The following is a 144179-nucleotide window of genomic DNA, read 5'->3' on the forward strand; positions in this document are numbered from 1 at the left end:
AAATTTTACAGTTTTTCCCTCTGGAGAAAAATGTAATTTGCAAGTAAAATTGTGACTTCTTGTGGTTTTCTCGTAGGACTGATTGGCACAGGCTGGCAACACCAGGGGGTTAGCATGATTAGATTCTACGTCTTGTTCAAGACCCTTCATTTATGTTTTTGTTGATGTGTTCATTTTGCAGCACACGGGATTGTACGCCATTGTATCCAAGGGAATGAGGCTGATCGCTCAAGGTAAAGATCCCCTTGAGGGCCAGAGACATACGTGTGGCATGGGAAACTTGTTCTACTATCACTCCACTGGCTACCCAGAGCTGGATGAGCTGATGAGAACTCCTCAACCACTGATATTTATCATGGAGCTATTGCAGGTAAAAAAAAAACTGTATGTCATACTGTATTAAGAAAGAAGACACTCTCTTCTAGTTTTTCTCTATGTTTCTGTAAATATAGGCTGACAGTGAAAAAGACACATCTACTGATTCAGAACACCCTCTTCTTCTCTCCTTTTTAGAAATGCCAACGCAGTATTTTTTTAAAGTCTAGTGACAGCAAGGAAAACAATCAAGCCCCCCCTGTCTAAAACATTCAGCTTTGAAGTGATATATCATAAAGATTGGAACGAGTTTGAGACTCACCAGGGGGTCCAGCAGCACTAAATTAACATCCTCCTTTCTATACAGTAATTTCAGAATGCTTAATGTGCATTTTATGTGCATGAGCAGACATCTTTTTGTACCTATTTAGCATTCCCTTGCATCAGTTCTTTTTCTTTTCACCGGATTGTTCTGCTGTGCTCACTTCCTGTCCCTGCTGCTTCTAGGTGGGAGACCCCTTGTCCTACGAAAGAGAGTCATGGATGATGGAAAAGGATGAGAAGCTGCAGACTGTGCCAATTCTCCACATGCAGGGCAATGCACTGGTCAAGCAGGGACAATTCAGAGATGCTGCCAGCAAGTACAAGGAGGCCGTGCTGCTCCTGAAAACAGTCCAGTCCAAAGTGAGTGAAGGATGAGGGAAGAAAAGATGTGAAGGGAAATGGGAGGAAATGAGTGATGTGCAGGCTTGTAAATTGTGGGGGGTTTTTTCTCAGAATTTTAGGTTTTTGGGACACGTAGCTACTGCTCATTTCCAGAGGGAGATTTCCTGTTTTCTTGTTGTGCTCTGCTTCACAGTAGGGTTCACAGCTTCAGCAGTAGGGTGGGGTTGGGGAGGGGGGCATTCTGGCAAGGAGAGAGGAGGGAAAGTAGTGCAGGATTGACTAGGATGAGAGGGAAATGTAAGGATGAAGGAATACTAGAGGGAGAACAAGTTGTGTATGAGATGTTTTCATAAGAGAGCATGCAGGATCTTTTTGTGTGTGGCAGTTTTAGATATATATTCACAAGTTTGACGTTGGCTTAAAGATAATAGGCCTGTGTGCAAACTACTAAATCTTTGCTGGGCAGGGATGATGCTTTTGGTATCATCCAGTTCAGTGTCCCAAAGAAATGTCAACTAGCTCTCATGTTTGAATCTGTGTGGAAAAATGTAAACTTAAATTATTAAAATATGTGTAGGAGATGCCAAGCATCATAACAGCCCTGATCATGCTCTTGTTTTTCCATCTGTGCATGTGTGTAGGAGATGCCGGGTGATATAGACTACATTAACCTGGGTCGGCTGATTGTCCCCCTAGAGTTGAACTACTGCCAGTGTATGTTGGAGCTGGAGGAGTATTATGAAGTTATAGAGCACACCACTGAATTGCTGGACAAACACAAAGGTAACTGCCTAATTCATATTCGTTTTTTGGCACTGAAACAAGTCTTCACTGATATTTTTCCAGGGAGAATTGATTACATTTTCCTCTCCAGTGTCACCTACCTTCACATTCATACAGTTGCGACACTTTATCGAACCTCTGAGCTGAGCAGCTTCATGGAGTTAGGAAGGTTAATCTTGTGTACAGAGGCAGTTCAATAATGGATGATGTTATTCGCTTACTTTCCTCTGTAGGATTTGTACCAGCAAACATACTCTATGTCCACAGTTCTGTAACCTTTGTAACCTCAAGATTACTGCTGTGCCCAAAGAAAAGAAGAGAATTTCACCATCTTAATATCAGCATGCTGGTATAATTTATGCATAAGTGTCATTACTATTTAAAATGTATGCAGGTCTTTGAAACCATATGTTTCACGTTCATTTGGGCTGTAGAAGTTTAAGAAATCTCCATACTGAAATAAATATTTTCATACCTTTAGGGCTTGCACTTGCAAATCTAAACCTGTGAGATTGGAAGAGGTGCACTCATACACTCATGACAGGGTTTGAAAGAATATCACTGCAGGTGACAATCCTTTTCATCTTAAGTGAGCTTTGGAGAATGATATCTGAAACTCAAAGATACAGAGCAAATTTAATGGAGGGTGCTCCAGAATGTGCTGTAATAGGAACAAAATTGCATGTTTGGCTGTTATTTTGCCTTTTTACAGTGGTAGTTGAGTGCAACTCATCAAATATCTACTTAAAGGAATGGTTTGACATTTTGAGAAATATGCTTACTTTCCATTCTCATATCTGTCTGTTCAGTAGTGATTTTTGTACAGATTACAATATATAACTCTAATTTAGTGATGCTAGTATAGCTGTTCCCCCATTGCCAGGCTTTATGCTAAGCAAAGCTAGTCATCTGCTGGCTGTAGCTTTGCAACTAATGATTATTTTCTCAGTTAATCAATTAGTTAGACGGTCTATAATATTATCAGAAAATGGTGAAAAATGTTTCCTAAAGCCCATGATGCACCCTAAAATATCGTCTTTTGTCCTGACAAATACTTCACAACCTAAAGATATCCAGTGTCATATCATAGAAGACTGAAGAAGAAAAAAAGTATTTACATTTAAGAAACTGAATCTGACTGACTAAAAGTAAAATAGGTGGCAATCAATCAATCCATTGATAGAATAATCAAAAAGCATTCATCTTATCTCTCAGGAAGAAAGTCAGGCAAATTTCTTAAAATGTCAAACATTTTCTTGTAATCAAGTACATGAAAAAGCTTCTCAGACAGTGATGCATAAAATTATGGCTTGTACAAGAGCTGACAATCATTTCAAAATGCTTTAAAAAGCCCACAGCGTCTTGCTTTATTGCAGCGGCTGTTGCATGTTTGCAGCTGTGTATTCAGAGAGAGTGTGTAGGAGGGCTGAGGTTGACATTACTGAGGATTTTATATTTGGAGCTGGACTGGGAATTGTGCTGTCATACCCATGGCTACTCATATAATCCTAGAGGAGCTCAAATGCTGGCACGGTCTCCACTTCAGAGCCTTATGAATTATGCCCTACACCCAGAGACAAGATCCACCAAGGCAGTCTTTATTTTACTCTCTGTCCCTCAGCCTGGATTCCCAGTTTAATATTTGTCTTTGTGAGTGTGTTCGTGACGCGAGGAAGGAGTGTTTACAGTAGGTGGGCAGACATTTCTGAGCTCCACTGGCCCAATTCAAGCCATCGTCACAAATCTGCTGCCCTCTTAAAGGACTTATGAGAAAAGATCCATCCCACACTTTCTCTTTTAATTTCCCTTTCCTAACGGCACCTTTAATCCTCTCCTTTCACACCTTTGTCTCGTTTTCTCCTCCATTTTACTTGCTTTCTTCTGCCCTTTTGTTGTTCCTCCTGTCATCAATATCCTGTTGTCTATTTTTTAGGATTCATTTTAAAATTATTTTATTTGCTTTTAAAGCCTTGAATGGCCTTGCCCCACCTTACCTCTCTGAGCTGCTGCACCCCTACACTCCCAGTCGATCTCTCAGGTCAGCTGACCAGCTGCTCCTGACAGTGCCTGAAGCTGGGCTTAAGCTCAGAGGGGATCGAGCGTTTGCCGTTGCAGCTCCAAAACTTTGGAATGGATTGCCGCTGCACATTAGACAGGCCTCCTCACTGTCTCATTTTAAAACTCTTCTTAAAATCCACCTCTTTTCCTTGGCTTTTGACACCATGTAGAGTGTTGATTCTATGTGTATACATGGATATTTTTATCTTGTGCGGGCAGTGTATTTATTTTATTTCTTTTATCTTTCTATTGTGTACTCCATCTTTTTATTATGCTTCTATTGTGTTTATTCTGTTTTATCTTTTTGTGCAGCACTTTGGAAACCTTGTGTTTGTTAAAATCGTGCTATATAAATAAAGTGGATTGGATTGGATTGGATATTCAAGTGAGCAACCCTAGCTCTCTCCTTCCTCTCTTCAACTCAGTTGTCCTTTAGTGGCGGCTCACTGCAGTGTCTCTGCTTTTGCCAGAGGCCACAAAGAAATCTGTTTAAATGTTGGCTGAATGAAGATTTAGCATAGAGGAAAATTAAATGCAGAGGAACAAAAATATGGAGTCATCAGCGGGTATCTAACCAAGCAAATGGGCCTACTTGGCTGAGACAGAAACATTACAGCACATGCGTCTTTGTGCATGTACAAGAATATGGTGTGTGTTTTTTAGTTTCATTATTTTGTTTTACAAACTCTATTCAGATGAGAAATAAACATATTGTCAGTGACACCATACACACTGTTCTTAAAGCAGCAAATCACCATCATGTCTTCATGTTGTGGAGGTTTATTATTGAATATCTTCAGGTTAGACATAACTGTTTTATTATACTATTACCCACATTATTCTGTTATTTTTCTGTTTCTAAGACTGTGTGAAGGGGTACTACAAGAGAGCCAAGGCAAATGCTGCTGTGTGGAATGAAAAGGAAGCCCGGAGAGACTACAACATGGTGGCCCACTTGGATATCACTCTGGCATCTCTTGTCAATCGTGAGTTGAAGGCCATGTCTGAACGTATGAGGGAGAAGTACTGGGAGGAGAAGGAGCAGTACTGGAACATGCTGGAGACAAAAGAGAGTAAAGATGAAGAGGATGAAGAGGAAGAACTGGATGATGATGAGGAGGAGGAGAAAAACTTGGAGGACAAAGTAAAAAAAGATGACACTGAGAAAGAGAAAGTCGGGAAAGAAAAAGATGGCACTCTTAAGGTTACGCCAACTGATGATGCAGATAACAACAAGCTTGAGAGTTCTTGTGAGATCAATACACACTCTTCTGAAAAAACTGAGGAGAAGGACTGGCAGCAGATGCTACGACTAGTTATGCTGCTGCAGAAAGAAGGAAACTTCCACATCAAAGAAAAACACTTTGAAGAGGCTTCTGTAAAGTTAAAGGAAGCTATAGAATATGTGGATATCCTACTGAATAAGGTTAGTGTAAAAGTGTAGTCTTTTTTTGTGGGGCTGGGTTAAATGAAATGTAAAATAGGAATAATTGGGATTGTTGTGATGATGACTGTCCAGATGAACGTCAGGATTTACGCTCTCTGCATTAACAGTTCAATCCACTCAGTGTGATGAATGGTTGAGCGTGTGAAAGCTGAAAGAACCTATTCAAAAGAATTGGTGTCACTCTGGCCCATAAACTATAATCATCTGTCATTGTTGCTTTTTCACTGAGGAGCAGCTGTGGCATTGTAGGTACACCGGTATAGTGAGGAGTAGAGAAAGAATGCTAAAAATAACAGATATCCACTGAGACTCTGACAGCACTCGCCTGTGCTCCTTTTCTCTTTCTTAAGTTTCCTCTCTTCTGCCACACCTCACTGTCTACTCACTCTTATTGTCAGCCCACCCTCTTCCATCTTCATTTCTCCTCTTTTTATTCTTACATTCCTCTATGCTTTACCTCCCCTCTCCATCATGTTCAACCCCTACATCTTCATCTCTCCTTTGTCCTCGTTTCATCTTTTCAACATTCATTCTGCCATCTATCACCACCACTGCCCCCCCTCCTCCCAACCCCACCCTTTCCCCTCCACCACCATCATCTTGTCCTGTCTGTGCACTTGACAGGTAGAACAACAGGCAGAGGACCGGGAGTCGCTGGAGAAAGTACGCCTACCACTGATTCTTAACCTCGGCCAGTGCATGCTGGAACTGCAAGAATACCAGCAAGTAGTGGAGCTCAACAACAAGCTGCTGAAGAAGCATAAAGGTAATATACAATGTGTTAGTGTGAAAGATGGGAGTTTGTGGAAGGGAAGGACTCCAAAGGGTGTATTTTGATATAGAAATGGAACACGAGTATATAAACATTTGCATTTTTTCCCCTCACGCAGCCTCATTTTTGAGCTTTTAAAAAAATCAAATCTGTTGCCAGCGCAGATGCCTGACCCTCAGCAAATTCCTGCCTTCACACTGCAACAATCCTTGATCTCTCTGTTTACCACGGAAAGAAGAAACCAAACATTCACAACTACCAAGTCGCTCTCTCGTTCCCCTGGCACCCACACATGGACATCACAGTCAAAAATGAATTCATTGTTTTCTTTTTGTTTCTGCTATGACTGAATTATTTATGGTTGAGGCTGATGTGAAAGGGTTGTTCTTATGCTTTCACTTTTCCCTTAGTTTATTTTTCTCCAACTTTCGCCTTCTACTTTGTCTGTCTCACCAATGGTGCTCAGTGCAGTTATTTGATCCTCCCTCTTGTAGTCTATATTACCGTTAACTTTTAGTTTTACTCCCTCAGTTATATTCTTACTAACCTCCTGACTCTTTTGACACACTGCTTCTTCTCCTGTTACCTCCTGTGGTCTTTAAATACTTATATTTTAGCCATTTATACTTTTTCCCCTCTCTTTTCTCGTGCTCCATAGGTAACTTTAAAGCGGTGTACCAGCGGGCTCGAGCACACACTGCTCTGTGCAATGAGGATGAAGCTCGGAGGGACTTAGCCAGAGTGGAGAAAATGGACCCAACGTTCAAGCCCTTTGTCAACCAGGAATTGAGAAAGCTAGGTGAGAAAGTCCGCATCAAGCATGCCCAACAGAACAAGACTTATAGGGACATGACACAGGAGAAGTGGGGACCTGGTGGAAGCAAGACTGCAGCAGTAAAAGGAGGAAAGAAGAACGTCAAATTTGCACAGAGAGCCACTGAAGCAAAGACTGAAGCAGATGAGAAGACTGAAAGAAGTAAGACAGAGGAGAAGGAAAGCTCAGAGAAGCCTGCCCCTGCTGAGACCGAGGGGGCGGATGACACAGGCACAGAGAAAAATCCAGATGTGAAAGCAGAGCAAAGTAATAAAGACCCAGAGTATGGGGGAGCAAGTGAAGAGGGGTTAGATAATGAAAATGAAGAGAGGTCTGTGGTTCAGGAGGACAGGCAGGGTGCAACAGATAATGGAGGCACAGATAAAGATAGCGATCCCGCGCCCACCAGCACAGGCACAGATAATGTAGTGAGCCATAGATCAGGCTGTGATAATGGAAGAAAGGAGGTCAAATGCCAATCAAGTGCTACACCGGACCTAAGCAGTACAGGCCAAGAGATCAAAGCCACCAGTGATGAGACAGAAAATGGTGGCACTCAGTCAGAATTGACCAACAGGTCGAAATTGTCTTGTGCAGAGCCAAAGGCTGCAGGGGAAGCCAAGGGCGGAGAGACAGATAGACCTGAAACAGAGTAGGATGAAAGAAAAGCAATATGGAGGCAGAAAGTGAAACAGGAGTCTCAACAGGACATATTGATTCTGCCACATCCAAATCCAAATATAAACACCAGGAGAAAATTAATATAAACAGCCTGTACTGGGCACCATTCAGAGTTATTTTATTATTATATTATCAATTGGACAACTGTCGGCATTAAAAAAAACGCACAGACCAGGAGTTTGGCAAATACAAAGTTTTATTTCTGTACACAAAGAGTAGAAAGCAGCCAGTAACCCACTTGTTATTACAATAAAAAGCCTTTCTTCAGAAAACTTTTTTATACAGATTAAAAACTTCAGAGAAAAGACAGCAAGAAGTGTTTGAGTGCTGTACATAGACAAAAACATAAAATCAAACCAATTAAACAAAAAACAACATTTGAATGATTAATGAGGTATATTAATGGTGATTTAAAAAACAAAAAAAACTCAGTTTACCAGTATGGTTTGAGTGTGTTAATGTATGTGTTAAGGTAGGACAGTGTTCTCAACACCTTGGTTGATGTTAGGTGATTCATTGCTCTGTCATGTGCAAGGTGACAAGTGTATGTGATGAGCGTTTGTGTCCTTGTTACAAGCATAGATACATGATAGCAAACACAGAGGGTGTGATGCAAAGGCAGGAGAGTAATGATAGTTGTTACCCTGTTGGCCAACTACATGCAGTAACAGCCCTGTAGCAGTGTCCTCTGGGGTTCCTCTTGTCTCTATGGAGAGCTTTTTTCTTAAGTCACACAGCTTGAGTCACGCCAAAGGGAGCGTGGTATGTGTTTGTAAGGTTTGTACATGGATCAGACCTCAGCTGATCACAGTCACACAGTCACACAGAGATGAGACTTGCTGCGTGACTCTCCTGCAGCTCAATAACCATCAAAGGCAATTTAGAAACTAGTGTTGAACAGCAGCAGAGTGAAATGTGGGTACAAACTGTATACTAATATAATGCTCTTTTATATGACCACCTAATGTATTTAGTATTTTATTCTGCCTCCTCTCATTTACTCTCTGTATTGTCTAAAAATAAACATAACAAATGTTGACATGCAGTCCTGTGGGGAATGCCTCCTCTTCTTTTTTCACACGCTGTCACTGTTACATCATTCTGTGTACCCACAAAGGACCAACATACAAAAGTAGTGTGAAGGCGCTGAGTGATCATCAATGTGTAATGAGATGCGTAAATACCAATAAATAAGTGTCTATGAATAAACATTGCTTTGCTTCTCATGGTTTTTTTTTTTTTGTTGGTTTTGTTTTGCTCCTACGAGCTGAGCTGCTGTTCTTTGTTCTGACTTGTGAGAGCGTTAACAAAACAAATTCTTAGGGATGCTGTAGCAGAGATGGATTCAACAGATGATAATGACTCTTCAGCAGCTCAACAGTGGCAGACTTCAAATGGAGGTGGATTGAGGAAGAGGAGAGTTGGGGTTTAGGTAACAAGGCGCTCTTCTCTTGCTTCTTTTAAGGCTATTAGCATTTGTATTAGGAACGGCACATCACCTTTCCAACTCACAAACCTGTGGAACTGCGTCCTTGGGGACAGTTCCCTAGCAACAGTATCAAAACTAACTGGCAGCGAGTGCTGAGGAGGATGTATCAAATATGAGCACTGTGTGCCTGGAGGGGGAGCTCATAATGAATGCAGCACATAGGTTTCAAACTCATGTATGTGAGGTCAGAGTGTCGCTTTAAGGTTTTAGATGAATTCCTTTCTGTGTATATCTGTATTTTCAGTGAGAATGAGGCGGTATGATTGCTGAGAAACACACAGATCTACAGCTTACTTGTTTCAGGCAACCTCTCATCCGCTTCTGGAGATTTTGCTATGGCAGACACATCAAAGTGGATCTCTCCCGCCAGCCCTCGAGCAACAAATGAAATAGTTTTTTTTCCCACCTTTTTCTCTCTTGTCTCTCAGATCTTTAGTCCCTCCGAGCATCCCCAACATCGTGGGTTGCTCATAAAAGCCTTATTTAACTGCTTTCAATATATGGATGCTCACGTACTGTGATCCACACTTTTCCATTCTTCCTGTTACTCTGTCCTCCAAATTAACCACCGGCCTGTCCAGGGACTGACAGATGCTGGCACACAAACACACTCGCCTGATGCAACCTCCTTCCCTGAATGTCAAAACACAGTTTAAAAAAAAGTCTGTTCTGTGTATTCAGAAACTACTAGCTACGGATTCAGTTTGTAAGGCATTAATTGACTGTGCTATGTTTAGAACAGAATGTGCACCCTATGACCCTCAAAAGATGAGGGCAAAGCCATCTCAACCACTCGTCTTTTTGTGAAAATTAAAGCAATTAAGTACACATTAGCAAAGGGAAATGAGGCAACAGTGTTGTCCAGCAGACTAGCTTCTGTTCTTCTCAAATCTGCATGGAAAGGAGGGATTATTTAGGATGAAATCAGTGTATGATTATGTTATGGTGGTGTGCCTCGTCTCCCCCTGTAGTGTCTGGAATTGGCCTAGCAGAAAGAGAGAAAAAGCTTCATCCTGGCAGCAGCATCGCCTGGAGCTTCTTCCTTCTCTTCCTGTGCACACAGTAGGAGAACACTAAGATCCCAGAGCGGACGCCTGCACGCTGATATTTATCGGCAGACATTTCCTCAGCAAAACCCAATTTCAGTCACAATACAAATTGGCTAAAAGCTGAGAGCTAGTCTGAATCCCACGAGCCAAGGAGATGAAATGGATCTCCATTTCTATGGGTGTGTATGTAGTCTGTATCTTTAGTGATGCAGCGCAGTACATTTTATTGATCATGCAGGGAAGCATTTATGTATTTGTGCATAATGATGGGTGGGTGCATTGTGAATAGTGAGTGTGGATGTGTAAAAATGTAGCAGCAAGTGTATGTCTGTGTGTGTGCGTGCATGTGCATGTGCATGTACAGTGCAAATGGCTGTGTATGAGCGTAAAGGGCTAACTTAGAAGAAGTGAGCAATGAGAACGACAAGCAGTTTGAGAGGATTAGAGGAACACAGTGTTTGCATACAGAGGCGCTGTGCTAGCGGGCACTTTGGCTGTCTTAAATAAATCATGGATTTAACTGATGATGTGTCACTCTCACAAAGTAAATAAGCTTGTTGTGGGTGCTGTCAACTCCCTGACAATCTGCACCACGCAGCCACATGAAATGAAGTCAGCCCAGCCCTGATCTAGTTTGCACAAGAGAGCTTTAACGCACTACCTCTCTTCAAAAAACAAAAATAACAACCGTGATAACACATTCAAGGAGAAAAACAAAAAAACACTTAAGATGCAGGCATTCTGACAAAACCAGGGGATATCCTTCCTTTTTCTTTTTGCATTTTTTAGTTCCTTTCACAGAAGGTCCAATTTGTGCTGTGGACTGTTATAAAGCTTCACACCTCCGAACAACTACACAGATACTGATAAGCACAGTGTCTTGGCTAGGCGTTTTCCTTTACTTCAGTCTCTCCCTGACCTGCTGCTAACGTTAGTTTCCTTTGGCTCGTTAACATGGTGTCAGGCAGCGCCACTGAAGTTATCAAGCACAGCCTTGCCAAACGGACATCAGCGTGAGCCTTTAGCAGTTTGCATGAAAAAGGCTTTTAGTGCACAGAGTTCCAGTGGAGGGTTAACTCTGGGTATCATAGCTGCTGCAGTGGTCGCGGGGCCTGGTGTGCTATGGCCTGACCTCAGCCGTATGGAGCTCCTCCCTCTGCCATCAGGCATCCTTTCAGGCTTTCACACTGCCCCTCCGGGCCCACTTGGGGTTAGATGTGTGAGGTGGTGCCTGAAATTAGGAAAGAGAAGAGAAGAAGCAATTGTGGAGTGAAGCTTTTACATTTTGAGGAAGACACGCAGAAGACTGAGAAAATGTTCTTTCTCAGTTATAGCTAAGAAGGCTATAATTATGATAATCCCTTTCTTTGTTCAAGTTAAAAGCTTTGGACTGCCCAGCAAATTGCATTTTAACTGCAACGGGACAGTCTGCAAAGTGTGAGACACTGACATTCTCTTTCCTATACTGCTACTGTCTCTGTCTCTCTTTATCTTACTCCTCCTCCTCACTGTCATTTAATCTCCCTGTCCCTTCCCCCTGACTATCGACCCACGGCAGTACATATTTGCACTCCTCTCCATCTCTTACTCTCCCGCGGGTGACGGAGGAGCAAAGAGTCTGTCTCTGAAGCATGGGTACCACGGCTGCTAAGACCTATACAGCCGAGACCAACTCACCCGGTTCTGAAGGGAAGACATTTCTCAGCTGTTCGATGACCTCCTGGAGCTGCAGCACGGTGTCCTGCTCATGCTCCATATCATCTCCTAACGCACACACACACAAAACACACAAAATGTTACAGTTACAGGAGTGGAAAATGCATGGTTTCAAATTGAACTTGTGTGCATGTGTCAGCCCCCAATCTGAGCAACGCTGCATGTCGCTGACCTGCTGCTTCAGTGTCAGTGGTCTCTCTGCTGGCCGGCTCCCCGTGGTGACCCCCTCCAGACACAGGAGAAGAAAGGGTAGATGGTTCAGATCCGTTGGCTTCCGAATCATCTTTGGGCTGTTAAAAGAGACTGATTATGATTCAATCCAAATAATTGCTCATATGCATCATGTCACAGACCACAGAGTCATGTTATTTAGCCTTTCAGATAGTAATGAATGTGATGGCTGATGGCACTCAGCCAGCAGTCCTCAACTGCCATCTCTGGCAAGATTTATTTATTTATTTTTAAAAAGGCAGTTTTACCCAACAGCTGTTACACAAAACCTTCAGGTTATTGTTATTTGTGCTTTGATAAACATATGAAAGGGAGTGAACTGCACCGCACGAAGCAGCACAGCAAAATACACACTGTTAGCTGTGGAGTAGGGGTTTTAAATCACAATCAGAGAAGCAGTATGTGACCAGAATGTTCCCAAATACCACATACATGTAATCTACCATCTTTGGAATTGTTTTTAGCAACAGTGAAGCAATTCTTAAGTGAGTGAGTTCAGTAGTTGCACCAATACTAGGGTGAGAATGGGTGGGATTCAGACATTCAGACTACAAAGGCAGATTATAGAGATTTTTTTTTTTTTTTTGAGGAAATGAAACTGCGATATTGGTGCAAGGAGAAAAGGATTGTATGAATCTGAGAAGCGCTTTTCACCCATGCACGTGTCTCTCCTTTCTCTGAAACTATCTCTCTTCTGCCACAATGTCTTTTCTTCATTTTCAATTTCCTTTAAGTCTTTAACCTGAAGAAGAAGCATCCTGTCCCTGTTTCTCAATCTTTTTCTCTTCTTGTGACTCATTCCTAATTTAGTGACCTGCATGCACAATTTGCATCAGTCCCCCTGCTGCTAACAATTTACACTTTCAAATTATAGTAGCCCAGTAAAAGTGTGTGTCAGCTCCAGCCTCCTATCCATCTCTTTCTCACACCTTTCCTTCATACTGCAGTAAATCATTTTATATTACACTCTGGAGTGTCTTAAGGCTTATCCTCTTTCTTACCTCTTTCTACACTGAGCTTTTCTGTACTCCTTCTACTTCTACTCCTATAATATAATATCATATCTTCAAAATTCAGATCTGACATTTTCAGGGCAGTTGTTTTTTGCATTTTCTTTATACATGAATGTTCTACTTCTACTACCTTCCATGCTTCTTTGCACTTTAAGACTATATATGAAGCACTGTGCTATCTGATGTATGCACTGTGACGCATACAAATGTTGAAAACCATTGAACTCAAATGTGTTTGCCCGTGTCCTCTATTCAAAGTGCAGCTGCAGTTACACGTTAGAAACATAGCTGATGCTGTTACCCAGAGCCCCTTAACAGAGAGGATGCTTTTGATGGACATGTTTGCGACTGCAGGGATTCGTGTGACCTTCAGTGTTTCTAATCACTCAACTCTAGAGGTGGAAGAAGTACTTAGATGTGACATGAGAATAAAATCAGAAGTACATGGGTGTCAAAACACTGCATTGTCTTACAAGTAAATGTCCTGTATACCAAAAAAATACAGAGTGGCTTTTTGTATGGAAGATTTAAAATACCCAAATAAAAACTAATCAAACAATAGTATGAAGGAATTTTAAACTACTTTTTGTGGCGTTATGCATATTAATCTATAACGAATTATCAAAATGTACAGTATGATTGTATATTTAACATGTAAAATTGAAATGTAGTAAACATAATTTCAATCTGAACTGTAGTCAAGTAAATGTATAAAGCAGCAAAAAGTACAAATACTCAAGTAAAGCGCCTCAAAACTGCACTCAATTTCAGTTCTTACACCACTGCTCAACTCTCTCTGTGAGACCCCATCCCCACTGCCAATGGCTTTCTTTTATGGATACAAAGTAGTAGCAGTCTCTAGAGTAGTGTACCTGTAGCAGTAGCTCCCTGAGCCTGCGCAGCTGGGACTCCAGCTGTTTATTGTGGTCCTCCAGGATCTGCATACGGGTCTCCAGGCGCGTCTTATGTTGCCTGAGGACCCGTGCCTCTGCCAGTAGCTCCTCATCCTGCTGACCTTCTGCTGTGGGTGAACCTGGCCCTCCTTCTCCATGCTCAGTCAGCATTGGAACTGACGCCGCCTCCTCGTGCTTCCACTTGAGCCGCCTGTACTCTCCCTGCAGCACCCTGCAGGACCCGCAGTAGAGGACAGATGGAGGGGAGACAATCAGTCCTGCATGTTGGTGCAGCATACAAAACACATGACTGGAGATATTTATCCAGCTGTTGTCTGACACAAAATGTGCCTACTAAACACACAATGATCTGAAATGCTGGGTTACACTCTATATGCATAAATACCAACACGTATAAATGATCTAGCGAGGGGCTAACGTATTGTTGACATCTTACTAGATGCAGAGCAATCATCTGTATTTTCATTATTAGTTGCAATAAATCAGTGTCTCCTATCGCATCCATGTGTGACGCTAAGGCCATTATTTGACTGTGAGCTGAGTAGTGTTATTAAAGGTGTTTTAATTTATGTTGGTTGGCTTGCTGGTGGTTCAGAATATGCTGGTAAATTTAAGTGCCAAAGTAGTAGCATCCACCTGTTTAAAAACAAAGAAAAACAGAATATCTCACAGTGTCATCATGGCCAAATATCCAGTGTAATAATTAATTAAAGTCATTAGATTTTGATATTGATTTATTGTTCAGGTACAAGCCACAGGAGAGGATATAAATCAAGCTACAGCAGCCACTTGTCATAAATAAGGACAATAGTGCACATTGCAGTGTCATAACAGGAGGCATATTTTGTTGAAAAACTGAACTGGGTCAAGGTTTCAGACACCCAAAGGGCACAAGTGTATGCGTATGTCACTGTGTCCAGAAAGGTCACAACCCAAGAGAGGAAAATAGAAAATTATTTATATGAATCATTCACTTAAAGGTTGCCCCTGGTAACCCATTAAGTGGATAGAAGAGATGAATTTGTTTCAGTTATGGAAAATGTCCTCTTAGCTACTAGAACGCACTAAATCCAAACCAAGCCTTAACAGCTATATGTTTCAGAGATGATTTACACACCGACAAACTATCACACTGAAGGGTGATTTACAAATGTTTCTTGTTTTTTTATGCCTCTACAATAGGATTTAGAGAATGAGTGTGTTTACTCTCTGCAGGAGGTCTGCAAATGGCAACACACATACCAAAAAGAGTGTTAGTCCTCTAGATAAACACACTTACATTTGTATTATTATTATGCTTCTGGGGAGGTTTGCCTTATCAAAAACCCTTATCTGAACATCATTCAAATTTATGACCAAATCCACTTCACCCCCAGTTCTCAGTGCTTGCTAAAATAGCACATGGAAGAGAGGTGAAGAAGAGAGTGCAGGAGGGGTGGAGCAAGTGCAGACAAGAGTCAGGAGTGATTTACAACAGAAGGGTACCAGCAAGAATGAAAGAGAAGGTTTACAAGTTGTGTTGTTTGGAGTAAGTGGCACTGACAAAAAAAACAGGATAAGGAGCTGGAAGTGGCAGAGTTGATTAAAGTTTTCATTGGGCTGGAGTGACGAGGATGGACAGGATTAGGAATATTGGAGAGAAAACTCAGGTTGGATGGTTTGGAGACAAATCGAGAGAGGTGAGATTGAGATGGTTTGGACATGAGCAGAGGAGAGATGCTGGTTATATTGAAGAAGAAGAAGAAGAAGAAGAAGAAGAAGAAGAAGAAGAAGAAGAAGAAGAAGAAGAAGAAGAAGAAGAAGAAGAAGAAGAAGAAGAAGAAGAAGAAGCAGAAGAAGAAGAAGAAGAAGAAGCAGAAGAAGAAGAAGAAGAAGAAGAAGAAGAAGAAGAAGAAGAAGAAGAAAAAGAAGAAGAAGAAGAAGAAGAAGAAGAAGAAATATACAGTGACTCCCCCAATTCGAACAAATAAAGAAGGAAATGAAACTCCAGAGTCAATGAGCCCTTGTCTGAAAACAGCTTAGAACACACATTTTGGAGGCTTTTTTGTGTTTTTCTTTTTCCCCCTCGTTACAGACCTGTTCTCATTCTCCAGCCGGGCCAGGGTGCATTGGAGCTGCTCCTTGTCCTGGTGCTCCAGGTGGGCCAGTAGCATGTGCTGTCCACAGGGTGAGTCATGGTCCAGGGCTGGGCTGGAGTGACGTAGGAGGTACTGATCTTCATCCCTGAGTCCCCCACACAGGAGACAACGCACTGAGCCACCAGCACACAGCCACCAGCAGCACAAAGCAGAGCCAAGAATTGCACGGGACAAGCAGACAAGCCATTGCAAGGCCAGGCAAAACTGAGCAGGATGAGGAAGGGTATTGTAATGAGACATGACAGAAAGAGACGGGACACTGTGCCAGGTTCACAGTCCAAATCAAAGTATTCTGGGATATAAGTTTCTGACCAAACGATTAAAGAGCCACTCACTGTTATTATACATGGAAGGTTGATCCTTTGCTACAACACAGTATTGCTCAAAAATTAACACTTTATTGACAATGGGGCAGAACATTTAATATGTAAGTACTTAATGTATGAGTGTAGACCTACGGCTGTAAAGCAATAACTGGATCTGTGAATGTTTGGCAGGTGTTTGTCAATTTATATGTAGCAAGAATGCTGCAGGCTACAGACTAAAACTGCTTCACTGAGCCAAAGCTAACAGTGAGTTATAGGCTTTGCACTGTAATGCTACATTATACATTACAGGCGTATTTAAAGGATTAGTTCAAACAGACCTGTGCGACTTTAAGATGTGTCACTTTTTTGTGTCCCAATTTTATACTTTTCCTCAATTAACCAGTAATGACCAGCTAAAGTGAACTTGGAACAATGCATAGAGGTGGAGGATAAAGGCTGCACAGGCAGGCAGTATGGTAGAGGCCAGATAACAGTATGATGCCAGCCAAACACCAGCTGGAGGCACAGATAGCACAGCAGCATGTAAAGAGCCATGCAGCAGGAAAAACAGAGAGGCACTGACAGACTGAAGGACAGGTTGCAGAATAAGAACAACAAGATAACAACACCACTACAAGTAAAAGGGAGAAGTACAGACGGAGACGCTCATGCACACATATGCATTTTCAGGTAAGAAATCACACACAAGCACATACACAAATACTATATGTACTGATATACACTCATTTTTGTGACTAAGCTCTATCCAAGCAACACACTAGATGTATTCACATGGTAACAGAGACATAGGGAGCAAGCTTGAGAAGCACAGACATCACTAGTAAAAAGTATTGCACTGTTGAAAAATAGTCTACTTTTGTCTGAGCCTAAAATGAGCTTTTAATGTGGTGTCAATCACAACTTTCTCTCAGAATACACAAACACACACACACAAACACACACACACACACACACACACACACACACACACACTAACACACACACAAATAAAAGATGTACAAAAAGAAATAATGAGCACACGTCACAAAACATACACACAAACGCACACCTGGCGCCCTGGAAGACCAGACAGCACTTTGCACGGAGCTGCTGGGCATGCAGCCTTGACATTAAAGCATAATAAAACAAGAAATACCATCTCAGAGAAGGACAAAATGGTTGACAGCCCACACAGATGTCAAAATAATAAGACATGGAAGCACATAAATACATGATCTCAAACCTGGCACTTTCTCAGCTTTCCTCTCACCACGCAGGCTGCCTCATTTACATTAAATGTCCCTATTCCTCTCGCCACTCTGGGCTCGCCACCGCCCCGCTACTCAGACAGCTTCTCCAAACACACAGACATCCCCCTCTCTCTTCTCAGTGGGGCTTTGTGTGTCTCCCTACTGCCACAAACTTTAATCATAGCGGACGTGTGCATGATGAAGGGTGGCACTGTGTGCACGCTCCTCGCTGTGGGTCATTTTCATTAAGCAGCTGATTATTTATGTGATTACCTTCTCTTTCCCTAACAGTCAAAACACATATGCAAGGCGTGTGTGCACATATAGACACAGAAACAATCAATGTATCAAGATGCAACAACGTGCACACAAAACACACACATAATCCCTGTGAAAGGTTGTGGTTGTGATGAGGGGGGTTTGTAGTGTGGGGGTGGCAGCATACTCACAGACTTTCATCAGGAGACAGGCTATCCGTGAAGAATGAACAATTCTGGCTCTCCATTTCTGCCAATCTATACATACACACGCACCAAGGAGAAGACGCACATGCACACACATTTACCCGCATTTGTACACAAACAGACACAAAAGAGAAACATATGAGAGTAGATGAGTCACAGCAAATCTAAGAAGAGGCAAAAGCAACATGCACTGTGGAACTATGTTTTCTTAAACACACAATGAAAGAACATCAGTATGGTTTAACCTTTCAAGTACTGTGGATGACTTTTATTACTACGGCCTGTAACTGAGCAGCAAGCCGTCCTGAAACATCTGACTGACAAGACTGCAAATTGGCAGTAATGCAAAAAAAAAAGTATATTGCCTATCTGCCGAGCACAAGCTATAAAAATGTCCACAAGGAGGGAGAATAAATCCCTGTACAGCGTCTACTAGCATGCAGGCAATAAAAAAGCCTTTCAGAAATCTGGTGCTGTCCAGCACCATGGACAGCAACTGTGTGTGTGTGGAGGGGGGGTGAGCAGCAAGTGAGTTGCTGTTTGGCTTTTCAGGACCAAGAACAGCACTTCTAGTTATGTGTTACATCCTGCTGACTGTCGGTGGACAGCTGCACTGTACACGCTGCTCTGAAAGCTGTTTCACTGTAACACAAAATAAAAAATGCTGGGGGGGTGGAGGGGGGGTTAAAAGGTTAGGCATATTAAAATCTTAAAATTCATTGTCCATTTATTGCAGGGTATACAGTTCAATCTCCAGCTCCTCCAGTCCATATATTGAAGTGTCCTTCAGGAAGACACTGAACCTATTGGATGAAAATTGGATGGATCCAAGATATAAAAATGTTGCATATTTTGGTTAATGCTTATTGTTGTGTATGTTATTAGTTAATAGACTCGCTCAAATCAACAAAATCAGTCACACTTGAACTACTTCTGTGTTGTTAAATTATTTAGCATACCCTCTTCCACTCTTTGAATGTGCAAACATTCTTTTCTCTTCTTTTCTTGATGTGAGCTGACATCTTGCTCAGTTATCTGCACCTCGCTCATTTGAGTGTGCATCTGCAATTTCAGGTGTTTTGTGGCTAATATACTGATAGTCTTTTAATATACTAGGATCCAATCTGCTCTTCCTAATACACAAAATGCTGTTTGTTAATGCAATGATTAGTTGTGTTTTCTTTGTGTGTGCATTCCTGTTGATAACCATTCATAAAATGTAGTATTATCTTCCTCTAACAGGAGCCTTTTTCTTGAATAAAAACATACACCTACATATACCTACATATGTAGCTCACACCTGAATGCAACAAGGCCACCTACTGTATTCTCTGGCACCCATTGAAAAGAAAATGTGGGAACCTATGATCTAAACTAGGTGTAGGATGAAACAAGTGAATGAATGAAAGTGGGTATAACACAAAGCTGACTCATCACAAACTGGTGCAGTCCACTGAATATCACTTGTTAATAATATTTACCAGTGTTAGATGATCCGAGGGTGGGTTTCTCCTTCGAGTAAGGTAATTAACCAGCACAGATAACTAACCCACTGATGCAAATGTACTGGGAGCCTTGAGGCTGGCCACATACATAGATATCTACATACACACACACACACACACACACACACACACACACACACACACACACACACACACACACACACACACACACACACACACACACACTCATGACATGACAGCTCGTAAATCTACATTGCAGCATTGCAGCGACACACACAGACACACACCAACACCCTCCATGCAGCATCATCTTTCTCAGAATGTCATCAGCTGAAGGAGTGAGGTATGGTGGGAGGAGGGGTGTGTGATGTAGAGCCTGTCAGGGACATCCACATTACACCCTATTTCTTTGCAGTGTCCAATGAAACTTTAACACTGGGAAATTTAGGATTTATCCATGTCCTGTTACAGGGGCCTGGCCTCTGAACCCAACTACTCATAATTCAATCCACAACATCATTCATTAGAAAGCAGAGTCTCAGTCAGGGACAAAAGAAATGAGAAAGCAATGGACAGAAAGTAACAGGAAATAGTTGTGTATGTGAGTGTGTGTGTGTGTGTGTGTGTGTGTGTGTCTCTTGTGCATACATGTGTGTTTAGCTTTGTGAAAAATGTAAACGGATGTGAAAGGAAATGAGAAACGGGAGAGAGAGAGAGGAGAGGGGAGAAATCCTAACAGAGTTCTAAGAGGTTTTTTATTATCTTCTTCTCATCCATTCTCTATAAGATGTCGAACCAGTTCTGATGATGAAAGGAATGAACTCTACTTCTGCATTGACATGAGGGGGAGGGGCAGGAGAGCGAGAAAGAGAAAGAGAGAGAGAGAGAGAGAGAGAGAGAGAGAGAGAGAGAGAGAGAGAGAGAGAGAGAGAGAGAGAGAGAAAGGGAAAAGACAGAGGCTGTGTTTGTGTTTAAAATGCCTACAAATCTGGCTTTCCTAACCCCAAACATCAAATAACTTATCTCCCCTGAGGTGACTAGAGACTACATTATTGCCACAGAGTAACACATACACCCCTCATTGACTGAAGGGCACCTTTACACAAATGCACACACACACAGACATCTACGCACACCTGTCTAATATGTCACCCCAAGTGAAGAATTTCAGACACTGACCTGCCAGTGATGACATCCAGTATTTTGATATCAGCTTGACTTTCCATTAGTGTCCAAAGTGAGCAGTGAGTTACGATTAACGCGGGGGAGGAATTCAAATAAGAAATGCGATTTCTCCCTTTATACCGTTTATTAACTGACAGGTGGAGGGACAGGAGAGAGAGGGAAAGAAAGAAAGAAAAGACGACTGAAGTCAATTCTGCATGCTGCCAGAGTGTAGATAGAACTCTCACCCTTGCTTTAATAAGGACTGTCTACTCCTGTTATGATGGTGCTTAGATCACACTGGAAAATAAGCACACTGCACTGTATGTGTGTGTGTGTGTGTGTGTGTGTGTGTGTGTGTGTGTGTGTGTGTGTGTGTGTGTGTGTGTGTGTGTGTGTGTGTGTGTGTGTTATGTCTAAATATGCAATTGCAGATAATAATTTTTATTCAGTATATTTCATTCAAAGCATGCTGGACCAATCAACTACTGATCAATGAACTATCAGGGGAAAGATAGATTGAAAGATTGAAATAAGAAAACAACGTACAATATCGTAGTACAATTCAACAATTACCACTAATACCACTAAGTTAAACTTACTATTGAGTTGAATCAAAACCTCTCTGATTTTTTGGTGCCATAGACCTCCATTTTTGTCCTAAAATGCTTAAAAACACATAAATGAGCCACACTGTTGCGCTGGCTGATATGTTCCTTCATTATGATGAACATCGACAGTGTAGTATATTCTGAATCGATGCCACATAAACTGTCCTGCTCCCGTAAATACTAGAGCTAGAGCACCAAATGTGCAGCTGAAAAACAATTCCCAACAAATGCACTTTTTTACCCCTGTTTAAGTCAAATTTGTCAAAACTACAATGCCAACTGTTTTAGGAAAATACTGAGCCTTTTTAAAAAATAATGTATATATTTGTGAGTATTGTTGGTTATGTCCTTTTAATAGAATTTGTTATATATATCATTTTTTATTGGCAGCCTTATACAGAAACAGAGCCTTCATATAATGGGTTACATCATGCTGTACTATAGACCATTTATTAATTGATTATACAGTACACTACTTATTGATGAACTAATGTGTTACTTATACAAAACACTACTTGAAAGCATAGTCAGATGAATCATACAGTAAGTTATTTTCTGAAATAAAGACCCTTAATGACTCATTCTTATGTATAAACCAAGATGTATGAGCAACAAAGAGGCGTCTTGACATATGAAGATGAGAGGATGAGCAAAGTTGCTATGATACAGAGATACAGAGGCCACTTAAACATTATTCAGCTGTGGGAGTTTTTCTGGTATCAGCATGTTGAGAACAAACTTTGTCTTCACTAAATGAGATTTTTTTCACCTTTACTGCTTTTTTTGTTTGGGTGAAGACTGTAAGCAGCTACAGTCTCATGCTGGCTATAATTTTTCTAAGTGACCAAAGCAAATCAAGAGCTGTTTGATGTAAATTGTACAGTACTTGGCAACAAATGAGTAAATGCATTAGAGAACAAAACAAAAGAGATATTAAAGAATTGAAAAGAGGGAGCAAGCAATAAAGAAATAGAGAGAAATAAATATGTGGGTGGGAGACAATAGAAGAGAGGGATCAAAGATAAAAAATAAAAACAGAAAACAGAAGAAAGGCATAGATAAGAGGGGTAAAGAGGACAATTGTGTCTGCTCTCTTGTTGGTGTGTGTTCCCTCTGTTTTGGCAGGGTGTAAAGCAGTTGTGTGTAAGAGCCTCGGGGAAGTAATACACAATGGCACACTTACCACACACAACCATGCACACACATACACACCCACAGCAGGCACTGCTGTACTGTGGGCAGAACTGCCAGAAGTGTGGGAGTCCAGTGCTGTGCCCTGTTTATAACCTGTCAGATAGACACTAATCCACACCGACAGTTCCCAGGTGACCAATGGGCTCAATGCCCTAGCAAGTGACAAGCCGCTAGGCACACTGACCTCCACACACAGCAGTCACAAACTCTGCTTATGGGTGCCAGCGTGTGTTTGTGTGGATAATAGGAGTGAAAGAAACTGCTGGGTAGTACAGTCTCTACCCTTGCTGGACTACAGTGTACAATGCAGCCAAATCAATACTTCAATCAGTGTGTGGCGAAGACTAAGGGTGAGGGAGCAGAGGAGGCAGAGGAGGTAAAAGCAAGGGTAGAGTCAATATCAAGAGGAAGGGGGGTTGATTGGAAGAGCGGAAAGTGAAAGTATAGCACAGCATAGTGAGCCACTTACCGGCTGGCATAATGTTCAATTCGGCTGTGTGTGTCCGCATGGGGCAGCTTCGGTGAGGAGCATGGCCTAGGAACATCAGAAACCAACATTGACACCTCACCAAGGCATTTTTATAATCTGCAAGTGTGTTTATGTGGTTGCAAAGAAATGTAATTCATACACATTTTACTGTAATAATCCAGAAGAAAAGATTATTATTAAAACCTTCTTGTTAAATTTTTAAACAAGATTCAATTAACAATGGTACAATAGTAGATCATCTCTACTCGAATCAATCAAAACAACTCAACTACAGTTTGATTAACATTACCAGCAATGCACTATTAAGATTTCACACACAGAACATATGAAGCTCTTAAAATATGAGTTTGTGTTGTGATTAAACCACAGCTTGTTCCAAATAATACATACTTGTGAATATTTATCACGTTGCTTATGCCTAAGAGCTATGAGCAGTTTAACAAATATATTTGACATTTTCTTCTCAGATTAATACTATTAATAGTTTCTTTCAGTTGTGAAGAAGTGAAATTTACACTGGATTTGCTTCTTTCCTGTTTCATTAATTACTCACTGTATTTAACTACAGTACCCAACAGTATATAACCATGTTAAAAATAAATCAGCATTACATTGACCAGCTACAACATATAAAAGCTGCTTATACAATAATGCATCAGTGGTAATAAAAATACACAATAACACTTTGAAAAGGTCATTTTGCATAATGTATAACTTTTTAAATTTTTTATAATACATTTATACCTACCAATACATTAAAAGCTAGTAAATGTAAATGCATGATTTTTACCTGTAATGGAATATATTTACATGGCTGCATTTCTAAGCTCTGTGTCAGTGTATGGGAGGCTTAACTCATTAACTTGTGTAATGTTTGTTTGAGGTTATAAAAGGTGACCCTAACAGTGACACTGTCAGCCAAAACATTGGCCCATAATCATGATAAATCTTCCTGGGTACTGTCGTAGCCCTAAGGTATGCTTGTTGATGATCTCATGGATTTTAGTCTCATTGCTCTTGTTTTTCCCTTTGGGTGAGACTTGCTCATGTGAACAGTGTGTCTGACCCACACTGAGATCACAGGAATAACATTATGTTAATTCTGAACGCAGAGCTGTCCCTTTTTAACCCATCTCAGCGAGTCAGAGTGCCCAAAATTGTCAGAGCATGATAATTAGCCTGCAACAGCCAGCATCTGCATGTTAACAGAAAGTGATCGAAATGTGAAAAAAAGGGTTAGGGTTAGACAGGGAGAGAGGTATCTGTGTACGTGTTTACATGTGGCACTCACGTCTCAGAGCTCTCAGCTTCCAGCACTGATTGCACCGGAAGGTAACCTCTTTGAGGGTGCTTGGTGAAGTACTGCTTTGACCTGAACTTATTCTTCAGAGTCTTGGCAAAGTCCCTCATCTTCTCTCCCGAGGTTGTCTGGAGAGTGATCAGGAGTTGAGGAGTTGAGGGGGTGGAGGAGGTGTGAGTGGTGGTGATGGTGGTGGTGGTGGTGGCAGCAGCAGGGATGGATGGGTGGGAGACAAATTAGACCACTTAAGAATTCTTGGAAATGTTGCTTTCTACAAAATGACCTCATCTGAAATTTGTCCACACTGTCTCTGAACTGGTTTTGTCTTATTTTAGACTTTACTAACTCATTCATCTGTCTATTCTCTCATTCGGGTTCAGCTTCCTTCCTGTCTCTCTGGCTCACTGTCATCTAGTAGAAATCTATGAGCACCTGCCTGCTCAGCTATTGTGAATAACTGCAGCCAACTAATATAAAATACTGTCCAGCAGAAAAGAAAAAAAATAATTGGACGGATAGCCTTTTGCCATATTTTACAGCTGAGAATTTATTAGAGATTAAATCTGGCACCATCTCAGTACACTCCAGCACTTCAGCTGCAGTGCCACATCTACTCCTCTGGAATTAACTCCACTTCGGAGACTGCGCATGCAATCGCCTAAGACTCGGGTTTTATCAGGGTTTAGTGCACAATGCGTACTATAAACACCAATTTATGTGTGCAAAAAGCCAGAAAGGATGAGTGGTACTCAATCACTGTTGGATGAGACAATGTAAGCATATGTAACAGTATACACTCAGAGATGATAGAGATCTTACAGCGGAGAGGTGCCTAATCTATATCTGGCTGAAGGAATCAGAAGATAGTGGTATTTTCCTTGAGTACAGCTCAGTTTTATACGTCCCTGGAGCCCTGAATTTGTATTCAGTTAAATCGCTAAATGATGTTTGCCTTACTGGGGTGTAATACTCCATGATGGGGTAGTGCAGCTTCTTTCCTTTGGTAGTGCGGCCGGTTAGAAAACATGTCTGGCAGATGTCCACATTGAACTGCTTCAGACTGCGATACCTGTCAAGAGCAATAAAACAGAGAGGCTTTGCAAGAGAACCGGATGGAATAGAGAGAGGAGTGTGTGAGTGTGTGTTTGATGCATGTTTTTTTTGTCCACACGCATGTTTTTTTCACACATCACTCTCCTGCATACTAATAAAAAATGTATAGTAGTTCATTTGAGCTGTGTGCTTTTTGATCAAGGTATAGAGATAAGATAAGGTGAATTCAATGAATTAATAAATACATTTTACATATCCCATGTTTGTGTGTGTACTACACAAATTCTGTTCTGTGCCAGATTTGACAAAAGATTGATATTGTGATATTGTCTAATAAGAAGAAGAAGGACATCTGCACATTATTCATTTTTTGAGGAAAGCTTTCAGTCAGGGACCCTCAAGCATTCATACTTGAGGCTTGCTTCACTAAATGAGTCCTGCAGAGACTGTCTTCTTATTAGACATCATATTTTAATTCCAGCACCTTCAACAAGCCTTTTTCTGCTCAGCAGTGACTTTTATACAGTATATAATGCTGCGTTCTCTCATAAAAGTTTAAATATTCCAATAAGTAATATTCTTATTCTTCTAGTTAATAACAAGCTGCACAGTGTAAAATCACAATCCTGGTTCCACTTAAACATATCTCTATTTTACATAACGCTGTAATCTATTCTTGGTTACATTTTCATTCTTGACATGCTCTAATGTTTTTTGTGCGTATTTTCTATAACTGCATTCTTATTCATATTATTAAGTTTAATTTTATGTTACCCATTTATGTACATATCACCTGCATGCACGTCTATTTGCTTACACAGGAATGCCTACCTGAAGCCCTTGATGGGAAACTGTTTGCAGACATAGCATTTGGCCTGGTGCTTGGTTGACTCTGCAGCAGCCACACGGTGGAGCACAGGCAGCCACACCATTGACTGGGGCTCCAGGCTCATCCACTCCAGGAAGTGAGGCACCTCAATGGCAGGTTTCCCTGGAGCCTGGACAAAGAGGGTGGGAGGAAGAAAAGTGCAGGAGACAGTAAACAACCTAAATATAGACCAAGAGAAGGCCAGGTACATAAAGTAATGAGAAGGTAAGGTGTGCTTCCCTTCCAAAGGTGGTCCTGCGGTGAAAAAAGGAATCAAAGAGAATACAAACAATACAAGGGGGTGAAAGACGATGTGCTACACTGTGGGGGATATCTTTTCCTTTTATGGAACTACTTAAAGAATTATAAAACTAAAATATAGCAGACACTACAGTAAATTATGTGCCTGTGTTTATACTGTACTGTATGCCTGTGTTTGTGTGCTTGCATACAGTCCATCTCTCCCTGAGACACCTGGTTGAGAATTACAAAAAGTGGGATAAAAAGGAAGTCAACCTAATAAAAGAATGACTTGCCATGCCCTGAAAATCCGTGATGTGCTAAATTCTCATTAAGTCTGCATCAGAGATGCATTAAGAGGTTGATTTCCCTGAGGCTTCTTCTACTGGCCAAGCAGAGTCGCATAATAAATGTGTGTGTGTGTGTGTGTGTGTGTGTGTGTGTGTGTGTGTGTGTGTGTGTGTGTGTGTGTGTGTGTGTGTGTGTGTGTGTGTGTGTGTGTGTGTGTGTGTTTGTGTTTGTGTGTGTGTGTGTGTGTGTGTACTGATCACAAAGTCTGTGAGGTGTACGGAGGTGTAGAGTCTCCGGGGATGAAGGAGCTACTCTTCGGAAGTAAAGTTGCCAGTGTCGCTCCATGTGGGAGGTCAAATATCATCCTCTTCCATACCTGACACTAGCTGACTATTCAGAGCACGCTGCCATTACACAAAGCAGCATGCTGATGAGAACAGATGGGATGCTTTAAAACATGATAGGAAAAGTAGAGTATTAAACATTCAGTTGTCCATAAAAAATCTGATTTCTGCACTACAGCTATATAATGCTCTTCACAAAGTATGAAAATGACTAAATGTAAACACTATTAGATTATTCTCACAACTCCCTGTTGATGCTGACCTAATAACCTCACACATACAATAACACCTTCAGCAAATTCATATTGCTCTGTATAATTGCCATATTCTGCTCTTTCTGTCTTAAGTCATATTCATCTGCTCCTCTATCAGCAGAGTCAAAGTCCACGTGAAGTGGCAGCAATTGCCGTATCCACATCTCCACAATATGTTGTCATTCATTTGCAAACCAAGTGATAAATGGGCAAATGGGTCACCTCTCAATTTGCATTACATGGATATTTCACCTGCAACTAAATGGCCTAGCATAGAGCAAATAGAGAAAGGAACTGATTTTAATCTGCGGTAGCTGATACAGCAAGCATGGACCAGAATAGAGTGGGTATAATTAGGACCTGCGTTGAAAATTAGGGAATTAAAAGGCTTTGCATAGGACCAAAAAGCCTTCCAAAAACCACTTCTGTACTGTTCCTAACCACTCCATAATTATGTGGTGTCCCAAAGTGAATGTCACAAGGTAAAGTTCCTGTAACCTGTAACGCATTCAGAACCAGAGAAATTAAAATAATCATGCTATGAACATGTCTCCTCATTAGCTACTGAACTCTGTGACCTTGCTTCATTATGTCAATATCCTCATAGATCATATTCTATAAGCAACTATTCCATTTCAACTTCTAAGGTTTGACCCACAGTCTATGCATGAGTAGTACCATCATGCATTATCTACCAGTAACTGTATTTTATATGCATTAAAGAAACACAATGCAAAATTAATGCACTGTAATGTCTGCATCTTTGTAAGACATCATTTTGAATACTCAGGGCTTCTTGAAGAATGCATTTAACTTCCTCTTCCTCTTAATGACAGTTACACTGTTATAAATAACAACGGTCTTCACATGTCTGGCAGCTTCCTGGTGTGACATCATAATTTTTTCATTCTTGGCTTTTGATGGAAAGCATCCAAAGGCTTGATTTTGCCATTCATCTTTTAAGTTTCTGACTTAAAAATTCTGTTTCTGTATTTGAAATACTGTCTTGGCAGCTATATGTTCTGCTCTGATTTTGCGGAGGTTACTCATTATTTTTCTGCACGCTAATTAATGGATTAGCAGGTCTGGGAGACATCAGTGTACTGAAATAGCATAAATAAAGGAGTTTTCAAGGTCACCGTCAACTTTCTCATCATTTAAGCACTGAAACTAGCATTGACAAGTCTTACAACATAACTAGTCAGTAACTCACTTGCATCTGGAGTAGATTAGCTAGTCTAACAGGGACTTTATGCCACTGATAAATTGTGCACGGTGGATTTATACAACCTACTGCAGACTTAAGATTTTATCTGTGCTTTTTCTCCATGGTGTTTGTGTTCATATGTGCGACAAACTGTACACGCACCATTGCCTTTCTGTGACTGTGTTTAGATGTAACATGCATGTGCCTCCCTCTGTCCTCACCATGCGGAAGCAGCTACGAACACTAGGCTCTACGTTACTGCCCCCAAAAGCAGCAACTTCACCTAGCTGGCGGGGGATCTGGATGGCCTCATGGAGCAGCATGCTGAGGTGACGTTGGTCTGTCAAACCTCCAGGACCAGACACCTGACGGAATAAATCTGCAACCACCAGAACATAAGAACATATATGCAGGAATGCATCAATACTGCAGTAACTGATCTGATTATAAACCAGTGAGAGTTACAGTGTTTGTTGCATTTGCATGGGTATTATCATCACCATCATGTCTACATGTCTACATCTGTTAATTAATGATTTGTATTTATTGCTACATATTCAGAAAATTATCAAAATATAAATTAAGAATTGAATTCCACAGACAGACATTCACAATTTATAAAATATTAAACTTTGTCTACAAAACAATTGTATAACATTATATGCTGTCACTATATGCTGTCATTTTTACATAGCCAATAACATGCCAACACAAATCTGTTTTCATCTTTTTTTCATAATGAATATTAAATTCAAGGCAACAAGTTCACCAAACCTTATTTTGTGGAATAAAACTCACTCAGTGAAATATAGACAGAGACAGAATCAGCATTAGTGGCCAGGCTGGTCTGCTTGGAGATGAAAGAGCTACATAAGTGGAGTCTTGTCAGGTTTTAAATGAGGCCTATTCTCATGAATCCCCTTCTCTGTACACTTATTCAGCCCTACAGGGTCAACACTTGGCTTTAACACCTGCATGTTAAGCAGAATCCTGTATATAGTCCTCATAATTAGAGCTGAGGCACATTTGACATTTTAAATGTTCACATTGAGCTGTTTGATAGAGATGAGTTTTGGACATGTTTTATGGAGACACTGCCACAGTATATAGGTCTATTAACACACAGTCTGCAAAGCTGCAGACACTGCAGTGAGATTATTGTATTCCTGGATTTGAATGTGCCAGCCACAAACTGCACAATCTGTACATTTATAATTAAACTTCACTTTGTGAAGTTATAAATACCTTTGCAGTGATTACTATTTTATATGAAACCAACTCTTTACTAAGTTGGGATGCATCACTCGCACAGTTTTGGTAATAAAGCCAAGTAAAATAAAGTAAAATGTACATCAGTTGCTAAGTAAAAAACAATGAAAATATGGCTTCACTGGAGCATTGCGGGGTCAGTTAATGAAATGATTACCTTAACTAACACAGACAAATACAGCCATATGCTACCCGCTCTCTGTGGCTGCACTTCCTCAGCTGTGCTGTGAGCTAATGTGAGCATGCTAACATGCTGACAATTATAATGTTAAGATGGGGGTGTTTAGTAAGTACAATGTTTGCATTACTGTCTCTCCCCTGACTGACTGTCGTTGCCATCTCCAGAGCCACACTACTAACATAGTTAAAGAATGCAAAAGTAAGGTTACTGACTTTGTTGAAAAAGTAAGACAAAATTAGGTGTGCAAATCCAGAGGACTACATCATTACTTCTGGAAAATAACCATTAAGAATCAACAAAGCCGTACTGCAATACTTCATGAATAACAATTAAATTCCAAAAATATAAAACAAAGTAGTACTCTAGAGTTGTATGGACTGATTCCTCCCTCAAATGTATTCAGAAAAATTATTTTAGTGAATAATTTAGGTCTGAAAACATCTTCAAACAGCTGCTATGGGTTTTTTTTTCAATGTGAAAATTAGAAGCAGAGACCAGTGCCAGCAGAATAAGTGTTGCATTTGTCCAATTAGGTGTGAAAGCATTCCACGTTCTTGTGCAGAGAAAGATGTTAAACAAAAGCAAGTAGCGTGACGTTGTATCACAAACTACTGTCACTATAGTGCCAAGTAATTACTTTTGAAATATTAAAGAAAAGATATTGAAAACCATATTCATTTTTTTGAATCACAAGCCAAACACAGACTATGATGAAATAAACACCAAAAGCTGGTTGATGCAAATGTTTCACATTTATTTGCCAATATTATTCCAGTGACGTCTGGAGATTTCAAAACGGGATCAGTCAGTGTTAGGCCACCACATGGCTATCTAAACCAAGAAAAAGACAGCGGACTCACCTCAGGGACGATTCAATTGAAGGCAAATCTGCTATATATCTGTCTTTAAGAGCAGGTGCAGATGGTGTGCCATACATGAATAATCTTGGCAAGAGTTCGGCAGTGTTGTCTCAGATCCTGAATCAACTACAAGCTGTTCTGGGTCCAACTATCATCAGTTCAAATGCATTTTACCTCCATGACTTGTGAACTGTGATTACAATAGAACAATAACAATATATACCTCTGACTGGAGAAGCACACTAATAAAATATTACAGCTTAAATTATAATCAAAAAAAGAGGAAGGGGGGACCCAGCTCTTTGCTAGTTGACTTGAGAATGATAAATGACAGAGAGCCATATAAAGAGATTGTGCATGAATGGTGTCTTTGGCAAGCAATCCTTTTAAAGCCTCCAGTGTACTTTGTAGAAGTAAAGAAAGCTTTCCTCAGTATGGCAGCAAAGTCATTTCCTCCATTAGACTAAGTGGATGTCTTTATGTAATACTGGCAATCAGGGCTGTTATGTTTTGGCTCATTGTTTGCAGTTGAGGAGGCGCATTAGGCACATGAGTGAGCATCAGACTCACATTTGTACTTCTCCTGGACGTCTACATTGCACAAGCTCACCAATCCCATCTTGAAGCTGAGAACACGCATTTTTCCGTTCCGAGCACTGAAGGAACAAAAAAGAAAGAAAAGAGAAGAGAAAGAAATTGCAAGGTTACAGTTTTTGAACTGTGGGTTATCTGAAATTGTAATATACTATGTCTTTGTAATACATTCATACGTTGGCTAAACCCTGCTGGGAGGGACAAAATGTGGAGGAATTATGTGGGTCAAAGCAGTATAGTATAGGTCAGTGCAATGGTGTGAAATTGTATTAGAGCACATCGAGAGTAACTAAAGGCACTACATGGACTTGATGAAGTGTTGTGTCCATGGGTTTATGCCCAGAGGAGCAATAAAAAACTCAAATACACCACATAATGTCACTTACAGACACATGCATGCATACTGTATAAACACATAAATTACACATATTCAGTGTTTGTGAGGATGACAAGTGCTGTCCCTGGCTGAAAAAATATTCTGATCATTGGCCAATAGCAAGGTCAGTGAGATGGATGCTGTTGTGCGTGACCTAAGCCTAAAAGGACCACTTTTTTCTGCTTGAAAGAAAAAAGAGAGCTATGGAGCGGATACTGTAGAAAGGCTCGATTTGAGAAGCAAACACATTATTGAAAATTTCACAGCTTTTGTGCCAATGTAGCCTGGAAGAATTAACTGCCGAGCTGAGCAGCATTGGCAGAAATCACAGGCTTATCAAATTAACATTTGAATCTTTAAGTGAGAAATCACGAACATCACATTCATCAGAGAACGTCAGATCAATGAACTATAAAATTGGATCAAACTGAGTTAGTTAAATTTCCAGTGCTGGGTGTTGCCTCAAATGTGTTGAAGAACTAAGTAGGGACACATACCACATTTTTAAATAGCTTAAGGTTGGGTCATACATAACTATTAGAGTTAGGTTGAAAAAGTTAAAGTCCCATAAAGAAATAAGAGAGGTCATGAGGAGAGCATTACTGTCTTTCCCCTGATTATATCCAGAGCTTGGTTGAAGAGCTGGAGAGCATGACTGGCTGTCAGCACCTTTCACACACACTCTCTACTGTGTGCCGCATGCCATCTTCAATATTCACCCCAGTGCTGTTCCCCAGGGGACATGTCACTCCTGCACACCCTGCTAGTGTGACACGCCTCTGGAGGATGCACATAACACACACAATTATACATACAAAAACCCACACAGTGATATAATACCATGCACCGGCACAAACAAAAACAAACCCACATAAAAGTGAAAACACAAGCATACACACAGCTCATTCACATTCACTGCTGATATTTATTGGGAAACAAAAAGCAATTACTGAAATTTATGCAGAAGGTAAAGGCTCTGATTGTCTCTCATTAGCAGCGAGTAGTTAAGAGCTACCAACCAAATTTACAGCACTTGTGGGGTTATTCCTGTATTTCTGTAGTCTGTGCTCAGTGGTTTCTCTTTGGAGACGACAAGAAATAGTCAATCAGGAGCTGAGATGGGGTGAATGTTGGTGTGAAAGAGGATTTGTTTTTACTGTGTCTCAGAGGGGATGATTGGCCCTCTGCCTGGACATTGTTACAGGAGCTTTAGCCATGCTGTGGCTCTTTATAGACGTCTGTACAACAAGATATTGAACAAGTAACATCAATCTGCACACAGGCTGTTGTTTCTAGGACAGTGAGGATTTGTCTAAAATAGTGTTTATTGTAATTGTTTATGGTGGCGTGAGATTGCAAATGGTGAGTTCTTGCGCATCACTGCACTGTGTGTTTCTATGGATGTGTATTTACCTAAAGCTTCATTACAACATACTTTTGACACCAACATTGACTCAGATAACAGCAGGTGATCAGGGTAGGTTTGCTGAAGACCTGCAGTTTGTTAAAACGTTAGCTGTTGTACCTTAGAAAAGCTTTGTTAATAATAACATGCTCTAATTCTCATTCACTCAAATGACCATATGAATACGCACAGTAATTAACAGTGCTGAACCCATTGAGAATTAATACTCAATACTGCAGCACTTGATTCAACACTGTCATATTATGCTTCAAATACCATGGCAACTCAGGTGACACACACATCTCTGTCATTTAAAGGTACCTGAGGAGTTTTCACCTTGAACAAACAGTTTATCAAATGTTCAACAGCTCTTACGGAAACACATTATGTGTGCCTTTTGGGTCAAATAAACATGTTAAACACATTTCCTTCCACAATCATGTTTGCTTTTTTAAATGTTTGAAACCTAGAAAAAGAAAAGAAATAGCTTATGATCTTCTGCTCTTGTATTCAGCGCATTTTCATTACTGCTGACAATTGTTACCACCGTCAGCAGAAGTATGTATCATGCACTTGCTTGAGGTGTGCATATGCTGTTGCAACATGAGATAAATACTATAAGGGAATCTTGTTCTACAGCACCACTTGTGATCAACTGCTGTGCAGGGTAACTTTAAAGCTAATCATTGTCATATCAGACAAGTGCTCAAAATTAGAACCCACAACTTCCTAGTGACAGTTCAAGAGATTTTACTTTGATATCAAGCACATTTAAAGGGGCCACACATTTACCTGGGTTAACAACACACACAAGACTTCACACTGCGTAGACTTTATCAAAAGGTAGGTATATCCTAATGGCACCAGCATAGGAGGTATATTTTTCAGCCCTTATACCTACTGTACATACATTCATGAATGTTTGACACTGATATGGAATCTACTGAGCTGTCCCTATGGATAACTTATACCACCCAGGGCTGTGATATGTCATGTAAGAGTCTTAGAAGACAGGCTTCCTATTTATCAAAGATCACTTGATGTTTTTAATGCATGTAGACTGTAATAAATAACTTAACAGTTATACTTTCAGTTCTATTTCTTACTGCTTTCAGGATAGAAACCTCTCACCCCAGCCCACCTGTCATAGACGTTGAGCAGCCAGTTTAGACACATGTCAACGCAAAGTGGAATGTTGACGAGGATGGACCGCTCCTCCTCCAGCCTCTCGTATAGAGCCGTCAGGCCATGGATCACCTCCACCACATCCATCACATGCTCCCCCTGCTGGAGCTCCTGCTCCCGAAACACCTCCCCGAGGCTGCTCAGCGCCACTAAATCCACTAAAGACACACACACATAAAAACTACTCATAACTTGGACATGATCATGCATATGCATTAGGAAGTGCAGATATGTGAGAAAAATCTCTATTCAGTGGTGCACTTTGAAATGTCATTATTTTTTGCATTTTGAGAGCAGGTGACACTTTTATCATAGCTATATGGTATTTTAATAGTAACCTGACATATAACATATACAAAGAGATGCATTTACACATGTAAACATCAACACCTACAATACATTTCTAAATACATGGCTGTGCATTCATTCTGTAACACAAACACACAGACAATGAGCAGGATCATCATCCTCACCTCAGTAAATGAGAGCATAGGTGACAGCTGCACTTATTCACCCTTTTTGCCCACTTAAGCCCTGCCAGATGTTTCAAGAGCAGTGACACAAATTTGATTTGGCTCTTCTAAACTAATTTGATGGGCCATCCCTTGGAATGGAGCTAAAAGCTAAAAGTGCCCGTTGATGCCAGGTATAATTGGACAGCAAGATAATGTGGTAGAAGAGAGACAAGATAACAGGAGTATTCTCGGGCTTGGGAGAGAATCCACTAAAAATGTATTTCTGATGGGCTCTTATACAGCACTGCTCAATCATTCATAAAGTGTGCAGAGAGAAATAGTGAGAATTCTGCAGTTATCAAGGCAGCATGGCAATTAAATTCTGCAACGATATCAACAAGTAGACCAGAGGAGAGTGTGATAAGAAAGCGGACAAGAAAAAAGAAAGAGGAAGAGTCATTGAAAGGGATTTTTTACAGCGGCCTGGGCATGCTGAGTTTTTATTACAGTAACTTGGGGCATGCAGGGGAGAGAAAGTGGAAGGAAGGCTGCAGAGGGAAAAGGAAAGTGGGTTAACATGAATGAGTCTATTTGTGAAATTGGTCACTTGTGGTGGCAAATATGGGCTAATGTAGAGTTGCTGAGAGCACTGCAGGTCATGTATGAGATGGATGAGATTATGGTGTAGAGCATGAGAAAAGGTGAGAAAGAGAGGGCAGGTTTGAGGTAGTGAGAAACTGGGAGAGCAGGCATAAATATTGCTTCTCATACAGTCAGAAAAAAGTGAGAGTGACATTATCTGACCGGTGAGCTCTGACCCTGAAGGGGCACACATTCAAGCCTTAACCATGCGGCAAAAAACTAATTGTCTTCTCTTTTGTAAGTCAAATGGACCAATTAATAGCTCTAATTACGTAGCATGCCAGCGATCCGGCCACTGATGAAAATAAGAGGGAATCCACTGGTTGAGTGGTTACAGTCATAGGTGCCTGAGCAATGGAGCAAGTGGAGCAGCTGCACTCCCACTATTAGACTTGGTAGAGCAAACATGGTCTTTTGCATTCCCACTTTTCTAATCATACAACTTTGCTATTTGTAAACATTTGAGGCAGTTTGATATGCAGTACAAGAATTAAAAATTACATTTTGCAGAATTCAATTCTTGCCTAGTCTCTTACAGTCAGAGAACTACACAAGACACGCTAACTACATCATTGCGTTCTGAATATCTGTGTGGTCAGGTAAGTCAAGACATACGTCAGACAGACACCCTGACTCTGTTGGTGCAGCCTAAAAGTGAGATAATTTTATTTTAAACTGCCCAACAAGAAGACGAGACATGATGATGCAAGCACAGGAACATGCAGATTGGCTAAACAGCTTTGATGAGCCAAGTGTAGATATAGGCAAGGATATGAATGGAGAAGCTAGTTAGCTACCCTAACAAACTATGTACATAGGCTGTCCTTCTCTCTCACACACACACTCTCTCTCTCTCTCTCTCTCTCGCTCTCTCTCTCGCTCTCTCTCTCGCTCTCTCTCTCTCTCTCTCTCACCCACGCTCTGCCTCACATTCTTTACATGAGTAGCCTAAGGTCATTTATTCAACCAGTTCAGTGTATTCATAAGTGTGTTGCTCTCTTTAATGAAGAATGATGTGACAGTGTGGTGCAGGGAGGACAGAAAGAGACCTAATATTTTAATATATAGTGCAATATAAAGTGAGCATTATAGTGAAAGAACAGCTTTATTGGTCATGATTGAAGACTCTATATTGCAGGAAATGGCAATTTCAGGTGTTAATTAAATGAAAATCTTCCTGCCGTACCTCCCCTGGCCTGTCACTAATCTTGCACCCCTATTTCTAATTATAATTAGGTACCCATGGTTCTAGTGGCTCTTGAGTTTATCAATAATTTTGATTGCTGCATTTTAAAGCCAACCATAAAAGATTGCAGAGAACATTTTCAACCATCTCTCTAAGTAGTGTGGAGAGGAGTGATGATTCCTTCGACAACTGGATAAAGAAATGTGCCAGAGCTAATCGTTAGATCTCATTCCAGAGGAGAGCTTGTCATAGTGGATTACTGATGGTGCAGGATAACAGTATATCACTTAACCAGCCACTCTAACACTGCAGATAGAAATACTATCCATGAAATACTGAACGTACATCTCAAAGTCTTCTGAACTCGCCGCAGCTTCATAGCTGTTCTGTATGCTGAGAACTTGATGTTGTTCAGATCCGCTAATGGAGAGAGAGATAGAGAGAGATAGAAAGAGATTAGAGTAAATGAAAAGATGAAAGAAAATAAACCCATCCCGCCATTGAGGAATTAGACATCACTATCTCTCCCCCTGTTTGTCACGCCATTGCAGTCAGTCATTAGCAGTATACTCTATTGCTATTATCATCTATGTACGTGTCTGTGCACATGCATATGTGTGTCTAGCAGAGCATGTGCATGCAACAGAGCGCCTATCTCCCCTGCAAGCACCCTGTGTCAGATCAGATTAACAGTAAAACACATGATGTCGTTTAATCACAATTAATTAAAGGCTAAGTAAAAAGCAATCACAGCACTGGCAAATTGGGCCTTGTAGGTTAATGACAGTAGCAATGTAGTCCCTAAGGTGTTTGAAATACAGGGCCCTTAATGAGCTGTGTGACAGGGCCTTCAAAGCAGACACCCAGTGGTGCGGGTGCTGCTGCAGCCCAGGGGGGTCCAGGGCGAATGAGTATGACTCAGACAGTGCTTTAATTGTCTCCTTACTCACCCAGTGCTTGGTACAGTTCTGTCATCTTTGGATGGTCCCAGCACGTTGTCTGGGCTTGATGGCTTGGAGAAAATGTGAGAAAATGTGAAACAAAGGCAAGGAAAATACATGAGGGACACAAATTTTCAGGTCAGAAAGATCAAGGTAAAATGGAGTACAAATGAGCCGAGTGAGCAGAGAGAGGCAGGTGTGGCAAAAGGTGAAAGGAGTGAGATCAGAGGGTAGTAAGTGTAAAAAATGAGAGGGCAGCAAGGGGTGACCATTGTTTGCAGAAGATCTAAGGCCTCTAAGGGGAAGACATACGTCAAACATGATAAGAAAAAAAAAATCACTTTCAGGCATCAAAGTTATGTACCACTAGTACTCTGCTGGATACATACTGCCTGTAATTTAAAATGCTTCACTCAGAGGCACCACATGAACAATACAAGAAATCTACACACACCAAAAACACACAGTTACACCAACTTTTTCTTTATGAGCATGTTAAACATTAACCCTTACATACTGTTCAGGTCAAATTCGATCCATTTTCACATGTGTGAGCAGTAAAAACAACCTAAACACGATTCTTTTCATTTCCTTAAGTGAGCCAGAATATACAAAAATGTAAATGTAAATGTAAATCTTTTAAAAATTATGCAGCTGGTAACCTTTTCTATACATGCTGAGTAATTAAACATAATTCAAAAATCATCTTTCTGTAATGCATTTTTCGCATTCAATAAAACTAATTGAAATTGTGATGGCTGTTATGTTTTCCGGTTTTAGGTAACATAGACCCATAAAATACTGTGATTGTGAATCCTAGCTGGTGCAGTAATACAGCCCACAAAGACTTTACTAGCAAACTAAAACAAGACCCACAAGGCTCTGTTGCGATTATTAAGAAAATACATTCTCATAAACTTTAGATGAGCAAGCTGTGCACATAATAATACCATCCTCTAGGCACAAACACACCTACACGCACCTGCACACACAAATTCATAGTTCATTGATAAAAGCAGCAGCACACTAAAGGTGAAATGGTAATGATGAAGTAAATAGATAAACAAATGAGTGCTCAGGTAAATGGGGTTCACAGGAGCTCAATATTCAAGTTCATCTCTTAATCATCTCATATTTATCGGCTCCTTAATGATAACTGTACAGAAGTTTGGGCAAAGGAAAGCTCTTGGCTTTCAATATAAAACCCTTTGACTATATGAGTTAAATTGCACTTAGAGGGAGGACAGAGACAGTTTCTTCTATCACAGGCTGCTATTGATGTTACTTGTACAAATAAATCAGTTTCCCTAAACATCCTTTGTCACCATGAGCTGCCACATTTCCCTAAAACAATTAACTTTGTTGGAATAGATGGTATTCATTGGACTTTAACTGCTTGAATTTCAATAAAAAACTGTAAAAATTGCGGTGTGTATATTATTTTGCTATTTGTTTTAATATGGCTATTATGATTTTTTTTAAATACAGTTCAATTGTCTTGTAGAAACAAAGCCAAAAGCAGCAGGAAAATGAGTTGTGAGCTGCATGTTTGTGTGTGAGAGACATGATCAATATGAATCTGTGTGACAGCAGCATTTATTTTTTGAGGTAGATCGTTAGGTAAGTGCTTGGATAATAGTTGGCTCCTATGTGTGCATGTGGCTGTATCCATATTTGATGTAATTAAATTGAATAATAACTTTAAACATAATAATAATAAAGGGAAGCAAGTTATTCCCTGGGTCTTGGTTTTGACATTTCTTTTTTTAGAACAAGGGTATCCACAGGTGGATGTCTATGTTACAAACAGCCTGTTTACATTAGATAAATAAAAGGGTAGTGTGACCAATTAAATTCTGCTCACATGTGCTCCATGGACATACAGAAATAATACCAATTTGTCGTAAAAATAACAAAATGTTCCCTCTTCAAACCAGCTTTCTACCCTGCAATGGAAAAAGTACATGTATTCCCACAATGCAGACACCTTGAAGTTGTACTTACTTGATGTAGTAGGGCACTTTGTTTGGGGAGATAGCACGCTCCCATGGTATCTGCACTGAACCTGTGAAAACACACAGACACGAAATCTATTCCAAAATAGGCATGTCATGCATGAAAAGCCATTGTGCACAATAGCAGCAGACAGTGTGTCCATTCAGACCTTCTTAACAGAGCTGCTATGGTGTACAACAGGTGCAGTAAAGCCAAACAGAAAGGTCTATTGTGTCTGATTCCCATAGAGTGTTGGTTTGTTTGGCATGGCGTAATAGTATATTGGCGGTAGAGAAGTCAGTGAGACAGGGTGACTGTGGTGTTTTAACCGGCCTCCAAACTGAACCACAGGGGGTTCAGGTGAGGATCAAAGAGGACGGACTGCACTGGAAGAAGCAGGGGGAAGACAATACGCACAGAAACACAGTGAAACGAAGGCAGACACACAAGGTTACACGCACACATACACAAACTGTGTCATTGTCCATTACTGTATTATGACATGGCACAGTGCAGTCTTGTGTGCTGGTAGCTCTGCATATGAGAAATACACACATACAAATACAGTGGTGGAAAAGAAGGCATATAGAAGAAGCACTCTGATCGATATTTTTAGTATGGGGCTCTATTGGAATAACTTTGCATGATACAGCGTGAATAACTCCTTTTTTATGTTATACTGGCCCTTTATGCAGCCCTCAGTCTGAAATAGACTGTTTCAGCTCCTGTCTCTTTGAACCCTCACTGTATGCAAATTGGCCGAATCAGGACACTACATGAACAAACACTAGTAGTGGGAAAATGTAAATTCAATTCTCAAATATAGCAGAACATTTTCAAGCCTGAATCTAATCTGAAATATGTGATTGGACAACATGTTCAACCCATTGAACAAGGCTATCAACAGATGGCCATTTGTGCAAAGGTGGATGTAGAAGTAACTTTGCAAATTAAGCATTCAGAGTAGGCTGAAACATTGGGCTTTTGACTTCCAATGAGCATTTTAACATAGACATCCAACATCATAAACGTAAAAAAACAACTGAAAATCACAAAAATAACTACTCCTTTAAGTAAAACTACAGAAGTATTATCATCTAAATGTACAATGTGATGGGGTCTGAATTACACCCTGCTTTTTTGTCTGGGGTCAAAAGCCAAAAATATGAATTTGAAGAGTAACTAGTAATTACAGCTATCAGACAAATGTTTAGTGGTGTAAAAAGCACAATATTTCCTACTGAAAAGATTGTGTGCTATTAAGTAGCATAAAATGGAAATATTCAAGTAAATTGCAAGTGCCTCTAAATTGCCCATATGTACAGTACTGGAGTGGATGAACTCAGTTGCATTTCATGACAGCATAAATCTATCTACCTTAAGCACCATATGCACTATACCATATGTACTATATGTTATATTGGATAACACGCTAAAATATTAGCACACTGGGGCATAAAAAAACACTGACGCAAAACCAGACGTTCCTGCAGGGTGCAGTGGGCTGAGCTGGCAGTGGCATAGTGCTATATAAGCCCCAGTGTGGCATTTCTGAGCCAGCGTGACAGCAGTAAAAGTGGATGGGGTTGGCGAGGACACCTGACACACAAACACATACCACTTCAGATACACTCCCACAGAAAGCTCTACAACGCACAGCTTTTCCACTTCTTCATCAGTTTAAACTAGGCAAAGTAAATCATATTTTTCGGCCCCGCTGCTAGCATTTGAAGATCAGCAGGTAAGAGAAGAGACAGAATACAGAAATATGTGGCTCTGCTCAAATGAGAGCAATGACTGTTGTGATGAACATCACTGGGGATGCTCATCGCCACAGTGTGCTGGAACTGATGAAGACAGATGAACAAAGCCTGCCAGCTCCACCTCTAACCCAAATACACACACACACACACACACACACACACACACACACACACACACACACACACACACACCATATCTTATAGCCTTATCACAAAAAATTGTAATACATCTAACCTTTTTTACATCCCCCCACAGTCTGAGACAGTGCCTTGGCACAGCATGGCACAGATTGGTGCAACATGAGGCACTAACTTCAAATAGTAGAGGAGGACTCTTACTAGAAAGGAAGTGCTGCGATCCGGGGCCAAAGTCTCTGTGTGCATCCTGGAGCTGCTTCAGCCGCTCCTCTATGGAACCCTGAGGACACACACACGCGCACGCACACACGCACACACATACACACACACACACACACACACACACACACACACACACACACACACACACACACACACACACACACACACACACACATATATATGCAGAGTTAAATCAAAGGGAATCATGCGGTTCATCCCTCTCCATCTCAAATCCCCACAATAGAAATGCATGCACACAGACCACCTGCTTCTCCCCCATTAGTTAACTGTGGAATATAAATGATGTCTTTTTCCCTCTGTTGGCCCTCTTGAAGGACTCTGAAAGCCTTTGAAGAGTAGCAGGTAGGAAACGAAGATGGAGATTACAAAATAATATATTTTGTGGAAACGAGGACAACGATTCCTGGTTGCAGTGTCAGCATGCAATAGAGCTGTTGGAGGAGAAGATGAAATGAATGAGGTGGGGAAGGAAGGTGTACCCAAGCCACACGTGTTGTGTCAATAATCATGGAGACTGACTTGACAAAATTAAGTTTGCCATTGCCTTTGTAAAAGCATTTTGCATCAGTTATGTTTCCCATAAAATGGGATTTAGTCTGCCTAATCCTGGTTTATTTGAAATGTATTGGATTGGGCACATGAATCATTGTCAGCTGGATGTTGAAATGCATCCCCAAACAATGGGAGGAAAAAAAGGTACTGATGAAACAGATAAAGGAAGAAACAGAAAAGAGTGAGGGGACTTTAAGCTTCAAAAAGAAGCAAAGGTAATGAGTTGTAATGGGTAAAGTTAGATATATTAAGTTAGCGTGCATGTCACCAGAAAATAAAACAATATGATTTGGATTTAAATTGGTTTGGACTAATATCGAGCATTGTCAATGCGCCGTGGAGATGTAACTGCCAACAGTGGGGTATTGTACAATCTATTTGCTGTACAGGCAATTTGGGCTGCCATAAGGAAGATAAATGACTAAATTATCCGTGATCAACAAATATTAGCAAATCAAATTTGGAAATACATTTTCGCTGGCATCAGAGCAGCCAAAATCATCAGGCCACAGGATGTTGGTGGGATTTATCATTTATCATTTTAATTAAGAGAGAAATCGGCCAGAGAGAGAGACAAAGTGAATGGCTTCTCCATCTTGCTTAATTTCACTGAAAGATACCAAGATGCCAGGTTGGAGCATCTTACTGCTTTGAAATTAATAAGGGTGGTTGAGCAGAGATAGCAAATCACCTGGGGTGCAAACCAGCTTGAAGAAGGCCGAAATACACAGAAAAAGGTGTTTAGGTTTGCTGTTTGCTATACCTCATATACTTCATATGCCACTCAGGCTTTGTTGATATCCCTAAAACTCAGAGAACAAATCAGGATTTGAGAAATTAATATGTGCTGGTGACTATGGATACTAAAAGCCTTTTTAAGAATGTTGATCCTTAGGGGGGATTAGAGGCTCTTACATACTTCCTGAATCAAAGACCAGAGGACACACTACCTCTCACACAGCACATCAAAGATTTGGCAGAAATTGTCAAAAAAAGAACTTTTTCATGAAGACTCTTTTTACCTCCAACGCAAAGGGACATCAATAGAGAGCTAGCTGAGTCCCAATTTTGCCTCTTTCCATGTATCTCTTTTTTGAAAAAGAATGTGTAATGAGTCCCAACAATCCATTCCTAGAAGACATGGCACTATGGTGACACTTTTAAGAGAATGTCTCCTTGAAATAAATTTGTCACTGGGATTTTATGCATGTTTTAAAAGCCATTTAAACTTAATTTAAATATAAAACTTTGAGACATTATTATTGAAACAGAAGGCAGGTAGGCTACCAATGTAATAAAATTGATGCTCCTATTCATGTGTATGCTTATTTGATTCCATGCAACGGAAAAACATCAGTATAGCTTCATAAACAGGAAAAGTGTCTTTAAAAAAACATTATCTACACTCTTCCATTGACTGCTCCCTACAATATTCCAACCTAAGCCAAGACCTGGAGAAAATCAAAGGTAACTATATTGGAACCCTAGCACAGGCGATTCAGGGTGAACATTCATCGGGCTCCACCTACTGTACCCATACAATCCAGTAGAGGGTAGACCACCAGACAATGCAGGCCCAGAAGGTGGTGGTGGGCGGGGGGTTGTGTACCATAGCTGACAATCACACCACCTTTTTCACAAATTCTGAGTCACCCTTGCAAGCACAGACCTTGAAAATGAGCCCACCATGTCCAAGAGATGGAGCCTTATGAACAGACAAGGCACAGACTAAGATGTCTTTTACTCTCGCCATGAATAAGACATGTGGAATGCGCTCGGACAATAGTGGGGTTTCCTTACCCACCTGCCTGTAGGCTTAGGAGATGCACTCAGAAAGCCAACTAGCTAGGACTTTCTTGGATGGGGTTTTACTGGCCACTCCTTCTCCATAGCACTTGAACAGCTGTTCGGTGTGCTGAATGGGGGCTGTGTGTTTAATATGATATGCCAATGCATTTACAGGAACAATAGATGCGATTTTGCTGCTCTGACATGCCCATAGGGTAGAGACAAAATTCCTCTAGCTCAATAGCTCTTGACGTAAATGAGCTCCATATGTTCTTCAGTCTGAGAGTAACACTGCTGTGGTCACCATGAAGCAGCAAACAACTCAGGTGAACTGAGGGCACACACACTTACTCTCTTAGCTGAAGTTAGCGCAGGAAGCAAAGCTGCCTTGAATGACAACAGAGAGGAGTGCTCCAGAGGCTCATAGGAATCACACGCCAAGGGTAGTAAGTAGCCCATGGGGGGTGGTGACACGCATCTCTGCATTGTCTCCTAATCCTCCTGAAACGTTTCACGAAGGGGTGAAGACAAAGCACTCATGTCAGAGGAAGTAGCTGCAGCATACACTTTAATAGCAGCAAGAGGACAGCCTCTTTGCTTTGTAACAAGCAATGGTGTATACTGCTCCCACTGCCTGGATGGTCTGCACCACCTGTCAAGCCTGTCCAGACTGCATTTGTCTGTCTCTCAGGAGCCAAGCCTGTATAGGTTGGCTCAACATGGGCAGCACACCTATTGAGTCTACCTCCTGAGACATGGCCCCCTGAACTTGAGAGATGGACCAGGGCTGGGTGGCTAATCTTTCTGCATACTACAGTGCCAAACGGCAGGCCAGGGCTATCAGGATGACCAAAAGCCACTCTTGTCTAATTCTCTCCAGCAGATGGGGGATGAGACGAAGAGAAGGAAAGGTGTAAAGCCTTGGCTTTGGCGTGTTTACAAATGCATCTCGGATGACAGATATTGTTGGGACACCCAATAACTAAAGACTTTATGCATTGATGGTTCACAGCTGAGTGACAGAGGAAATGGACCTGAATAGACTGTCCGGACCAGGACGTCCTTTCTGTCCTTTGTTCATAGCACGGTGAGTCCCAGCCACATGTGAGGCCCACTTGGCAAGCAACATCAAACACACTCCATGGCAGTTGCAACTCCCTAAATTGGAATATTTATCTGGCCAATGGTGCAGCCCAGATATTTGACCCATTTTGCTGGTGCAGGAGGGAAATCAGTCCCATGACTAGTGAGTTTGTTTTCAGCGGCTCCTTCCTAGAAGCTTCGACACGTTGCCAAATGTTTGGGAGTGGAGGTGAAACAAATGCTGTTTTAGTTGGATGAGTCAGATGTTCCGCCTCATGGCCAGACATTTATCTTGAGCTCTAGGTCACTCAGACATCATACAGCCGAAAATGATCCAACCATTGTTGTCATTGAAATGGAGGAAGTCCTTGGCAGTAAACACAGGGTGGTGGCTGCATCAGGTCACTCTCCATGTGGTCACGACTGAGGTGAGGCAGAAGAAATATCTGTCAGCAGTGGCGATGAAGTGAGAAGGACATACTGTCTAAGACACATGTAATCTGTAGGCACTTCCTGATTGGTCGGCTACATACATTCAAATGTCTGTGGGCGACTGGGTGCATGTGATTGGAGGAAAGTATTACACAGTCCAGTAAAGGGCAAAGTTTGCATGAAATACATGGTGTGTGACTCTGCCTTGCTGTGATTTGTTGCAGCAACAATCCAATAGGTTTCACTTGGAGGACAAAGACTCAAGTTGAAGCAATTGACTTTATTTGCTTCACTCAGAGCTAAGAGCATAGAAAAATACTGGCAAATAAATCAAACACAACTAGTTTATATTGATCTGCACTGCATTGTTTGGTTCTGTTCTGTTCGTGAACTGTTTAATTTGGGGGCTATTTTGGGGCCACAGGGGGAATGTAAAAGAGTATTATGTAAAAAAAAAAAAGTATCATGTTCAAAAGAGAGAGAGACAAGGAGGAGGAGAAGCTACAGTGGAAATTAAAACATCATAATAACAGCATGAACAACAGGGTGTGGAGGAGTTGTCATGAAAGTTATCTAATGAGAACAGGGTGTTCTAACATGAGGTGAATGAGTTATGTTGTGCTTGCAGGAAGACCACAGGGTGCCGATGCAGAATGCAGCCTAAGTTTGAAAGTTACCTACTGTAGAGATGAATCCATACATTCAGCTAAGCATTGAGGGGAGGGCAAGTCCAGTTCAATGAATCCAAAGCACTTTATTCTTAAAAAATTTAAAAGGCTTCAAGAGTAAGTGCTTTGGATTCATTGAAGACTTGACCTCTTCATGTAAAAGCATGGGTTCAAATCCTGATTTTTAAAAACATTTATTCATCTACTCTGCTACATATCTTATTTCAGTTTCAAATTTATAATCTGTAAAAAATCAAACACTGTGGGTACATCCCAATCCTGTCCCATCTCACAGAAGTCATTCCAGTCTGCCATCGTAAAAGGCATCCAGAAGTGCTTATTTCTGCTCTGAGGAGTGAGGAAGGAGGAGAGAGGAGAAAGCATGGATCCCTGATGAGCCATGAGTGACGATACATGAGACCAACCTTTGCGAAGTCTTTTACCTGCTGACACACCCCCTTATTGGAAAGTAGCTATTGATTGGACACTGTCCATACATATAGATGAAAATAATACATAATATAAATGCATTCTGCCAGTAGAAATGGATTATGTGCCACTTACCAGGACAAAGTATACAGTATAAATACAGAATGCAGATTATTATTCATGTGCAGGTGTTTGTTTCAACATGTAACAGGCTACAGAGATAACAGCTGCTCAGGCAGTGATAACTGTGCACCATTATTAGTGTTAGGATAGTGCATATTTGGGCAGACACAAACTCCATCAAAAGTCTCTACAGCTATCAAAGCTGACTGACAGATAATCCAGCTGTGATCAGCTGCTGCTGTCCTCAGAAATGGACGTCACTTCACATAGTGCTTCAGAGGAAAGGATGTTTTATTTTTCTAAAAATATATTTTCTCTCCTCACATCTTTTCATGTCTTTAGTGGGAAGGACTAAGATGCAAGGAAAAGACACGAGTGTGGGAAACATGGATACAATTTAAGGGAATTGGGATGTACCCCATATCTGTGCAATTATATGAATTAACTGTTAAAATTCAATAGTTTCAGTATAATTATACTCAAGAATAGGTATCATTTAAGTGTTATTCTCACCTCCCTAAACTGAACTCATTAAAAAGTGAGCTCAACACATCACAGAAAAAAAGTGCTGCAGGAAAACAACAGCTGTTAGATAACAGGTTATTACAGTGGTTAAAAGTTGATGGAATTAATAATAATAACATTGTGTATGTTATTATGTTATTTAACTCAACACTTGCTGCAGCTGCTTCATAGTAAAATCTTCCAACCAAAGAAGATTGACTAAATTACTGTGAAATGAAATTGATGTCTTTAGCAATTGTAATTTGTCTTGCAATTTTTTGTGTGTTATGTTCCCAATCTTTGTATATTTGTTGATTATTGGTATTTGTTTAGTTTTGATATTGGTATGTTACAAAAATCAGTAAACAGATGTTTTTTAAAGCAACACACTTGAAGGCAATAGTGAAGAGCACTTAACACTTATCATTGGCAAGTGGACAATTTGTGACACTCCTATTATAAATATGATCAAATAGGCCAGTACGTTCATTTGCTTTTACTATCTCTGAGTAAATTAGGCAAATTAGGAGGCTTTCATCTTTGAGCATGCAAAGACTTTCTGACCACCCTGTTAGAGCTTGTCATCAGAACATGGCCTTTTATTAAAAAACACTCCAATTGTCCTTCACATGCTCAAAATGCCTGAAAGCCTCTGATAAATCCTTAAGTGGAGCCTTTACTATGGACAAACATCACACTTGAGATGACTGTGATGTACGCTGAAGAAACTACTGGTGACAATCTCAAATAGACAATAGAGACCTGTCAATGAACTCTACCTGAAGCACTTTCCATCTGCTGTTAAGATGCTCCAGGGCGCGGGCATTCTCCATCGACAAATGTACATCGGAGATAGCCAGCTGGTGGGCCAGATCATTGATGTGCTTCATGCCCTCCTTCACCTGGGTCAGCTCCTCCTTAAATAACTGCAGGATGATGAGAAAGAAAAAGAATGAGGGGGAGAGAGGAGATCAGAGAGAACAATCAAGGGTCTACTTTCTTGTTTTTCTTCTTTAGAGTAAGTCAATTAATACCTAATATCTCCAAATCTGCTGACTGTGTTTTGATGTCAGCAGGAACAATGTAAAAGGGAGAAGCAACAAAACACATCACCCCTTATGATAATTACAAGCAGCCTAGGAGCAAGTGCGCATGCTTGTATCAGTGTATGTGTTGGTGAATACTGTAGTGCTGAAACACATCCATTAATTGATATGCCAACATCAATCGACAGAAGATTAATCTGCAGCTATTTTGATTATGATTAAAAGCCCTCATTCACTCAAAAATGTGTTTTTCTTCTTGTTCCTACAGTTGATTGTTTGAGCTTCACCGTGAATAATGATGTGTGAGCAGAGTTTGCCCTCACTTAACAGTAGCAACACTCTCTGCTCTCCACTCTATAATTACTAAACCAATGACCTGCCATTTGTTTAACAACATCTATTCAGCTGAGGATTCTAACCCATGCCATCTCACCGTGTCAGTATGAAGTGCCTCGTCCTTGTCATCATCTATCAGATCACAGCTACTCTGACAGGAATGTGTACACAGGCAAGCAAAACAAACATTTTAAAGCAACACAGCCTGATACAGATCTCACTTATTCATGAGTAACATATCACCGCAGTGTATTTGTGATTTAAAAAAAGGGGATGTCATTTTACGATGTGTCATATTGTGTGCCTTTTCAGGGCTAACAATTAAGTTATTCCATAGGCTGAAAAAATAATTTATATCTAGGTTTCCTAATAATGTGTCTGCATGTGCAAGTGTGTGTATACATGAGAGAGATAAAGACATACAGAATGAGGAGAAAGTGGGTGTAATGTGGCTTTTCTTTGAGTGTCTACCTTGGTAGCATCTATGTGGTCCTGCAGAGAGTCAATGAAGAGGTCTCCGACAGGCTCCCAGGCATCTCTCACCCCTTCTGCCTGCTCCAGGGCCACTGCCAGCTCCTCCATCGCTGCCTGGATCTGAAGTAAACGCTCCAACGTCCTCTCCATGTGTCTGAGGGTTTTGTTGAAAATTTAATTCATCGCAGTTAAATACCTGCACTATTAAAATATGGAGTTAATGTGAAACAGGCTAAAAATCTGTGCACATAAAAATCCATGGAACATGCAGTCAAACCAGTTATTCATAATAATTTAAGTAATTTCATTGGGGCTATATGTAAAATCTTTTTTTTCACAATCTAAATGTTTTTGCCCTTGAAAAAAAGTTTTTTTTCTAACTCTGAATTCCCAGTGATCCAAAACTTGATAAATGTGTTTTCCTAATTGTGTCTGTAACGGATTATAGTTGCCACATTTTGTAATCAGGTTATGGTAATTATATTATGTGTAATGTATTGCTGCGTAACCCTACTATGGATCAACACACACACAATCACCGAGTCATCGTGGGCGATATTACACTCTCAACTTTGCAGCTCTATAAGAAACTGCTGTTATATAGTTAAAATAATTCATTTTTGGAGTCTATTATATTATCAACAAATATACATGCCTTTTTTCCATCGCATTAATTTAAACAGCATTCCCTTTTACTTTTCTTACATAAGAATGGTTACATAAAACCAACTTACTTAATCATTATTTTTATATTCAATCATCTTGATTCATGTGAAAACAAAAAACTTCTTAACTCCCAAATTGTAGCTTTTAGTAAACAAAAAGAAGCCAACTTGTTTTGCAGCTATGAGAAATCAGTGTTACCATTAGCTCAGTGGCTTTTGGAGTCATTCCAGGAGCACAAGGGCTGCAATTTGCTTTACTCCCATATGACCTATAATTATTCATTTAATTAAAATTCTGTGACAAAAACAGGAATTGAAAGGCTCTCAGAGGACAAAAACAGATTATCTGGCCCAAAGTTTACTGGCTGCAGTGGCCTTGATTACAAAACTTGCATTACGATTAACCTCAAAATATTCTTTTCCATTCACCATAACATTCATTGATTTCCCATTTGTGTTGTACAGCTACTGAGATGGGCTAAATAACAAGACAGGGTAAAGAAACCACACCTAGTTTGAACAAGATCTACATGTAAAAAATAAAATAAAGACTGACCTATGGCGGTCCACACAGCGCGCTGTCAGCTTTTCCCACAGGTCACTGGCCACATTTGCCTGCTTCCATACCGAGCGGCTCACATTCAAGATCCGCCGTCGTGGAGACACCTCTGCAGAAGGTGGAAGAGGTTACATGGGGCCACATGAGGGCAAAAGGATGAAGGTGGAAGTAAAAAATGGAGTAGACAGACAAAGAGGAGTGGAAAGCAAGGGTTAGAAGTCAGAAAAAGAGAGGAGCGATGATTAGAGAAGGATGATTCATCAATGCACTGAAAAAGAGGGGAAATAACGGAGGAAGGGGGAAAACATGAGACATGAGGAGAACACAGTACGGTAGACTGCTACAGTATTTCCCAGGTGAGCAGCCAGTGGTGAGAGCCAAACATTACGAAGTGGACGTGTGGGCGGAGAAACAGCCACACTTGCTGTATTATTGATCCGAGCAGATGGCACTGTAGAGCTGGTGAGCTAAAGCTAATTGGTCCCGACCTGGACACTTTCCCTAAAGGGGACCTATTATGCTCATTGCCAGGGCTGTATTTTTATTCTGGGACTCCACTAAAGCAGCTTCAGCAACAGTTAAAAAAAACTCCTTATTTAACTTATACTGGCCCTTTATGCAGCTCCTCAGTTTACACAAAACACAACAACATATGAAGATATTTGGAGCTCTTTGTTCAGCTGATCAATAATAAATAATACAGGGAGAAATAGTGCAAGCAGAAGCAGTCACAGTGATGACGATGTCTGATGATGCCTCATTATTTGACACTTAAGCCCAGTTAATATGAACATCTGAATTTGCAACATTATATTTGTGACTGGAAATAAGGAAAAACATAATAGGTCGCCTTAAACTCAGTGTGACACCAGAGGACAGATCATTGCTATTGACCACTAATGGAAGATTTCACCTGCATGGGTCCTACTTAAGGAATTTGTGAGTATGATATTTTGGCTGGCGCAGCAGTTGGCACAGAGCTTAAAGGGAGCAGACCTTTTCCATCAGTCAGGGTCTCCTCTGGTTCCTGGAAGGGGTGCTGAGCCAGAAAGGCCTGGGCAGACTCCAAGACTGAGTAGATGAATGGCCCGCGAGACTTGACATCCTCCATGAAAGCCTGGCGGAGGAGAAGCAGAGAGGGGAGGAGAGTGTGTGTAAGTACAAGGTAATCAAAGAACCGTGTCCCAACTCAGGTGCTTTATCCTCTGACGGAAGGTCCTGAAGGCCAGACTGTACCTGTGACTCCTCTCTGCCTCATAGAGACCAAAACTAATTGTACATTCAGTAATGCTTCATTTGTAAAGGTCCTTTAATTTTGTACACATTTTCTGGATTTTTTCTGTGTAATTTGCAGGTAAACGGTAAATATTCAGAACATTTTATTGAAAGGGTGGTACAATTTGGTAATATACATTACTGTTGCATAACTGTTCATTATATTTGGATTCATACAGTTAATCTGCAGAAAATCATAATAAATTAGACTTAACAGTTCTTAAAAAGACCCTGACTATTAACCCTGACTATTAAGACTTGTATGCTTGAATACACTAAAATTGCCCTTTCCTACTAAAGTATGTCATTAGAAACACATGTAGTATTTTCATTATTTAAAAATCCTTGATGTTTACTACATTTGAAAAACGGAGGCCACCATTACACTACATGCACAATGGACTCTGGGTTGAAAAGGTAAAATGGTTGCATTCGAGAGGTGACTATGCTGCTTTTGGTTGTAAATTCCAGTCAAAATGGAACAATGCAAGTGATGTAAGTCTTCACAGCTTTCCTAGCAATAAGAAGAAAAAAAGGGGTAAAATACAACTTCCTCAAGACCCACAACTGTGTTCTCACCACTTCAGTCCCGATGCGTTTGATGCATTTAGTCGACCACAGCTGTTAAAAGACCTAACCGGTGCTGCTGGTTATAAGCGAAGACTAAAACCACATGCTGAGCCTACAATTTTCAAGGTGTCTAGCATTAAACAACCTTGGATAGCGACTGCAATTTTGCTCTAAGAAACGTCAAAAACAGGAGACGCTGGATGCTCTCCTGTTAGGATGTTAAACAACTCGCTCCTGCAGTTACAGCCTCTGAAGGTTAACCAGCGGACACGACCCTCATAAACACGGAGGAACCTCACAGTTGACCAGTTTTACCTTTGACCTTTGGCAATCCATAAGCATACAGTGCTCTCCAAGTAAGACAGATGCAGTTTTATCATACAATGAGAGTTTGATCCAAACGCTTACCTTGATCAGCTGCTGGCAGAAAGCAGAGCTCTTTACAACACATACTCTGCCTCACTGTTAGCAAAGGTGAGTAGTTGCTACATAGACACTCTATCCTCCTCCTCTCCTCTCCTCCTCTCAACCTCCTCTCCTCTCCTCCTCCTAACCTCTCCAATCATTTTCATTTTGATTTAAAATTGCAGGACTGTCTTGTGTGTTGTCAGGTTCAAACTGGAAAGGCTGAACAGAAGACATTTTTATCTCGCTGTAGTGTAAACAGACTGGGACCCAAAACTGTTGCAACCATTTGCCATCAAAATCCAGACTGCATTGCAATGTGAACAACAATGATGTCCTACAAATGAAAGGATTTTTTTCCAATTTTATGAAACGTTAAGACGCCAAGAGTGTTTTTATATCACATTTAGATAGATGATGACAACGTTAATCTAATAAATCCTACAAGTAGTAATAGTTGGGGTTCCTTTTAACAGACAGAAAATACTTTTCCATTTTCAGTGTCTGTGTGTCACACTATATACCATATTAAGTTGTTTCTGTTACCAAATTACATAATACTTTCAAATAAATATTACCCTCACAGAGGGTAGTAACATGAATGAATGGAAACTGAACTAGATGAAACAAGAAAAAGATTAAGTAATTTTATCAAATACACAAAGGAAAAAAATGAAACCATGTGAGACAAGCTGAGGAGCAAATTCACACATGTATTGTACAAGAAACACCAAGGGGTATATATGAGGGACAGTTGGCTTCTTGGAATATATAAATTATCAATGTGCACATACATACACACACACACACACACACACACACACACACACACATTAGCAGGGATCTACTGTCAGGACCACATGGGATTACATAGCTGTCTGCTTGTGCAGAGAGCCCAGGGCACAATAGGAGACCAAAAGTATTGGTCAACTGGCCTGCTTGTGTAGAGGAGCCAATTACTGCAGCTGGAGAACCCAGCTTCACTGGTCCACACTCAACAGCACTCCCTATATGCAAATCATAAGCTCAATGTACAAGAAGGCACACACACACACATGCCTCTACTCCACCACTGAGAAGATACCCAGATTCTCCCAAGAGCCTTGAAGAAAGCCAGTGTGTCAAACTTCTTCAGTCTTCTATACTAATCTTTGTTCTCTTTAAAACATATGGCAGGTGAGTGAATTAATGCCAGGAATATTCCCTCTCTTCAAAGTAATTTATTTAAGTGAAGCCAGCCTACTCAATCCTCTTATGGTATGAAGAGATTACAATTTTAGCTGAAAATCTACATTACTAGCTGGAATTAGCTGCGTTGTGTGGCGCAGCAGTGACAGTGTTTCAGTGCTTATTAAAGCCCCAGGACCGGAGCCCAGCAGGCCTGATAACACCCGCTGAGCAGAGTTAAACAGAAAACCCCTGGTGAAACACCAGCAAACACCAGCGCAAAGCAAACAAGTGTGTAACGGTGGGGAGCTGTGGCATGAGATAAGATTCCCAGTGCAACAGTTGTAGAGAAAACCTGCTGCCTGTCTTTCCTTTCCTTCCTCTCTCAAACTCTTTTCTGTAATCACTTCTACAGCACATCCTTGCTTCCTCCTTTTCCATTTGCTCACCCTCATTTCATCCTTTCCAGTTCTCTATTCTCTCCATCCTCTCTTTAGCAGCTTTGCTGCCCAAAGAGGAGCTGAGCCATGGATTCCCTGAGCCAGCTGTCATGTTAAAACTTTAATTCCAGCTAAATTTCACACTCAGAAGCTTCATCTTTGGTTGAGAGAACATTAAGAGTGAAGCCTTCAGATCAGATTAAGATACATTATGCATGGAGTGGAAAAATTCAGAGGGAGGAAATGACTTCATTGACTTCATCTAAACATGTTGATGGCATCCCATTTACTCCTCCCTCTGGACAGTCACTCTCAGTGTGCTTTTAACAACACTGAGAAGGATAGATTTTCATTTCATCTTCCATGTCGTATGAGGGAGAGAAGATTCTGCAGTTGCTACAGACACACAAAATCCTTCCAACAGCCAAAATGCTCACCCATTCTCACACCCAAACACAAAACCATACGCTCTCACCCTCACGAACAAAGCTTCTCACCCAAAATCCCCTCCATCACCATCCCAAATACAAACACACACAGTAAATATGCAAATGCACACACACACACACACACACACACACACACACACACACAAAATGTAGCACAGAGGGAACTCATCCCACACACACAAAAAAAACATCAGAATAAATCCACTTAAGATCAATAATTCACATTTCTTAAAACGCTTTAATTCTCTATAGAAAACTGAGATGCAATTTCCCTCTCTGCTTTGTCGGGAAAGTTTTAGAGCGACCAGACGCTTGGGAAGCTGAGGCATCGCAGATTATAAGTCGTGTTGTGCTGAAAATGGGACATTGGGAGAGAAGAGGAGAGAATGCTAGAAGAGAGGAGCAGAGAAAAGAGGATACTAGAGGAGAGGAGAGGAGAGGAGAGGAGAGGAGAGGAGAGGAAGCTTTGGGAAGCTTGTGCAGCACTAAATAGGACCATAAGTGTTGGAGGGATAGTTGTGAAAATAGAGAACAATGACTGAGGCTTCAAAGCAGAAAAAGTGAGATGAGGAAGCACAAGGAAGAGCATGTTAGACAGAAGGAGGGATTGAGCAGACATTTGAGAGCAAAAAGAAAAGACGTGTAGTGGAAGTTTATAGTGTAAGCGTTGGGTTTCTTTTTCATTGTCCTGTTAATTGGCAGGCTGATTTCACAGTGCACCAGTCGAGGTGGAGTTGAACTGGGGTGAAGCGGGAACCACAAACCTCTCACTGTCAAAACATGTCCCCTTTCAGAGACTCTGCACAAACTGACAGCACAGAAAATTGGAAAGAGGGTGGAAAGAAGAAACTCTGCTGTAGTTACAGAACCAATTACAGTGTGTGTGAGTGCACTGTACGTGTGTGTGTTGGTGTCACTGTGAGTGTGTGTTTGCTTGTGTGTCAACACCACTTCCAGTCCGTGCCATACATCACCCACAACTAAAGTGATTTAACAGGAAATGATCCCTATCATCCCAGGTAGTGTTTCTCCAAACATTTCCTGTCACACAGGATAGTATAGATTTTAATGGTTCTACCCTTCACCACACACACACACACACACACACACACACACACACACACACAAACACACACACACACACACACACACACACACACACACACACACACAGTAGTACATCTCAATGCTTTTATTTGAATCTATTTGAATATTATATAATATAATAATTTTTAGTTCAAAAATAATTAAAACTGTCATCTTCACTATCAGGTTGTGCTGTCTGGAGCTATTTTTGAACAGAGCAGCAATCTGTATGACATGCACGCACACAAACACACACACACGCCTGCTGGGCAATTATTGTCTGTACCAACTTCATGAGAGTCTACCCCAAGACAAAGCACACATGTCAATTAAAATGATTTCAGTAGAGATACTTTCCTCCCTTAAAGACATCCTAGGGTTTTTGTTTTTGTCCCACCAGTGGGCATCCTTAACACACAGGAAAGCAATTTATTTCTTTTGATCTATCCAATAAACAAAAGCTACTGAAGTAATATTGAAACTCTCTCCCATTATTCTGTTGACTCACCAAATTGAGGAAATCTGACATAAAAGTATCTAGTGACTGTATGTATTTAATGTTACCAGTGGCCAGAAACTATTTTGGTCAGTGTGATGACGCTGCAGCAAAGTCTGACATCTCCCTGACTCTCAGTGTGTAGAATTTAGTGGCATCTAGCAGAACAGACTTGGTAGAAATGGAATATGATATTTATATGCATGTTTAATTAGTGTATTATCACCTGAAAACTGTTTTTGTTACCTCAGAATGAGCTCCTTATATCTACACAGGGAGCGGTTCCCTTTCTATGTTGCACCATTGGGTTTCTACAGTGGCCCAGAATGGACAAACTAAACACTAGACAGGGCTTTTCATGTTTTGTGCTTGTTTCACGGTCACTGTACCTTCTGCTACATGCTTGGAAGGGAAGGCTGGGTGCAGGGTATTCAGTTGGTTGCAATCCACAACCTCACCATTACATGCCACTAAATCTTACACACTAGTCTTTTCAGATGCAACAATTTACACATGTAATGTGGCGACACCAGCAAATGGCCATGTCCAACTCCACCCCATTGGTGCAGTCAGAGATTTGTTTCCCATTCATGTCTATGTGGAACATTGTGTGACGCATTCAGTTTGACCTGGGTCCTTTGCTTCATGCAGAGTTCAATTGAACTTTGACTCATGTAATTGTGAGGCTCTCCAATGTCCAGCCATTTTGAAAGAGGGGTGTAACTGACCTCTCATTCATAAATTGTTGTTTGTTGATATTCTTGTTTTGTAACTGCACAGCATAATAATATCAGCAGCAGAGTGAGCTCAAGGACAATGACAGAGTTTATTTACAACAGCCTCTTTTACAACTACCTCTTTTGGGCAGACCACATAAGTTCATTTCGCCCGGTGGATTTCAGTCTGACTGCAACTTCAATCAGCCATAATGACTGAAAACACGTGTGGGTGGTCAGGGCCTTTAAAGAGACACAGAGCAGCCTAGTAAGACCGTAGCAGCTCATTTCCCTGTTTTCTTTAGTGGCTACTGAAGATGGGCAACAGATGAAAAGACACACAGCAAATGAGGGACACTGAATACTGGTTAAAAGGTTATACACAGAGGTGTTTATACTGTAGGTGTTTTTTAATTACTAATTACAATAAACTAATTGAGATAAGCCATTTCTGCATAGAATCAATGATTATGACACAAGAAGTTCGTCTGAATTGTACCTGAATAGTTTTAGCATCACAATAAAATGAGCTACACTGGATAGATACATTAATCTACAGTATCCTGATGGATGTCTGAGTTGATTGTTGTTAGGTTTAGCATCTGCTCTTCAGTCATTGTATAAGTAGTTCCTTCTTTCTTTTTGACTAATTGGTAGTGTGGGGGGGGGGGGGGCTTATCAATTAACCCGGTAGCCATGATTTGACCAGATGTGATTTTGGTGCTGAACAACCGTTAGAGACCCAACACCAGAGCAACTTTGGAGACTTTCAGTTCGCCAAGACTGGCGAACTGAAAGTTGACTACCACCAGCTTTGTTTCATTTTGGACCAAGCACCACCAACAAAAACTTCATCAACCCTGACGCTGTCTTGGCTGGCCACTTGTGGGGAGCTCTTGGATGAGCTTACCATTGTTGCTGAATGAAGGTAAGCCCCACACAACTGACTGCCAGCCAGCTTTCTCCTCCCAATGAATGTGCTTGAGACACGCCAGGTACAAAACTTGCCAGTCATTCTTATAACAACTATGAACTTGCAAAACAACTAATATGCTTTATTTCACAACTGAGAGTCTGACTTGCCACAATAGAAAAATCACAGGTGTTATAAATAACGTTAACAATGGTCCTTTCTATTAAATTAAGCAATGACAGTGTGACAGTGAGCCAACATCCACAGTACCAAGGCCCTGAAACCAAAGCAACTAAATGGAATTCAGACGTTCATTTCATAATTTACACCTGAGCTTCTATTACTGAGACATGTTAAAATATCTTCCATGAAAAAGGCTTACTGGAGTGAGGGAGATCAGTCTGTACATGCCAGCACTGTCCTAAGAGGTCTCATTAGGCAAGACAAGTTAAAACACCTGTATGTGTGGAACTGTATCCTGCTGTGTGATATGAATTTAATTTGCTCTCTATCACTGACAGTTAAACATTCATTGACATTCCTAATGCACTCCTGTCCCTCAAGCTCTTACATGTGTCCCCTGATACAGAATCAGTTGACAACCGAGGCAAATTATGCATGTAGGATTTAAACAAAGCCCTTCCTTTCTGGCATCAATATGAGGATGAAAATATTTATTGGAAAGACAAACAAGCGCTGATTTGTGCCATGATCAATAATGTCTCAGTCTGTGTTCGTGAGCCTGGGAATTTGTGTGCCCTTCTATCTACAGAAGCCCTTGAAGGGATTTCAAGGCCAGTTCAAATCACTGAACCATGCAGGAATTATGTGAAAAGGGGAGGAGGTAGTTCATTCTGCCGTCAGCAACTGTAACTGATGTCCCCGTCAGCATTAAACTTTAATGTTGAAAATATAAATTGTGGAAATGGCTACCAATCCTATGAGCGTACCATTGGGTAATGAAAACATTACAGTTTCACCTCTCTGTTTAGTAATTGGTGTGCAGTGAGGCTTTAAAGATTTTTTTTATTATTCAACACACAGAACCGGTCAGTGCTACACAAACCATTAGAAACTCACAAAGACATATACTGTAGGGCCCCATCTTGCGGTCGGCACACAGCGGATGGCGGGCGCAACGCATGTGTCTGGTGCATTGACCATTTTTCCACCATTGAAATGGCAAAAGTGGATTTGGACACACCCCAAAGGCACTTGCGCCACACAATTCATGCCGTGCGCTATAGATCGTTAAAATGGGGCCCATGAAGTGGGTTGAGGTGTTTATTTACCTAAGATTCACTGAATAATTTTGAAATTATGGTTGTACAGTGCAAATTGGGTGTTTGTGTGCTGTATGTGTAGCCTTTTACCCTGCTGCAACTAATCCCCCAGGCCACAGCTGTGAATAAGAATGTAGTCAACATGCCTGGTTAAATGAGGGCGAAAAAATAAATAATTGGATTGCCAAATGCTAGACTGTGAGAGAAACAGTCTTTTGACTTTTAGTTGAATGTCTTGTCAAATAAAAACTGCTCATTGCCTTATTGTTTCATCTACTGAACAGAGTGTCAAAGCTTTTTAAATACAGTGAAAAAGGCAGTTAGAGCCTCTTTATCTTCTGCTGTATAATGTGAAGTATTTTGGAGCAAAAATTAAATACAGTATGTGGATTGAGTAAAGTTTAGAAAGGGATTTAAATCAAATCCCTTTTTAAAAAGTGTGCATTTTGATATAAATTCACATTCAAGAGTCATCACAACTATTTTATAAGACAACTAGCACAAGAACATGGGTCATTTGCAGCAGAGATATATTTGCCACACTGTAGTATGTAGAGCTCAACCTTCAATGATATAAGTGGCAGTTGTATTGATTCAAGCATCTATTGATTTAGACTTGATAGTAGACTTAACTTTGATCAATTTCTCTGATATCTGACATCTGCAGACTAGCTTGTTCCTCACGATTTATTGTCGCTCTACAAAATTATATATTTATAATCCTACTGCTTCACATGTTCACCAGATCAACTGTCTCCAACAAGAACAAATGTACCCACATAACACACTGCCTACAAAATCATTGGCCTCCCAACTCCCGGTCTGTCAAATACCAGTGACAGAGCCATCACATGCATTGCACAGATCATTGCACATGACCCTGAGCATACCCCCAATCCATTTTTCACACTGCTCCCATAAGGACACAGATATAAAAGTGGAAAAAGAAACTCTCCTCTGCCACACAGTCACAAAAGATAATACCCTACTAAATACATCTATTTATGTCTGTATAAAAATACAAACTTTATCTGTGTATGTGTGTGTTTCGTATGGATCTATAGATACAACTTTGTCTTGAGGGAGTATGGTATAAACAGTATGTACTGTGGAAATGAATTTCCCCTTGAGCAGAATAAAGACACTATCCCATCAATACGTGCACAGGATGTGTATTATCTACACAGAGATGGTATTATTGTGCAAATTACCTGGTGGAACTCCCTCTGGTGTTGGACGGCCCCCACGTCGCCTCCTATCGGCAGCTGTTCCGACAGCTCTTCGTCCTTGGCTGTCAGCCATTCTATGATCTCCTGCAGAGAGAGCTGCAGCTTCCCACTGTTGTCAGAGAAGGCCTCTAGCCGCACCCTGCCAACACACACACAAACACACACGATTAGTTAAGCAAACAGTTCTCCAATAAACCAACTAAATACTGCAGATGACATTTGGTCAATGCCTCCCAGTATCGAGAATGTCAACACATTGTTAGATTTGTTAACATCCAAAAATTCGTTATATACAAATGAAAACTTTAATTGCCATCCACTAATGATGAGCAGGTTTCTGTAAGCTCTGCAAGTAGTCATCTGTGCCAGAAAAAACGTTCAGTGAATTGTTCAATGAGTACAAACAAAACAGGTATTTACATTTTAATTTATAATTTGGGTGTGTAATACAATTCATTGACTTAAACTGCCTATAGTATAAACTTTTTTCAATTTGGGTAGCTACATCACGTACCATATATGCTCAAGTCAAACACCTTTGGCAGGGCCTTGAGGACACCATTATGAGAAGGTAAGCACTTCAAATATGTCAGAAGCGAGTCATATACAAATGAAATGTTTCATTACTGTATGTCACTCTAGACAATTTAGTATCTAAAAGATGTCCTTCAGTAATGCAAATACATTTTTTGAACAAGCAGAGTATAGTGAAAAGTGATAATCAAACACCAAATTTGTGGAATAACATATGATAACTGACTGTTCGCTGAAGTCCTTCATCAAATAGTGATTGTTAAATCGTGGCCTGGCAACTGTTGCTAGGCACCCGATATGTCAAGATTTGGATTTCTCCACATGCAAAAGTTGTGTGTTTGGGGCTGTAGTAGGATGATAGATGTCTTTTTTTATTGCCTTTCCAAAAGCAAAAGCAAGAGTACAGGACATAATGTAACCATTGTTGCAAAACCTACAATAATGATAAATCACTATGGAGTCAGTCACAGCAAAACAAGCCCAGGGCATATATATATGTTGGCATAAGCAAGGAAAGACAAGTTGAAACAGAGTAACAGGTTTGCTGGATTAAACCAGGAATAAATGACAGTGTGAATCTTTCTTCTTGCCACCTGCCAGTAGCATGAGATATATCTAAGGGAACCACTGCTCCTGAATCAGTGGCACAGCTGGCACCAGAAGGGTGGGGGTGGAGGGGCGGTGTGAAAGCATCCCAGTGTTTCAATTACACACCAGAAGCCAGCACTCAAATATCATTATTCCTGCACGTCACAATTTGCCAGTACTGTCACATCAGAGATGATGAGTGGGAGTGAGAGCAAGAGTCAGAAAAAGAAACAGACAGTCTAAGTGTCACTGCTCGCAACTATTAATGAGGGGGAACATTGCAAAAAGTGTAATTGGACTGATATTCAGATGACAGTGAAAGTGAAATTACAGAAACACTTTTTAAGCTTTCTGAATATAACTGTACATAATAATGACACTGATGCATCTTTACAAAACACAGGGTTGACATATTTGTACCAAATGATGAGTCCAACATGTTCATCCATTATTTCTCACCTTCAGTGTTAGCAGGGGACCATCAGCAATGTCACGTTAGCCACTGAAAAATAACTGTAAGGCAATTTCCTGCACACTGAATTTGGCACTGATGAGATCTGACATATGAGGGATTGGGTATCACTACAGGGATGCCTGTTGCAGGGAGGCATGTGGGAAAAGCTTTGAGACTTTAAGGGGAAAAATACGGAAAGGTGAAATCAAGCTTGTAAGTGCACATTTCAGAATTGACAGGCCTCTTTGTTCAACCCTGTGTCAGGAAACCTGTGTGAAGCAGACCGTGCTGTCCCCCTAGCCTGCTGTTGCACCTACAGCTCAGATTGCTGTGGTAATTGAATCAGAGAGGAACTGTTTTTCCGTGGCTCCAGCAGAACAGGCTCTTAGTTCACAACAGGCCTGAATACACACATAAATGAAAGACCACATACACACACACTCTCAGCATGAATGGAGAGAGGTTTCTAACTCAAATCAGAGAGAACCTGGGCCTCAAATACATTTATGTTAGGGCATTCATCAAAGGATGACCCTGGCACTTTTGCAGAGAGGCCATAAAATGTTTCAATCCACAAAGCAGATCTCCTATTCACATACATTAACACGCGCACACACACACACACAGCTTACTGCACATTCACCCTGCTTCCATTACAGAGAGAGAGAGAGAGACAAATAGAGAGCTGCCTGTGCTGTAATGGAATCGTCGTCACATGGCGGGTGCTGCCAGAACGACTCCTGCCCCGCTAAGCTATAGGGGGACCAGGGTAAAGGTTTGCCAGTCTAGTAGGCACACTGAAGCTACAGTTTTTCATCTCCAGTGAACAATTCATGATATTAATTTAAGTGCTATTTATGGGCCAAGTGCAGCTGCACTCGATGAGGAGATACCAGGGATTTCGAGTGTGTTTGTGAACAGAAATGTAGTCATAAAAGGACCTTGTACTTCTCTCTCTCGGGCAGAAGTCATTAGTCAACTGACAGACATTTATTCTGCAACTACTTTGATAATCTATACAACTTTTAGTAATTTTTTAAACAAAAATGCAAAAAAATTCTTTGCATTTAAATTTTCAGAATTTAAGACTTGCTGCTTTTGTGTGTCATATATGCCAGTGAACCTACAGTCTATGCAGTGAGCTAAAGATATTTGAACTTTGTACTGTTGGACAGATAAAGCAGGACGTTTTAACAGATTTTCTTGAGCTGCAGAAAATTGCAAAACTGTAAGAACACACAACCTAAAAGATGAATCGAGGCTAACTGATTATGTAAATAATCATTAGTTGGAGCCCTGCTTCTATCTTTACTGATGGTTTCTTTTGGAGCAAGAGCAATAAGCTGTAATCACAACCTTCACATTTGATCACCTTCTAAAGTTGATGTAAAAATGTGTTAGCAGTTTCATATTTATTCATCTGGAAATAATACAGAGCAGCATTAACATTCATTTAAAGTTGTGTTTCTTGCCATCTGGTGAATGCAAGTACATGTTCACTCTCATTTGGGCTCTGTTTTCATCTTCACCAACTCTTGAGGGAAATATGGCTCTTGAGAAACTAAATGTTCATCTGTGTTCACCAGCTAGTCACTAGGGTAAGGGGTTAGGTTAGGGTTGCAGTTAGAATTCAGTGTCAGAGTTCAGTTTAGTCTGAGGGTTGAGCAAATCCCATGAATAGTCCAAAGTCAACATCAGTCCATCTTTAAGTGCTCTCAGATGTCTTATCTAAGGAGCTCAGCCTCAACTCCATGTGTTCTTTTACTGAGGACATAAATCCTCAAAAACAGGTCATGCATATACCTTTTCCTCTACATTTAATTAAAAAGGCTAAATACAATTTCACAGCTGGCACAGCACATCTATATAATTATAAGTAACAAGTCACCTCAGTGTAATAGCATGGCTCATTGATATGTATAGTTTAATGGCACAGAGGGATCAGATATTAAAAACACAGATGATACTAATTAGTATCTTTTCACTGTTGGTTTTGGCCTTTTTATAGGATTTGTTGACAATAATAAGAGTACAGAATCACCAGACTAATGAATAAGGTTGTGTCAGAGGATGACTTGTGCCTTTAATTTATTAAAAGGTGGGCTTATTTAGGTTTCCTTTGGTGTTAATTTAGAATATCTCCTTAGCAACAGGGTGTGTATCTGAGAATTAAAAAAGGCAAAATTATGAGAAACGATTTGTGATGTTCTGTTTGTGTGTGAGAGGGTGTATGTGTGTGTCCCTATCTCAGCCTGCTCAATAACAGCCAACAGGCTTGATGACAACGCCCACGATAATCGATAAGAATGGGCTAATGGGATGCTCTGTGACTTGAGTGCATGGCAGACTGCTTCTTGTATTTGCCCTCGACATCAGACACACTCAACATACAGAGTCGTCTGTTGGCATCAGAGACAACAGTATTGTAATACATTTCCTGGACCTTTTCATTTCCTGCATTAGCTCCATGCAAAGAATTCACCAGAGATAAACTATGTGTCCCCACATTAAAGACCAACCTTTATTATTAAAAAGATCTGTGTACACAGGTTCATGCAACACACGAGGCTACAATCAACAGCCATGCACCCTTGAGAGCAACACTGAACTCTTATCAGCTCATCACATTTGGTAGCATTGCATTGCTTTGTGTGTAAATATAAAACTGTGTTGCAGTTTAGCAAACCCTGAGTTTTGTAATCAGTGTAACTCAGTGATCTTACAGTTAGACAACTGTGTTGCATGCTAATTACGGTTGTAGCCTCATATTTCCTGACAGTTAACATCCAAAGTAAATAACATGGTCAAATAGAAAACCAACTCCCCAATCAGTCAGAGATTACTGAGAGAAGCTTAGTGCTCAGTTCGATGATTAATTAATGCAAAGGAGATTGGAGCGGTGTGTTTCTGCTGTTTTAGGAGAGAGGAGCTAGCTGGTGTGTTGCCTCAGGGCCCAGAGAGGATTTGAGCACATCCCCATTCCTATCTTGTTTCTTCTCCTCTCTCTCCCTCTGTCTCTTTCTCACTCAATTGCAGAGATGTTGCGAGAGCTGGCAAAAAAAGTGCGAGGGTGTGTGATGGGCCACATTGACACGGCGGTACTGCATGTAGTTGAAAGGGTATGAGCATATTCAAAGGTGTGTATATGTATACTTTTCTAAAATCTCAAGAGATGCCACACTGAAAAGGTCTTAAATTAAAGTAGTTTTTTGAGATGCAACACATTTCCTGTGTTATGTTGTCACTCTACAGTAGATCTGGCTCAGGTTCAGGCAGACTATCTAGTTTGGGAAGAAGTCATGATGGAAGGGGTTTGGCAATGTATTTAAACATAAATAAGTCAGACTGATGTGAAACATGGCTCAGCTGTGTTATGTTGTACTATGGTGGAAATGTATCGCTTTGTGTCACCACTAGGGATGTCCAGAAAGCCCATAATTTGTATTTGTATTTGAATAAAAGTGGAAACAGGCGTAACACTTCTGCTTTTGATTTTATTACACTTCTAATTTTGTGATGAAAGTATGTAAATATGTCTTCTTCAATAAACTAGTGTAGCAAAGGAGGGTTCCCACACTGGGTCTCAAACCCTGGTCTCCCGGACCACACACAATTGTCCTTACCACCTCGCCACAAGGCTCAGCTTTGCCAGACACACAGACCTGCAGCTATTTATACATCTATGACACCGAGACAGGGAGGAGAGCGGAAAGGAGGAGAGAAGAGAAGAGAAATGGAGACAGCGATGTTTTTTCCTCACGGTACAAATCCCACCTGTGCCCCGTTATTTGACATGTTTTTTTTCTCCCTGAAAACAAACAATTTAAAAAAATATTTGTAAGAAATAATTATTTGTAAAAACCAACTGTTCATGCTTTAACAAATACCATAATCAGATTCAGCTCAACTCCTAATCACCACAGTGAGGAAATGCACTCAAAATCTCAACCGTGGATATGTTGAGCATAAATAAAATACAAATTACAGAACATGGCGGACAATTTTCTATATTATTCCTATTGTCAACTAATCTCATGTGAAGTGCTAAACTAACAATGAAATTATCTACTTACAAGTATTGTGTGTGAATCCAAAGCCTGATATGTCCTATTTATCTGTGCCATAGACCTCCACAGTTGTCCAAAACCTATTAAAAACACGGAAATGATCTACACCATTGCACTGGGTGATGTGTTCCTGCACAACAAAGCCATTTTCAGTTTATTCCTAGGTTGCTGCTCTACATATGACAATGTCTTGACTTCGTACTACATCATATAGCGTAAATAACTTCAGTAATTTATTTTTCCACTGCAGTTGGGAGAATAGTTTTTAATGCAAACAAAATACTTCCTGAAGCTACTTCACATGAATCACTGGAGAGCTTTTATCATGAAGCAGCTACAAAAAGTGTAATGTTTTGAAGTCCAAAAAATAATTCCATGTTCACCCCCATCTTCATGTCCTTTTGTTTTTGTGTTCTGTTGTTCTGATCTGCGTTCTGCTTGCATCATCCTCTCACCACTCATGTATGGCAATTTACAACCATTGCCAGGAAAACAGACTGGTGCTCATTTTGACATACACATGAAATATAGAGTTCAGTGTTTGAGCAAGACAAGTTGCAAAGTAGTAAAAACTTGAGGGCCCTTCTTTCCCCATGCTGCTGACAACAACATGGTGTGGTATGACGAACTGGAACGTTCAGTGTTAATAAATCATGTGGCATGATATCTGTAAACTGCACACAGCATGTCCAGCCTTTCCTTTGGTTTCTTTCTCTTTGCGCTTCCTTTTTTTGTACACTGCAAGGGTAGAGTGTGTTGTGTGTGTGTGACGCTTTCAGGGACTTCTCTTGTGGAGGAGTTTTACTGATGCATTGCCTAAAGCGTCTATTTCAACAGCCATCCTACTAAGATTTGTGGGGCACACATTTGATGAGTGACAAGAGCAGACCAGCCACTGGGGGTTTCCCATAACTGGAAATACATTTGAAGATATACAGCAGCTGATGACCACAGGGAATTTACTCCTGTAATAAATTCTTTACAGATACACAGCATGGTGATGCCTTCAAATGGCAGTACAAGCAAAAAAATAAGGTTAATCAGATATTAAATAAATCACATATATCAATACCACTAATTTATGGGGTGTAACATCAGTAAACTGCACTCAGAGTGCTTGATTTTTACCAACCTAGCTTTCACACTAAACTTTACACTGCAATAGAGAAAGAGAGGCACATGATCTAACATGATGAATCCAGCTTTCCTTTCATGGTGATAAACTCTCAAATTTCAATTTATCACTTTCCGACAAGGTAAATATGTCCACACCTGACACCCAAATAATTTGGACAAATAAAACTAATTTACCAGCTCTCAATTAGAGTAAAAGGGATTCCTTTTTCCAGAGCAAAACAAGTAAAATAAGAAATCTCAGCAAGTGTCTCTTTAAGAACAGAAATTAAACCTACTTAAGAAGAACAAGCTCATCCTCCTCTGTATCAGAGTGACTCACTGCTATAATTAACCCACATACTTGAATCATGCGCACTTTCACATCATCACTCAGAAAATTATTTGCAGATATAGCATCTCAAACTCTTCTGTAATGTATAACCAGATACAGTACTAACAGTGTATACAGTAAGTAGAGACATGCTGGCTATGTGTCTGGCTAAACTGTTCATGTTTTAGTAGAAGCATTCATTCATCATGTGCCTGAATCAAACACCCTGCCCTGGTCTGTAAAGAAGTGAATAAATCTTGTAAATTTAAATAGCTCTGTCAAATGCAAATGCAGACACATACAGAAGATGAATAGAAAATGTGATGAACAAGCACAGATGTGTACACACAAGAAGGCTTTTTTCTCTTCTTTTGTTCAGTGAAACACACTCAAAGAACCCATGAGTATATGACATAAATGTAGTGATGTAAGTCTAGCAAGTAGTAGAGACGGTAAGGTGTTGTGGCAAGTAGGGACACTTGACAATAATAAAGGATGAGAAATATGAGCGAGACATCGACTGAAATTGTCAAAGACAATCCCACTCCACTCCTAAAAGCATGTGAGAGCGGTGACAATAAAACAGTAATAAAATGTCTCAGGTTCATCGTGTACATATTTTTGCGTATATTCAGAATCAGTAATTTGCATCAGAATCATTGTTCATTTTTATTGCCTGCATGAGTGTGTATGCGTGCATGGGGATGTAGGGCTACATATTTATCACTTTTTATATGCTAGAGAATTTGTAGAATTATTGTATCAAGTCAGTGTTTTCCTAATGCAGTTAATCTATTGGATTATATATAAAAACACCACACTGAGTGATTGAGAACAGGGACTCATTGTCGTCATACATTGTAGTTGCACCGCAGCAAAGCATCTTTAATCAAAACTGGATTGTGCTTGATCCAGACATATCTATCATGCATGAGAACATGGCATAGGTAAAGTAGTAAATGTAAAAGTCATTCTGTGTGTTATTATTTTGTAAACTGTTGTCACTATTTCAACATTTGAGTCCAGCTACAGCCTGAGATGGGATGTATTGTAGGGTTGCTGTTGTTTCTGGTTGCTGGCTTAGCTGCTCATCTTCTGCTGAGCAGTCAAAGTACATTCCCGTGTCCAAGATATTACATAGTTTGTGGTGACAAAAATAACAATAGTCACTCCCTGGATGATCTAACTAAGGCCTGCCAGTGCTGACACAAAACCATAAAAAGCTCTAATAAGGTTGTAGTCACTGTGAGTAGATACTGAACTTTTTTGTGACTTGCCAGATACATTAATCACCAATATTTTCTCATTATATTTGTATAGAAAAGCATTATCATTCGTACAAAATGTAAATGAGTTCATTTAAATTTGTGCAAATTAGCTGAATATAAACATACTTTCTAGGAGACAAGGTTGGACAGATTTGCCTAAATGAAATTAAAAGCATTTGCTTTGAAAAGCAAAGTTATACAATATGTTCACTATCTGTGGCTTATTTTGCCTAGAAGAGCAACTCAACGAGCGGCTTTCCCAAGTAGAATCAAACTATTTACTCACTGAAGAGATTCGCTGAGGTGATTTGTTTAGGGTATCAGGGCTGACAATGCTGATCATTGACTGGTCATTGATCACACTGGCTCACTAATGCACAGATCATTAATTGTACTGCAGGTGAATCAGCTGGACCCGACTCTCTCTCACTCTGTGACCATAATGGCTCAAGCTACCACCTCTCATGATAAAGTGTCTCTCTAATAAGAAAACTAAACAAAATGAGAAGCATCATTATTACTATTAAATTATTAAAATACTTTACAGAAATCAAGAACAGCCATGCTTACCATTATTTTGTTAAAGCTGTCATCTCAAAATAACAAGTTAATTAATCTCATTATATTGAGAAAACAAAAGGGTTATTTCTCAAGATAATGAGGTAAGGTGTAGAAGGCTTGAACTGGCAACTCTGGCAAATACCAAGGCCAGCAATGTGGGAAAGAATGTACAACCTGCTGGACACAGCCCCCACTTGATGTTAGAACAGCCCATCTGATTGGGCGTTACACAGTCCCAGTTGTCAATAGGCTACCTTTAAGGCAGGTGTGAGACAGGTCTGATTGCAGCTGCAGCAGGTTGTTCATGTGCATTAGGAACGCACATGTAGATCATTGGTCTCCAGTAACATCACTGACTGGTACAGTTGATCCATCTCGACTGCTGTATTTTCCGGTTCATTTGTTTAAATCAGCAGCTATGTATTTGGTTGTATGTATGAGAACAAGTGGAGCAAACTAACAATTGCTTCATGCTACATTAACATAAGACATTTGTAACAACTTGATATTAGCAAAGTGTAGCAAGCATTTCAACTGTGGATGCTAGTAATGTAATGCTGGTAGCAAAACATTTAGAGGAACAAGAACCTAGTTACAGTACATATTTGACAATTCTTATAAATGAACATATTTCTGGTTTGGTGTTACCAGACATTTTATAACCTAATGACAAATCGTTACAACTGTGCCTTTCATTGTTGTACCTCAGGCATTTAAAGTTATCCTTTTAATTGTCATTGACTCACTTTAGTTTAAAATCAACTACCTCTAAAACAGAGAAAATGTCATGTCAAAAAAGATGATGTAGGCTAGTCTCTGTAATATACAGTACATTTGTGCTTTTGAGCAATTGTCTTGATAGAGTGTACAAAGTCTTGTCAAAGTTATCCAAAAAGCCATACAAGACCAGATGAAATACAAGAAACACCTGCAAGAAAGCCAATGAACACTGCACTGAATTACCTACACTTCATAAAGACACTCGGACACATTATTGCCCCCCATAAAATGAGAAGCAGCTTTTCCTACTTTCCACGATCTCCTCCACAAAGATCACCAGGAGCTCATCAATCTAAGCAGTGGATGTTCCTGTCGCTCTACAGGAATGCGCTGTAGACTTTACTGGCAGGTGTAGAAAGTGCTACCATTGTTCTCTCCCCAACCCCTTCAAGTGGATTTATCCATCCATGTAATGTCAGGTAGGAAATAATCAAATCCAGACAGAAAGAGTGGAGTTAACACATTTATTAAAAAATACCAATGCCACCACCACGCAAACTCCTTTTAGCAAGCAGAGAGCAGGGGCAAGAAGAGGAGGCCACTACCGAGGAAGGATACCAAAGTACTCCGTAAATACAATTCATTGACTGATACCTACCACCTTTTTAGACAGGGATACAAATTCCTCCTGACCATCTACGTTACGCACAGCTTTTAATTTAAACATTTATCAAGAATAGATTATGGAGCACTACAAAGAGCATCTTGAGGCGTTCATGCTTATGACTACAAAAAATACATTGTTATGGCTTTGTATATATTAATCATCAGGATGGCAGAGAAGAGTGCACCGATAAGATTTGTTCTCACCGCCAAAGGTAGGACATGCTATTCTATGTTATTAGCTTTTTCAAAAAGAAAAAAAAAATCCTAAATGTGCCTCTTGGGAACTTTTATTATATTACTTTTTGAAATTGCATAAGGGTGATAACATGATATCTATTGCTTAGCCTGTATGTTATATATAGCTTGATGTTGCTTCATGCAACTCCTAAGTGCTGATGTCGCAGAAATATGGGGTTAGTCCAGATGGAAATTGACAGCTCATCATCATTTGTTCATTCCTGTTTTCTCCTCTTCAACTATTCATATCAAGCACAAGAAGCCTTCAACTGGCTCTTAAGGACACAAGTTCAAATCTGTTATATCTTGGTTCTTACTCCCTCTTTCCATCCCACTTTCCTTTTTCTCCTTTTTCTCATTAAAGCTGCAGTTGGTAACTTTGAGGAGAGAGAGGACTTAGCATCAAATTTGAAGAAGTACAACTTTCAGATCCCTCACCCCCCCCCCTCCGCTGCACTCCTGCCCTGCCTCCAAAGTCCCTCCCCCAGAGGAGGCTGACATGCACATGACCACGTGCATGCCTGAAAAGTATTGTTTTGTAGTTCTCCTACATGAAACATCCCATCATATTATGACCAGGAGTAAATCAACCATTTGGCCATGAGACAGCTGTCATTAATAACGGTGCTGGTAATAATAATGGATACTCCTTAATCTGACATTTTCATCTTAAATCAGTCGTCACAGTTGTGTGTGCTGGCATGGCACTCCTGATCTCTCATTTTGTTTTCTCATGTTTGATTATCTTGTTATCTCAAGATAACAAAGCTTGTTTTCTAGAGGTAACGAAATAATTACATTGTGATCTTAAGATGATGACATTAAAAAACATTCTCAGCTTCTGCAGTTTATATAAATATTATTATAAGAAATCCTGCCAAGCTCTCAACAAGTGTTGATCATTTTCAGAGTGAGTATAACTAACATACTATGTTAGTTGTTAGAGTATAACTAACTATGTTAGAGTATAACTAACATACTATGTTAGTTATACTCAAGTTTATTTACACTTAGACATTCAGATATCATTGTGTAGGTGTGTCACTCAGTAGTTGCCTTTTTGCCTGATACTATAGTTATGTTGTATGACTGCTTCATTTATAATTAATTCAAATGTATCCATAAATTAGCACAGAAGGGCACAAATGCTATATTTGAGGTTTTGTTGTCAGTATGCTGCAACTTCTCCTGAAATCTTCAGTTCAGGAGAATCTTTTCAAACCAACTTTCAACTGCTTTGGTTGCATTAGACACCATATATACTTAACTCTGACAAGTCAATTAGCTGTGGTTGGCCAGGGTTAGTGAAGATGTATAAATGAGGCTTAGCATGCAGTGACAGTCCCCCCTAAACAGAGGTGACAGAGGCAGAGAAACAAAGCGCTGAGGAAAGCAGAAAAGGAAGAGGTTGTTTGCAAAGGTGATTTGAAAACTGCAGCTGGACAAGAGATGAATGACATATGATGAGTGAAATATCTAACAACCACTTCTTACACACTTTTTTCCTCCTTAATTTTCTTTTGTTGAAGGGGAAGTTCCTAGCACATAAAGCTTAACATGGGTAAATATGTGATAATAATAAAGTCAAATGTTCTGTGACTTTCTGACAAGCCAAAACATTTTATTTTCAGTACCAGGATTTGACGATCAAAGTGACTATGCCTGAGTGTGTTAACACAATTAATTAAAATGTTCTTATAACAAACAAATGAAATACAAGATTGGAACTAGCTTTAACCCTGAAATTGATTGTAATGTTTTAATACCTTGACTAACACCAGGCAACTCTCTTTATAGTGATGTTTGTAAAAACAGCAGGAAGAAACAAAGGAGCCTGCAAAGAATAGATCCTGACAAAAAAATACATCACATTTTGACATCATGTCTTCATCAGATCAGAATGTTTTTTTACCAAGTGTATTATGTCCAAGTCCAAGCCAATTAACAACAATGAAGTTATGATCTGTTGACAAACCCCCAAAAAGCGGATTTTTCAACTCAAATTTGTCAACGATGTTTCTGAATACACTTCATCTCTGTGATCTAAAAATGTATTTATCAGGGCTTTCAATTGACTTGTACCCCTTGCACATCCACGCAGGTGCTAATGCACAAAGTGTGTCTGCAATCCTGAAGCCCTTGTTTTTGAAGCACGTTTGTTTTCACTCCTTTGGGGATTTGATTTTCTCCATATAAACCATTCAGCATGCCTGTGCACAAAGCCTGATTATATTCTCTTGCTCGTCAAACAGACACTGTAGCAGTCCAAAAAAAGTCCAACATTGTCCCTAATCTGTGCGAGACCACCTCTGATTTGTTCTGCACCAGATGATTGGTGTGAAGGCACAGTTCAGTGCTCTCGTCACAGCTTTACTTGTTTAATTTCAGGCTCTGCACACACACACACACACACACAGACAGTGTAAATTAATTAAATTACTCATGGGGCTCCTAATTCTCCACTGGTTTGTTTTATCATTAAAGTGAGTCAGAGTTGTTTTCATCAGCCCTGGCAATTGGAACCAACTCTGAAACACCAGATTTGGCATCCATCGTACAGGTACAAGTTTTGAAGTTGTGATTCATTCTTTATTACAACATCATTCACCAGCCTTTATCCAGCAAGATACAGTACAAGCGACATAAATGGAAGTCATTCAAAGAAAAAAGAATGGAGCTTTGTGTGAGGCCTGAATTAATGACTGTGCGGCTGAATTAATTGATTAACATGCCAACAAATGTCACTTGCTTACAAATGGAACATCGGGTAAAATCAAAAATCTGAAATGTGGGTCAGGTCTGCAACAGCTCAAATCATATTCATCAGTATTATGGAGAAATACAGTAACACTAAACAAATGTATACACAATATCTGAATCCTTTTTCTTACCCTGAAATAAAACCCAGAATCTCTAAATGATTCTCAGCCAAGCAGTGAAAGCAAAATCCATTCCTTGAAGCGACTGAATGATTGATGACTCAATCCACCCGATGGCCCACACACTCCTGCCATTGCATCACTATCCCCTGTAGCAGCACCTGCTTTCCACCCTTGACCTCGAACAATAGAATTATCATTAACATGTAATTGGAGCTGAATTTGTCCTGCAGGCAGTGTACTGTAGCTTGCCTGGAGATGATATGGGGAAAGTGGGGCAGAGAACCACCAAAGGGCATTGCACTGAGCCTCGACTGTCTCTAGAAGGCACTAGCAAAGAAAAGAGGATACAGAGATATTCAAAGGCAGAGGATGGATATATACAGGAGGATGTGTAAAAACAAATAACAGCAGAAAAAGAGAAAGAGCTAAGACTGAATGGGAGAGAGAATGAGAAGAAAAAAACAAGACATTGAATCAGAGGGGTACTAATAGATCGATATACTTGTGAGTAGATACAGAGACATTGTGGTGAAGACAAAAACAGAGTCAGAGGTCTCCCATTGCCCTCAGACAGATGCTGAGCATGGGCGGTTGGCTCTGTGCAGTTATCTGAGCCATGCAGCAAATACATTCATAACATGCCACCGAGCCACCCACACCAAACTCAGTGGGCATTCCCTGCAATGCACAACAGTGGGCACTTCCCCTACATGGCACAGGCTGAACCATAACAATGCGCGATATTGTCATCAGTGTGGTTACAGCTAAGCTAACTTATACCTTCAACTGACTAAGAGCAAAAACCTGCCGTGTGTATGGAGTACAGTTGATGTTCAGTGGAAATACGCCTTACCCACATCTCTGATATACACACTCGGCTAAAGATGAGTTAGAGAAAAACTCAATCATTTAGTTGACCTTAAAGGAACAGTTAGAAATAATAGGAAATGTGCATATTCAGTTTCTTGCTGATAGTCAGAGAGATGAGAAGGGGAATGACGATCAGCAAGCAGACAGTTAGTACAATTAATTTCATAGTTTAGCATTAAGACTTAAAACAGGGGCTCTGTCCCAAGATAATAGGTTTTTGCACATATTTAAAAAATGAGATATAGTGTGATAATTAGTTAATTTATAGTGAAGTGGTAGGTCTTTTTTTTCTACTTTGGACAGACATAACTGTTTCCCCTGGTTTCCCATCTTTACACTAAACTGGTTCCTGGTTGTGGCTTCAGATTTACCGTATAGACACAAGAGTGTTATTGATAATCTTTACATTTAAATATTGGCAAGAAAGCAAGTGAGCATATTTTCAAAGTGTTGAATCACTCCTTTAACTTACTAAATGTCATGCAGGATAATATAAAAAAATAAAAAATTTCCCCATTTGTACTGTCAAGACACCACTCCACACTGATTATTGGCTGTTAGGCTTGGGAAGAGGCGTGAGCTGGTCAATTACTGAGGGAGCCTTGATGTAATAAAAGACATTATGATTGTGACATAAGGAGGTGATGTTGAGGTGGATTCTGGAAATAGTGTGTAAAACATCTTGATGCAAGGCTGGGCAGTTTTATTGATAAAGCACATTTCATATGTAGAAATAGATTCAAGGTGTTGTGCAGATAAGTTAAAACAAATAGTAATATATAAGATCAAATATGCGTAGAAATTATTTTTTCAGTCTGGATTTAAAAGTTGGGTTGTTGGGGCATTACTAAAACCATCAGGCAGTTGACTCCAGAGCTGTGCTGCATAATGACTAAAACCACCAGGTTTAGATTTTGCCCTGGGCACCACTTGCAGTCCACTCCCCTGTGATCTAAAAGGTCTCACAGGGTTATATCACTCAAGCATATCAGTCTTATATTCAGGGCCAACTCCATGTAGAGATTTATAAATAAGTAATTAGACTTTAAAATCAATTCAGTGGCTTACTGGCAAACACTGTGGAAATTTAAGAACTGGGGCGATGTGGGCTGTACTTTTGGTTTTGGTGAGAACTCTTGCAGCTGAATTTTGAATAAGTTGCAGGTCAATCAATTTTGCTGGAGGGATCAATTTTTCCAAATCATGTTTTGTCATAAGGTTCCTGACTTTAACTATGTTTTTAAAGTGATAATATGTTGATTTTGTTATTGCTTTTACATGACTGTTAAAACTTTGGTCAGAGCTGATTAAAACACTGCCTTGTCCTATAAGTCAACAGTAGCCCTGAGCCTCTCATCTTTGCTGCCAAATAAAATACCAGTTTAATTGCAAGACATTTTGAGACATCCAGTTATGCATTTGAATAACGACTCTATAGGACTGCAGTGTAAATTAAAGTGTCATCAGCAAAACTACATTAAGCATGGACATTGTTCTGAATGATATAGCAAAGTGGGAATATGTACAGGTTAAAAAGAAACCTGAGAACTGACCCTTAAAGTACATCACAAGGCAAGGCCACATATTTTGAATTATAATTGCCAGTAGCAACACAATCATTCCTGTCCTCCAAGTAATCCATTGTAAAAATTGTTACAGAGAAACAACCCAGTTTTCAGTCTGTGTAAAAGTATACTGTGATCACCAGTATCAAAGGCTGCACTATGGTCTAAATAACTATTAAAACAAATTGTCTTAGGAAGTTGAAGGTTTGGTTCAGGGTTGAGCTAATCTCAAGTCTGATGCCATCAATTTCATTTATTTTTAAAAAGGATGAAAATTCATTATACTTCTCAGCTCAGAGAAATTCAGGAGCTATTGGTGGGGCGAGACCTGTCAGTCTCTCTACTGTAGCAAATAAAGTGTGTGAATTGTTTTTAATTTTGTTTATGATAATGTAGAAAAATAATTGTTTTGCTTTGCAAATTGTCTTGTTGTGGGAGTGGAGCATGCCTTTTAGATATCATAGTGTATTTGAAGTTTGGTTTAATGCCATTTGCATTAAGCTTTTCCGCACTCTCTTTTTCCTTAGCCTTACAATTGGATCATGTCTCCAGGGTGCTTCCTGTTTATAAGTGATTGTCTTATGCTTTACCGGTGCAGTGTTATTTATAATATACAGCATTTTGAAATTGAACTTACTCAACATTAATGGAGTCAGATGTCTCACTTGAAGTAGTAGATATTGCTTGTCTAAAATTATCAGATGTATTGTCACATAAGAACCTCTTCTTTACAACCATAAGCTTTTGTCGGATTTTAGGATTGAATTTAACAAACAAGTCAAAAAATTCCTAGACCAGTGTTTAAATATGGAGACCCTTGGTGATTAGTCCAGAGTATGTTCTTGACAATGGGTCGGCTCCAACACATGCAGACATTGGCTAAAAGTATCAAATAGTGCATTAAGTTTATTTACATAATTATCCTTTGGATTTTCAACATGGATGTTGAAGTAACCAGTTATTAAGAGAAAATCAAAGTCTGTACAAATCGCAGATAAGAGCTCAACTCCTCAAGAAAATGTCGTGCTGAGTGCCTTAGAGGTCTATAAATAATTCCAAGTAGATTGCGAGGCGAACATTTAAGAAGAGCACAGAGCTATTTAAATGACATAAAATTACCAATTTCAATATGACTGTTTGCATTGCTGGGTTGGTCCAGCCAGGTTTCAGTTAAAAAATCATAAAATCAAGGTTATGTGCAGAAATAAGACCATTTACAAAAAAGATTTGTTTTGTGAGAGTTTTAAGGTTGAGTAGGCTATAATTTGTTTCACTGTACATGCAATAGTTGTCACAGATATGGATTGGCAATAATGTAAATTGGAGAACTTAGCAGCTTTGATTCAATACGATTGGTTCTATTGCTAATTAGGACAGCTATGGTTGAAGCTTGTGGTTCTTCACTGTAATCTGGATTCTCTGAGGAGTCTATTACTGTACACTGACAGAGTAGTTTTTTGAGGGCCGTTAGTGACTGGAAGGGTCAGGCCACAGGATGGTCACTTTGCTGGAGACCAGAAGTAGCCAGTAGTGGGCATGTGGTGTGGTGGACTGAGTGTTAAGAACTATATAACACAAGTTGTCCGTTAAATTATGTCCACCTGAGGCCCTGGGGTGGATGGATGTATTGCACAGACACGATGAAGCCAGGTGTGGAGTGCCAAATGCAAGAGTCCCGCTGAAGTGAGTGGTGCCTTGTTTAAAAAGGACGAATGGGGTCAGATATAAAAAAATCTATCTTCGACTCTTCAACCCAATCAATCTTTTTTTTACGATTAGATTTCAGACCTCTGCTCATTGGACATGGACAATTCTTATGATGAAATTTCCAATGAAAGCTTTGTCAGAGTGGGGGTTGATGATAAAGCTTAAGTGGACAGAGATGGGGGCAGGAGGCAGAGAAGAGGTCTGAGGTGCAAAAGTAAATTGTGGCTTTGAGTGACAAGAAGGCAGTTGCCAGAGTAATTAATATGCAGAGAGATTTCCTCCCAGTTGGTGGTGTTCCAATTATATAATCTCTAGTCCCTGTTGGCTAGCTAGCTCCTATGCTAAAACAAGCTAGGTTATGCCAGCAGCAATTAAAATATTTTAATTTGTTAAAACATATAGTCACAACAACCAGGATCTAAACATAAAAACAATAACCCTGAGTAGAGTGAGCTGAGGGAATGCTGGGGGGCTGACCAGGTGGCCCAGGAGACCATTGTCAAAAGCTGGGAGTGGCCGAAGGAGAGCGCTGGTAGCTGGATGCCGGATGGGAATGACTGGATATGAATGGGTATGAGCGTAGACTGTTTTGCCTGAAGGTAAGCTCACTCATTTCAGTCTGTCAGCCAAACTGTGCCCATATCTACTGGTGCTTTTATATGCATAACAACTGCTCTTGAAGCCCAAGTAGAATGGCCACATGAGCTTGAGGGTGTTTATAAAGAATTTCTCTCAGAGTGGAGTAGTGACTGTGAGAGTACCAACATGCTCCTTAAAAATACTATCACACTGCTACAATAGCTTGAAAAACACTGGGATATGACGCATTAGAAAATCAAAATTTCGTTTCGAAATTAATCTTTCAAGTGTTAAATAAAAAGATGGACTCAATGTCACAGCTGTAAAGGAGCTTCACTGTTTGAACACGGTAAAAACAAGTGACGTCCTGACTGGTAAAGAGCTAACAACATTGTCATACGCCTAATTACATCTCTTAAATGCTTTGAAGATATACTGTAGAGTTCGGGTGAATGCACGCAAAAGAAGGAAAAAATAAGAAATGTCAGATTAAGCCCAGATTTTCTACTGAATGGCTTGCACAAGTACATAAAACCCGTAAGAAATTAAATCATTAATTCTGGAGACTATTCACTGAGCAAATAGCATAAATTCACTAAAATCTCCCACATGATCACACAGTATTTTCTTACACAATAGTTACAGATGGCTGAATGGCCTTAGCAATATGCCTGCAGCGATAAATGTCTCATCTATATATATTCATAATCATTCAGTGGAGATTATGATAGACACAGTGCAATATAGTGTTGTGGTCCGCTAGTTCGTTCTGGGCTATTATCTCAATCCTGCATAAAACATTATCGCACAACTCGATATAGCACAAAGCACACAGCAATAAAAGCAGCATATGTAAATGTTTTTGCCAATGGCGTCAAAGCACTGTTTTGTAGTCAATAACACATGCTACGCAGCTGGTGAGTGTGCGTAGAGTGGCTGACAGTGTAATGATTTTGCCTACTTTTCATACAAGATGCCAAAAAAATGATCAAACCCCTAACCTTCTGTTATCAGCGCTGAGTCCAATTAGCTGGGCTGCACTGTGTCACACTGATAAATTCTCTATGGTCTTACCATCTATAAACATTTAGTGTGTTATGTTGTTCTGTTTACCTCTTATCTTAATTTGCTAAATTCTCTGGATGTTTTCAGTAACGGGAACCTACAGGTGTTTTCAGGTTTTCAAGTTTAATTTAATTCCAGTCAAGGTACAGTATACTATGGGGGATAATGTGCGACAGTTTAAAGGATAGAAGGAAGCAGCCATGACTGTTATTGGAATAGAGCCTCAACCACCTGTCAATCAATGCCAGACAGGCCATTATAAAGCCAGTTGTCTGCACTTGTCCAGCCGCTGGCATAAAACGCAGTCAGACGTTTCCTCTGGACAGCGCTCACCCTCAAGGTTAGACAGCTTTTCAGTGAAGCTCTTTCTCCTTTATTCATTCTTATACTCTTCTTTCTCTCAACCCCTCCCATTTCCCTGCATCCCATCCCTCTTCTGTGATGATTTAATACCAGCTGTCTGTTCTCTCCCTCTCTATCCCTCCATTGACTCCTTCCTATACCCCCACCCCACCCCTTCCTCTCTCAGCCTGATGAAGTCAGAGTGCAGCTCCAGTATAAACAGCCACTGCAGGCCATCTATAGTGATCTCATTACACAGGACTGCAGGGGAAACTGTCTTAACCAATTTCATAACTATCCTTCCTTATCCTCCCGCCTCCCCCTTCCTAGATACATCAGGGTCAAGTAAGCAATTAAGGGGGCAATTGTCTAAACAGGATGCCAGTTAAATTGAAGAAACAGAAATGATGCAGCAAGCCTGGACAGTTTCCAATTAAGCATCAAAGAACAATGTGAACACCCTCTAATTGTTTTGCACTGGCAAACCTCTCAAGTGTAACTTGTGGAGTGGCAGTATTAACCCATATTATATCAATAATTAATAACCTGTCTGGAAGGAGTACTGAAATATGCATTATTGTGTGACAGCACATTATTAGACAATACTTTTTTAATTGCTTGAAAACTGACCGTAAATGGCAAGAAGAAGAATCGTTAAGAGGAAAATGGAAAACAAATAAAGATGCAGACAGTATACATATTAGATGTTAGACATCATTAGGCTCTATCCCACTGTGTGACTGGATGGATATTAACTTCAACATATTAGCATAACATTTCCCAACAGACACAACCACAAAAGGATAACTGCCACTGTGCTTTCATTAAACATGCAATTCTCAATTATGATTCAGTAAGAAAAAGTACTATTTTCCTCACAATTTAGACTCTGTATGGGATGACAACTTTGGTTTGGCAGAATCTGCTACAGAAAGGCTTTTATTGGTTCCATTACACATCTCTACACCAACCAGGTGTGCAGGAGGATTTCTCTCCATTTGTGGTCACTGTGACACAGGATGTTGTTTAAGGTTGTGACTTGAATACTGCATAAACCACTCAAAGTAATCTTTGTGAAACTCAGAAAACAAAGATGTGCTTGGAACAAAACAGTAATGTAATGTCTAGCTCTAGTTAACAATTGATAATTATGCAAAATTAAAACTGATTAGATGTTTAATTGGAAAAGTCATCTATACTCTGAAAGTCAAAAACAAACATTAACATTTTTGTCTGTCGACTTTGGCAAACTTGTAGACTTAGAAATACAATCAACACTACACGCCTATTTTGTCACAGAGCTGTCTCTTCTCCAAAAACACATGTAGTGTTTCTGAAAACATCCAACCCTCTGGACTGCCACAGGTTTTTGTAATGTGCCTCAGGCACAGTAAAAAGTGTGAATATCCTCTTACCGAATGTTGTGGGACTTGCGTTTGATCTCGTTCCAGCAGAGGTTCATGTCTCCTGTTTGGTGTGGGCCGCCTCCTCTCAGTCTCCTACACTCGGTCCCCTCCTCTTGCCCCTCACCGTCCACTGTGGACTGGCACGGCACACAGTGGCATCCCGGCCACGAGGGCCGCCCCGCAGCTGAGGACACAAAGATGCAGAAATGTCAAAAGATGTGGGGTTTTGAAGGTCGTTTCTCACATTTTTTGATTGAGTCTTCTGATAATTAGCATTATGTGCTGATATTTCAACTACTATGGGCAGGATTGTAAATTGTGAGACTCTGGAAACCCCAGGGGTAGTATCAAAACACACATTGCGGAAAACTGCAATGCATGTCACTACATGCATGACCCCACTCCATCCCACCAACCCAGTCCATGAACACTTTGAATAAAAGTTCTGAAAGCAATAACAGACTAATTTTGTTTTTTGAAATTCACCAAGGTCCATGCAAACATTATTTCATCAATCATTCTCATAGGAAAAAAATATGAAACTCTTATCTATCCAAGCCTTCTGTAAAACACAGTTATAACAGCAAAAATAGCTAATACAAAAGCTTATAAGGACATTTAACGTAAATAGAAGTACAGTTATAAAAATACAAAATGAAATACAAACTAGAAAGCCAAACTTAATAAACAGAACCAGAATGTTGGGGTGCACCGTAACTGAAGTGTAATTCACCTTACTGTACAAGTATAATGTACACAATCCAACTTTGCCATCCTTTCAAAAGCTTGTCCTGTTGTAGTTTTATAGAAAAAGTCATTCTTTCCATCCTAAGATATCATAAATAATGTCGATCCAATCATCCACTGTAAGTATTTGTGGTTTTAGACACTTTTAGTAATGGCTTTCCTACAAGCTGTGCTTAGAATCCAAAATAGATATCCCACATTCCCACATGAGAGGTCATATTTTCTGGTGGCAGGGTGCCCAAATACAGGGTCTCTAGTTTAAATAGAATGTCCACCTGGACTACTTTTTGTAAAACTTTATGAACTTCCTGCCAGAAGGGAATTAATAATGTGCAAGACCAGAATATATGATAATGAATTGCTTCCACACTGTCTCCAGCAGTTGGAAGATTTGGTGTAATGACTCTTTTGAAATGGAGTAATGAAGAACGTAATGAGGTTTTTCCAACAAAACTATCTCCACAACGTTGAACCTGAAGTTCTCCATTGAAGCTCACATAAATTCTCCAATTCCTCTTCGATTATACTGAAGTTTCAGCTTCCTCTTGCTATGTTTGGTTTTACATACAATAAAGTACATTTTGTTTGTTGTGGACAGCCATAAAGTTTTGAGATGTTTTCTTGGTTTGGGTGCAAAACATAAGCCTCCATTAACACTTTTAGTTTACCTTCATTGCTGAATATAGTGCTGAATTTGAAGAAATCTGTAAAAATATTTATTATTCATGCCATGATGCATCCTATTTTTAAAACTATTCACTGACCCATGATGAAAAAGGTACTGTTCAGCTTCGAATCTACCTGTTTAACCTTATGTCTAATCGTTTTCATACAAAATCCAGGTCATACACACATTATCTAAAAACCTGATTACATTGTTCTACAGCCTGATGGACAAACAAATCCATGGATTTCCCAATTTGACTAAGTTATTCACCAAAACATTTTCCCCAATTGCAGCTTGAACTGTATACTCCTCTGTTAAAGCCACCTCAGTCTCCTTTCAGTGTAACAATCTTAACAACAAGGGAGCACAAACCCTCCCTTGTTTTCCAGTAACTGTAAATTGTGATATCTGATACCAGGTTTTTGCTGTTGCCAAATGTACCTCAAACGGCTGCTCCAATCCTCTCTTCAGTCTCCCAAATTCTCATGTTAGTTTTATTCATTTTTTTTATCCCCAATTACTTTCAGCTCCTGACTGTTGTCCTTTCTAAACTCCCTCAATTCTTTCAGTATGAGGACCAGGTTCATGTTGTCTGTTTGTTCCCCTCTGAGGTCCATTTGCATGTTATTATCCTCTGTAGCGCTGCTAGAAGAGACAAGGCAAGGCAAGGCAAGGCAGCTTTATTTCTATAGCGCAGTTTTCATCGGGGGTTTTCACATTTTTCAACAAACAAAAACTTACACTGGCCTTTTTTTATTGGACACATATTTTTTGCCAAACAGCTCCAAAAATTACAAATATTTAGAGCTTCCCCAGAAAACTATGCTCAACCAAGAAGAAAAATCCAATGAAATCCACTGGCACGACATTTGTTATATTTTTAGGTTTGCACATCTTTAAGACAAGATGTGATGCATGAAAAGGGGAATATATTAATCCTCAAAATGAAAAATAATCTAGTGGAAATGTATAATAATATAATTAATAAATATATAATGCATCAGCAGATACCTCTACCAGTCTACCTACCTGCCATGTTAAGGAAAGCATTCAAAAATGTGACACACCACACACACACAAACATATATACAGTATAGTCAATAAAAATTAGAGCAAAGTCAAAGATCTTTGTCCTGTGTGTAAGACAGAACATCTCAATCATGAGACACCGGCAGTTTTATCCCATTATTCCGTTCCATTGAACTCAGGGAAACAAACAGACACAAAAAGCCTCTTTTTTTCACAGACTTTTAGAGTAAGGGAGCATATGAGGCTAGACTTGAAGAGGTGCAATCCCCTTGATGGAGTTCGGAGGGACAAAAAAAAAGAGCCAGTAGGCACTCTTACGCTCTCTCTCACACACACACACACACACACACACATGCACACCATAATAAGTGCCATTCAGGGCAGAAGAAGCTTTTCCAGGTTCACAGGTCATGATAAATCCTGTGTCTATAGTCACTGGGCTGTCAGAGGCTTCCTGTCCTTTCTGTTCAATTCACAACCTTTACCTTAGCAGCAGCTGGGCCTCTCGGCTAACACACTCAGCAGTATAACACACACACACACTCCTCGACCAGTAGCTTCCCTTGCATGTGGTCAGAAGGTTCCTATCTCATCGTTTTTTAAACCGGTCGATTTTTTCTTTCGCACAGGAGGGCACAACCTTTAACCTCTACAGTAGCAGTCAGCCATCCATTTACTGCAATACACACACACACAAACATATTACACTCACTTGGATATATCGTTATCGCTCTTAATGTGTATTGCTCTTTCTTTTTGAGTACCTTTCTCTTGAGCTCAGGTGGTTTTGTCTAAAATAAATTGAGCCTGAAATGAACCAAGAGAGTTTTTTTGTTGCAGTGTTAACATTTGAGTGAACTATTCCCCAGTGAGAGAGAGGGAAAACCAGCAAGACTTTATTGCTGCACATTCATGGCCTTACTTTATCCTGTTCTCTTTCTCCTGAACATATTCATTCTTCTCTCTCTATCTCTCTCTCTCTCTCTCTCTACCTCTCTAGTTTTTCTTCTGTAGACCAGCTGAGATTGCCCGGATGGATTTTTTTTCTTCCTATTTCAAATGAATCATCACCATCTCGTTCCTACTCCTGTCTCCAGTTATCTCTCCGTTTCCTTGCCTCCCTTTTCTTCCTCAGACAGCTCCTGTTAGTGTAGGTGAGTCTTGTATGAATCAGCACATCTCTCCCACTCTCTCTTGCTCTCGCTGTCTCTTTCTCTTCACTGATAATCAGAAGTCACGTGTGACTCTTAACGCTTCCAGGACCTCACTTAAGCTCAAATTCAGTGCAAAATAATAACTTCTATTGTATTGTCTGTGCAGAATGAAATCACTGTGCTGTGTTTGTGAATAAAACATGAATGTGGATGCACACAAGGCAGAAGAGGATACACATGACATAATGATGTTTAAGAGCAGAATGGCAGCATGATTGCTTGTTTGTTTTGGGAAGCTGCCTCTTCCAAGAAGTGAATTGGAGTTGAAGAAAGACAACCATCCACTACACTACTGCTAACACCAAGAAGAATACCCTGCGGGCAATAGATAACTCTGCGAGAGGTTTGTTTCTTTAGTGAAGAGGGAGACAAATGACAGACAGCTCTATCTGTCTGTGACCTCAAATCTTCTCTGTCACTCTCTTCAACTTCTTCTCAGACAGCTTTGCAGCAGGCTTTCACATAACCATTATTGCGCCTGGAAGAATCGTATTTATGAACTTAAATACTCTTAAAAATGTGTTCTTGTTGTTGCTACGAGACACATTAAAAGCCAGTCATCACAATGTGGGAATGACTACAAATATCATGTCATGCAAATGTCTCCATTATTTCCATCTCATAGACATCTGCATCATGCCGGCATGTATCAGCCCACAGTGCTAGAAATGCGGTGGGTCTGTCTCCCGCTTTAAATTTCAAAAACATGAGTCAAGCTTTAAACATGCATCATTTACAGCCTTGATCGGATGTGGCATTGTTCAGTCAAGCGCATGTACTGCATGTTTTCCAAAGATGCAGAAAAACCAGCAGAGATTTCACTGACATCCCACAAAGTGACACAAACAATATTCATCTTGCTGCTATGGCTACTGCTCTCACCTCTGTATACTTAGAACTGTTTCCTACAGAAATTGTAGCCTAACATGTTTTAAATTATGTGACAAGGACAGACAGTGTATCTTCCACTTGAGCCAAGGCAACGTGGAAGGACATTTTCCAGACAATACGTGACTTTCAAATCAAAGGAGTTGAAGATAATAAAGGATAGCACATAACGCTTTGTTGGATTTCGGAGTAAAGAGAAAAGACATTTCAACTGTGCAGATAAAGCATCAGAGGATCAAAGCCACTGTGCTGCAACACCATGTCTACACATTGATATTAATCTGAAGGAATCAAGACTGTAACTCAGATATCCCTGAGAAGCAATAAGATTTACTCTCATTACTGGAGCTCTGCAATAAATGCAATTCTTTCACAATGTACAGTGCCTACCTTAATAGTACAGACTTCCTGCGCCGTTTCAATTCCAGTCTCAGACTCGCGCTGTTAAACCTGTCACTGAGGGTAACTGAGTGTTGACATTATTTATCCTGTCTGTTGGTTGGCTTGGCAGAGAATGCAGAAATAAGTTGGGCACACAGAGAGGGATAAAAGAAAAAGAGAGACAAACAGGGAGATAGATGGAGGTAGAGGAGGAAGGGAGGGTGAGCAGTGGAAGACAGACACAGGCATGGGGAGAGATGGGTGACCTAATAAGCAAAGACTTGTCTCTTGGTCAAAGAGTCCTCTGTCCCTGCACATTCCTGTTCACACCTACATGGCCCCTACTCCTCACTATAATACCAATGGAAAGAAAAGGCCATCGGTGTCTGATGTCCTCAGCCCACACACACACACACACACACACACACACACACACACACACACACACACAAACACTGTATTAATGGTTCTGGGAATGCACTGATGGTCTTGAGTCAAAAAATAAAATTGAGAAAAAATAAAAATTAAATAAATATAACAATTCAGCAGAAGCTTGCATTTCTAGTGTGCTCCAACAGTATACACAATAAATAATAAGGACAGGGTCAAAGCCACAGCACAGTGACAATAAAACAAGAAAATATGTTGTGTCACTGAGAACCAGCAGCCAGGCAGAGATGCAGAGCACAGAATACAGATGAAAAGAAAGTTCTGGTTAATTTCTGATTATTTTTCATTTGTAGGTTTTTGTTGTTTGAACCTTTGACTCTATATTTCACAAGTGTATTTATTTTCTAACAAGGAAGTCTTTTGAGATACAGTAGTACAGGTTAAACCTACAATTATTGATTTTTCTGGCCAGTGAGGGCACTGACATCAATAATGTAAACCAAATATTTGGCCTCCTTCACGCTTTGTTTTGGGTCTTGAATTTTGGGTTTTGAACCAAAACAGTGACATTTCAGGCTGTGAAACAAAAACAATCAGCTAAAAGGCACTAAAATACTAAACCAGAAGCTAGCTGTCTTGGCCAGCATGGGCGTGAGCATGTTCTATGGATGCATTGGGCCCACTGTTTTCATCACAGCAGTGTCTTTTTGACTTAATTTGCCACTGAGCAACTTTCACTAAATTATGTTAACAGGACAGGTATCATAATCAAGAAACTTTAAACTTACAAAAATATTGCAACAATAGTCTGACTCTCTGTAAATCCTGGAGGGAGGGAAAGTAGCATGTGTGTGAGCTGCCAAACACAGCTGCCAATCAACACCCACACAGCAGACATCAAAGCTACTATATTTCTTCAAATCTTATTAACAGAGCCATAATTTCCCAAATGACAACCAACACACATATTAGATGGGCCAAATTTAGCAATTAACACCATAATGACTGATGGTTGAAAATGTATTGATTTAGTATTTATGTAGTAGTATAATAGAGAAACAAATGCTTTTTGAATGGGAGTGAATTGGAGCCAGCATCTTGCAAGTGTCAGTAGTATTGTACTTTGAGGTACTTGCACATTGGCTTCAGCCTCAAGTCGTAGTAGTTGCTGCTTGGATAGAAATCGAAAGGTTTGAAAGAGGGAGAATCTGGCATTTGTCTGATATGAAGGTGGTGTCTCTAAATGAAGTTTATATGGTAAATTATTCCAAATCCAGCATGCGTAGTACAAAAAAGCAATTTTGCCAAAATCAGATCTGACTGCAGTCATGGAATATTAACCATCTAGTTAGTAGTCTTTAGACACAGGAGGAAGCATTTTTCAAAGGTAGGCAGGTCAATGACTACAGCCATGTAACACATCCTTTAACTAATTAATACATTAACTAATTTTCTTCAGAACTGTCTTGTGAGTGAAAAATAGAGTTTAAAAGATAAGGAGTAAGGAAACTCATTTCGGGTGAGGCAAAGGTCTGGCCTGAGGGTGCATAAGGTTTTTGTCGAGGACATTTCATTCTCAGAGATTAGACATGCATATTAAAATATATATCAGCTGTGACCGATGGAATGATTGTACTGAAATGGAGCTAATTCTGTACTGTAATTGTGAACACATCCTTCTGTCAGCAGTCTAAAGCCAACGATTTGTAATCCTTTTACACCCACAATTACAACACTTAACAGAAGTGATAAAACCATTATGCACTGTCCAAAAGAACTGGCAAGCACTGATAGGGACGCCCAGAACTCACTGCTGGGCTTCACTGAATGTGTCGAATGCTGATTTAACTTCAACAAATAAATGCCAAGTCAACAATGACTCAGAGTATCAGTGTCCAGGAGGCCTGCTGATAAATAGTGTGTGGATATAAGTCAGTGCAAGTATACTGGTTCATTTCTGTGAGTGTGTGTGTGTCCTAGCGTGCCACAGGAGCAGGCTGTTGGCTTAGTGCCTGATAGGGGTTAGTGGAGGTTGGACCAATGCCTCCCTGCTGTTCCGTCCTGCTGTCCCACAGCCCCTCAACAGCCACCAGTTAGAAGAAAGGCCTAAAACACACACATACACACACAAGCACACACGCACACACACACCCTCTAACTCTGAGTCCCTCACTGCTGTTGAAGCAGGATGAAGGAGCTGAGCTTCCTCTCACAGCTGCAACCGTCACACACTGCTGGAGAGGCTGGAGGAGCTCCAGTGACACAGCACACACACATACAGTACCCAGCCACACACATAGTCACATAGGCGCTCTTGAACAGTCTATTAAACAGTAGGCATGCACAGAGACAAGCTCATGCTGACACACATGAACTTGAAGGGGGAAAAAAGCCCATTTCCAACTACATCAGCCACAGTATACCCTCCACACCCCTGCTGGGTATAAGCAGCTGTCAAACTGTTACTGTTCCCCCCTGAAACATTGCCACACTCTAACCAAGCTTGACTCCTTTTTGTATGCAGACACGTGGCAGAGTGATATGTGATTGGAAGCACCCAGCAGAACAGCAGGAGCAAGAAGGACTATCTCTTCCCCTCTTCCTCCTGTACTCCCATTTTGACTGCACATTGTCATGCTCACTGTGTTTTGCCCTCCAACCAGATATTTCATTACCCTTCGTACTTTATCTTTTCAATGACAGAGTAATTTCCCCCTGGAGCAAACATGCCATCCATACACTTATTTATATTTACATGGTGCTTTCTTTGTCCTGAAAAGATGGCTTTGAAGCGAGAGCTCGGCAGTGAAAATAGAGATTGGCTGACATTAACATCATTATCGCTGGAGGTAGAAGTGGGGAAGTGTTATTTGAGCACTTTATTGGACCCTCATTGTGTTGTTTGAGCATGGGGTGAGTTACGGTTATGCTTTTCATTCAACTGCATCGTCAGGCTGAGACAGACAAAACTGGGACCCACAGAGCAGACCAGAGACAGACAAGTGTGGTGAGGCAGTTTATTACACAGTCCAGGTTCGGTACACAAAGGCAGTCAACACAGGCAGAAGGGTAGTCCAAAAAACAGGTGAGGGTCAAACCATCAAAAGGTGGGATTTGGCCACAGTTCAAAAAACACTAGGCTAGACTGGTATCAAGGGAAAAACAGGGTCGGAACAGGAGGAACACATACACAAGGAAACTGCGGGGAAGCTACTCACAAACAATGCAGACAATCTGACAAAGACACACTGGGGGAAACAGGCAATTATACACATGAGGGGAGGAGATAATGATGCACAGGTGAATATAATGGTCAATCAGACACGCAGGGAGTCAAGACACCTAGAATAAACACAAACAGGAAGTGAGGAAATCCCAACAAAATAAAACTAAACAGTATGGGACTTGACATGCATAATGGCTGAAGTGCTTCTAGAGCAGCAGTGAAACACTGACTATTATGCAATAGCTTGTATGTGTGTGTATGCTTTAAACCATCAACCTCATATCCTCTCCTGAGCACTGCCAGGGACAGTACTGTAGTACTGTATACGACAAGTATTGTTATTGGCACTAAACATTCCTAGCTAAGAGTTTCCTAAAGACTGAATCAGAAAAGCTGCTGAGAGTAACTTTTAGTAAGAAATTGAGACGTCTGAGATAACTTAAAGGGTGGGTTGACCCTGTTGCTATGGATAATATTTCTGTTTGATCAATGAACTTAAACACTAAATCCACGTATCCAAGTATTGAATTATCAAGTAGATTGTATATCTGACATCAAACACCATCAATATGTCGATATTGAGTTGGTTTTTTTCAGTTGACTGAATAAATCTTCATACTTTGATAACTCTCCATATATAGTGCCTATTCCATTGGGTGATCCAGCAAGAGCCATAAAATCAGCTTTAATCATTTATTTATTGCAGTTGCTGATTATTTAATGTACACATACAGTACTTTTGATTAATAATTCTGACAGATAGCTATATTCTGATTTCACCAGCGCTCCAAACTGCAGATTTCCAGTGTTGAGAGTGGAGAGTTGTATAAACCATCATCTCTGGAGTTATTGTATTGTGTTGATATTTGACACGGTGCACTGTACACGTGTTTGTTAACTCACCCGCCAATAAGTTAGTGAATTAGTCTTAGACCAAAAATGTCCCTAACTTAGAACTGACATGCCCCTTATTATTAAGAGGCGTTAGTTAGCAGCTCCTAACATGGCCAGTTAAGAGCTACTTTTAGCCTGAGAATGTTTTCTGAATATCATACCTGATTTCTACAGTACAGTGTCTACCCCAATCTGCCTGTCTGGTGCTTTGGTGCTGGGCAGATAGAGCACAGTGGGTTGACGAGAGCTTTTTCCTACAAACAACTGCCTACTGCATGTGGAAACAATGCTGAGAGAGCGGTGAACATAACAGTAAAGTTGCACACAGTAAAAACCAAAACTTTCCAATTTTATCAAAGAAACAAACATTTTCCAATGATTTAACCAGGAGAGTTTCATACCCACCCAAGCTTCAACTGCTCCAACTGTCAGTAAGTTAAATACAAACAATGACATGACATTTACTTCAGAAACCCTGGATGCCTGGAATAACTCATCCCACTTTTAAAATGTATTCTGTTTTTTTGTCAATGTGCTGGCACTCATTTATAGAAACAAAAGTCTGAATCTTAATATACTGACATATTTTATTTTACTTGTTTGAAGAAAACAAGACTTTTAGGGCTAAATAGTAAACAGAATTCATTTGGTAAGATGCAGTTATTTTTGCAGTACACTGAATGGTATCTGCTTTCAACTGCTCCCCCAGCAAGTAATAGATCACAGGCAAATATCCACTTTACTCAGCTGCTTGATGCTATTGGTACAGACAGCATCCTAATGAGCTTATTGTGAACAATAACCAGTTTTCTTTCATCCCCCCACCCCCTGCAAGAAAACTGAATTTACAGCTGTGCATCCTGAATAAAATAAGCTGAATAATGTCTTGCAATCTCACATGCAGCTTGTGTGTGTGTGTGTGTGTGTGTGTGTGTGTGTGTGTGTGTGTGTGTGTGTGTGTGTGTGTGTGTGTGTGTCTGTGTGTGCACGTTACACGCAAATATCAACCTTCATATTCACTTGTCATCTGTTCAATTACGTTTATGACTAATGAACAGAATGTAATAGAGTTGAGATTTAAGAAACGGTCTCTGGACTTAAAACTATTTTAAGTCTGAGGATGACAGTCCTTTTGTATGACACGGTTCCTGGAATTGACAAGCAGATACGAATCAAAGTTACAAATTAAATCCAGACGACAACAGGGCTTGAAATTACTTGTGAAGGAGATCAGAAAATGAACTCTGCTGATTTCAGGGATGTCAAAGCTCATTACTTAATCAAAAGCAAAAAATAGTGATTAACTTAACAGATTGGAATTCTTTTCTCAGGTCAATGAATTTGAGCACACCTTCGGCAAACTGGAGCAAGCCAACTGAAATATACAAGGGCTGTAAACCCTGTAAACGCAGAGGAACTGCTTTGACACTAAGCAGCCAGATGTATTAAAAAAAGCCAATTCTGCTGTATATTTTACGTATGATACAGCTGGTGATATATTATACATACAACCATTTTTTTTACTTTTGCTTATCCTTTACTGTAGCATGTTATACACTAAATTAACTGCCCTAAATATTGGGATAATGCCATTTTCATACTGCAAGTCCTCTTAAAGAAAGTGTTAGGAAAGTGGAGTTTATGATGTATACTGTGTGATCGTTTCAGTAAAGTGGTATAGTATGATATAAACAGAATATGATGTGGAAACTGGCAAATAACTGGAGCAATACAACACTAAGGAGGATTTAAAACATATCAGTCCATAATTTAAACAGATTATTTAGTCAATCAGAGCTTTATAATTATATCAAAAGGCATTTAACAGATTAGCTGAGACATAAAACCATTCATCTCAAAAGAGTTCATGTTGTGGCTTCAGCTGCATTTTGTTGGAGTGTTGTGATAACATTTTTTTTTAAACTCTGGAAGCCGATAAATGAAGACAATCCCCTGTGTTTGAAATATCCATTTTCTGACAAGCGCATCTGCTGTGTTTTAGACTTAATTAAATAAAATTAACACAAAGAAATGCACATCCCGCCTTACAATTACTGTGTACGCAACGCTGATTAAAAGTCAACTCTGTCATTGCTTTCTAACATGCAGTGATGTGTGGAGAGGGAACGCCTGGTTCAGAAAAGAGGTAATTTAGCAAACCCCAATTGAAATCCCTGCTAATTAAGATGAGTTTCTTCTACCTCAAAGACTAGAAGATGAAATATTCTGCTGGGGGAGAATGCAAAGACAAAGAGTGAGCTGAAGTTCTCTGATCCTGCTCACAACTTAACACTGACTATTTTTCATTTAGTTTTCTGGTTAATCATTAACTTCATCACTACAGTACTCCCACAATGACACGTTCATCCTGCCACATTCATAACTTTTCATAATTTAATTCATTTAAGCTCTCAACGTTTTTTTGGTTAAACTTTTTCATGGTTTTCTCAAGTTTCTGAGTGGGAAAAATAGTGAAAAGCTACACATGCATGACAGCTGTAAAATAAATATCAATTAATATATGTAATTATGAATATATGTGTATTTAGTTTAGTAAATAAAATAATGCAAAAAGTGCAACCTATGGGCTGAATATATCTGGATTATGGCACTATATATGTGCTCATTATACAAAGAAGGTCAGAGAGTCTTGCAAGTCTACTGTAACTTGATGCTAATAATCCATCCATTAATTCATCCATCCATCTGGAAAAACTAGATGGAACAGAAGCCATATGTAAATAATAATATAAATCATGTAGAAATCAAATTAGAAGCCAATAGCCTTGTGTAGCATTAGCGATTAAGAGCCCACGTGTGAAACAGTAAGTATTCTCTGAGGCAGCTTAAGTGCATATTGTGTATATTTTAACATTATCAAACTAACAAGGCGAACATTAAATGCATGAAATGAACAATAATATGCATATTTTAATTTTAATTTTACAGAGTAGGTAGTGCTGACCTTGTCTACACTGTTTACTCACACCATTCGTCTGACACTGCTTCCAAGTAATGCATTTACACAGCTCATTTCACCGGTGAGAGCTTTGTTTATATTGGTTTGATATGAGGTGGGCTTCAGCTCAGAAATGTACTCCAACAAACAAGCGATTCCTTTATAAATGTTTGAATACTGAAGTTTTTTGGTATCTCTGCCAAGACCTGGTGTCAGTGCCAAGGGTTTTGTCTTTAAACAAACATTCTTTGGCAAAATAAAATTGGGGGGAAAATGATGTAAAAATCAGGAAATATCTAACAAACAAGATCCGAGCAGTGAGTTAAATTTTGTCAGTACTCAAAAAAAGAAAAAAAAAGTTTTTTATAATCTGCAAAGTACATGACACAGTCCTTTGTATGGTAGGCTAAAGATGACATGCTATTAATGCTGCTGCTGTCTTGCTAGTTACTGCTAGCTTCTAAAAGCTAATCCTATCATTTCTCATGAAGTACTTTCAGTATTTGCACTTTCCCAGTTTAATTACACCCCCATTGTGACATTTACTCTCACCTCTGTTGCTCTCTGAAGTAGATCCTCAGAGAAAACACAAAATAACATTATATGAAAACATCTAGAACACACAAGTCCATATGAACTTGCATTATGACAGAAGTATACTTGATCTGTATTCTGTATGAAAAAGAAAGCAAAATGATGACAGCACCATAGATACAAAACAACCATGTGGCAGTCATTTTACCAGCTTTAAACTTGCTATAGGACTCCAACTGTGAATGAGTTGAAGTTGAAGTTGCTAGTTGTGAGTTATTTTTTGTTGATAAAGCATGGTTTGTCTTCAGCAGAATTCCTGATGGACTTGTCGTAATTGTTTTTTATTCTAATTGAAAAGTTTTGACATTAAATTTATGATGGTATTGCAGAGAAATCACAGGAATTTTAAAAGCTTGGTCTCAACTGCTGCAGAACAAATCTCCTTTCTCCAGCTGGATTACTTTATCTGATCAAGACATGGATTACTTTTTATATGCTTTACTGAAAGGAAAGTCATGTTAAGGCATGAGGTGAGCTCACAACAAGTGATGTCAATATCTGATGACCGACTGCAGGATTCAAGGCAGATAATTTTGGGTTGTGGTGAACATATAACGTTAAATTGGCCTTGATATTATGCTGGATGTTTGTGTGGTTAGTTCATTCTCAGTGTTGCAGTCAATCGAAAACTTCTTCATAAAAGACAGATGCTGTGTCTGATACTAACCATACTAACATGCTTTAGTATGTCCGAAAAACCGTAGTATGAGTGACCAATAGTACATAAAGCACGTACTATTTCTCAGGAAATATGACAGTATGCAAGTACTGGACACTACGCTGGCATAAATATCCCACAATGCGATACAGTAGTGAAGATGACAACGATCACGTAACCGAAAGTGGCAGACAGCAACCAAGGAAGCTCTGGTGTAACATCAGTAACGCTTCAATTCAGGTTTCATTTTGCTAGGCATAACATATTCTTTTTAATTAGTTAGGACTTTATGGTTGGCAAAGGCTACCATGGTTACGCAGCTCAGCTGGTAAGGAGGAAGTGATGTGATAATCATAGATCAGTGTGTCTGAAATGATACATACTACTGTTTATTCAAACAAAAGCATGTCAAACAATAGTACACAAATTGAGTATGTAGTTCCTTGTATGTGATTTCAAATGCAGAAAAACAAACAGTGCTGACTTCAGTTTAACATTCAGTTGCTAGTGGCAACCTTTACTGGAACAGTTCAAAAACAGTTTAAATGAAGTCATTACATCCAACCTTTTGTCAGATCTGTGATCAATACAGAACCAATCACAATGTGTGTTTATCATAACCTCCTGCTGTTATTACAGACATGCACTAACATGACTCATGCACGGACTCATGTCCTCTGTTGAGCCAATATGTCTAGCCTGCAAACGTCTTTGTTAAAGGTCACTAAAAAAAAACATGTTTTCCTTCAGAAAACTCCATCCTTATCTAAACATATTAACCGAGCCACACAACATACCTCTGCCAAAGGTTCTCTTTAAAAAATGAATTCAGAAAATCTAAATTTAAGGAGGCAATGAGTGGAGTAGATATGTTGAGAGGCCATGTCTGTCTCTATGATTTTGAAAGCTGCTCTTCCACTCTCACAACACAGATGACAGTCCTTGGTAGTCAAGTTGCCATATCATACTGTGAACTCCAACAGTGAAAGCTGGACAGATGTGTCATCAGCAAATTGTTTCTTTCATGTACAAAGGGACTAAGGGAGGAACCATATAGTTAAAACCAAGGTGGATGATATGTTTCTAGCTCTTACATCCTGCAGTCTGCCTATAGGAAAATTGTAAGCAGTTGTCCACAACACTGTACTCACAGTTGACAATTGCTTCCAGTAAAAACTTCAAAGGCCAACTACTGTCTTCAACCTTTATTAGAAGATTTTCTGCATAGCTGTATACTCATAGTAAAGGCAGAAGACTGAAATATTGATGAGAGATATATATAAATGTTTGACATGTTACAAATGATATAATTTCAAGAGAGAGAAGTAAAACATTATTTCAAAAATGTTACTGTAACTCTTACTAAATCCCCTTAGAGTGGTTCTACTATCTAAAGGACAATAAAGTATGATTACTGAATATTCACAGCAAGTAGGCAGGGAGTGCCGGTATGTGCTAATGATGCACATTCATGGTAATAAAAGCTGCAGAGAGCACAAATCAATGGAGAAAAGCATTAATGGATTCAACACTCCACCACCGCTCATTTGAAAGTACAAATCTCATTATAACCACAAAAAAAGGCTTTTGACAGGGTATGGTGTGACATTTGGCGCTCTGCTCAACTGTCCACATTCGCTGGCCTGTCAACCTTGTCACTTCGTATTTGCTGTGGGAGCCAAAGAGATTCCAAGAGACGGGAATCTAGTTGACAGCTTGGTGTCCATTAAAAAGGTGACAATGAATTCTACAGAATATCTGCAGCCTACAGTATGAGCTGCAGGTAAAGCATAAATCAGAGCTTGTGACTGAGAAAGAGCAGCACTGAGCAATGGTGCACTTTGCCAAACAGAGGAGGAGATGCAGAACACACCAGAGACATACAGATTTAACAAACATTACAACAGAAATAGAAAATGCAACACTGATGCTTCGGTTGTGTCACAAAACACTGGGACATAAACTCCCTGACTGACTATGTAATTGGGACAGGCACAAATCCAGTGTGAAGGCAGCTGTTTACGTAAACAGGGCCATGTCTGTTTTCCTCTCGCTGAACACAAATGAATTTATAAAAAAATATGTTTTGAGAATCATTTACATGCACCAAAACAGGACAGACTAAATGGGAAACACTGGGACGAAATTATGACACAGAATGAGCACTAAAGGAAAAGCAAAGGACTTAGTTTAAATGAGAAAACAAATGTTTCAATTCTTCCAAACTTAACCTAAATAACAAGTCAGACATGAGTAAATGGATGAAGAGGTAATGAAGAGATAAAGATGGAGGAGGGTTTAAAATATTCAAGTTGAGCTCATCTGTGAATCTCTGAGACCTGCATTAACATGCGCTCACTTCTTTTTATCCTTCTTGATTCCCTAAATTCAAGGTCTATTCATATGGACTCCCTTTTGATTATTTCAAAGATTCTACCCCAAAGGGGAATAAATCCTATTTTAGACCTGCAGCATTTGCCGTATATCATCACACAGGGGACAGGACTGCAAATCTGGTTGGAAGAGAAAAAGCTGAGTAGGCCTTGCAAACATATTCCCAAACAAACTGTCCTTTCATAGAAGAACAGTAGGCAGGAGCTGGATGGAAAGACCTGACCTGACATTTAAAGGAAAGTGAATCGTAATACCATCTCATAAAATTTGAACTCTGAATGACTCATTTCTCCCGAGTTTGGAACCAGTTTGAAAAGTAACAGTATGTTCTGGCAAGCCTTGTGAAAATGGACAAGTATGATAAATAGTAAATAAATGATAAACAAAAGTCAACATGAATGATTTAAACTATTCTCTGGAAGGAATAAATGCCCAAACAGATGTCAGGCCGGCAGGTACTAAAAAAATATACTGTAATGGAACAGTTCCACAAATGTCATACAAGAGCACAATGGGAGCAAACTGTTGCAATTGAAGTCATTTTTTGTTCTTTTTATTCACATGCAGATGAATTCTTGATTCAACTTATGGAGCAAATAGATTTAAGCTTGATCCTTTCTATGAGGGTGCACCACCAGTGATTTTGGGCCCCAAGAAATGATTTCACACTGGGCCACACCACCACAGCACAGGTCACGCCAACCACACAAAAATGCTGTAACCACACCTCCAGAACCCAAACGACCCATTCAAAGTTTTAAATGCCTGTCTTGTAGTCTAACACTAACTGTACAATATTTACTTACATTGCGCTCTCTCTCTCTCTATACTGTATATACACTGCCTGGCCAAAAAAAAAGTCGCCACCAAAGAAAAAGGTCACACATTCGAATATTTCTTTGGACGGCCTTTAGCTTTGATTACGGCACAAAGCTGTGGCATTGTTTCGATAAGCTTCTGCAATGTCACAAGATTTATTTCTGTCCAGTGTAAATAAAATATTATTGTAATGTCTATTAATGATGAATGATGATAGGTTAATTAAAAAAATTAACTAATGTTCTAATAATTTTTTGTGGCCCCTGTCAGTCACGGCCTCTTAGATACACTCTCTAATAGACCATGTATGTAATACAGGAGCCCTTATAATTCATCAATGGAATAGACGTGTAATGTAAGCATCTGTGTCCAGCTAGCTTACAACTAATGTAGAGGAGCTGGTGTTTTTTTACTGTTTGGGACAAATAAACACAACCGGTCCAGCAGTCAAAATAAACACAAATGAGGCAAAAACTTACTTCTTTCTGTCTGAACACACCTTGACAGTGTCCGAAATGTAAGACTAAAATCTCATAACGTGACTGACACAACACAAATCAACAAACCAATCGATCAGAATACAACATGAAGTGAGAAAGAATACACTGGACATGCAGAGATCAACATATCAGGTTGTCTTCTTTCGCTTTCCCCACTACTGGGTCCACACTCTCTTCCTCCTGCGTTAATGTTTTTCAATGCAGCGTTATGATTATTGTTGTGCTACATTTGTAAACATGAGAGCGGCACAGATGGATAAAACAAGTTGATGACATGTCTATGCTTGCATCTGTTTTTACACCAAAGTGTTACATTTCACCATCTGACATGCCATAAAATTGATATTGTACACTGTGGCTGGTCTGACTGATTGCGCCCAAAGACTTAGATTAGATCCACATACTGTGATGTGCAGTGACATTGTAAGATTGTTGTCATGGCACAGTCTACGGTATATATTTGTTTAAAATGTGTATGTTCACTGTCTGTGTTTCTTGCTGAGACTTCTTGTTAGTGATGTGACTGTGCTCCCAAATCTCAGTAACTAACTTGCTGAGTATATTTTTTATCATAACAGATAAGAATGATGCCTTTAACTATAACAAAAAGATCAAAGATGTAATAAATCTTTTAATAAATGCTTGAATGATCTTTTATGTAATGTATATAGTTCAGCAAATCGTACTTAAAATCTGACAACTGAATAATTGCACATGAAACATTTTAAATAGTCACTGTCTGACACTGATAAACAGAGATTTTGCAGAATCATTGGTGAGCTCACTGTATCCTGAGATAGCCCAGATGGGCCAAGCAGCACAGCGGTGCCAGCTTTCATCTATACCTCCCACCAGTATGAAGCACACAGGTGTGACAAAGACACATCTGATCTGCAGTCTGACAGTGAAGAACCAATGACTTGTAAAAATGTCTGTATACATTTGCTGCTCTTCTCTGAGTAGCATACTTTGCCCTCTTAGTGCCAACTCATCATGAAGTTAGAACACACACACAGAGTGCATTGGGATTGACACTGACAAGAACTCATTAAATAATTATGGTTCGATCCCCAGCCAAACCTAGACAGGGAGCTCATATGGGACATGGCATCCACCCAGGTAGTTTCTTATTTATCCATTCCAGCTTATTATGTAATATACAACACTGCAAACAGATTCTGTTAGGAACATTGCTCTAGAGTTTGATCAAGGTTTTCCACATTTCTGGTGTCAAGGTTTGAAGCCACTAATGCTTGCTCTGATTTCTCCTGTTGCTACTACTGAAAAGGGCAAGATGTTGCTGAGGGAGGAGGAATGGAAGGTTGATGACTTTGATTAGTAGCTCTTAAGATCACAGGTGCTACCTGATGTATAGATCTTTCATTTAAATGCCAAACTACTGCAGACTTCATCAATGTGCTTCTTCCACCTATAACAACTAAAGATAACCTATGATCAATAGACAAATTGCTTATTTTCACGTGTCAGACAGGTGTCAGATTGTGTTAATATGATTTCAGCTTAATTTGCCTCATAAATATTTAAAGCGCCGCACATACTGCATCAACAGATGATGGAAGAAAGACTTAAAGCTTACTGTGTCTTTTCTGTGCTCCACTGACGATGGAGCCCCCATGGAAAGCAAGTCTTTAATCAAGTGTCTAACCAGACTCATAAAACCATCCTGAAAGGCCTCCTTTAGGCACCTTGCTGGGTAAACAATACCATCACTCTGTCATGATCCTGAATTAAGATATTACCACATGCATGTAATTAACATTTGTATTAAGGCCCACAACAATATTTCATCTTGATTAAATAAATATTGAGTGACACCTCTATGACAAATGCTGTGTCAGTTCTTTTCTGTGGGGAGCGGAAACTGGATTACATGGAAGGGATTTTCAAAAGCAGAAAACAGCACATGGAAGGTTTTTGTGAAGCACAAAAATAGCAAACCCCCTGAAAAATTGAGGCAGTGGCGCTGCTTTAGATGTGAGCATTGTCCTCAATGGTACATCGAGCTCAGATAAACCAACCATCAACGAGCGAGAACTGAAAAGAGAGTCAGTGCATGGTGACATGTTCTAAAGACCTGTGGGAGACAGGTATGAGCTTTGAAAAAGAGAGAGTGTGATGTGACCATTGGCTTGGAAACTTTAATTAAACATGCTTAACCTTTCTAGGAACTGTCACAATGATGCATTTAAACACAAAATGTATTGCATTAATATTTTTTGACTATAATTACGAAAGAAAAGATAGCCTGTGATGATAGGATCACAACTTTGAAGCTACAGCAGCTTCACGCCTGAAGCCAGCCGATATATGTACCGTCTCTCTAGTGAGGGAACATTGGAGCGAGGGACTGAGAAGTGACTGTGGGAGAAATGCTTTGAAGATCACAGTACTGCCATGCAGTCTGGTGTTTGGTGCCCCATAACAGCCCAGAAAAAGACGCTCTCTTTTTCCAGTAATCTGCGCCACTTCCTCTTTTCTTTGCCTTTGTTACCGCCTGAACTTCCACTCGATCCCAGAGAAGATGGGAGATGTTAAGGAGACTGGCAAGAGAGAGGGTAGTGTTTTCCCATATCTCTCATACTCTCTTTTTATTAAATGAGTGACAGGGAAAATGTGCGGTGACATGGGACACAAGAGGAGTCAATGATAACAGGTTGAGGAAAACAACGAGGAAATAGTCAATAAGAGATGAGGATCTGAGCGGGAAAGAGCTTAGCAGTAATCAACGAGGGCAAGCCCCAGTGGAAGAGACTTTTTCTGTAGAAACAAATCAACATTTCTAGGAAAAGGGCTCACTAAGACAACGGCTATAGGGGAGGTGGTGGCTAGATGAGGAGGGGGAGAACAGAATAAGAGAACAAACTCACTACAAACCACCTTCCACTGGTGACAGACAGATTACCTGAGAACTGTATGTCACAACCATTACTGCTTCACACCACACTAGGGTGTATTTCAAAGTAGCTGTGATCAACTTCACACCATTGCTCTGAGTCATATGAATGAGGCATATTGTTGTCATAGTGACGTCTGTGCTGTCTCCTTTTCCTCTCCATCTATCCTCTTGTGTTTTTAAGACTTAGTTGTATACACCTGCCTGCTAGTTATCCTAAATAAATGCTCCTCATCGCTGACTGCCTCTGTGATCAGCCAGGTCCCTACATAGCTGGTCTTCATTTCAATCAGGAGAGACCAGAGAATGAAGTAAAATAATGTTTATTATGCAGATGATATTAATGATTAGGTATTGTCAAAGTCTTTGGCGCTTGGACTCTGCAGGGAGAATTTTTGAATCGAAGGACATAAGTCCTGAGCAGCAGCATGATAGATCCCCCATGGAGTCCAGACACTGGTGGTGGTGGCTGATGACATCGATCACTCAATCTCGGTCCAAATCACAACAAAAGTCATCTTGAGGCTGAAATTGATCTGGCTGATGAAGTTGAAGTGATGCATTGAGGAATCTGAAGACTGGGTGGTGATGGGGAGGTGGGGGGTCACACAAAACAGCATCAAGAAAGCACCTGAGCATAGAGGGAGAACATTTAAAAAGACAGCTGCAATATGATAGGCTGACAATGAAGGTGTGTCACTGTGCTATTGGTTAGGCTTGACCAGGTGATGTGAACAGCTGATGTTTCAATTGATACTCCAGAAATAACAGCAAGTAAGATATGAGCTTTGACAGAGATCAGTATGAGCTGTGAGAAGGATCAGGATGACTGAAGGATGAGAAATAAAACTAAGACGTGAGCATGCAAAAAGGTGGTCTTCCTGTCTGAACTTTCGCTAGCTTCATTACTCATTAGTCTTGGTCTTTGTCTTTTTTTTGCCTTCAGTCTATTAAAATAGACCTTTTTTAATTTTGACTTGTCATGGCAGGGAAAAAAAACAGGTGCAACAAGTAATATTAGTAAGTTATGTCAAGTCAGCCATCATAGACAATCTCAGAACCCTCAACGTTGCAGTGCTTAAATGGAAAGGAGCCATCATCTGTGTTATGAATTACATGTGTGCTATTTATGTTATTACAGGTCAAAATAAATCAGATCTGCACTCAGCATTGAAGATGGATGTAACAGGTAAATGTATAGATAATAAAGACATATTGAGCAGAGCAATTATAGATTGCACACAGTTTGTAGCCAGATAATAGCACACCGCAACTTTTTATTTTCAAACAGAGGATCCATAAAGACAATACTATGTTTATTGGCCAACAGTGCTAATTTCTTCGTGAAAGCTGAACTGTACTCCGACCTCTGCCAGATTTTGTAGCCTTGACCTTTGACCTTTACAAAACTTGCACATGTCAAACTGGCTTCTGAGGCAAAAGTTATGACAGCAAAAAAGGATATTGTAGAGAAGAATGGTTGAAAAATTCATTTGATGCATCTCTAAACTCCCATTATTATGTAACTCCACTCTCTGATCCTGCAGGGATTTGAATAAAAATATCTCAATCATGACAGAAACAGAAGTCTAGAACCAATGCTAACCGTCATTCATATGAGTTTCAGATAAAACTTTAAATAGATTTTTGTACAGAAGGAGGGCTGTGGATTTTGTCCCCCATCACTTACATTGAAAACGCATTAGGAAGGGATTTTAATGGCCAGTATGAACAGAAGTAATGATTACAGCAAGAAGAACCTCTTTCAATATTCATTTGTATGCCCGACTTTTGTTTTAGACTTGAAAAATTGTGAACCCATCCTTTAATGCCAGCCCCTGTTCTTGACTTCCATCTCTGATGTTGCGGTTTCCTGCCTTTACCCTAAGGACTTGTTTACCTGTATTGACCAACTTTCAAGTAAAACCTGTTTGTACTAAATCTGCCTCATCTCAGGAGTCTACTTCTGGGTCCCAGTTCATTAAATGTGACAACTGTAAGACCCAGTTCTTCTGAGCAGTGAGGCTATGTTTCTAAACCTACATAAAAATTTCAGATGTTAAAGGAAAGCAAAACAGTTTCACAGCAGCACTTGAGAGACCATCTAGTGGCAGACTGCAAGCTAAATACATCTCTCTCCCCTGGTAACTACGTGTGTGTGTTGGCTGGCAGGCTGGTTAAGACATTGGCCGTCACTGGGGTTTCTGGTCACGCTATTCTGCCTGGCATTATTACACCACCCATCACTCAGGCCCACTGTGTACATTATTCATGCCCCCAGAGGAGTTCGTCAGAGGCTGTGACCGCAGGTGCTGTGACAGGGCTCTCAATCACTAGCGCCCACGCTGTCTGCTCATCCGACCCCACTGTGACATGGCAGCCCACGGTCCAGCTCAGTTCAGCTGTGGAATCAGGATCCCAGCTAGGAGTAATTGACCAGCATCCATTCACAAGTAAATCCAAACATAAAGTAATCTGGTGAATACCTTTACTGAAAATGCTGTGTTTACAATGAAAGCCTGCGGGTCTAAGGCGTCCGTCACACAAATAACGACCCGCGCCAAACATATCAGCTCACGCCTGTCAACTTCGGCACACTCCTGGGTAAAGGATAGCCAGGGGATTTTATTAACTTGTTTGTTCAATTTCACAGAGCCACATAACTCCTATTGCCATCACGCATGCGAACACAGAACTTCTTAAAGCAGCCTGTGAGCCAGGATGTGTGTTTCCACTCTGCCGCTCAGATGTGTCCTGTCATCCTTCATGGCAACGAGTCAGTTCGAGTGGCACATCTTTCTGCTGACAAAATGAGGAGTGACCGGCAAGGCTATTTACCTAATATTACTGCAATTGATAAATACATTTACATGTGATCCTTCAGGACCGCCCGGAGCCACTCTTCAATCAGATATTAAACGGACTCAAGGTGAGCTGTCATCCACCAAATGCAGCATTATTTATGACTCTGACTCTCTTGATAACGTGGATAAGGTCTCCAACATCAGAGCTATGTCTCTGCAGTGTGATACCAGTCAAATCCTTGACTCATTACCTCACAGTGTGGTGGACCGTGAACTGCTTACAGAACTCTGTATGCCATCTGTAATTATCCTTTTTATGCCATCTATCGAGTTCTATAATGCACAAATAATTTACTTTTGGTACAACACCATTTTACCTTATGCATTTTAAATGGATAAACTGGATGACAGACTAGCTATGCAATTGAAGTTTGCTTTGAAATTGTTCTTGGTGTGCTCATCTGAAAATGCCTGGCTGTAAGATGCTACACTGAAACTCAAATAATCAAGTCAGCAGTGGATAATCTGTATGTAACTTTGGAGTTACTGGTATTGCAATGACTGATTTAGGAGCTAGGACTGAGAAAAAAAAAATTGTCAGTTTGAAGGGAAAATCTGAAGCAAATTCATTTGTGATGAGGAAAAACACAGACACAGAGTTTTGACCAAACCTTGGGTTGCAAAGCTTCCTGGGCATGATTTAAGTTCAAATGTTATCGACAACATTTTCCATAAGTACACTTATTAACTTTGAAATCAAAATGACTTCAAAATTATTACTCCTTTCATTTTACAAGCTTGCTGCCTCAGCTGAAATGTTAAGGACTAAGCACACAGAGGAAAACAGTAAACTCACAAACACATCAACAACAAAAACTGCAAAAGGACCTATTTTTATATTGGTATATTTACAGAATTCCCCTTGTTCCTGATTGTTTGTGTGCTGGAAATTTGATTGTGTGAGCAGTTTGGCCATTGTAATGATAGCAAACAGAACAGAAAGGATGTAATCCCTATTTCCCATTGAAAACTAATAAGATGAGTGTGAAGAGTTGTTGTAATATCATGAAAGGAAGCCAAAAAACGCAAGGTTCTGCCAGAGTTCAGCATATTTTTAAACCTCTTGGGGTATGAAGCATTAGTAAATGTTCAAAATAGGAACCACAGTACAGCATGCATGGTTTGCACTGTGGTTAGCATTGCGTTTAAGTCCCAGCACAGTCTACATGACTTTTGCATGTGATCCTCACCATATCATATCAGTTCAGACAATGTAAATTACTCACAGGCATAGTAAAAATAAGCTACCGGCAAGTTAGCAAACAGCTTTAGATCCAACAGAAAGAAAATTAGTTAAATATATATAGAGTGGAGCTATGCCTTAGAAATACAAAATATTACAAATATGTCTCATCTCCTTGTTGTTAAACTCCAGCTAAAAACATCAGACTTGCCCTTCTCACCTAATATAAATGCCCTTCTCCAGCAGAAGCTACAGAGTAATGAATGTGTTGACTTCTGCAGAGCACTCTTGGTGCCTGTTTCTACCACTATAAGCAGGGATTAACTTCTCCCTAATGAAGGGCAATTCAGTGGTGGTATTAGGACCAATGGGTACCAATGAAATGTCTCTCACCCTCACAATTACTGTGCTCCACTATTAACTCTAAAGGTGTTAAGACGTGTAGAAATGTCCACAGAATAATAAATGAGGGCTGATATACAGCATACTCAGTGTTCACACAAACATACAACTGTGCATACCAACATCCACAGACCTATAACCTGAAATTTATAGAGGTTCAAACAACTGCATTCACATGGGTGCACATATAAAACACAAAACACACAAAAGATCAATGACTTTTCCCCTAGGACCGTGTTTCATAGCTCCACTAATGGCTCATAACACATCAGAGTGGCAGCATCACATACACACAGTGCAGCTACTTCACAGTCACCTCCACCCTATTTCACACAGCACACATGATAATGGTCTCGCCTCTGTGAAAGGCAGGGCACAATGTGTGATGATTCCCCATCACCTACATGCGTATATGATGAGGGAGTATATTCAATCTTGCCAGTGTAGCGATAACAAAGGTAGTTCTTGTCACATTAGCTTGAATTCACCAACAAGCTTTACCTTTGCCTCACAGAGACACAAACATGGTTCAGTGAGGTTGTTAATTTAACAGCCTGACAGTATCTAGTAGACAATAAGTTTATATACCACCTATTTGTAATAGAAAATATGTTTTGAAAGAAATGTAATACAACACGGATTACCTTTTCTATCAACGTGATGAGGAAACATTGTTAATTACCATTTCTGCCAAGCTGCAAAATGTTGAAACTAAACATACAGGAAGGAAAATTTATAACACATTTCATATTTAATTATAGCAAATAAATGATGAACCTTTTTATAGTTATGTTTAGTCACTCACATCACTTGCTAAGAGTTGAGGAAAGCTTTTGGTTTTAGTTAAACATTAAAAAATCCCTAGGTGACTTGAAGCATGAGACAAAAGCACATTATCCATTGACCATTAAAAGGATATGCCTGGTGATATTCCATATTTTCTTATTGTCAACAAATCACCCTGTACAGAGCCAAAGCTATTTTCCTACTTACAAGTATTGTGTGTGCACCTAAAGCCTGATATATCTTATTCCTCTGCGCCGTAAAGCCACATCATTGTACTCGGTAACATGTTTCTTTGCCACATAGTTTTTTATCATGCTAGTTTGTTGTGCTACATATCACAGCCTACTGACTTTGTAGTTAAGGTCTCCGAGAAATCATTTCATACAAGTCAAGAAGTTGTGATGTATAGCACAACAAGCTAGTGAAGCTTTGTAAATAGAAATGCATTCCAGCTTATGCTCAGTGGTGTCTGCCTTACATGGAACTACTCTCTGGGGACTGAAAACTTGACCATTCCTATTAGTCTTTGGAGTGGTTTCTAAACAAGCTAATAGTTTTTAGACAACAGTGGAGGTCTAAACACAGAGGAATATGATATATCAGTGTTTGGTTTGGTTCTGCATGAGATTTGTTGACAATAAGAAAAATATAGAAAGCCATATCCTTTAACTGAGACCATAATCTTTACCATAACCTTGACCATAGTGCTTTTGTTTCTAAACTTAACCAAACATGACTCATGACCCATGATGTGAGCCCCAGCCTCCGGTGTCCTGCACTTTGTACAGCCTCCATCAACCCTGACCATGTCCCTGCAAATTCAGTGAGGTCCATAAATGTAGTGCTTTTTCAACTAGAACATAATCCAGCCAGCAGTTATGTTTCTGTTCAAAACATGCTTGGAACAACAAATAAGCAGCACATACATGCAATTTCTATGAGACAGGGTTTGCTTTTAAGCCAAACTTCCAGATGAAGGATGAAACAACTCTACCTGCCTCATGTACTTGAAAACTCTGATGTTATTACTTATTTCAGTGCACTGTTCCCACACAATAATGGTACTTATGCATAAATGATAATCACATTTCCTCACTGTGGCCCTTGGTGACAATTCTGTGACATCCACTGTGCTTATGTATAAATTATGTCCACATCTATTTGAGTGTTACTCACTAGCCCACATTATGGCCCCATGTTCAAACACTTTTACATAAATCTCTCCCTTTGACTCCAATGTATAACATTACACAGTCTGTAAACTGGTGAATGCAAAATACAAAATGACATTAATTTATGTGTGCGATTTTTTACTCAATGGTGTATGCATCATAGCTCTTATATAATATAATAGAAAACATTCTTCATATCAAATTCTAGCTGTTACTTAAAGTAAGGCTGTAGTGATAATATTGTAATTTAGGAGTTACAATATTAGAGACAAAAGCAGCATGTGATTCCTCTGGACATCCATCATACATGAGCCAGATGAAATTTTAATTTCTTCCACTTTCAAGGAAATATAAAAGAGGTTTATTTTTGTAAACATTGCACTTACAGAATGACAAAAAAAATGTCCTCCCCTCAGCTTTCACTGAAACAATGTGCTGTATCAGGGAGAAAGCATACGTAACATCAGCATTTATAGTCATCTGTCTGCTGAGGTGAAAGTGTGTACTCTGAGCTAATTGCCCTCAGCCTTTAACCTATGCTGTCCTAATCACACTGCCTTGTGATAATAATATCAGAAATCAAATTAATGGTGAGAACAGGTCTAGCTGTGTTCAGGCAGGGTAACTGAGGGGAAATTTCCTCAGACCGAGAAGAAATTTAATTTGAATGGAGGACAGAGAAGAGGGGAAATGTTCTGAGGGGGAACTGGAGCAAGCATCTGTCTCCAACGTAGGAAATGTCAGGTCCTGTTAATCTTATCTGAATGGCTGCTTGCTGACGTGGATTTAATTTTACACAAGTGCACGCCTGCAAACTTGCGTGAGTGCACACCAGACAGACTGTACACACATACATATACATATATATACATGAACCCATATGCAAAGCATCACCACCACTCACACACCAACCTCCTCCATCACGCCACTGACCCAGACCCCACTGCTCAGCCCTCAATACACTCACATAAATTCTTGTTTCCTCTGAAGGAAACATTGAGATGCAGCAAACATAAACAACACACCCTTACCTCCCACATATTCCCACATGAGCATAACAAGGAACCCATTTAACCATCTAGAATTCAATAAAACACACAACCTCACACACACACATCAGAAGAACAAATAGTAAAGCTGAGTCCACAGAGAAGCTATATCTCTGTTCCTTCATTCCCCGAGCATTCCCCATCATTCTCAGAGGCGACAGGCAAAGAGAGCGCATGAGAGATACATGTTAAGTGAAATGGGAAATAAAGGAGTGAAGAGGAGGAGGAGGAGGACATTTGACAGCAAAAAGGGAGACTAGTGAGTAGCAGGAGAAGATAGGGGATTGCCACATTTGCTCATCCTCAAGTCTGCTCCTCCAGACCAGGAGCCAGGCCAAACAACACATGCATGGCAGCCTCTAGCTCATCACACCACACAAAAGACAGAACAACAAGGGAGGAATTGAAATGGAGGCAAGAGATTCAAATGAAAAAGGAGATAAGAAGATCAAACTGTGACAAGGGAGTAGAGCATCAGGGTGAGGGGAAATGGAAAAGGGAGTAAGAAAACGTGATGTGAAACATGATGCTCTATGGTTTGTCTGACACTATGACACACTTAGGGACATCCAGGGTGGGCAAGCGGGCTAAGCTGCCTTGAACAAAGATTAGTGGAAAGCAACACGAACAGTGAGTGATGTCAACCCTGTGCTCTGCGGTTGCTTCCCTGGTTCATCCATGGTCACCTGAAGGTTTTAAAAAAACCTTAAGCACTCATGTGATGTTGATACATTTAGCCAGTTTCAGATTCACTGCATAATCGTACGCCTTATGCTTTATTAACACACGGATTATAATATAAAGCAGAAAATTATGCAGGAAAGGTTGTATGGTAAAACGTGGGAATCGGCATAGACAGAAGAATTATGAGCTGAGAGCTTTAGAGGGGATAAACCTCAGGGAAACATGTTGATGATTGCAGCTCATGCTACGTTGTTGATTAGCATAGGAATACAGTGGTGTGGGCACCACCACATTAGCTCACTGTTGTACACACTTGACTGAGGATGTTCTAAGTCTAAGACACAGGAGTGCAGGGACATCAGGAGAGGCTAATTTCAGCAGTCAAGCAGATGAACACATTGGGGCACAGGCTTATGGTACAGTCGCTGCACTGGTTTGTATCAAAAGAATATAAAGGCTGGACTACACTTGTAGACTGTTAATCATCAGCCCATACTATGATGCAGCAGCTCACAGATAGGGGGGGGGGGGATCTCCCTCGCTGGCAAAGTATAGTAAACCCTTCTCAAATGGCTTGGAGCACGATAACATTTTAACAGGCTGCAACTGCAAAACCAGATCTCTTATGTGCAGCCTTTGAGGCGAGGCAATGTTCCCTTGTGCCACACCAGTTGGATGACTGAGTGAGCAATGCACAGCACTAATTTCACTGCCAACTCTGGGCATGGAGCATCATCCACAGAGATGCTGCATTGTCATTGTGAATCTACGCACAAGCTCCTGCCTTTTTTCCTGTCCTACAGCTACCTTTTATGACCTTCTCTAAGCTCCCTTCTTGTTCCCTCGCTCCCCCCTGTGTTACTCCAATGTGAAGACTGGGCCAAAGCTCAGTAATTTGGAGTCAGAGATAAGGGCAGGCGGAGGATATTACTTGTGGGTAGACATTGATTGAATTGGCTCCAGAGGGTCAAACACACCTAAATGACAACTCAGCGGAAACCCAGGACCCATTTATTTAACTCGGAGAAGCCTCAAACGACGGGCCCACAACTATGGATGAGTGTAGGCGGACATGATGATGAAATGCGCCGTAGCAGAGCTTGAGGGGAGAAGAGGGAGGAAAACAAAAGGATGCCAAGGCTAGCATCTCTCTTGATGATCACGTGAGCTTAATTCATGTGTAGGAAGGAAACTAAATAAACCTACAGGGGCATCATTTCAGTTAGGTCATTTAAGGGCTTTCTGGAAATATGAAGCAGGCAGAGACAAAACTAGACCAAAACAAGAGGGTAAGAAAAGAGGTTTTATAAGGTTAACGTATTGGATAGGAATTGAAATATAGTGTCTCATTTTCCATCCAAAATTATTTTTCCTTCCCAGTGTGGCTAAGGGCTTCAGTAGACCGTAAAACTAAATATGTCTTAAACACACAAGCATCATTTTTAAGGACCTTTTATCCATGCACATATTTAAAGTAGCATACAGTTACTTATTGGGTCAATTGATGACAGCAGAACAAACTCTAAACACAACACTGACATATTATTACATATGTAAATTGTGTAAAAAAAAAAAGAAAAGAAAAAAAAAGTTACATCAGGAATGAATGATGTGAATGCTGAATGAATCAAAGCAGTGAAGTTGCAAAACAATGAGCTGAAAGACGCTAAAATGATGATGAGTAGAGCTGAGGGAAACAGCAGTCAGGTGACAGTTCTTGTGGGTTTGTCCCTACAGGCAACTCCTTTCATATAATCAGAATCAACTTTATTGAATGTCAAGTATGTTTAAATACAAAAATATTGATGAGAGCAGCTTTAAGAACTCTTTACATATTGCATACCCATCAGCTCATCAGTAAGTGTAACTGACTTGCTTGACTGCAGTGTTACTTCCTATGCTACTCAAAAAAAGACAAGATGTCATACTGAATCCTCTGCTTTTCCTCGCCTCACTGAGATTACACTTTGAAATGCAGTTGCTGACTTTGACACAGTTCAGTAGATGACACCTGGAGCCAGAATGAAACTAGACAATGAGCTTTAAAAAAACACAATAGCTCTGATCAAAGCCCTTGAGATCCCTCCTGAGCCTTCTGGCATTTCTGTTCGTGTGTGTGTTATGGTGTATTCCATGCTTGACTGGAGAAAATGCCTCTTTTACATGAAAAATGCCCACATGAGCAACCCCAGAAGTAACAAACAAGCACAAAAAAACAATTCCAAAAACAAGACCACATAATCGCAAAAGGTCTGTGCTTTCCATTCCCACAAATTGAAAGGCAGAAGTAGTCTGCTTTCATGCTTGATAGTTACCCAGCGGTGAAGACGTGATTGACGTGGCTGCAGGATCGGAGCCTCCCTGGAATCGAGCCAACGCTTCTATGGCTGCCCTGCGCTGGCGGAGGGGGAGGAGAGACGGGGGAGGCCTGGATGTGGAGCAACGGCAGCAGCAGCAGCAACAACAGCAGCAGCAGCAGCAGCGATTTCCTCACACAGGAGGGGGGACCTACAGTAAAGGGAACAGGGTCAGAGACTCCTCCCCAGTGGACCGAGGGAGATTTGATAAGAGCCTGAAAAAGGCACACCATTTAACAGCTGTCTTTTGGAGTTTAATCCTTTATTGGCACTGGGCTAAATGCCAAACACTAAGTCCCCCCCCCCCCCCCGTTTCTTCAAGCCCAATGACATTCAGACCTGGGAGCAAAGCAGTAACAGCAGGGGTTTTAAAACACGGTGACACAGAGCATAAAGTAAAGGTCCAACCTTTGAGCGAGATAGACAGAGCAGGGTGGCAAGCCTCTAACTCAGCAAACCTCTGTGACTCTGGCCTGGTTGTTTGGCTATTTATTATCAGCAGACAGCACACTCGGGCCTGGAATATAGGACTGCTGAGACACTGGGTGCTCGCCGCTGGGAGGAAACAGGGAGTGAGGCGATGTGGGAGGAATGCCAATGAGTGTCCCCTCTCCTCCCTGAGATTTCATTTGCTGCTCTAGCACAGCGGTGCCTAGCAAAGCAACTCTATCCTGGCCACAGGTTTGATAGCAATGTTAACAGAAGCTGAAGTCATTTCTCTGAATCCAAGTGTTAGAACTGCTTCACATCCTGACCATTTATAACACCAACAACCACATATACCCACATCAAAGTGGTCAAATAAGGCAGTTTGTCGTGAGGACTGTGCACAAACAGGCCTGGAAACAAGGGCTTGTAAGAAAGGTTATTTAGAGAAAGTTTGATAGCAAACAGGTTGGCTTAGAGGTGAGTCACATTTCCAATAAATCTAGTGTGGTTGCAGTGCAGAGGTGGGCAGAAAAAGAGCACTCCCCAACAGTTCAAAACAGATATAAAAGTTTAATGCAAAGCTGGCAGCAAGGAGCCAGCAGAAAGGGAATGAGCTGAACTATTTTCAGAGTGGTAAGTGGCATCCATAATTCACATTATAGTTTTATATGAAGAAATAAAAGATTCCTTCATATTTATTGTCTTCCTCTACCTGCCTTTGACAGCATTGATAGCTGTGCTGCAGCCACTGTGCGTTTGCATCTGAAAGTTTGTTCACATGTTTGTGTGAATGACAGAATATTTCATTGCGCACCTAAACGACATGCCCAAGTTGTGAGAAACACAGATCCCACATAGTTTGAGACTCAGAGATGTGTCTGGTATCATTGGAAAGGTAACATTCTTGTAAGTGTGTGATTCTGTGACTTACTGACAAAGAGTGGCAGAGGTTAGAATAATGGGGTTGTTTCCTCGCCCATAGGTTTGCCTATACAATGACATGGGTACAGACATTCAGGGACCTCTCAGCGGGATATAGACACAATTAGGCCACAGCCACAGGTCTTGGCTTCATGCAGTCATGGAGTCAAAAGACCAAAAAATGAGTTATTTTTCAACAGATATAAAAAGTTCGCTCCACTGAAAAAGGCTGTATGTACCCCTGTGTAAACGGAGGGGAGGCACAGAAAATGGAGCGCAAGCGGTGAATAATGCCATTTGTTTATGGACGACCAAACTGATAGCGTAGTGTCACACATTGTTGGAAACCTAAGACTATTGGCTAAAAGGTTATCAACTTCATTTCACTGAAAATGTCCATTGGCTGGAACAGCTGTCAATCAAACTCATGTTGTCGTTGTCGTCGGTCACATGTCCTCATTGGCTTTGGAGGTATACTGCCTCATCCTAAGCACTGATTGGCTGGTGTGTAGTGTCGTATAAAACAGGAGGAGCTGACAGACGTAAACAAAACAGTCACGTGTCCCACAGATGCACGTGCAGGTCAGGAAATGACGCAAAAGGGACCGTATATGGATACATGGACATATTGAGGAAAGTATTTCGGTTATAAGGAAACGGATTTCATATTTCACAAGAATGGATACTTGGCGAGCTGTACAAAAAGTCCTGTGTCATAAGATGATCGTTTTGGTTTAAAGGAAAGACTTTGAAGGTATGTAGAAATTATAGCTGTTTTTACTTTAGCTGAGTGGCTAGCCGAACCAATTGCTAATACTATTTCGGCTGTGAGCAACCATATAACTTGTGAGTTAGGGCAATCTAAGCTTTCTAACAATATATGTTTAAGGGTTGGTGTTTAAAACATTCAGAAGAACTTGTGGCTACCTCCCAACCTCTGACCCGTATGCGGAACAGTGTGTTTTAAGAGGTTAATGGACTCAATATGCTAAATTTTTGTGAGACATCTCGCAAGGGTGTCAAGCCAAACCAAAATGCAACAGCCTGCCAGTTACATTAACAACAACTGCAAGAGACAATTTTCATTTTCAAACCAGACAGCCAGAACAACACAGCTATTTCAGACTCTCAATCTATATAAATCAAATTTTCCTGTTCACAGCTAATGATGAGATGTAATAATATTATATGGGGATATTAATATGATGAAAGGTTGCCATAGATATTCACTTAGTTACAGCAGGACCACCCTTAGGGAAGAAAAAGCGTGGAGCACAAGATACCGAGGAAGAGTAATGAAGACATAACATGGAACAAAATGTTAAATTCAGACTTGTGTGTGCTGTTCTGAATGTAACTTTATAGCAATGTTTATCTCAAATGTGCCACAGCTGGAGGTTAATGAAATGTTAAAATACTGTATACTTCAGAGCAGGGTTATAATGCCAGTGGTAGAATGCAACTAAGTGCATTTACTTAGGTACTGTAACAATTGTGAGGTACTTGTACTTTACTAAAATAATACTTTTTACTCCACTACATTTATTTTACAGCTTGTTACTTTTCAGTTTTCATTTATTACACTGCATTATTAAAGATTAAACTAGCGGTTCCCAACTTTTTTGACTTGTGGGCCATTACAGTATTACTTGTGTCTATTTTTCATGTTTCAGATGTCTTTGAGTTGTTTGCAGTTCCACCAAATAGACATTTCCCCTCACATGGTTTCAAATAAATAACCATTTGAGGCCCAACAGGTAAAACTCTGTAATATTTCATAAATAAAGCAAAGATTTAGTTTTACTTAAGAATCTATCATCTCAAGAGCACTCAGATTTAATTTGTGACCCAAGCAGTTAAAACTAGCTCCACCTCTGTATAATGCACTTGTGGCATCGACCGTAAAAAAAAATCATTAAAATTGTCAAGAGGTCAGTGAAGGCAGAGAGATTAATAAATGGTTACATTTGCCACACACACACATATACACACACACACACACACACAGATCTCAATCTCGAACAATCAGCAGTAAAGACGTCAACGCCAATGCAATGAACAAAACTTGGATTGAAATGCAAATGAAAATGTTAATCCATGATCACAGCAATGGCAATAACAAGTCCCTAATAAAAAAAATCTTTACTGGAGTAGACGATAAAACCACAAGAAAACCACTAAGCTCACCACTACACTGGAGACAGAAAACAATACTGATGCTCCACAAGATAACAAAAGAAAGTTCATCTCTAGTTTACATTTTGCAGCCTGTAGTATCAAACCAAAGTACATAAATTGTAAATCTTTAATTCCCATAGATATCCACAATCTGAGGCTAAGCTGATGACAAGATGATAGAAATGACAAATACGAAGAAGTCCCAATGCAACATGCTCAGGCTTTCGCGTTAATCTTGAATTTAAAAACCATTTTAACCATTTGTTCATGACAGTTTTGATGTTCTTTACTCATATCCCTGTGTACCTTCACACAAATCAATGTTTTGTTTATTCAACCCCATTCCAAAAGTGGATAAGGGTTGTTTTGTTACTTGTGTGATTTACTTCATGAATAAAACAAAACAATGTGGTGTCAGATAACCTCTTCATAGTGATGACTCGAAACTCACTTTAAAATGAGAAACAAAATCCAGAGGCTCCTGATCAAGAACTCCACACAGGAACTACAGTAAAAGATTCATCAAGGTTTGTTTTGCTTCTCTTTTCCTGCAGTAATCTTTGATCACTTTAATCAAGTGATACTCAGCAATCCATGCCCTTTTGAAACTGACCTCTGTTTCATTACCTTTTGTCCAGACAATGGGTTTTGACAATTGATGTTGCATATCTAGTTCTGTATGCATTTTAGGATTAACTTGTTAGCATTCAACACTTGCAGCTCCGATGAGATTGTGATAGTCTACAATTATGAAATGTTCTAATTTTACTGTTGTCCAGTGGTGTAACAGATATGTATTTTATTTAGAATATAGACAAAATTGCAGTATAATGTTTCAACTATTCAGAAAGAGTGGAGAAAAAACTTTCTTAAAATGAAAAAACCTAATTCATGTCACTACAAAAATCATTTGCTTCAGGGAAGTGAGCAAGCCCAATATCATGTCCTTGACAGATATATACTGACAGCCACACAAACAGAATAATAGTTGAACCTTAAGTGCAGCTCTGTCACTCTTTCAGAGAAGTACAGCACTGACAATAACATGATGCATATTCCCTTTCTGTTTCTTCCTCACTTCCCCTGTGGCCACCAAGTGACCCTGAGTGTTTAGCCGCCTAAAACAACAACATCTCAAAAGGAATTCAACCTGTCCCGGCTTTCACTGAGGACACCAGGTTGTCAAAGTGTCTCCCTCTCCAAGGTGGATGAGGGGTACTCATTGCTCCGAGCAATTCTCATGCATGTTCCTGCCAGCTTTCCCCTACCACGATAGGGGTATGAGAGTTTAGTCATATAGCCACAGTGACTACTTGTCAATTTAAATAGGAAAGCACACTGAACTGCACTCCAACCATGCAACACAATTCATCATCCACAGTGTTAACCCGCCCGTCACGTTCATGCTGGCCAGATAATGAAGCATTTTGTCATTGGGAATGAGGGTGCACTCATTCAGAAAAGTCACAGTAATGTTACAGAGGCATGAAATAGCTTTTGATGGGAGTGTTGCAATATGGGTTGGATTGACTTAATTGAATCAAATTTATTGAAACGCAGTGGAGATTAAATCCTGGTTGGTGATCACCAGAGAAAAAACAAGAGCACCCAAACGAACGACAAGGAGAAAAGGGGCACCTACACACATGGGTAAATCCAGACACAGGCAGACTAATTAAGCTGTGTTTGCAGTGAGAGTTCAAAAGGTTGTATTTCATGAGAATACAGCAGAATTTAAAGTAGATGGGAGGAGTTTCAGTACAGAAAAAGGGGATAAAAACAGGAGAAAAGGTTCAAATTTAGCCTAATTACAGTAATGTTTGTTTAGAAACACTAAATTAAAACAAGTTGCACCATAAAAACAAGTTCACATGCAGAAATTAGACATAACTTAATATTTAAACTCAGTAACTGCCAGGTGTAACTTCTGCCTAGCTAACTGAACTAACATTAGCTTACTTTGTGACCTTAGACTGAAGAGGATTAGGGTTAGGTTGAATATGGTTGATGTATTTGACATGACATTTTTTTTTTTTTTTTAAATGTAGTCATAAATAAAAACTGCAAAGACAGACGTTCCATAAAAATAAAAATCGAAAATCCCTCAAATTACAAAACACTAAGCCAGTAATGTTAACGTTAGCTTAAATGGCCAAGTAGCATTAGTTATCTGACATTCAAACTCATTCTTGACTGCGTAAGTGTACCGGTAAATACTAACTTTTAAACATTTCCCCCTGGCTGTTTTCTGTATTTGTTTGGTTTTGGCAGTTAGCAATGTACCAAATGAAAATGTAGACTAGCGATGAGCCCTTGAGAAATTATCACCCAGCTCTGCGGCTTCACTCAATTTAACAGAGCGTTATAGCGAGTTTCAGCTAATTATTTAGCTGTCCGGCCACCAATTTTACTGTTTTGGTTCACTGTCACCGCTCTGATAGTGTTGTTTTCGGCCACAGGAGGCAACTCATTTTCAGATAAATGATAATGCTGTATAAATTAGCTACTGTTTCCTAACACAGTCATAATATCATCTTAAAAGGTTAACATATGACAGTGTCCTCTGCCTCCAAGTGGCCAAGAATCAGTTAATGCAGGTTTAACTTCCTGTTTAACATCATAGTTTACCGCTTTGAATGGGATGGTGCAACCAAAGTTTTTAAGCAAGTAATTTACGAAAGTCTTAACCTCCTATGATACTGTATAGGTTTTAATGGTGCAACCTGATTTACTGAATCACTAGTTTGAAACTAGCTATAGTTACTTTGAACTCTACTTCAAAGGACTTTACACACAATCCTAGTAATAGATTTACACATAGCTGGTGCAAATTAATACAGTGGTTAAAAAAAACTAACAAAAAACAGATCAATAAACAGAGTGAAAAGCAAGAATATTGAAGAAAGAGAAAAAATCCTGACAGGGCTGGAGGAGGAAAAATAGAGGAAAGTAGAAGTAGGGAATAAAGAATCAGAGATGAAGATAATGATAGATGAATACGTTGGATATCCTATATTCTGGGAGAGAGGACAACTGAGAGAAGTGAACACATCCAACAAGAAATCCCAGGAACAAGAGACAACAAGACAAGAGATAACAATCCCAGCAGTCTTGGTCCAACACTTCCCATTACGCCAAGGTGTTCGGAATGAGAAATGAAACGCTGGGAGAACTAGCTGTCACTCTCACTCATTTTAAAAGTATGTCAGCAATCCCATAGCAGGTCCCTGCAGTGTTTGGAATAAAAACTATCTTTACCATTATACAACGGCTGGGCCCCAGAGCCCACTGAAACTTAAGTCTTCTCCACAGTTAACAGGGCAGGGCTTTGGTGTTTTAGAGTTATACAGCCCAATGACTGCCTGATATGATTCACCCTCCACGAACAATAAAATCAAGCTGCTAAGCCGACCTTACAGGTTATTGTGAGGTTATTTCACTATACTTTGGTTTTGCTAAGATAACATTATTGTCACTTTCTGTTCTGCCAAGCCAGCCTTAGAAAAGCCACTAGTGCAGGTTTGTCTTACAGCTTGTGGCTTGCAACCAACCTTGGCTACTCTTGCATGCACAATATATTCAGGTTTTTGGCCTTATTCCGAAAAAGACCATATTCCTACTGAGCTGTTTACATGTCTAATGAAAATGAATATTCCAGTAATATTTCGATTTACATGCAGAGGGTTTTGCGGGTTTCCCTCTGCTCCAGTGGGAATGGGAATCACAAGATCTCCGCAGGCAGAGAAGTAATCCAGTGAGGTGAAAAACATTAGTGAGATGCTGCCATATATTTATAATTTGTACTAATATGACTGATATTATAAATGTATAGTTACAGGCACATTCAGTAGGTTGTCCTATGGTGTTTACTACACTACTGAGTGTTTTTGGTGCATCACATGGAGTCGTCTCCATCAGTCCATGGCTGCATGTCAGGATAATAACCAATCCTCTCTGTCCTTGTCATGGAGAAGGAGCACTGTGTTTTTCCAGTCCACCCTAAACAACCCTCTACTCTCCTCTCATTCTTCTTCTCTGTCTGCCTTCCTGCTCCAGCATATGTCATTTTTCCTGTGCAGGGGTGCGTTACACAACCAGCTCGTCATGTATCTCTATTCCTGCCTTGCAAACTGTTGGCCACTTGATTTGTTTAGAATGCACAAAGCGGACCATAAACAGGCATGAGCCCATGTGTTGCAAACGGCAGTAAAAACCCCAATTACAATGCATACTCTGAATGCGCTGTATATATGTCCAAAGACTGCTCCTAAAACCCAGACAACATCAGCAAATCCTGCATGTCATAATTGGGAAATGCTGCATTTGGAATAAGGCCTAATTCAGACTATCCAAATGGAATATGCTGTTTACGTGATCTGGATCAAATTAAAAATATTGTCATATTTGGAATAATAGTGGAATATTAGTGTGCATTTAAACGTAGTCAGTGTTGTCCTAAAGCAGTTTTTCAGTTCAATTCAATAACTGTATTGCTCATTAAACAGCAGAAAATAGATAAACAAATATGGTTAAGAATTACAATAAGTTAATGAAGAGCATAGTACATTATACAGTCCACATAGTTCACTATCACATTCTTTAGCCCTCATTTTATCAGTGAGTGGAGTGGTTCAGAAGCCAAGTCAGTCAGGTTATCTATCTAACACATATAAGGTAGGACAATGCGTCATTATACTATCAAAATGAACAAATGAGGATTTGTACTGCAATAAAACAAAACTCATGTTGTATTTATGTGGATTTATATTTACATCAAAGGAAACAATGCACATATAGATAAATAACTTGCACACTTTCCTTATGTATTTTCTTAGCATTTGAAAATGTATACAGCGTTACAAAGGTTACACTCTCATACAGGTACAGATGTGCGCTGAATATTTGAACGACTGAGTGATGCAGTGAGATTAAAATCCCTCTTATGTTTTTTTACACGGTCCAGCCATATACTAAATTTTAACCTAGACTTGTTATGACAGTGACAGCTACTTTGCTGAAAACCCCCCACTGCAAGGGGCCACAACCCCCCAGCCCCTGCCAAGATCTGCCACAGCAGGGCACTGAAGTGTGAAAATCACCTCTCTCACTTCAGCTTCAATCAATTTTTGCAGTTGCCAAGTTGTCAATCTTGCTAGGCAGCAGAAATGCAGAATAATCAGACATAGCAAAAGTTCATACACAAAACAATCTATCTACACAATCACCTCTGCAAAACATTTTATCCAAAACATACTGTATAATAAGTTGCAAAAACAGACGTGAGGTACAGTAATACCTTATCAACAACAAAGCATAGCTAGACTTTCCTTGAAGAGCTCATCTCTTTCCTTCAGCTTTCTTATCAACAAGAGTCAGCGCATTGCCATGGGGTTGAATAAATATCTGCCCACCCCAGTGTAACAGCTTGGTGCCCAGCAGAGGTTGCAAGACATACAAACTGACCCCTCTCTGACCATGCCGTCTCCATTTCTGTGTCCTTGCTGCCACCTTGTTCTCACACTGCTGTCACTCTATTATTCATACTCAAGCATGGCAAAGATTCAGCAAAAGAGAGACTTGGAGTTTCCTGGTACTGCTGAGGCTGTAGGAGTAGGAAGGTCTTGCCCTTGAGGCACAGAGGCTGATGAATAAGAGCAGTATGGTGCACCTACTTTTGCACGGATGGCTGTAGTGTGAATCAGAATTATAACCCTTGCAGTGTCCGTGTTGTGCTTTACAAATTAGGGGGGATTGCCAGTTCATTGCAGCTTTGAGCCAATGACTGGAGCATACTGTGAGTCTGGTAATAGGCTTGATGTGAATTTAGCATCTTAAAATGCAAAAACATGTTCTGTGCAATGAGGCAAATAGTTTCTCCTGCGTGAAAGGATTATGTGAGAAGACATGACTGGAAACTGGTAGTAAGAATCAAGGACATGCACAGACATATCCTCAGTTTATAACTTGGTGGTGGGATGATGGAGGGCAACCCCGCCCCCCATCCCAATTATAGGTGTCACCTATTAACATATACCTGAGTGGTGTAAAATAATTGTATTATTTAACAGACTAACAAAGCAATTTTAAATCTGCATGTTTTAAATTCAAATTTTAAATATTAATTAAATTAAAAAACTACACACTGTTAGCTAAAGTTAATACATTATTGCAGATAAAGTTTCTTGTAACTAATTTAAGCAGCAATATATAGAATTTAAAGAAAAACAAACTAGAAGAAGAAGGCATCTGTTGAAGTTGTGGAGTATCAGAACATTAGTCCTTAGTTTTGTCATAGACAAGAGTGTGTTTTTGTGTGTGTTGTTTTGCCATCTCCAAGTATTCCAGTTTGCAAACCTTATTTCAGGCTGTACAAAAACCTCCCCCAACCCACAAACCTATGAATGACTTCATATTTCAAATGAATGTGCATCTTCCACAAGGTTTCACAAAATTAAAATCAGCCTCATGAAAGCATTTGGTTCTTTTATATGAATAAGAGCATAACTCACTAAAATTGTGGGTGATAGCAGCCAAGTTATTATCCAGGAACGTACTGCTTTAAACAGGAAAATCATTAAGTACACTGTGTGTAAAATAATACAATGTAAAAGCTTACAAATGATAACAGAGCTGACTCAGCTATTAACACCATGTTTCTGTTTCTTCATTCTGGGTCTTATAGAAAACACAGCACAAAGCAGACTCCTAATGAGTAAACATCACAGACATCAAAAACGCTGCGGCAAACCAAAAAGCAGCGGTGCTGTTCAGATCTAGAAATGCAACATCCAAAATAAAACTGAGTCAGTGGAGTTCAAAGCACTACAGTAGAAGCCTCCTGTTGGGGCCATATCAATGAAAGTCTTAAGGATTGTTGTCAATGGGCATCTCCATTTCTATGGCAAGTAGGAGATCTGACAGCTGATCCACTTGGTTTCTGAGAGCTTCTGTAGCACATGGCTATGCTGACCTGCACCAATGGCTTTCTGTGTCTCCACAAATGCTGCATGGTGCTTTGGAGAGTTGTCGATAAAGGTGTCAAATTTTTCAATGACTGAAAAAATCCACAAAATGTATGCTTGACTTTGCACTCTCCATTAAAACCAATTTTAAACAATATACATGGTAATGTACATACAGTGCCTTTTCATTCTGCGTTTGTACCCTGGACTGCCCTGTTGTATCCCTGTCCACAGATGTCTTCTACTCTCAGTTGATTCTCCTCCAATATCACCAACTTTTCAAGCACTTTTCCAGTTGTCTGGAAATCACAGAGCGCAATGAAGTATTCATTTACGGCCATGTCTTGCACATAATGCACAACGAAGGACGCCTGCTCAATATGCAACACAACAGTGGTCTCATCAAGCAAAATGGAGAATAATGATGCCTCCATCACTTCCTTCTGGATGACTCGTTTCACATAAAAACCGAATGCTCTTAGACGGTCATTTTGTGTTCTGTTGGAAAGGAAAAACACCTGGGGTCTTTGCTTTGATGCTTGCTTTTCCTTGATTACATCAAGCTGAAGCTTGAGGACAGTGTCATTTTGGCTTAGTAAATCCACTGGACACAGGAAATTTCCTCTGTTTGAATTTAGCCGGCTTTCATCACTACCCCTGAAGGCCGAACCTTGTCTTGCTATAGGTGCATTGTGATGTCCATTAATCGGAAGATAATCTTTCTGTTCGTCTCCCTTGCCTTTCTTTGGCTGCTTGCATTTGAAAATCAGCCACTGCAAAAGCCATGCCCAATGCCTTTCTGTTACATTAATTCCACCTAATCATGCCTAATATGTGTGATTCACTGCTGCAGCACTCCCACATTCTCCCACATTCTCCCACATTATATTTGATCAGGATCTGTCATTTAATTCCCATATAAAACAAATTTATTTCAAGGACTGCCTTCTTCCATCTGTGTAATATTGCAAAAATTAGACATATCCTGTCTCAAAATGATGCTGAAAAACTAGTCCCTGCATTTGTTACTTCTAGGCTGGACTATTGTAATTCATTATTATCAGGCTGTCCTAACAAGTCTCTAAAGACTCTCCAGCTGGTCCAGAATGCAGCTGCTCGTGTTCTGACAAAAACTAGAAAGAGAGATCATATTATTACATTGGCTTCCCATAAAATTTAGAATAGAATTTAAAATCCTTCTCCTCACCTTCAAAACTCTTAATGGTCAGGCTCCATCATATTTTAAAGAGCTGATAGTACCTTATGTACCTACTAGAACACTGCGCTCCCAGCATGCAGGTCTACTTGTGGTTCCTACTATCTCTAAAAGTAGAATGGGAGGTAGAGCCTTCAGTTATCAGGCTCCTCTCCTGTGGAACCATCTTCCAGATTTGGTCCGGGGGGCAGACACCCTCCCTACATTTAAGAGTAGGCTTAAAACTTTCCTTTTTGATAAAGCTTATAGTTAGGGCTTCTAGAGCTCTTAGCTTATGCTGCTATAGGCTTAGACTGCCGGGGGACTCCCATGATGCACTGAGCTCCTCTCTCCTCCTTCCTCTCTCCTCCTTCCTCTCTCTCTCTCTATCCATCTATCTATATCCATTAATATTCATGTACTATTAATGCATTCAATAACCTAAACTTCTTCCCTGGAGTTGTCTGTGCTTTCTCGTCTCACAGGTAATCTGGGCCTGTAGATGTCTGGATGACAGATTCCAGTCCCGGACCTTCTAGCTTCATTGTTGATTATCATTGTGCTTCTCTCTCCTATCCTTCCTTTCTCTCCTCTCTACCCCAACCGGTCGAGGCAGATGGCCGCCCACTCTGAGTCTGGTTCTGCCTGAGGTTTCTTCCTGTTAAAAGGGAGTTTTTTCTTGCCACTGTTGCCAAGTGCTTGCTCATGTGGGAATGTTGGGGCTCTTTAAAATTAAAACCTGAAGAGTTCAGTTTAGAACCTGCTATGTGTAAAGTGATTTGATGACTTTGTTGTGATTTGGCACTATACAAATAAAGATTGATTGATTGATTGATTGACATTCTGACTTTGGCCTGCCTCCACATGTTTAACCCCACAGACTACCATATAGACCTGCCTCTTATATTTTTCATATACTTTTCATAAAAAGCCAGTAGCTGAAACAGTACATGGCATCATTCTGAGGAGAATACTTTAATGGGTTTTCATCATACCAGTGGACAAAGCCCATCATCATTTTTTTGGGAAATGGACAATAGGATGACAGGGCCCAACTAAATGTGAGAATTTGATGAAATCCTCGTTTTACTTGTTGTTGTTATTCTGACTGGATGTGTTGGATTCTTCCCTTTCAATCTCCATATACACACTTCCTGTCTCCATGTCCTGCCTTTCTGTTTCTGTCTGTGAACTACCTATTTTACTCTCCAAATCTGCACTGTTCTGGGCATTATCTGTTGGGTTTTGCTAACCATCTATCAAACACAATTACAGAGAATGTTTTAAGTGTTTAAAAAATGAAAGCATTATTACTGCTGTGCTCAAGGCAAGATCTATCTTTCTACTTATCACACTATTAGGGGATGTGCAAGCCTGATGGAGAGGTTGGCTGATAGAGCTGTCTCTGAAAGAAACATTTAAGTATAATTCAGCGTAAGAAAACATGATGTACAAAATGTACCCATAAGAATACTATTGTCCACAGCATCTATCTTTCTCTCCATCCCTTCTCTTACTTGCACAGCCTTTTTATAGTTATTCTTTCACACTCAGCCATTACCCCTTTCATAAGTACCAGTCTAATATGCCTCTTGTTGTTCAGGATTCCCTCCCTCACTTTCTGGTCCAGAGCCTTGTGGTTGTGCCTCTTCTTAAATTCAATTATTAGCATCAGAATTACTTTGGTGTTTCAACAATTCTAGTAACTTCTTCTATTTTTATATTATTTTTTGGGCTTTTTGCCTTTACTGGACAGTTGGCTGACGGGAAACAAAGGGAGAGAGTGAAATGGTTTTGACATGCAACAAAGGTACCTTGCCAGACTCGAACCAGGGACGTTATAGGTATATGGCATGTACTGTAACCACTTGGCTACGAGGGCCCTCCAACAAGTCTAATAATTTCAATTTTGAATATACTGAATTGACAATTTTCATCTCACACTATATACACGAAGACAACTGTATACTGTAGTATTGAGTTTAATTTTCAGGAACATGATGCTGATGGAGGCTTGACTCAATGATTCCTTATGAAGCCCAGGAGTTAGACTGTAGTTGGCTACAGTATATCTAGTTTTGTATGTAAAAATATGTACTAAAGTACAGAAATAATAATAAAATACACAGCCGCAACAATACTGACTTTGGATGTGTCGTTTTTTGTTTGTTTATACAGCTCTGGGCTACCCCATCTCTGTCCCACAGAGACATGGCTATCAAAAAATAATAAAAGTTTGGATGATATGGTCTAATTTCAGCATTTATGGGTTACCCATATTTATGAAGCCACAACAGCAAAAAAAATGTTTTTTTTTCCTTCAGAGAGGCAGCATACAAAAAATGGAGTGTTGTTGTTCTCAGGCAACTTTAGTCCAGCCTAGTGCATGTCTTTTGTAAAAATGTACAGGCAGGAGTTTTTAATGTGTGTTTCATCCCACCTGGGCTCCAGTGAGCTGCAAAGGTATTTTGCTTTAAAGCCAGGTATTCTATTGTAAGAAGTTTTCATTTTTATTTTAGTTTTTCACAACCACAATCTCACCTTTCGTGTAACTTATTCATATGACAAACAAGGTAATTGCTCTGTCTGATTAGTGCTATTGTCACATAATCACTTGGTGGTCGAGCAATGCAATCATCACCTATTTCATGTCTGAAGCGTGTAATCTGTGTTTTAGACTTGGTGCTAATTTCTCTAAATATTAAAAGTTCCTTTTGAGCATTTAACTGAAACCATAAATCTGGCAGTGTTGTAACCATAGGCTCACTATGTGTTTGTGGTACCTAGGATTCCAGTTGTGCTGCACAAAAAGCTATATTTCACATGTGCAGTTACTGCTTCAGTTCTCGCCTCAATCCCACAAGCCTCTGGGAATATGTTGACCTGGCACAGGCTCTACTGCAGTACTTTGCCTGAACTTTGAACGATTTCAGTTTCCAAATGGGAGGACATTATACGCTGCCAATGCATCCAGTCAGACGTGAAGTTTTTGCCCCTGAGTGTCTGGCGACTGGGACTCTCCTGAGGGTTAAGTGTTAAGATTACTTGCAGGCCATCTTCTCTGGTAATGATCTCTGTCTTGGTACCAAGATGTAGCTGAAGGGGCACAGTAGCCATATGGAAGCTTCCTGTTGCTGATTGCCCATCTTAAATAGCCTTTTTCACACTTGGGAGACACAACCACAAAACTTTACAGCTCCTTATGAATAATTATGATGATGCCTTGTGTTATTGTAACCATTGATATTCTGTCTTTGACTCTGTGGCCAGTAAAAATTACTATTAAATCTGTTTTCAAACATTTTAACAGTACCCCTGATACACAATGACTGAATAACAATTTAACTGAGCAACCAAGGTTGCATGCATTGGGTGGACCCAAATTGTCATCTTTTTTACTTAAGGATTCTCACTTAAGGATGTGTTTCCTTTTTCACAACTTTGTAAATCTCTGGGTAAGAATCCATCTTCTCTCTTCTATGTATAGCTCCCTCTTCTTGTATGCTTCTGGAAGATGTTGCCCTCAGGCACTGTTCCAGTATCAGTTCACCCCGCCCACATCTCTCCATTAACCATTGTAAGACCATGTTTAAGGTCTTCCACTCTGCCTGTCTGTGCTCTGCATATATTGGCTTCTTTAACATGCACCTTTATTGTGCAAAAAAGGGTTTTAAGGTGAGTTCTAACAATGTACTACATAAACCTTGACACAGGCATGCCCCTCATGTCAGTATTATTTATTCCTATATTGAAAAAGCCATTAGATGTAATTGCATTTTTTATGAAAGTAGCACAGAAGAGTGCAGAGTTAAATCAATAGGAATGCTTTTGTTTTTAGGAGAGTTCAGTGGCTTTGTGTGAGGTCATCTTACAATCCTCCTTGAAGGGTCATCCAGGTCTATTACCCTGCAGGTCATCATCATGCCGCACCCTGATGATAACACTCCTTTCTCTGAGACCCCCTATCTGGTCTTATAATCACCCACCATGCTGCTATAATGGACTTTCTGTTGACTCTGGTAGATTGTTATCTTGCTCTGGTTGATGCTATATCTTGAGACCATATTGACCTGAGTGAATGGGGTTAATGCTGAATTCTATTTCATTTTTCTAAATCAAGAAGAGATGGGCAACAACAACAAAAACTTGTGGCGTAAGACACTGGAGTGCAAATTCCTAGAAATCATACACAGGCCTCCATGTGATCCTCTAAAACAACAATCCAAAGAATTTCAATGAGAAGTGTGAAGCACACCTACAACACAGGTATTTACTTCCCATGTCCAAGGGCGTAGGACACGCTGAGAACAAAGGGGACACATCTACTTCAGTACTTAAGAGGATTAAGTTGTCCCCTGCAAAAATACAAAACAAACAAAAAAGTATCCCATGAACCGACTTAGCTGGTGATTGTAAACAGGGTTTTGATGACAATCTTTTCAAAGAAGAAAAATGAGTGTACTTCCCTCAACACAGGTCTTGCTAAGAAGCATTAAAACCACAGCAGGAAGTTTTTTAACAAAAAAAACAAAACGCTTTGATAATCCAATGTATGCTACCTATCCAGCACCTAATGGTTGATAGAAAAGTTAACAAACAGCTGGCAAAGAATCTAACAAGATAGAGAATTAATATTGTACGTTATTGTCATGTTGTAATATATGTTAGGCTGGAGTGGTAGATGCACTGACTTTCGTGTGGGAACCTGAAGTTTGTGTCCCTTCATAGAGCTGCAATTAATATCTGCTTGTGTTTTAACCATAAAAACAATCATGTCCTAAGGCTAGGCTCAGGCTACAGTAGTTTGGGGCTGATTTATCCCAAATTCACCCCTCCCGACATTAGGAAGGGAAATCTGGTCTGGGACTAGATTATCTGGTAATGTGAGAGGTTTATCGATCCAATCTTAAACCTCTCGAACTGCTGTGAATTATGATGTGATTATATTGTACAAAGAAAGATTTTTTAAAATGTTGCCACTGAACATAAGCAGACTTTAATTGTACATTATCATTGCTCTTGTCTGGCATTAGAGTTGCCTTATAAAATACATCAGAATGGGCAATTAATGCTTAAAATTGGTGCCAACATGTGAAACCTTTTAAAAATATGAAGCAATATTTTATGTGGACACAACTGCTAAGTGTAACAACCTAAATTATCAGCTGAATACAGCAAACATTCACCAATGAAATAGTGTAAAGTAGGATTCAAGCAAGTGCTACTGCCATACCATCTGTACTGTCAATTCTTCACACTTGGTTTTAGCACCACTCCAGAGTAGCTAATCGCTGCATCATCCACATATGTAGGAGAAATATGTCAGTAAACCATTTATTGTTAATATTAGTTTTCATTGCAAATGGCACAGCGCTACCACACAGTGCCTATTGTTCATGTTTGCTATATAACAACAACACATTTTAATTAATTCTAAATCGTCACAGCCTAATAAGAACCTGAGCTCGATTTATGCATGATATAGACAGCCCCCTCAACCCCAGAGAAAGAAAACAAGCACGTGTGAATTAGTCGCTGAATATCAGTCATCCACCTCCTCCACAACGTATAATATAATGACAAAACAAGAACAAGAGTGTTTATTACAGTATGTGTTGGATAAATGCAGGCCAGAGACTGCCTCCTCCTCACCAGACAAGGGCAGAGAGAGGGATGCAAAACAGTGTGATCTAATTGCGAATTAAAACATAGAACCAGCATCAGTTTCAAAACAAGCACAGAGGAATACTCTCCTCCATATTTTCAAGTTTTTAACATTTTACAAAGATTCAAATGAATTTGACCAGACCAGTAGGAGGCCCTTTCACGACCTGATTTGATCAGACTTCTGTAAACAACTCCGCCACCACACACACATACAGCTAGTGTCTGTTCCTCCTTCCTCATCATGTTGCAGTAATGGGATGTTACACCTCCAGCAAAATACATATTTCGAAGCAAACAGAGATACACAGATTCATCTGATCCCTTGTGTTGAATTTGTTTGGGTTCTTTACATTTACAGTTAAATGTGGCTTCAAGAAGCAAAATGTATATGATCAAATGGAGAAACTACAAATTTAAAAAATCCTTTACATCACTTAACCTGAGGAGTGTAATGGTTAACACTATCACCTCACAGCAAGAGGGCTCTGTGTTCGAAATCACCGGGCAGCAGGGGCCTTTCTGTGTGGAGTTTGCATGTTGTCTCCATGCCTGTGTGCAGGGGTGCATTAATGAACGGGCTAACCTAGGCTACAGCCCCAGGGCCTCCACCATGGGGGTGCCTCTAAAAATTGAGAATAATTATGAAGGCTAATGAACACTCAACCGTAACACACATGACGCTACACTACAGTGACATCTGGCGCCCCAATGAAGCGCACACCCAAGAGGCGTTGTAATTGTTGTGATGTAATTGTGCGTGCATGTGTGCCTACATACATTAAATAAATAAATGGCACAGAGATTAATCAGTTATTTGCTTGCAATATGTTAGATTTGTTGCATAGCCTATGGAACAGTTATTATTAGCCTAAGTGAAGTATTGTGCTGATGTAATTGTGTGTGGGTGAGTATATGTTGGCTCATTTGCAAAAGTGAAATGCACATAGTTAATGGTATAAACATTGGTACATACAATGGTACAAATAAATGGCACAGAGCCAAACACGACCTTATATTGAGTGTTATAGGCAAAATATAGTGTGTCAACCACTTAGGGATGGGGGGCTCATAAAGTTCTGTAGCCCAGGGGCCTCCAGTGATGTTAACCTCTTAACGCACGCTGTTCCGTCTACGGAACGGGACGGGACGGATGTTAGGAGGTAGCCACAAGTTCTTCTGGATGTTTTAAACACCAACCCTTAAACATATATATTCATGCCGTACATCGTTGGAAAGCTTAGATTGTCCTGATTCATTCAAGACCACTCACGACTTATATGGTTGCTCACAGCCGTAATAGTAGTATTAGCGATTAGCTCGGCTAGCCCCTGAGCTAAGTAAGAAAAGCTATAATGCCTACATACCTTCAAAGTCTTCCCTTTATCCACAACGATCATCTTATGACTCAGGACTTTTTGTACAGCTCGCCAAGTATCCATTCTTGTGAAATATGAAATCCGTTTCCATAAAACCGAAATACTTTCCTCAATATGTCCATGTATTTAGTCCAACACGTAACGTAATAACACAAATAACAAACCATATACGGTCCGTTTACGTCATTTCCTGACCTGCACGTCCATCTCAGAGTACACGTGACTAGATGTTTACGATCGTGAGCCTCTTCTGCTTCTGACGACACCACACACAAGCCAATTGGTGTTTAGGATTAGGCAGTACATGTCTCCAAAGCCAATGAGGACAGGTGACCGACAACAATGACGACATGGCTTTGATTGACTGCTGTTCTAGCCTATGGAAATTCTTCTTTTACAAGAATCCTGAGAGTGTTTCCTTTCCAATGATACCAGACACATCTCTGAGTCTCAAACTATGTGGGATCTGTGCTGCTCACAACTTGGGCATGTCGTTTAGGCTAACAGCATAAAAAACAGGGGCGTGTGTTAAGTGGTTAATGCACCCCTGCCTGTGTGGGTTATGTCCAGGTACTCCAGCTTCCATCCATAGACCAAAAACTTGCCAGTTAGGTCAACTGGTGACTCTAAATTCCTTGTAGGTGTGAGTGTGAGTGTCTGTCTGTCTCTTTATAGTATATGTTAGCCCTGTGATTGACTAGCGAGCTGTCAAGGGTGTACCCAGTCAGCTGAGTTTGGTTCCAGCTCCCCTGTGACCTTCTAGAGAATAAGCAGTAAAGAAAATAGATGGATGTCTCAACCTCAACCACAAAATCACACATATTTATTCCTATGTAGGATCTACTATCCTTATCCTATTTTCACTTTCTAACATTTAAATCCAATCATGGCTGTCATGTTGAATTTGAAATAAACTGTACACCCTTCCACCCCCTCCTACCTGAACCTGTCAGGAGTCTGGCTGAGGACAAACAGATGCCACCTAACCTTGTCCTTGTATTAACTGTGCTAGTTACCACGAAAACACTGATGCTACAAGACTTTCTGATGACTGTTTCTTCCACAAATCACCAGGTTATCTCCCCCTAGCTCGTCATATGTTCGCAATGTTTCCTCTTTTACGCTCAGGATCTTGAAATGCCAGAGTTCAGTGGGAACCATGGTGGCACAAAGCTAAATGTAGCTGAGTTATGTTGACAGAAACACGGCTCCCTCAGTTCCTCCTGCAGCCTACAGCACCTCTGCACAAAACAAAATGACATTTTAGGATGAATGATATTTAGGAGGCAAATGAAGTTTTATTTTCAGCAATGAAATTAGCCATGGTAAAAGAAAGAAAAGCAAATGCAATCAGGGCATTGATTTTCAGACAGAAAATGTCTGTGCAAAGATCGATTGGTAGCAATAAAGAAAGACTATAAGTAAGGGAGTGTATACAGCACTGACCAGTGTTATCAGCCTTAGTGCTCTACAACAATACCATGTTGCTGTCCTTTCATTTTCTGTTCAAAATGTAGTGATCAAATAAAAAAACACTTTTAGGCCAAAATCTCTTCTACGGAAACATTTTTTTTCATACAGTTGATCCAACTTTGCTCCTGTGGTGAGTCAGATTGTTCAGCATTTTACTTAAATGCTTAAGTCATCATTCCCTCGGCAGGGGAACACTTCAGCTGTCAGTAAGGAACAAGCTCAACCACTGGAAAATTACTACCTGTCCATGTCAATCTTTCCATCTTGTCCTTTTCACTCCAATGGCAGCTTCCATCCCTAACCCAGGCCAAATTTCCCAGCAACCAACACTACTCTCAGTTCACCAGCTTGCAGTCTAAGCTTCCCCAGGCCTGCATCCCATTTTCCCCCTCCTTGCAATAAACACCTTGTTCAACCACGTCCCTGCCGCCTCACCTATAAATGTCTGCAGTTTGGTTCACATGCTCAGCTCCCACATAACAACGTTTGCACAGAAGGAGGTTTGTGGATTTTGTCCCCCATCACTTAAATTGAAATGTGCATTATGAAAGGATCTTGTAATGGCCAGTATGAACAGGAGGAATGATTACAACAAGAAAAACGTGTGTCAATGTTCAATGTTTGGGCTCCTGACTATTGTTTTAGGACACAAAAAAGTTGTAAACCTGTCTTTTAAGGGAAAAGTTTTGAGAGATCCACTTATTCATTTACTTGCCAAGCATCCATTAAAAAGATTGATACCAGTCTCATGTTTGTCTGTTAAATATCAAGCTACAGGCAGGAGAGGGCTAGCATGAAAACAAGGGGAAATGGCTTGACTGTCTAAAACAATCAGCTTACTAGCACCTACAAGACTTTATATTTTATTTGTTTAATCCATAGAAAAACATCAAATTGTGATTTTACAGGGGTGAACATTGGTTTCCAGTCTTTATGCTAAGTCAAGATAACCATATTCTGGTTATAGTTTCATATTTAATGGACAAACATGAAAGTGCCTTTTTATCAAATAAGCAAATCTCCAAGGTGTCCAACCATTCCTTTAGACAATAACTACACTGTCTTTACTGTATTTCATTGTACCAGAGTTCAGCTATGGGATAATATGACTATATTTACCAAGACAAAATATCTGACTTATAAATAGGGCCTGGTAGCAGTTTAGCATATTAATGTCACACTTCAAAGTACTATGGTATCAGTGAGAAGCGAGATAGACATAAAGCCTGAAATAACCCTTTTATGACTGAAGGCCCAATGAGATCCACATCAATAGGCTTCTTTCATTTAAATAAGAAATACATAGCAAGCAAAGTACGAATGGTAGAAATTCCACGCCCCTGAGCCAGACATCTTGAGAAGAATAGACTTCTTCCACTGCCAATTCAGTAAAGCCTGCACAGCAAATTTCACACAGCCATTTTGCACTCTGCTGATAAAACACTTTGAAAGCCCAATGACACAGACAATGCCTTCAGATAGGAAAAGACACGTTTTGTCCCCATCCCCTTTCATCAATGTCCCAAATACAAACCAAGCCTAACTGAGCAGTGGAACAGAAATACCCAACAAAAACTGACTCCAGCATCAAACCCCCCACACACACTTCTAACGTATCGCATTATGTGTGCGTGTCTGAAGCAGTCCTACTAAAAACCTAATTGTGTTCTGCTTCATAAATGACTCAAACTGTGTTAGCATCACTGTTGTAGGAGCTATTTGTTATTAGGTCTATTAGACATGTGAAGAGGATCTGACACAATGGTACTAGAACCCTGCACCTGTCGCCCTCTCATCCACGCCCCACTCAATTTCTGTCAATGAATGTGGCTCACTTCATTTCCATATCCCACTTGAGCGCTTTATTGATGAATAAAAAGACATTGCTTGTGAATAAAAGCTTGCTTTTATTGCCTTTTGCAAGGGAAAATTAGATGGATTATTGAGTCAGAATCTTGTAAATCACATCAGGACTGCACCTCATTGAGTTTTACAGATTTTTTGAAGAACTGCCTTTGTTTTTGATTGAGATTTCACATCTGGATCTCCCTCGGAGCCTCATAATGTACCCAGTGTCATCATCTACTTCAGTGGAGCACAGAATCAACTTGCAAACCCTGGTTGGTAGACCTTTTCCCCTGGCAGCCAGCCTGGGAATTGATAGGAAAAGGATGCTCAATTAAAAGGTACTTTGGGAAGTTGCCTTTGAAACCTGACTCCAGCTTCTTCTTCTTTCCAGCACCCAGAGGTTCATTAAAATAGGTAAGCTGGTTATGTTTTGTTTATGTTTTGTTTTAAAAAAAAATAATAAAAATACAGTTCACAAAACAAAAAAGCTCTGTACAGATGATATATCTAACACCAGTTATCACTTCTGGCGCTGCACAGTGTGACTGATTGTGAATTGTATGTATTTACATCAAACCAACTGTTACAATTTGCTGACTGTGTGGAAGCCTGTCCTGGATTCTATTATATTAGAGTATAAGGTTATGTTAACTGCTGTGTTTTGAATTTTGGGAAGTTTACAGTCCAGCAACCACAGCAAAACTCATTTAGCATTATGTTTGCATCAGTCAGTTCTCCTCCTAAAAGCTTTTTCTCTTGTGGCGTTAAAAGGGAAACATACTGTTTGAAAATGTGAACAGTAAAGCGCAAATTTAACCTCTGCTTGCTTGGTTAAATACAAGACAAAAATGGCTGTGTAGGAAAGTAAAAAACAGCCTGATCTTACATCCTTATCCTATTTTATAATATTATGACTGACTTACTTTCTAGTATTTCCATGTCTCCATCAATTAGGTGGAGTATGCTGACTTTTTGCCTGGAGCATGTATGTTAAGTCTCAGCCTTTCAGCATATGCAGACATCAAGTGCATATTTAAGACCCCCCCCCCCCCCCCCCCCCCCCCCAAAAAAAAAAATGAGTCAATTGGATACATCACCCATAGACAACATTTCTTAACAATTCTCACGGTATTAACATGAACTAGTTGTTTCAGCTGATAAAATCTGCCAGCAACAGTTCCCATTTCAGAACCCGGCTTTTACCTACTTCTTTTTTTCCCCGATTATTTAAAGGTGCAATAAATGACGCTGAGCCTCACTGGATGTCAGCAAACAACTATTTTCTTTGTATAGATATAGTGGAATAATAGCGACCTGAGCAGTGAATGAAGTCACACTCCCTATTTGTGTGTTGTTAATATCCGAGATTCTTTCCTTTGTTTTAGTAGCCGCACTGGCTGCAAATATGTGTTAGTGCATGTGAGACCCTCTCTACAATCAGCCCCAACTGTGAACATTTCTAAATGCAGATTAAAAACATTTCTCTTCTCCTATGCTTATGATTGACCTCTTTAAAAGCACTTAACCTTTTAATCTTTCATTTGCACTCTATGTCGTAATATGTATATGTGCCATAGAAGAATGTAAAGCTTTACACGTAGCATGTAGCAACAGGCAATTATCTTCCTGTTTGAGTTGATATGTTGAGGGGTTTTTTTTATAGTCTCTTCTTCAGAATGCAACATTGAAGAACAAGACTCTTTATACCCAATGACACAGAGGTGTTGGCATGTAAATCGAAAAGTTTGGCAAAAGGTAGCAGTTCAAAAAAGTACAACATAGTAAAAGAAAAGAAAAAGTTAGGTAAATCTTCAAGCCATCGCTAGTAAAAAAAGTATTGAAAATGTGGGTGGGCATTCTATTGAGGGTCTGGGGTACTACTCCTGGAAAGGTTTTAACGGAGAAGATTTTATTTCCTGTATTCTGGTGCCTTTTAATAGGTGCTTTTATCTCGCTATACTAGTATGAGAATAATTATGAGTACATTTTGTAATTTCATCAAGAGGAAGTGGTTGGCCCCAGATCACATTTCTAAAGATATTGAAATGCTAAAAGTACAGATATTGATTTGATAAATGATTCAGAGCCATCTTTAATAATAACTGCTCATTGTTTATTTAAACTTTACAATCTCTTTATGCTTAAATGCAACTGCAATTTCTTTTAAATTAATTTCTTTAACGTTATCGAATCAATGAGTAGTGAAGAGGACAACTGTAGTCAAAGTGCATTCTCCAGTAAACTACATTAATTGTCCAGAATCACCAGGACCTGAGTGTCTCAAAGGCCTCTGCTTCAAAGCTAGATTATGCTGTTAGGTCAGTTATCTTAGTGGCTTTGGTTATACACACATTTTCATACACATGATACTGCTACCAAGAAGCACTCTACATAACATTTCATGACAAAAGGCATCAATATAAATCCATCTAGCTTTCTTTTAAAAGTCTTGAATCCAGAAGCAGCAAAGATTTAAGTGAGTATATCCATCAATTTAGTTGTATAATATCATAATATCTTTGTGAAACAGGCCCCTGATGGCTAAAATACATACTAACATTTCAGAGAGCAAATAACTTCAAATCCCACACAGAAATCCTCAAAATCTCTGATACAATTAATCAATCACTAACAATGACTTAAGGGGGTTGATGCTTTTTGTTGCTTTTAATTTAATGAATCTCATAATCTCACACAATTCTCAGGTGTGTATCGACCAATGTAACAGTGGCACTACAGTAACAATTAAAAGTTTTAAAGATAATAAAAAAAAGTAAAAGCTTACATCTGTAGCTGTAGCTCCCTGCCTCAGTACCTCCTTTTTCTTCATTAGTGCCTTTCATCCTATTGTGTTTCCTTGTTTATTTCATTTGTTCTTTCTTTATCTCTTCATTGCAGCCCTTTCTTTTGCTTTTTCTCTTTGTCTCATTTGTCAACTTACTTTCCTCTTTCATGTCATTTAAATGAAGCCTTCACAAACATGCCTTCTATTATCATTGGCAGAGATAAGGAGCTGGCAAATCTCTCCTATGTCAACTTGATCAAGTTTTGTCTCTGTGGATGAGGCAGGTGCCCACGATGTTTGAACAACGTTGACTCATGGAGGAGTGGAGCCATGCCTTAAGCTTTCTTAAGGCACTGAAACTCCTTACTGCTTCAGCTGAGCATGGTGATACAAGAAGAGGTCTAACCAAAGACTCTACTTGTGTAAAGAGAGCACAAACTTCTGGAAGCATAGCTCTGATAGAGTTAACTGCATCAGTGATGGTGATGGATGGATACTGACACTCAAACATTGCCAGCTGCAAGTTCTGGGTAAAGACACAATGGTAAATAGACTGAATATATAAAGAGCGCCTTTCTAGTCTTCCAACCACTTAAAGCGATTTACAATACATGTAAAAATCAACCACACACACACACAAACACACACATGACTGGGAGTTCTGTATCTTACCCAAGGACATTTCAATATGTGGATTTGAGGAGCCAGGAATCGAATCTCCAATCTTTCGATCAGTGGACGACCCACTCTACCTCCTACTTCTTCCACCTTCCTAGAGACTTCCACCCTTTTCAACTTGTTAAGAGTAGCAAAGCTCCTCTGATCAAAGCGCTTTGTAAACTGTACATCAATAGCATCTAACACTCAAGTATTTTTCTCTGTAGTGCTCTTCAATGGATGCTGGCGAGAACACTGTTGCTTTTCCTCTGTAGCACTAAGAAGGTATCTGGATGTGAGACATTTAGATGGTCTCAATGCCCACCTAACTGATCATGTCAAGACTGTTGCATAAATGGTTTTTCTACAAAATCAGCTGCTGCCAGCATCACTGCGACACGACACTCTAGTGCTTTGTGGCCTTCAAAGGCAAAAAAAAAGACCAAGCAAAGTGTACCCCTTCTCAAAGTGCTCCAGAAGTCCTCTTGCAGTTGTGCACATCTCATAGGAGCCAGATGCAGCCTTTCATCCAGACTAAGCAATACCTTCTTCATACTGTGCTATGATTACCTCAAAGGCTACAATCTTCAAAAGCCATTGTGTAGGGCACTGGACTGGGAAATATCTTTTACAATGGTTTTATATTTTCCAGACTGGTGGTAGAGAACGTATTGTGAAGTTAGTGGACCAAATTCGGTGCATAACCCCTCCTATTTTGGTGAGACATGTTTGCAGCTCTATCATAGGTCTACTCTCAAAGACAGGATGAAGGCAAGTTTAAGACACCTCCTATAGACCTATAAAGTCGTCATGAGGGACAAGATCATGACACATATCCACATATCAGATACATATGGTCTCTCTACACGTCATGGGTTGCATCAATAATGATAGGGTACTGCAGTGTGGGCAATTCCTGTACAGTACTTGAAATGTGGTCATGATATTCAACATGTCATTTTGCATTTTAAGCACTTTTTTGTGGGCTTACTTAGCCATCTCCTCAACACATCATCATGCTCTGATCCAAGTTGCAAAAGCTGCCTCAGATTGCCTTCATCATTTTTATGGCCACACAGAGTTAGACCCTGACAGGCAAAAAAAACAATTGACGACACGTTGTTCCGCCCACGGGACGGGTCAGAGGTTGGGAGGTAGCGACAAGTTATTCTGAATGTTTTAAACACCAACCCTTAAACATATATATTCATGCCATACATTGTTAGAAAGCTTAGATTGCCCTGATTCATTCAAGACCACTCACAAATTATATTCCACAACGATCATCTTATGACACAGGACTTTTTGTACAGCTCGCCATGTATCCATTCTTGTGAAATATGAAATCTGTTTCCTTATATTATATATATATGTTCCTAATATTTTCGTCAATATGTCCATGTATTTAGTCCAACACGTAATGTAACGTAATGTAACATGCGGAACAAACCATATACGGTCCCTTTTACGTCATTTCCTGACCTGCACGTGACTGCTTTGTTATACAGTCTATGTTTTGTTTCATTTTGCTTACGTCCGTACGAAGTGTGTGTACGCCCCTTTTTACAGTCTATGGTACGCCCTCAGTAAGTCACAGAATCACACAGACACTTTAACAAGAATCCTGAGAGTGTTACCTTTCCAATGATACCAGAAGCCTCTCTGAGAAAGAAATCTCAGAAATCTCTGAGTCTCAAACTATGTGGGATCTGTGCTGCTCACAACTTGGGAATGTCGTTTTGGCAAAAAAACAAAAATAAGAGGTTCATTATTTTGAGCAGGGTTCTCTTTGCTGCTGTCCCCTGGCTGTGGATAACGCTATTTCACCACTTTGTTGTTGGTATGTATGTGATCACAACTATGTGTGCTTTACTCAGTTGGTGGGTTGAGAATTTGTTGATTGTTTTTTCCAATTTGTAAACCCAGTTGACACAAACTATTAGTCCCTGAACCACTCTTTCTGAAATCGTAGTGTCATATTTGGGAGTTGCTGATTGGGTATGACTCTCAGGTCATGCTGAATGGCTTATATCTCCACCTGGTTCTCACTCTCTTCCCTAATCTTGCCTCATCTTCCTAGAAACAAAAGTGAAGTATCTTTTTTATACTGACAGAAACTGAAAATTAAATATCTCCTGTGTAAGATTTTAAGCATTTATAAAAAATAAATAAATAACTGGGTTGACATAATAATAATAATAATAAATAAAATCATCATATTGTATCATATATTGATGCTGGCCTGTGTTTGAAAGCACTGGTTACATGACACTCCATGTCATTTGGTTTATGGCAGTCTATTTCTTGTTTGTTTCTCTTGTACGCTCTGTGCAAGCTCAGAGGCAGGCTCATAATGACATATGATGATGAAATTAATCCATATGTCACTGCAACCCTTTCCATGAACTGGAGTTTCAGTATTTTTCAAATACAGGCTTCATTTGGGCCTATTGCACCTATTTAAAGACCTTACTGAAAACTTTAATAGGGTCGCAGTGACATACAGATTCATTTCATCAGTGGAATAAAATACAGGTAAGACAATAACTGGCAAATTGTGATTTTTTGCGTGGTCTATGCTTATAAAATGAATAACAGTGGCTTTGAGAGTGCATTGTAGATTTACAGTTTAAAGTGAGCATAGCATAGGACAGTACTGAGTTATCAAATTTTCAAATAGTTTATGCTCTCCTGACTCTACCAGTCACGTGGTGCACCTTGACTAAATATTTCCTATTCAGTAGCCTCATTGATTTCCATAAAATTCTGAGAAGGTGGTCTGCATCACAAGTTATTCAAAACTGTCAAATCCCTTTCATCACTCACCTCAGTAATGGATCTCTCTCCACTGTCCCTGCATCTTCGCCCTACCTCTGACTCACTCTCAAGAGCCTAGATGTCAAGAGAGGTGGTGGAGTGATAATTATTTATTGGGTAGTATATATTCTTTCACATTAATAATCATAACGGGTCATACTGAATGTAAATACAACTGACTCTAAAGTACCAGGCTGTGACACTGCAGATTTAGAGCACCACAAAGTCCCAAGCAGTGGGCCAAAAATGGTAGAATATTAGTCAGTCAACTAGCACATAAGTGTCTGGTCTATACCTTTAAAATAAATGACAATGATTTGAGGGTGCATTGTGGTTTGAAAGTGAGCATAACCTAAGATAGACTCACAGATCAGTGAAGTTTCTAAATGCTTGGCGATAGAGATTGAGGAATCTCCCAGGTTTCATTGTTAAAACTGTTTGGAAACTAGGGGTGGAGAAATGTCTCGGTCTACTTCTTTCAATGTGAAAACATTTATGTTTAACATGTATGTTGAATGTTGACATTCAGATTTAGTACTTTCTAAATAAAAAAGGGAGTTCATATTCTCCTTGACTCCTTGTATCAATTGATGAAAATTAACTGTGCAGTAATAAAGAAAAATGAAGATATGATCCGCTGAGATGCATCAAGATGCATCAGTAATCGTTTTAGAATAGAATCGAAGCCCTCTGAATTGGAATTTAATCGAATCGTGTGGTGCCAAGAGATTCCCACCCCTATTGGAAAAAATTTGAGTTAAAAAAAAAACAACATGCATTGCAGAACCAACCCAAAGTCTTTAGGGTCACCCTTTATACTGGGGCAGTGACATAAGGTTTACTACAGAGGAGAATGTGGGAGAGCATCATTTTCAATAATGTGTGACCTTTACAAAATGTAAGGGGTGTAGGTTTGTAACTTCAGTCAGTGGAGCTCTCAGATTGTCTGGTATTTGGTATGGCAAGACTAAGCCTAGGATGGTTCACCTAGATATGGTATGACATTACCATATAATAAATTATGCTCACCTCTCTTTATTTATCCATATCCATATATCATAAGGTGCACTTTGACTGAAATGTCTCCTAATCAAAATCATCATTCATTTCCATAAAATTATTCTAGACTGTCAAATCCTTTTCATCCTTTACCTCAAGGCTGATTTATGGTAGGTCGCTCAACAGAAATGATTTGTGATGAGTATTTTCAACAGAAAGTGTCACTCAACACTTTCTTGTCTTGTACAGCACCAGGAGAATTTTGTTATGTGGCAGACACCATCATGTTTTGTCACGCAATGGGATTGGGTATTTTACTACATTATTTATGTCACATTGGCGATTGTAGTTTTCTGGGAGACCCCTCTGGGAGTGTAGGGGTGCAGCAGCTCAGAGAGGTAAGATGGGGCAAGGCCATTCAAGGCTTTAAAAGCAAATAAAATCATTTTAAAATGAATCCTAAAATGGATGGGCAGCCAGTGGAGTGAAGCTAAAATAGGTAAAATGTGCTCGTACTTGTTTGTGCCAGTTAAAGGACGTGCAGCAGCATTTTGTACCAGTTGAAGACAAGCAATGGAGGACCCACTTACCCCCATATAAAGTGCATTACAGTAATCCAGCTGAGTGGTCACAAAGGCGTGGATTACTGTCTCAAAGTGCTGTCTCTGAAGGGCTGGTTTAATTTTTGCCAGCTGCCTTAACTGGAAAAAGCTAGACTTGACCACAGCTTTAATCTGGCTATCAAATTTAAGGTCTGCGTCCACTTTTACGCCCAGATTGTTCACAATTGGCTTTAGATACTGTGCCAAAGAACCCACATCAACTAGGGGGGTCACAGAAGTGCCCCCAAAGACCATGACTTTTTTTCATTAAAATTCAGACATTAGCGGCGCATTCATATGTAGCCTATGTGTGTTTGTGAGAATCTGCCTTGGTGTAAGGTAGCAGTGAGAAATGTGTGATGGAGTTTCCTTGATTTTGGCATTTTCTCAATAAGAAAGCAGGTTGGATTTGATAACGAAGCACTGACACAGTTCTGAAGCACTGATTTTCAACATGGTTAAAGTGGCGGGGGGGTCTAAAGTAATCATTTTAAAAAGTATAATAGCTGTCACGCCCATGCTTTGTGTTACCTGCAACAACATGAATGAAATATTGAATATGACATGAGCAAAGAAAAATTGTCTAGCTATAAATTCCCATTGCTGAGCACTCTACTCTCCAACAATAGCAAGTGGGTGGAATGAGTGATTTTGTGGCCCACTTGAAATTATAGCTACAGACTCTTTATTTCTGTCTTTCTGTTGGCTTTGTGTGCTTCTCTGAGGTAGAGTGGTGATGCAATGCCTCTCATAGAAAAAGGAGAGTAGTGACACACCACACCCCAGTCAGCTCCATCCTTCCTAACCCCTCTAACTGAGCCCTCCCACCGCCTTGGCCCCCTTTTCACAACTTCAAAGCGCTGCTTTACCCATTACCCTAGGGCAGGAGCTGCCCTTCTCTGGACCACACTGACATTCAGACGCTATTTAGAGCCATTAGGCCACCAAGGTCAGCACTTAACTTACATTTTCACAGCTTCAGGCAGCACTTTTGTTTTTTTTCTTCTTTTTTTTACATTTTCTCTTTTTTTCTCTGTTATTGTTGTTTTTTTAGGCAGACTGCACAGGAGGCAGCGAATTGCTCATTAGTTGGGGCTTGTGGTGCCATAACATGTACTGAAAGGAGAGTGGAGAGGAGGGGTAAAGATAGAACATTGAAGGCGACATTTTTAGTCATCACAGTTACAGCATCTGACGAATTAGCTAGCACTGCAGGCTACCCTCGTAACCCTGTGGAGAACATCTTGATTCTTTAGGGGGAGGATGGGATAAAGGCCAAGTGTCATTTTAATGACAAAGAATGCTTCTTTCCCGGGATGAAACAGTATCCTGAACAGCAACCAACGACAGACTGTCAGAGAAGATTTTTCTGGGTTTTCTTTGACAGACCAGTCAAAGTTCATAAATCTCTTCATGAAGAGAGGGTTGACTTGGCCAGGAACAAGACTTTAGAAGAAAAGCATTTCTTGTCACAGCTGTCTGAAGCAAAAATGAAATATGGTATCAACAGTCCAAAGCACAGTCCTTCAAACTAATAGACCGATGTTAAAGATCACAGTGTCATAAATATTTCTCAAAAAATCCAGAAATGTCAAACAAATAACCATGTCATAATACAACCCATTCTCCTGGAAATGACATTTATATAAAAGTAAATTGAATCAACAAATACTTCTTGCTGGAAACATAATGCTCTCTTAATTGAATTTTCTTTCAAAATAATAAGAAAATGTTGATTCAAGTATTTGGCAAAATGTTGACACTGAACTTTTTTTCCCCCACAAAAGTTATGTTATTTATTTAGCCAGACATAAAATGTGACAGACAGGCAACTGACCATCACAGCAACGGTCACACATTATTAAGTTTGTGTGCTCTTTGGTATAACCACTATCCTTTTTATAGCAATATAATAATGTCAAGAACATACACAGAGCATTGTTATATAATCATTTGGCAATAAATTAGATAGATGTAATTAAGGATAGATCATAACAGAGAAAAGTAAAACTACCAAAACTAGAAGCAGA

General features: G+C 39.9%; 1 protein-coding gene across 1 annotated transcript; it reads right to left on the bottom strand.

Moving 5' to 3' along the window:
• Positions 1 to 10809: 10809 nt before the first annotated feature.
• On the bottom strand, positions 10810 to 86775 carry drp2 (dystrophin related protein 2). Its single transcript, XM_053323647.1, has 25 exons — positions 86756 to 86775; positions 86465 to 86661; positions 81479 to 81653; positions 60494 to 60650; positions 51479 to 51599; positions 50480 to 50591; positions 49256 to 49412; positions 48182 to 48328; positions 41782 to 41860; positions 39689 to 39749; positions 37694 to 37755; positions 37089 to 37163; positions 34417 to 34618; positions 31471 to 31556; positions 28812 to 28969; positions 26218 to 26384; positions 25291 to 25402; positions 24325 to 24461; positions 23013 to 23078; positions 18094 to 18159; positions 16025 to 16171; positions 13907 to 14159; positions 11963 to 12080; positions 11752 to 11838; positions 10810 to 11305 (listed from the first exon to the last, which is right to left on the bottom strand). The coding sequence occupies exons 1-25, from the start codon at positions 86773 to 86775 to the stop codon at positions 11286 to 11288; spliced, it is 2982 nt and encodes a 993-aa protein (XP_053179622.1). The 3' UTR covers positions 10810 to 11285.
• Between the last annotated feature and the right edge of the window lie 57404 nt (positions 86776 to 144179).

The sequence above is a fragment of the Scomber japonicus genome, chromosome 8, assembly GCF_027409825.1.
Source record: "Scomber japonicus isolate fScoJap1 chromosome 8, fScoJap1.pri, whole genome shotgun sequence".
Lineage (NCBI taxonomy): Eukaryota > Metazoa > Chordata > Actinopteri > Scombriformes > Scombridae > Scomber > Scomber japonicus.

Excerpts from the sequence above, each read along its gene's own strand:
- drp2 (XM_053323647.1), bottom strand. The coding sequence starts at position 86,775 with ATGGCCTTTTCTTTCCATTG. Across the intron at positions 51,600-60,493 it reads ACCAGAGGGAGTTCCACCAG|GCTTTCATGGAGGATGTCAA; the intron begins GTAATTTGCACA and ends CTCCTCCGCCAG. Across the intron at positions 49,413-50,479 it reads CGCTGTGTGGACCGCCATAG|ACACATGGAGAGGACGTTGG; the intron begins GTCAGTCTTTAT and ends CAAAACCCTCAG.